General features: G+C 39.2%; 1 protein-coding gene across 1 annotated transcript; it reads right to left on the reverse strand.

Annotated features, from left to right (window-relative positions):
* Window positions 1-30,219: 30,219 nt before the first annotated feature.
* Window positions 30,220-91,432, reverse strand: IL23R (interleukin 23 receptor). Its single transcript, XM_068966136.1, has 10 exons — window positions 91,363-91,432; window positions 86,431-86,727; window positions 79,457-79,580; window positions 67,251-67,411; window positions 62,473-62,618; window positions 56,231-56,387; window positions 42,883-42,972; window positions 39,964-40,069; window positions 34,509-34,599; window positions 30,220-30,861 (listed from the first exon to the last, which is right to left on the reverse strand). Exons 1-10 carry the CDS (start codon window positions 91,430-91,432, stop codon window positions 30,220-30,222), a joined length of 1,884 nt encoding a protein of 627 aa, XP_068822237.1.
* Window positions 91,433-124,894: the final 33,462 nt, after the last annotated feature.

Raw genomic sequence — 124,894 nt, forward strand, 5'->3', positions numbered from 1 at the left:
ATTTGCTGGCATATTGAGTGCAGCACTTTCACAGCATCATCTTTCAGGATTTGAAACAGCTCAACTGGAATTCCATTGACTCCACTAGCTTTGTTTGTGAAAACTTATTTTTCCAGGGGTGATTTTTTCTTAAACCAGGCGCCACCCTCCGAAGGTGCCAGATAAAGTTGCATTCCTATAGGGTGAGGGTGTAGTGGATTATAATCAAGAAAGGAATTTACTTAGCCTAAGGTTTAACATGATTAATATCAGCGGTTAATACCTATTTCTCCTATATGCTAGTTATATTCATTTATGTGTATAAGGACAGGGAATATGGAGACTTGGCAGCAAATATTGGCCCAACAAATGAAAACCCTTCACCACTAATACTATACTAATAATTTTCTAACTTCTCTAAAGAGTCTGTATTTAGAAAGTTTAAAGCATCTCATGCCTCTCACGGTTGGGAGGCTGTGAGCAATCACATGTGGCCGGACGAACCTGTACAGTAGGCTAGAGAGCCTTCAGTGGAGTTTGTAAGTTGAAACACTTTTGTCACACCCAGGAATTTTTATTAGCTGAAGCTGTAAGTTAACTCCTTCTCCGAGAGAGGTGGTGGGGGACAGCCCCCTGTAAAGTCAGAGGTGTAGGTGAGAGCATAAAGCAGTAAAGTAGGCAGACTCTGGTTTTTGGGGGTAGATGATCCGGAACAGGGTGTCTCCTGAAGCTCGATCCCACCTTTGCATATGCCGAGCCTCCTTCCTCATGACCTTTGCCATGGGCAGAGCTTCTCACGCTGGCTCCCGGCAGTCCTCCCCTCCCAAATTCATATTGTTGAAGCCTTGATCCCCAGTGTGATGGTATTTGGAGGTAGCCTTTGGGAATAATAGTTTTGGATGAGGTCATGTGGGTAGAGTCCCTATGAGGGGATTCATGCTCTCTTATGGGGTAAAGAAACCTAAGTTCTTTCTTCACATTATAAGGAAATCAAGATGAAGGCTTTCACCAGAACCTGACCATGCTTTCACCCTGATCTAAAACTTCCAGCCTTCAGAACTATAAAAAATAACTATTATTTAAGCCACCCAGTCTCCAGAATTCTTGCTATAGCAGCCCACACTATCTAAGATGCCATCTGACCACCACCTCCTTTTAATAATTGTTAGTGTACCTATTTCTTTTCCCAGTCACTCAAATGTGGATATATTTGTCAGACTTTTTTAAACCTCCTTGGTTCTCTTCATATTCTTTTTCCACTGGTCTGTTAGTATTATACTGCTTCATCACAAATTGCCACCTAGATAACAGTTTAAAACAAGACATATTTTTATTTCAGGGTTTTTATAGGTCAGAAGTCTGGGCATGGCTCAGCTGGGTTCTCTGCTGAGGATATCACGAGGCTGCAGCCATGGTGTTGACCAGGGCTGTGACATTATCTGAAGCATGCCATCTTCTTCCAAGCTCACAGTGTTGTCAGCAGAATTCATTTCCCTGCAGTTTTAGAACTCTTGGTGGCTTATTCCTTCAAGGCCAGAAGGAGAATCTCTTTGAACTTAGGGAGAGCCTCAGTCCCTCTTTTAAATGGCTCAGCTGATTAGCTCAGGTCTACCCAAGATAATCTCTTTTTTAAGTGATTCAACATAAACTGATTTGGGGCTTCAATTACAGCTGCAACATACCTTCACCTTTGCCTTATAAGGTAGCATAATTACAAATTACAGGAGTGATATCCTATCACCACTACAATTTTCTACTGGTTAGAAACAGGTCACAGGTTCCACACTCAAGAAAAAAGGATTACACAAAGGTATGAGTACAAGAGAGGGAGAATCATGAGACTATCTTAGAAGTCTGCCTATTGCACTTAGTGATCTCACTGTTGTTTTTGTTCAGTTACTCAGTTGTGTCTGACTCTTTGTGATCTAATGGACTACAGCATGCCAGGCTTCCCTGTCATTCACCATCACCTAGAGTTTGCTCAAACTCATGTCCATTGTGTCGGTGATGCCATCCAACCATCTCATCCTCTGTCATCCCCTTTTCCTCCTCCCTTCAGTCTTTCCCAGCATCAGGGAAAGTCTGACAAATATATCCAATGGGTCAGCTCTTCACATAAGGCAGCCAAAGTATTGGAGCTTCAGCTTCACCATCAGTCCTTCCAATTAATTTTCAGAATCAATTGCTTGTAGGATTGACTGGTTTGATCTACTTGCAGTCCATGAAACTCTCAAGAGTCTTCTCCAACACCACAGTTCACAAGCATCAGTTCTTCAGCACTCAGCCTTCTTTATGGTTCAACTCTCACATCCATATGGAAAAACCATAGCTTTGACTATATGGACCTTTGTTGGCAAAGTAATGTCTCTGCTTTTTAATATGCTGTCTAGGTTTGTCATAACTTTTATTCCAAGAAGCAAACCTCTTTTAATTTCATGGCTGCAGGCACCATCTGCAGTGATTTTGGAACCTGAGAAGATAAAGGCTTTCAGTATTTCCATTGTTTCCCCATCTATTTGCCATGAAGTAATGGGACTGGATGCCATGATCTTAGTTTTCTGAATGTTGAGTTTTAAGCCAGCTTTTTAACTCTCCTCTTTCACCTTCATCAAGAGGCTGTTTAGTTCCTCTTTGATTTCTGCCATTAGGGTGGTATCATCTACATATCTAAGGTTATTGATATTTCTCCTGGCAGTCTTGATTCCAGCTTGTGCTTTATCCAGCTGGCATTTCTCATGATGTACTCTGCATATAAGTTAAATAAGCTGGGTGACAGTATACAGCCTTGATGTACTCCTTTCCCAATTTTGAACCAGTCGTTGTTCTGTGTCCAGTTCTAACTGTTGCTTCTTACCTGCATACAGGTTTCTCAGGAGGCAGGTAATGTGGTCTGGTATTCCCATCTCTTTAAGAATTTTCCACAGTTTGTATTCAAACTGTGTTGTGTCTGTGTGTATACAAACTATGGTTGTGTGTGCAAACTGTGTTGTAATCTCATATTTGAATAATGTTTGAAATTCATGCTTCAGAAGGAATAAATCTCAAGTCTTCATCTTAATTTCAGTTTCTATTTCAATAACCAGTTTAACCATCTAATGAATATTCTCTGCTTCTATGGCCCATTAGCATTTCAAGCTTGATATAGAAAACCTTGATCAATGATGTATCTACTAATTTTCTCGTAAGGAGTGATTGTCTGAGTTCATAATTAAACTTAGTCTTTGAAGTTGTGAGTCTTCTCTGCCTGTACCCATTCCACAAGCTGATCTTTTTCACTTCTTTAGGCCTAGTGCATTAAAAAGTTGAGTTTCATTTGCCAGGCACTCAGCTTGTCTAACTACTGAATCACTTACTGGTATAAAGCAGTGCCTCAAGCTTCAGCATCCTCAGAAATTGCGCATGTTGTTCTCCTCAAAGGTCTCTCTGGAGTAGTCAAAACCATGCACACTTGAAGGTGTTCTGTATTCTCAAAACCCGCCTTCCCTTCACTCCTCTAAACCAGCTATTTTTCAAGTAGGTCATAGGTTGCTTAGTGGTATCACCATCCTTCAAACCATCCCATCTCACAACTTAAAGCAGTGGTGTATGCACTAAAGTACGGATACTTATTAAGGGAAGGAATCTCCTGATTTACTATGCAAAGAAGCTTTTGTGAATGAGCTTGTGTGCTTCCCCCCCACCATGATGTCATTAGCTTTCTTTATATTTTCAAATCCATGCATAACTGAATAAAAATGATTTAGAGTTAATTTTGCTTATTCTCTCTTCTTAACTTTTGCTGGGTTGTCAATTCCTTTTATCATGGCAACCTGAATAGTCTTAGTATTTCTATCATCACTACCAGCATCCTACTTCAGGTGTTCGTTGCCTTTGTATTGTATTCCTACTCTTTTGCCAATTTAATCTTCCTAAAGCCAAGCTGGTTTTAGAAAAGGCAGAAGAACCAGAGATCAAATTGCCAACATCCACTGGATCATCAAAAAAGCAAGAGTTCCAGAAAAACATTTATTTCTGCTTTATTGACTATGCCAAAGCCTGCTGTGTGTATCACAATAAACTGTGGAAAATTCTGAAAGAGATGGGAATACCAGACCACCTGACCTGCCTCTTGAGAAACCTGTATGCAAGTCAGGAAGCAACAGTTAGAACTGGACATGGAACAATAGACTGGTTCCAAATCGGGAGAGGAGTACGTCAAGGCTGTATATTGTCACCCTGCTTATTTAACTTACATGTGGAGTACATGAGAAAGTCTGGGCTGGAAGAAGCACAAATGGGAATCAAGATTGCCGGGAGAAATATCAATAACCTCAGATATGCAGATGACACCACCCTTATGGCAGAAAATGAAGAGTAACTAAAAAGTCTCTTGATGAAAGTGAAAGAAGAGAGTGAAAAAGCTGGCTTAAAGCTCAACATTCAGAAAACGAAGATCATGGCATCTGGTCCCATTACTTCATGGGAAATAGATGGGGAAACAGTGGAAATGGTGTCAGACTTTATTTTTTTGGGCTCCAAAATCACTGTAGGTGGTGACTGCAGCCATGAAATTAAAAGATGCTTACTCCTTGGAAGAAAAGTTAGGACCAACCTAGATAGCGTCCATCTAGTCAAGGCTATGGTTTTTCCAGTGGTCATGTATGGACGTGAGAGTTGAACTGTGAAGAAAGCTGAGCGCCGAAGAATTGATGCTTTTGAACTGTGGTGTTGGAGAAGACTCTTGAGAGTCCCTTGGACTGCAAGGAGATCCAACCAGTCCATTCTGAAGATCAGTCCTGGGTGTTCTTTGGAAGGATTGATGCTAAAGCTGAAACTCCAGTACTTTGGCCAACTCATGCGAAGAGTTGACTCATTGGAAAAGACCCTGATTCTGGGAGGGATTGGGGGCAGGAGGAGAAGGGGACGACAGAGGATAAGATGACTGGATGGCATCACTTACTCGATGGATATGAGTTTGAGTGAACTGCAGAAGTTGGTGATGGACAGGGAGGCCTGGTGTGCTGCAATTCATGGGATCGCAAAGCGTCGGACACAACTGATCGATTTAACTGAACTGAAAGCCCATATCTGAACATGTATTTAGCCAGTCAACCATTTATTCAGTTTGTGGTGCCAGTTGCTAAGAATACCAAGATAGATAGACATTCCATATCTTCAATCTTTTCCCATTTTGGTGAATAAAACAGATAATAAAGTTTTGTTTCTTTGTTGTTGTTGTTGTTGTTGTTTTAAGAAACAGCATATGTGCAAGAGTAAGATTTAGAATGTATAAACTTCTATGGGGATAACCAAAAGATTATCTAACTCCTTTGTTCTGAGGGAATAAGAAACATTTACATAGGATGTGACACTTGGGTTGGCTGTGGAAGGATGAATAGGAACTTTCCAAGGGAGTGTTGAAAGATCGTCGATGGAGATGGATTGCATGGTTAGATGTAAGGAATCAAGGTGTAGGCTGAGCTTGGAAAGGTTTAAATAATATCTATGAAACATAAAGACGTGTGGGGGAAGTTCTGGGAAACACCCTGACACGTAGGGTCGGTCAGATTGTAAGATTCTCATTTGTCTTTTGTGAGGACCCGTGAAAGATTCAACTATCCATCCCATTAGTGGTAATTTGTTTAATGCCTGATATGGGTTGGACGTTATGATAGGCTCCACAGGAAAGAGATGATAAGAGAGACATGTTGAAATTTGCTAAAAGATAGAACTTAAATGTTTTCACTAGAAAAAAGGGAAATGTGTGAGTTGATTGATGTGTTAACTTGATGAAGGGGAAATCCTTTCACAAATGTATGTATCTATCAAAATCATCATGTTGTACACTTTAAATATCTTACAATTTTCTCAACCATACCTCAATAGAGCTGAGGGGGAAAATATGTAGGTAAGTAATCATAATAGAGTTTGACAAATTCTATGAATGTGGCCATCTTATGAAATGAGGAGACAGATCAGGGAAGCTTTTTGAAGAAAGATACTTGAGCCCAGGGTTTTGCACATAGAAGGCACACATTAAAGTTATTTACATGGCCGAGAGACTGGCTGGCTAATGAGACAGGAGGGATCTTCCAGGTAGAAGACTAAGGAAGAGGCGTGTTATGTTTAGGGAAAGATGATTATCCTGAAGTATACAGAGAACTACTGAAGCACTAAAAACGTTGACCTGATTCTCTTTTTAAGTCTTCAAATAGAAAGAATGACCTGGAGGAAGGAGAGAATGGGTCCTTTGTGATTGGGGCAGAGAGATGCAGAAGAGAATATGGATTAAGAGACATTTAGGAACTGATTTCAAAATAGGGCCTGACTAGGAGATTATGAAGTGTCACAGAAAGGGGGTAGTGAATTCAGCTTTGGACATGCTGAGTTTGAGGCAGTTTGGGGCTATGATGGAGGCTGCAGTAGCCAAGACATACAGCTGTTGAAGTCATCAGCATGAAGGTGGAAACTGAAAACAGGAAAGTACATGAGATCATCCAGGGAGATTTTATGAAGTCCTTGGGAACACTAGGGAACACTTAGAATCTAACATTAATCTTGAAAGAATGTGAGAAAAAAGGGGTAGAAAAAAAACAGTACGGAATTGGGGAAAAATCAGGAAGACAAAAAGGCCATAGACACTGAGGGAGGAACTCACTTAGAAAGAAACTCAAGAAACTGTCCAAAATGATAAGTTCTGCTTCAGAGGAGTATTTTTAGTTCTTAAATTCATTTGTAAAATATTTATTGGGAGCTTAGCCTGTGTTAGGTTCTAAACATTAAGAATAGGAGCAATTCTAAAGATTAAGGATAGAAATTCAGAGTTTGGTAGTTTACATTCTGGTAGAGGAATATTTATATAAGCAAATATGTACAGTGAATTATTTAAGGTGTTTGATAAAATTTTCCGTAAGTTACCCAAAGAATGCTAATGCAGGAGAGACCAGTTCTACCTGTAGAGGAAAATGAAAGGATTCATATAAAGGTGACATATGTGAAAGCATTCACTGGATTTGGCATAAGAGGAATTTTTTAGAGGTAAGGGAAAAAGTCAGATTGTAGTTGGTAAGGAATAAATGAGAAATAAGCAAGAAATGTGTTATTCTTTCAAGAAATTTGGCTCTGAAAAGAAAGATAATTACAGGTTCTGCCTCCTTCTGTCTCAACTTTATACTGCTTCTGCTTCTGGTAACTTCTGTCTGTATGTCTGTGATGATCATGTTTTTATTTATTTATATACTTATCGTTGAGGTATAGTTGATTTACAGTATTGTGTTAGTTTCAGGTATACAGCAAAGTGATTCAGATATGCCATATATTCTTTATCCATTCATTTGTTGATAGACACTTAGATTGCTTCCATATCTTGGCTATTGAAAATGGTGCAGCTGTGGACATTGGGGTGCATATATTTTCAGATTAGAGTTTTTGTTTTTTCCAGATACATGACCAGGAGTGAGATTGCTGGGTCAAATGGTGGTTGTATTTTTAGTTTTTTAAGGAAATTTCATACTGTTTTCCATAATGACCACCAATTTACGAACAGTGTAAGAGAGTTCCTTTCTTTCCACACCCTCCAGGATTTATTATTTGTAGATTTGATGATGACCATTCTGACCAGTGTGAGGAGATAACTGTTTGTAGTTGTGATTTGAATTTCTCTAACAATTAAGAGATGTTGAGCATCTTTTCATGTGCCTATTGGCTGTCTATATGTCTTCTTTGGGGAAATGTCTGTTTAGATCTTCAGCTCATTTTTTGATTGGATTGTTTTTGGTTTTTTATTTTAATGTTGAGTTGTATGAGCTATTAGTATATTTTGGAAATTAAACCCTTTTCAGTTGAATTATTTGCAAATATTTTCTCCTTGTCCATAGTTCGTCTTTCATTTTGTTTATGGTTTCCTTTGCTAGGCAAAAGCTTATAAATTTGATAATCATGTTTTTTGTTTTTGTTTTTTACTTCCTGTGTTTTATGATACTTTGACATTTTAGGGCTTGCTGACCCAAGGAGAGACTGCCCCTTCCAGGGCTAGCTAATTCCTAGGAGAGTAAGCAATTTGCCTTCAAACATTCTTTTCATATATAGACCAACTATCCTAGCTCAAGCTGCTATAACAAAATGCCATAAACTGGATGGCATAAACAACATAGAGTTCTGGAGACTGGGGAGGTCAAGATTAAGGTGCCAGCAGATTTGTTCCTGGTGAGAAGTCTCTTCCTGGCTTGCTTATGGCTGCCTTCTTGCTGTGTGCTCAGCTGGCCTTTCCTTGGCCTGTTCTCATGGAGAGAGATCTCTCCTTCTCATCCCCTTTTACAAAGACTTTAATCCCATCAGGAAGGTCCTACCCTCATGACTTAATCTAAACCTAATTATGCCCCCGAATGCTCACTTCCAAATTCCATCACATTGGATGTTGGGACTTCAGCATATGAATTTGTGGGGACATAAACATTCAGTCCATAACACTAATTTGAAGTTCATATCCCTGAATACTTCCTTTACATAATTTTCACACATCAAGTCAATATTTCTTCTTTCTCAAACCACCCCATGTCCAAGTATCAGGCAAGTAAAGACTACTCTCATAGTCCAATGTGTGTGTGCTCTGTCGCTTAGTTGTGTCTGACTCTATGTGACCCATGGACTGTAACCCGCCAGGATTTTCTGTCCATGGGATTTTCCAGCAAGAATATTGGAGTGGGTTGCCATTTCCTCCTTCAGGGGATCTTCCTGACTCAGGTCTCTTGTATCTCCCACCTGTAACCCAGAGCCCACTGGAATTATTCAAGCTATCTAGTCCTAAACCTGCTAAAACTTGCCTACTCTGCCTTGTTCATTCCTTTCCATGAAAACCCCCCAAAAGACTCTAGACCATGTTCTCCCCTCACTCTTACTGCCTGCTGACCAGTCTTGGAACTTTCCTATGTGGCCCAGCCTGGCAAGTACACCCTCTTCCCTTGGGAACTGTGAGTAATAATACTTTTTTCAATGGCATTGTCCTCTCTCTATCATCACTCAGTGACCTAAGCAACATAAATTCATTCTGTCACAGTTCTGGAGGTGAGAAGTCTGAAACCAAGGTGGACAGTGCGCCCTCTGAAGGCTTTAGGGAAGAATCCTTCTTTCCCAGCTTCTGGTGGCTCCTAGCAGTCGTTGGAATTCTGTGACTGTGACAACATCCATCTCTGTCTGTGTCTTCACATATCTTATTATGAGGACACCAGTCATTTGATTTAGGGCCCACCCTATGGGGGCTTCCCTGGTGGCTCAGACAGTAAAGAATCTGCCTGCAATGCAGAGACCCGAGTTTGATCCCTGGGTCAGGAAGATCCCCTGGAGAAGGGAATGGCAACCCACTCTAGTATTGTTGCCTAGAGAATTCCATGGACAGAGGAGCCTGATGGGCTATAGTCCTTGGGGTCAAAGAATCAGACACGACTAAGCAATTAACACTTTCACTAAGCTCATGTGACTTTATCTTAACTTAGTTAATTACATCTGCAAAGACCTTTTCCCCAAATAAGGTCCTATTTTGAGGTTCTGGGTAGACATGGATTTGGGGGACAGTGTTCAATCCAGCACGTTCTCCAAACTGTTAGGCAGAGTTCTCACATCAGGCTGCTCACACAGAGTGCTCATTCTGCTCGCTTTGCTTACATTCAACAACCCCACTTCGAGATAGATAATTTCCTATTTAATTTAAACATACACAGATTTGGAGTTGTAAAATGCCTTCAAAACACTGATTCTGTAGAGAACATATTTTAAGGGCTTGTTTGTCCACAGGTGTGCACTGCTTCCATTGGAGAAAGTTGAGATGGGTGATAGGGCTCCTTGATTAAGAGACAGTATCACTGGTTCCAAGAGACACCTGAGCACAGCTCAGCAGACCAGCCAGTGTGTCCTGACAATGGGACCCTCTGAGGAAGTCATCTGAAAAGCTGACTCTGGTCATCTCTTCCCATCCACACCTGGTTTGCAAGAGTCTGGGAAAGACAATAACAATTTGCATGACCAAGACCTGGAAATAAAAGAAAGTCAAGATGTGTGAGCTTGGCATTTAAATTTCATTTTAGAGATGCCAGATAGATGTGTGAAAAGGCAGTGGCAACCCACTCCAGTACTCTTGCCTGGAAAATCCCATGGACAGGGGAGCCTGGCAGGCTGCAGTCCATGGGGTTGCGAAGAGTCAGACACGACTGAGTGACTTCACTTTCACTTCTCACTTTCATGCATTGGAGAAGGAAATGGCAACCCACTCCAGTGTTCTTGCTTGGAGAATCCAAGGGACAGGGGAGCCTGGTAAGCTGCCATCTATGGGGTCGCACAGAATTGGACACGACTGAAGCAACTTAGCAGAAGCAGCAGCAGCAGATAGATGTGTGCTGAGAAGTTCCATGAGGAGTTCCAGAAGCTGCAGGGACAAAAAACAAAAATGGAGGAGCAAAAAGATGGAGCTCAGAAAAGGTTCCCTGGTAAATTCTCCAGGCAGGCAGTTAGGATCCTGAAAGGCTTTGTCCTGGGAGTCAATGGGAATGGGAAATAGGCTTCACAAGAACTCCTGCCTAGCTCTGCATTATTTTAACCCCAGATTGAATTAAGATGGTCTACCTCTGGCCTAAATTCTTGCCAAAAGTAAAAGTCAACCCACAGCCTCAAATTGCCTTTATATTTCTTCATGTAGAATGTCTCAAGTTCAATCAAAAAAAGAATGAAGCCTACAAAAGTGACGACTGACCTAAACCAGAAAGAAAATATGAACAGAGCCACAGGAGATACAAATGTTGGAGTTTTTAAACATGATTTTAAAATAACTTTGAGAATGTGTTTAAGAAATTAAAGAACAAAGTGGATAATTTGTCAGAGAACTGAAAACTATAAGTCTGAACCCAATGGAAGTTCTAGAACTGAAAAATGAAAGGTAAGCATTGAATGGGTTAATTTGATAAGTAGATTCAGTGCAGCTAAAGAGAAAATAAAATTGGATATAGGTCAGAATAAAATGTCCAGACTGAAGCAGAAAGAGAGAGAGAGAGACAAAGAATGTAAGAGGCATAAGGAACACAATAAAAGGTCTAACACATGTAAAGCTAGAGTCCATTGAGAGAGACGAGGGCAAAGAAGACAATATTCAGGATATATAAAGAGATTTTAGGGATTTCCCTGGTGGTCCAGTGGTTGAGACTTCTCATTCTAATGCATGGGGAGCCGGTTTGATCCCTGGTCAGGAAGCTAAGATTCAACATGCCTTGCAGCCAAAAAACTAAAACATAAGACAAGCAATATTGTAACAAATTCAGTAAAGACTTTATAGCAGATAACTCAAAGATGGGTGAGAGACTTGAAGACACTTCTACAAAAGAGGGGGTTATGAGCTGAATCATGTACCCTCCCTTCAATGCATATTCTGAAGTTCTACAGAATGTGACTGTATTTGGATATAAGGCTCTTTAAAGGAGTAATTGAGTTAAAATGAGGTTATTAGGATGGGCCCTAGTCCAATTTGACTAGTGTGCTTAGAAGAAGAGGAGATTAGGACACAGACATACATAGAAGGACAACCATGTCAAGACAAGGAGAACACAGCCACCAACAAGTCAAAGACAAAGGCCTCAGAAGAAACCAACAGTGCTCACACTTTGATCTCAAATTTCTAGCCTCCAAAATTGTGGGAAAATATATTTCTATTGTTTAAACCACCTAGACTGTAGTACTTTGTTATGGCATTCCTAGCCAGCTAATACAGATAATATTCTTATATCCAGTCAATTTTCACAAAAAGGTGTTCAACCTCATTTATCATCAGGGAAATGCAGATTGAAACCACAGTAGGATACTGCCACACCCACCAGAATTTAAATGCCTGACTAAAATTCAAGTGCCAGAAAAGTTAACTATTACTATAATTGTCGACTCAGTTAACTGCTATTTGTTAAACATTGCCCCAGGCACTGTACAGACAAAGAGTCCATTAACAAGGTAGACACTGACCCTACTCTCCTTGAATCTGTGGTCTGGGAGGGAAGTCTGTGTTAGTTGCTCAGTTTTGTCTGACTCTTTGTGACCCAATGAACTGTAGCCCATCAGGCTCCTCTGTCTATGGGATTCTCCAGGCAAGAATACAGGAGTGGATAGCCATTCCCTTCTCCAGGGAACCTGCATTGCAGGTGGATTCTTTACCATCTAAGCCACCAGGACAGACAACTAAATTAGTTAATAGAAATAATATGTGCCAAGTGCTAGGACTGTGAGAATGTGAGATGCCTTGGGATACACAGCTAGAGTATCTAGCCTAATATGGGAGCAAAATCAATGGCAATTAAGAAGGGTAAGCATTTCAGGGCTCTTCTGATGAGTCAGACAGATGTGTAGGCTCCACAAGCAGTCTAATAACTGGTGATCCTTGAAGGAGACAATTTTCAAATAAATGTTCAGCATTTGTTCAAAGATGAAGCTGAATCTCTTTGCAGGAAGAACAGAGAAGAACATCAATGTCTGACTGAGCCTTTCTCAGACTGTTCACAGCAATCTTGCTGTGGCTGCAAATTAATCAAAACAGAAACTTGCAGTGAGGGCCGGTTTCATGAATGTGGGACCCGTGAGGATGCACAGACCTCAAGCTTAAAAGTATCCTGCTCTTGGTTTAATGCTTTGCTTCACCAATTCTTGATAATTTTTGAATAAGGAGCTTCAAATCATTTTGCACTGGGCCCCTTAATTTATGTATCTGGCCTCGCCTGTAACTAACAACACTTTAGATCCTTAAACAGTAGTTTAACATATTCCTTGAGATTTTTATATGGCCAGGATTATTGTGAATGCAGACTGTCTGGGTCTATGCCAGATCTCCTGAGTCAGAATCTGCATTTTAGAAGTTCCCTGGCAATTTAATGCACTTTAAAGTGGGGGAAGTGTTCATTGAGAACACCTCATCCCCCAGGGGTGCTGAGAGTGGAACTAATTCCACCTCTAACTCCTTGTCATGTGACTTCGCCTGGCTGATGAGAACACTGTATTCTCCAGCAACAATGAGTAATTGCGTGTATGTATGCTCAGTCTCTCAGTTGTGTTTGACTCCTTGTGATCCTGTGGACTGCAAGCTATAGAATACTGGAAAAGGTTGAAACTTCCTACTCCAGGGGGTCTTCCTGACCCAGAGATTGAATTCAAGTCTCCTGCATTGGCAGGTAGATTTTTTGCCACTGCTTACCACCTGGGTAGGCCCAATGATTAATTAGCTTAGAGATAATGATGCAGGTTATTCGAAAGACCCTAAGTATTGGAATTCTTGTAGGAATTGCTCAGTTGAGACCACCCTTTTTCCCCCCAGGTATGACTAGCTGTGAGAGTGACTTGATCATGGACACAATATGAAGCTTGCAAATGAAAATAGCATTGCAGAAGAATATCAAGCCAGGAGATGAGGAAGAACTGAGTCTTGATGCCATCACCTTGGCTCCTGGGTCAAGAGATGCTGCTGTGCTGTGCTTGGTCGCTCAGTCATGTCAGACTCTTTGCAACCCCATGGACTGTAGCCCACCATGCTCTTCTGTCCATGGGGATTCTCTAGGCAAGAATACTGGAGTAGGTTGCCATGCCCATGGATATTCCCAACCACAGGATTGAACCCAGTCATCCCACATTGCAGGCAGATTCTTTACCATCTGAGCCACCAGAGTAACCCAAAAATACTGGAGTGGGTAGCCTATCCCTTCTCTAGGGGATCTTGCTGACCCAGGAATCAAATTGAGGTCTCCTGCATTGCAGGTGGATTCTTTACCAGCTGAGCTACCAGGGAAGCCCAGGTCAAGAGGTACTTGAAATTTAACCTACCCTTGTATTTTAGGTTGCCTTTTGTAATAAATTCTTATTTTCATTTAGGTTCATTTGAGTCAAGTTTTCTGCTCTTTGGTACCAAAAGAGACTTGATGTATAAACCCCTTTCTGTTCAATTTTACATAAAGTGATCCTCAGAAGTAGAGACATGTGTTTTGCTGGTATCATCTATACTCACCAATGGATACACATTTTGCTTGAATTATCAAGTTTGGTAATCAAGCTGCAGAAATTCACTAGATAATTACCAAATTTCCACTTTGTTTTACTTTAAATGATGGTATGGGGAGGGAGGTGCGAGGAGGGTTCAGGATGGGGAACATGTGTACACCCACGGTGGATTTATGTTGATGTGTAGCAAAACCAATACAATATTGTAAAGTAATTAGCCTCCAATTAAAATAAATAAATTAAAGAAAAAAAATAAATGACACCAGTTCTGAATCAAATATATTTCCCATTTGTGCTTTTCTGCTGTTTCAAAACACTATTCAATTGTAGCTCTTAATGGAGAAGCGGTCGATTCCAATGTGTAATAACTGCTGAGGTGTAACTTCCTTAGGTGGTTCACTGAGCAAACAATGCTAAGAATGAAAAGCTCCTATTTCCGCATCAGGCATCTATGGCTAAAAGCACCTCTCTAACCAAAGCCCGCCCTTAACGCCCATGTTCACTAGTTCCTCTAATTGTTGCTGAATCCAGTCTGACTTTCTTATGACCCCATGGATTGTAGTCCACCAGGCTCCTCTGTCTATGGGATTTGCCAGGCAAGAATATTGGAGCTGGTTGCCATTTCCTACTCCAGGGGATCTTCCCAACCCAGGGATTGAACCTACGACTCTTGCATCTCCTGCATTGGCAGGCAATTTTTTTTTTTTTTTTACCCCCGAGCCACCAGGGGAGCCCAATTGTAGCTTAAGTTTCATTATCTCAAAGAAATGATTAACCAAACTTTTTCTTTAATATAGCATCAAAGTATAGCAAACTGTGTTTTCTTGTGACCATCTGGTGGGTAGCTCAATGCCCTGCATAATGTATTTTCTCAGTACATGCCTGCTCAATTCTGTTAAATTAAGTCTACACACACTTACAAGACACTTTCTGTGTCTCTCTCACAGTCTCTTTCCCTCTGCTTCTCTTTCTCTCTCTCTAAGAAATACAGCATTATAGATACAGCCAAAGTACCCCCTATCCTTCCCTTCCTGCTCCCTCCTGCCTAGAGGTAAGCTCTACGGTGATGCTGGGATACATGAATCCAGTGTATGATTTTGTATTTTTATGGATAATTTTAGTGTCTGAAAATTTGTATAAATAGAATTACATTGATGTATCCTTTTACAGTGTGCTTTTTTTCCCCCACTCACTCTTATATTCTTGAATTTATTCCTGTCAATATTGAATTTATTCCTGTCAATAATATGGGACAAGCTTGCATGTGAGCACAAGGAAGCATGTATACAGCTTCTCACTGCAGCACTGTTTGTGATGGTGAAAAAGTCAAAACTATCCTGTGTAGGGGAATGGATGAGCTGAGGTTGTGCCAGCCTACAGTTGAATAACTTCTGTATTTTACATGGTCCAGAGAAGTTATGTGAAATGGCAAGTGTCACTCAGTTGAGTAATGGGAAATCTGAGCTTGAATCTAGAACCCCTATGTCTAAACCTAGTACTCTTTTAAAATTAACTTCATATTTTTAAATAATTTCAAACTTATAAAAAAATCATGAAAATAACACATGCAAAGAATTCCCATATGCCTTTACTAGATATTTTTTAACATGTCACTTTTGTTTTATTATCTCTCTCTCATTCTCTCTCTCGAGATGCAATTTTTTCACTCAACCATCTGAGTGAGGTTTCTAAAATATATAATGGCTCTTTAGCTATTAATACTTCAATGTTTTTCATATAAAGATATGCTTTTAAGTATTCATAGTACATATCAAAATCAGGAAAATTTAAAAACTATATATATATTTATTTGTCTGCATGGGGTCTTAGTTGCAGCACCAACTTGCTAGTTGGGTGCATGGGCTTAACTGCACCTAGGCATAAGGGATCTTAGTTCCCTGACTAGGGATCGTACCCACATCCCCTGAATTACAAGGCATTCTTAACCACTGGACCACCAGGGAAGTCTCAAGTGCAGGAAATTTTAACATTGATACAGCATTTTAAAAATAAACTGCAGTCCATATTAAAATTTTGTTGAATGTCCAATAATAGTTTTGTTAGCAGATTTGCCCTCAGCCTCGGATCCAGTCCAGGATCATGTGTTGGATTTGGTGGATAAGCCTAGTTTTTAAATGATTTATTATCGCTGAATATGAACATACTTCACAAGTGTGCTTTTTGTAATTGCTGTATTATTACACACACCTGCTGACTTTAATATACTCTTGGTATAGCAGCTGTATTCTTGGTTCTGTATACAGTATTACTACCAAGAAGAAAACTCTAGGTTTGCATAGCAAATGTTAAAGAAACAGTTTAAAACCACAGCTGAGAAATTCACAGTAGAACAGTGTTGAGTTATGCACATAGGTTGGGAGTGAGGTGACCTATGTTCAGCGTCTCACAAGCTTGGTGACCCTGGAACAGTGCTGCAGTTCTCTGACAGTTTTCCAGCTATAAAGTGGTTATGATAATACCTCACAAGCTATTGGGAAGTTAAACATTTGGAAAGAGCCCAGTATGTATTCATAGGACTCATTTAGAGCACCTCAAGTTTTCTTTTTAGTTTGTGCACTGAGATTTAGTTTCTGTCAAGTTTGTGTTAATGGTTATGACACCTAGTAGCCCTTAAGCCTATTCACAGCAGAAGTGGGACGTAACGCTTAAGTCATATCTTCTCCAGTTTATGACAAGGTTACTTGGTTTCTGCACAAACACAGATAAGATGCTTTCTCTTTCACACGTTATACCACATAAAACTTGGTACTGTGCAAAAGATTTTTGTTTACGTAGTCATAGAAAAGGAAATTTGCATTAGTTGGCTTGAACATTTTGGTTAGCATACTTTACTAACATTGTGAAACCCAGTCACTTATTTTAAAGGTATTTTCCACTTCTCAAATGGTGTGCAATATCTTTGTTGCTGTTGTTTTTCAGTCAGCCAGTCGTGTTCGACTCTTTGCGACTCTTTGCAATATTTTTATCCAGGCATAATTGTTTGAGATGGAAAGATGACAGTTATAAACATCTATGAAAGCAAAAACTTTAGCATTTTGTTTCTAATTTTAGTTGTGCAAACAGGAAGTACCATGAGTTGATAATACAATCCAGTGTTTTTGCACAGGCTTTTAAAATTTATAGTGTTTGTTTTTTTTCAAGCTGAATTGCATTTATGGCCAATTCTTCTGATTTTAATTGCAAATAGGTTAATCTAGGAAGAAGTTGTCAGGATGGCTTGAGGTTTAACTCTAGTTTACTAACAATTTACTGAAAACAGCCCCAAATATATGTTTATACGTTAGTCCCTGTTCAATTTCAGGTAAATTAACTTGTAAGATAAAGACTACCATTGCTAATCATTATTAAAAGAAAACCATATAGATTCTAGGAGCAAAATGCAAAGCTTGTTTCTTTTTAATTTGGGGGGGTTGTATTAGGACTCTCAATTACAAATAGCATAAATACAGCTGTAAGTAGCGGAAGCAAAGAGATTACTGTATGATGAAGGTTCCTTTTAGACTTTAGGTCATGAATGTAATTGAACCTTAATAACAGTTAAAACCAGGAACTCTGAACCTCTGAATTGGGGTTTTCATTCCATCTCTTCTCTTTGCCCTTTTCTATTCACGTGTTTATTCTTCTTGCTCTCTGTCTGCAAACAATCTAAAGCTTTGCATCTAAAATGCTATCATTGGAGAGACACTGTTTTTCCAGAATCCCTGGGGAAGGCCTTTGGTTGGTCCAGCTTAGATCAGGTGTGCACTTCTACGTCAACTGTTAATAAACAGAGTCAAGTCCTGGAAAGGCATTTGGTTGGCCTGCCTTGGGTTAGGATATAACCCACACCAATGCCTGCAGCTAATTGGCCAGGGTAACACTGAGGGAACATGCAGATAGGAGGCAAGGGGCAGTTCCCAGGAAAGGGTAACTGGGCAGAAAATAGATGACCACCAAAGGGGTGAATTCCCCTCCTTCTTAGAAAAATTAATTTCTGATTACTTACTGCATATTGTTTTTCAGTTGCTAAGTTGTGTCTGACTCTTCGTGACCCCATGGACCACAGCGCACCAGGCCTCCCTGTCCTTTACAATCTCTTGGAATTCACGCAAACTCCTGTCCATTGTGTTGACGATGCCATCCAACTATCTCATCCTCTGTCATCCCCTTCTCCTCCTGCCTTCAATGTTTCCCAGCATCAGGGTCTTTTCCAGTGAGTTGGCTCTTTGCCTCAAGTGCCCAAAGAATTGGAGTTTCAGCTTTAGCATCAGTCCTTCCAATTAGTATTCAGGATTTATTTCCTTTAGGATTGACTGATTTGATTTCCTTGCTGTCCAAGGGACTCTCAAGAATCTATTCCAGCACCACAATTCAAAAGTATTAATTCTTCAGCACTCAGCCTTCTTTATGGTCCAGCTCTCATATCCATACCTAACTACTGGAAAAACCATAGCTTTGACTATACAGACCTTTGTCACAAAGTGATCTCTCTACTTTTTAATATGCTATCTAGGTTTGCCGTAGCTTTCCTTCCAAGGAGCAAGTGTCTTTTAATTTCATGGCTGCAATCACCTTCTGCAGTGATTTTGGAGCCCAAGAAAATAAAATCTGTCACTGTTTCCACTTCCTCCCCATCTATTTGCTATGAAGTGGCAGGACTGGATGCCATGATTGTCTCTTTTTTTTTGAATGTTGAGTTTTGAGCCAGCTTTTTCTCCTCTTTCACCCTCATCAAGAAGCTTTTTCTCTAATTCCTCTTCACATTCTGCCACTAGAGTGGTGTCATTTGCGTATCTGAGGTTGTTGATATTTCTCCTAGCAATCTTGATTCCAGCTTGGGATTCATCCTGCCAGGCATTTCACATGATGTACTCTGCACCACTGACTCAATGGACATAAGTTTGAGCAACCTCTGGGAGATAATGAAGGAAAGCCTGGTGTGCTGCAGTTCATGTGGTCTCAAAGAGTTGGACACAACTTAGCAACTGAACAACAACTCTGCATGAAGTTAAATAAGTGGGATGACAATATATGACCTTGACAAACTCCTTTCTCAATTTTGAACCAGTCCATTCTTCCATGTCTGGTTCTAACTGTTGCTTCTTGACCTGCACACAGGTTTCTCAGGAGACAGGTAAAGTGGTCTGGTCTGGTATTCCCATCTCTTGAAGAATTTTCCACAGTTTATTGTGGTCCACAGTCAAAGGCTATAGCATAGTCAATGAAGCAGAAGTAGATGTTTTTCTTTGCAATTCCCTTGCTTTCTCTGTGATCCAAGGGACGTTGGCAATTTGATCTCTGGTTCCTCTGTGTTTTATAAATCCAGCTTGTACATCTGAAAGTTCTCGGTTCACATATTGCTTGAAAGATTTTGAGCATTACCTTGCTAACATGTGAAATGAGTGCAGTTGTATGGTAGTTTGAACGTTCTTTGGCATTGCCTTTCTTTGGGATTGGAATGAAAACTGACCTTTTCCAGTCCTGTGGCCACTGCTGAGTTTTCCAAATTTGCTGGTGTATTGAGTGTGGCACTTTCACAGCATCTTTTAGGATTTGAAATAGCTCAGCTGGAATTCATCACCACCACTGGCTTTGTTCATAGTAATTAATGCTTCTTAAGGCCCATTTGACTTTGCACTTGAGAATGTCTGGCTCTAGGTGAGTGACCACACCATTGTGGTTATCTGGGTCATTAAGACCCTTTTGTATAGTTCTGAGTATTCTTGCCACCTCTTCTTAATCCCTTAACCCCATGAATTTATTGCATCCATAAGGATTATTCAGATAGGAATATCAAGACTACCAATAACAGTGAGTTAAAAACGTTAGTTTGGTCTCAAAATAGAGGTAAGTGCTCCAGGGCATCTCCTCAAAGTGACCAGGGATATGGGCTCCCTCCATCTTTCTCTCCACCATTCTTACTGTGTGGCTTTAATCCTCCATGGCATCTTACGGTCCCAGATGGCTGCTGGGGCTCCAGCTATCACATCCACTTTCCACTCATCTGGAGGAAGGAGGCGGGTGGGAACAAGAGCAAGATTTCTCCATGTGTCTGTCTCTCCTATTAAAAAGACTTCCCAGAAACCCCTCTGTCGACTGCGATGCATGTCTCATTGAACAGAGCTTAGTCACATAGCCACACATAGTGGTAAGGAAACCTGGAAAGTGGCTTTTGGTGGGTGCCTTGCTGCTTCAATATTATAGGGGTTTTGATAGTAAGTAAAGAATATAAGCATGGATGCTGAAGAATCAGGTAGAAGTTTCTACTGCATTTATTATGAGCCAGACACTCGTGAATGGGAGCAAGGTAGGTATGATAATAAACAGTTAACTGTAGCCAGTCCCTAAGGAGGCACAAGATGAGGGGCGAGTCCAGTGCCAAGTGGAGAGAGTACCCTGACAGGGGAAAGCTGTACCTCTTGTGTTTTACAGGAGTAGGAGGGAGGTTGGGGATTGTTTTTTTGCAGGTGAGTCAGGACAGTGGATGTGTGCCCCAAGCTCTGCCAGGCTGCATAAATCACCAATCACCAGTTTCACTGAAAAAATTAACAGGTGAGATTGAAACAAAATAGATGGCATTTAGAAAAATAATAGGTAAGTATTGGGGGCAGGAGAAGGGGAGGACAGAGGATGAGATGGCTGGATGGCATCGCTGACTCGATGAACGTGAATCTGAGTGAACTCCGGGAGTTGGTGATGGACAGGGAGGCCTGGCGTGCTGTGCTTCATGGGGTTGCAAAGAGTCAGACATGACTGAGCGACTGAACTGACTGAAGTACATTCTATGGATTATCTCTACTTGACTATTTTAGAGAGAATTTAGTGATTTTTTTTTTACACCAAAGTTCTTATCAACAAGACTGACTTTCAGAATTCAGCTAGTGTTTTTATTTTTAATTAGTGAGCTATTTAATTAATGTCCTGTAAGGTGAGCACACCTGTTGGTTTGCTTTTTCTTTAATATACCATACAATTTTTCTGCTCCTGATTATCAGCAAGAGCTGTCTAATTAGTGTGCTGGCTAGACACATTTTCTCCTGAAGAAATGCAAAGTACTGTTTGCTCACTGAGGTGTTATTAATTCTGCCATATGAGTCTATTTGAAGTAAGGACTTCAGTCAAAAGTAAAAATGGTGGTTGAAAATAACTGTCATGTTGAAATGACCTGAGGAAACGAAACTGCAGATTTGAAAAGAAAAATGCATATTTTTACATTGTATCATTGCTTTCTCATCAGTTCTACAGTGGCAGCTTAGAAAGAAGCAACAGTGATAATGGTAAAACAGTAGACTGTAAGAAAGAGCCTCAGAAAACACATTGAGGTCTGAAATTTCTCTGATGTCTCCATGTAATATTGTTTTCTTTCTAATGGGAAACAGAATTAATAAATGAGCCATTGTCTATTATTCATTTATTATTTTAACAAATATTTATTGAGCACCTATGATGTTTCAAGCATTCTTCTAAGCATTCATGATTGATAGAGGAAAAAGCAGATAATTTCTACCCTCTTGGAAATTACACTGTAGTGGGTAACAATGAACAATGTATTAAATATGCAGTATGTTTGATTTTAGATGGTGGTGAGTACAATTAAAGAAAGAAAAGGGAAGAGAGGGGAGTAGGAAGCATGGAGGAAAAGTTTCCAATTTTAGAGAGAGTGACATGGAAGGTCCAGAGATAGTGTGCAAGTGATCCATGCAACAACCTTGGGGAAGAGCATTTCAAGAAGAGGAAATGCAAGGCAGAGGCCCTGAGGTGTCTGCTAAGAGGCCAGGGGGACAGAGAGAGGTTCGCCAGGTAGGGCTTCATAGGTCACTGGAATGTCTTGGACTGCTATTGTTTGTGGGATGGGAAGCCATTGACAGGTTTTGAAGGAGACAAGCATTGTTTTAACAGGATCGTCTAGTTAACAATATTGAAGACGGCCCCTAGGAAACTTCTACAATAACGCAGGCAAGGGATGTAGGCGGGTGGAATTAGGGTGGTGGACTTGAGGTAGTAAGAGGTGAATCAAATTCTGGATATATTTTAAAGGTAGAGTGGCTTGGTTTTCCTGATAGAGTAACATGAAGCATGAGAACAAACAAAGAAAAAAAAAAATCAAGGATGACACCAAATTTGTGAGCACTACTATTTACTGAAAAATTTCATACGACCATCTTGTATTGGGTCTTATAGGCAGTGAGGACGTGCAAATGGACATGTCAGACAGACAGCTAAATGTATGAGTCTGGAGTTCAGGGTCAATGTCAGGCTAATCCGTTTCTATGACATGTAGATAGTGTTTAAAGCCACGTGAATGTACAAGGTCACCAAAGGAGAAACCAAGACCTGAGCTATGGGACCTCTAGCATTTATGTGACAGAGAGGCTAGGAGAAACCAGAAAAGGAGGCTGAGAGCGAGTAGCCAGAGAAAGAGGTCACGGGCTGGTGCTGTCCTGGGAGGGTAGTAAAGACAGCGTTTCAGGAAGGAGAGAGAAGTCAACTCAGTCAAATCTGCTTTCACAAGGTACATCACGACCGGTATCTCTGTCCCAGAAAACAGGACAAGGAAGAGAACATGAAACTCCAGTGATTGCCCAAGGCCATACACTTGGCATGTGGTAGGTTTGAAATTCAAAACCCTCGATTGTTTGGCTTTAATCCAACCTCTTAAAGGGAAAATAAAATAAAGTGCAATCTACCTATTTGCAACATCGGTTATATTAGTAGCTCTACATGCTTTTCTGCAAATTTTTTGTTAAATGAGGATTTCCATTGCTTAGCAAAACAAAATAAATAAAATGGAAAAATAAGAGTTTTAAAAAGAGTTTTTTAAAAAAATAATCATTTCATTAAAGTTATGAGGATAGACTAAGACCATCATCTAGTGCATTTCTAAAGCATTTTGGGGTTTGTTTGTTGCATTAGAATCACTTTTCTGGGTCATGCTGGGCCTTAGCAAGCTCCCTCCCAAGCCCTCCCAAGGATCTACCTATGCTATCTCTATTCAATCAAATGGAATCTCCGAAGTAGCACACTAGGTGAAATGTGCAATGAATACTTAAAAAGGAAAAATGAACCTGCAAATACTTAGCAGCTGATAGCTTCTCAAAATCCTAATCTCCTGATTTAATGAAATACAAGTGATTTTCAATTTTGGAAACTAAGATAAAATAAATCTTCTACATCAAATACCACAGTAAAATGCATGCTGAACTTTGTTTAAATCCAAATGAGACAAGGTTTTGAATAAGTATCACATCAGTCAGTATCCAAGGAATATCAGATTTTGCATGTTTACCATGAACTCCTGGACACTGAAACAAAACAGGCACATGATGAGAGTTTCAGTTCAGTTCAGTCGCTCAGTCGTGTCCGACTCTTTGCCACCCCATGAGTCGCAGCACACCAGGCCTCCCTGTCCATCACCAACTCCTGGAGTTCACTCAGACTCACATCCATCGAGTCCGTGATACCATTCAGCCATCTCATCCTCTGTCGTCTCCTTCTCCTCCTGCCCCCAATCCCTCCCAGCATCAGAGTCTTTTCCAATGAGTCAACTCTTCGCATGAGGTGGCCAAAGTATTGGAGTTTCAACTTTAGCATCATTCCTTCCAAAGAAATCCCAGGGCTGATCTCCTTCAGAATGGACTGGTTGGATCTCCTTGCAGTCCAAGGGACTCAGCTAGGTGCTTTTTACTAGGTGGACAAGAGCAGTCTGCACTACCTAAAATGCATGCTTTCCAAATTTTCTGGTCCTGTTTCCTTCTCTTCAGTCCACAAGTCTAGTGACACTTCCTGCCTCTCCTCTCAGGTACCTTGTATTATCATTCTTGCCTCTCTGTTTAGGTATCTATCCCTCCCCACAAATTCTCATATATGTGCACAAAATATATATATATATATATATATATATATATATATATATATATATATATATATATGAGGATTTATCACAGGAATGGGTATACTTGTGAAAAATTGGAAACAATCTAAATGGCTGTTATCAGGAGAATAAGTAAAGTATATTAAAACACGTTTATTTTATGGAATGTTATGCAACTGTTTAAAGGAATAAGAAAAGGTTAAATATAATGATGTGAAGACTTCCAAGATATATTGACAGGTGAAAATAACAAGTCACAGAGAAATACCATATGTTAACATTTAGGTAGAAAACATACTGGAAAGAAAACCATTAACTTGTGTGTGTATGCCTCCTAAGTCATTTCAGTCATGTCCTACTCTTTGCGACCCCGTGGACTAGAGCCTGCCAGGCTCCTCTGTCCATGGGATTCTCCAGGAAAGAATACAGGAGTGCCATGCCCTCCTCCAGGGGATCTTCCTGACCCAGGGATTAAACCTGCGCTTCTTTAACTTGTTGAGAGTCACTGTTTTCGATGATGGGAATGCCGTATGGGAAGGAGGGATATGGAGAGAGACTGCTGCTGCTGCTGCTGCTGCTGCTAAGTCGCTTCAGTCGTGTCCGACTCTGTGCGACCCCATAGATGGCAGCCCACCAGGCTCTGCCATCCCTGGGATTATCCAGGCAAGGACACTGGAGTGGGTTGCCATTTCCTTCTCCAATGCATGAAAGTTAAAAGTGAAAGTGAAGTTGCTCAGTCGTGTCCGACTCTTAGCGATCCCATGGACTGCAGCCTACCAGGCTCCTCCATCCATGGTATTTTCCAGGCAAGAGTACTGGAGTGGGGTGCCATTGCCTTTTCCGTGGAGAGGGACAGTTACTTTCTATTCCATTTACATTGGCATAGCTTAGATTTTTAAAGTGGTTTTTCATGTATAACTTTATAGCTTATATATATATATATATATATATATATATATATATATATATATTACCATTGTACCCTTTCTTTGTCACTCACTTCTAATAAAATTCTCAGGCAGGATGTGACCAGAAAGAAAGCAGTCAGGTTTATTGACTTCCGCATCTCACACTTGGGTTCTAGTGTTTGACTGTTTATGATTTCCTTCCTGTGCTCTGACAAAGTCACTAATTTTAGGTATGCCTTTATGGTTAAAAACAGCATTTTGTTTTGCTTGAATATTTGAACCAATGATCTCAAGAACTGTTTCTGCAATACTTGCTTAGTCTATACATATATATTTCTTCTCATAAAGTGAGGTCAGAATCCTCTTCCTACTCTAAACAAAAAGGGATGATTTAAGAATACGTTCTTAATTATTTGCTAAATGTTAATTATAAGAATTAAATAATAAGCTATTTTCCTGAACATAAATATAAAGGAAATGCATATTCAGAAAATTGATGGAAATTCTGTATATAAGAGATGCAGAGTATTTATCTTAAATTAAGTTGAAAAGTGAAGTTAGCAAAATAGCTAAAATCCTAACATGAAACATTAATTGGAATGTGATGGTAGGATCTTAGCAGTGGAAAAGAGACATAATAACATTCTATCAAACCTTTCTTAAAGTTTCTTATAATATTGCCTTAACTATAGCATCCAAGAAAGTTGCACACAATCCACTCCAGGAATCAGAATCCAATTATTTTATATTGGTTTCATGCTCTTACCCAAGAGAGATCCATAAATTGTTTTCAATCACTTCTTTTATTTTAAATCAGTAGATTCTGCCAAGTGGGTAATGTTTCCCATTAAAACATCACCTCCTATAATTGGTATAATTATTTCATAGAGAGAGAAACTGCAGCACAATTCAGCAGTCTTTGGGTTTATAAAATCTAATTATATTCACAACACAATATTTTATTCTTAGTGATCACAAAGAGAACATAAACTTGAACAAAATCCAGACATTTATGATGAAATAATTGGAAAGAAACAAGTAAATTATTGCATATAGTACTGCCTCTGTTAGCAGTCTCTGAGAGGAAGTTTTTACTTAGTCATTCAGAGTGTAGGGAAGCTCCAGGAAGTTCTGGTCCCCTTTGTCTGGGTAGCAGCCTTGTGGCTGAGAGGAAGAGGTTAGTACAATCCTGAGGTACAGGCTTCTCAGGGTTGGGCTAGGACCCAGATCACCAGGTGTGGACTAGAGATTCCTCAGCCTTGGATTCTCATTGTGCATGGATGGATAGGCTTCTGCAGCGGCAGAGGAGAGGCAATGGAACAGACATGAACTTCACCCTCTGTTTCAACAGAAGATTTGCTTTCACTTGTTTTATATTTGGGGCTTCAGCAAAAGATTTCATTGGAGAAAAGGGGTCGTCAATTGCTAAAATTTACTTTTGAAAACCTCTGCCCAATGCCACAGTCACGTGCTGTCTCTATGTCAAAGGGACTGAAAATATAAGGGAAGAAAAGAAGCTAGGTTGTTCTTTGAACCCGGAGGGCCAAACAACAACCCACGTTACCCAAGCACCGTGTGCTAGAATGCCAAAGCCCTCTTACAGCATCAATATTATTTCTTTTCTTTCTCTCTCTCATTTTTAATTTATTTGGTTGTGCAGGCTCTTAGTCATGGCATGCGGGATCTAGATCCCTGACCAGGGCTCGAACCCAGGCCCCCTGCATCGAGTGCAGATCCCTAAACACTAGACCACCAGGGAAGTCTCATTGATATTATTTCTAACCCTGGTAAAAACAAATTCCTAATTTAAAAAAGGATAAAGCATACACACACACACACACACACACACACACACATCAAGAAGATACCCTCAAATTGTACTTCAGTTGTCCCTCCCCATATTGCTTCTATGTAAGAAAAGGGAGGTAGGGCCAAAGAAGATACATGACCAGAAGGAAACTGGAAATCTGTTAATCAGCTTCAGTATTGTCCAGAACCAAGGCATTCCATTTTGCTTCAGCATCCTGCATATTAGTCTATCTTTCATTCTTTATATTTCTCTCCCCCTCAGTGGTATTTCCACTCAGTGGTATCTCCAGGGACCTTTTTCTCATTCTTTCTTTCTTCCTTCTTCTCTTTAACCCACACCAATAAGTTTAACACATTCATTTAGAAAGCAGAAACTTAGCAAGACTTTGAGACTCAGAGAAAGAAAGTTAATAAGTCCAAGAGCTGGATGGAAAGATGAAAAGATACATACTTGTCCCCTAAAGCTACAGAAAATTCTGGCTGAGGAAGGGAAAGGTGGCAAAGGGCTGCAGTTAGGAGCAACTTGTCCATGAGGGAAAGAAGTAGAGACATTAACTACTGGATAATTCATCTATGAAAGGGACCTGTCAGTGGCAAGCTGATTCTCACATGCACGTTCTACCTGTGACTCTGACTGCAGTGTCAATGTTCCCTCCTAGGAGAGACCTTCCTTGACTGCCCATCACAGAGTGGCCGCTAAGTGCCTCTCTACTACATTATCCCATTTTACCTCTCTTCATGGCACTCATTATCTGGCATTTTTCTTTTATATTTTATTTCTGCCTCTCTCCGCCTCCTATCATCACCTCTTTCCCCATAAAAATATAAGCTCCCTGAAGGGCAATGATTTTCTGCTTCTTGCTACTAGAATAGAAGCCCCAAGGCTGCAGGGACTTGGCTGATTTTGTTAACATCGATATCAATTCAGGGAAGGCAGGGCTTCCCTGGTGGCTCAGATGATAAAAGAATCTGTCTGCAATACAGGGGACTGGGGTTCGATCCCTGGGTCAGGAAGGTCTTTTGGAAGAGGAAATAGCTACCACTCCAGTATTCTTGCCTGGGAAATCCGGTGACAGAATCCTGGTGGGCTATAGTGCATGGGGCCTCAAAGAGTTGGACGCAACTGAGCAACTGAGCATATTAATTCAGAACGCCTTACACAGAGTAGGGGCCTTCAATGCTTCAGTGGAAACTTGTTGAATAATTGATTCTTTGATTCTGTTGATTAAGTCTGCATGGTGATGGAGCAGTTAAGTTTTTCTCTGAGTTGGGACAATAGCAGGCACATTGCTTTGGTTGTAAGTATAGCCTCCATTTTTAGTCTGTTGGGACCAACAAGGTCAGTGGAATGGATGGAACTAGAAGCGTCTTCTCTGTGCTAAATATGATGTAGGTGTGGGAAGACACTGTACCAAGAGAAAGCAGCTCCTTCCTGCTCCAGCGGGGCAAGAAGGAGATGTCATAAAGGAGGCACCAACTGCATTGAAACAAACACAGAAGATCAAATAATGCTTCAATCCTTTAAGCTTGACAAAAGCTTTTTTGATGTGTGGCAGGTTACACTTATGCTGAAATATACTCTGAAAATATTCTTCACTTGTTAACAGATGTCTTCATCAGATTAGTAAACATCAAAGATTCATCTTGGTCTTTTGTTATCTCTATCTCAAATACTACCTGCATCTTTGCTTCATTATATTCTCCCTTTAGGTAAGAATAAAGCAAAAGCATATGATCATTTACAAGTCAAGATATTTAATATTAGCATTTTGTTAGTGATTTAAAATATACAGCTTCCTGAATGTGTAAAATATAACAAATATATACATATTTTAGGATAAATAGAATTTCACAGTAGAAGATACATTTTTTTTACACAAACAGTAATGTTCATTTTGGAGCACAATGACTTTAGTAAGTGATATAAAGTAAAATAAAGGATTGTCCAAAAAAAAAGCCAAAAAAATGAATTATGATAAATTATATGTTGGACATTAGCAGTTTTCATAAATAGAATGATGAATGACCAAATGATTTATCATCCAAAGGGATGCTTCTGAGAAGGAAAGGGCACACTGGCCACAATTAACAAAAACCAGGATAAACCAGGATATTTGGTCATCCTCCTCATGGGGACATCTAATGACAAAACTACTTTGGGTTTTGTTTTTTTCAAAAGCCAAGACAAAACACACTAGCTTGCTCAATATGCTGAACACTGGTTCTTTTTTGATTAACTGCTTTGGTACAGTAAAATTAAGGAGAAGGCAATGGCAGTCCACTCCAGTACTCTTGCCTGGAAAATCCCATAGACGGAGGAGCCTGGTAGGCAGCAGTCCATGGGGTCTCTAAGAGTCGGGCACGACTGAGCGACTTCACTTTCACTTCTCACTTTCATGCACTGGAGAAGGAAATGGCAACCCACTCCAGTGTTCTTGCCTGGAGAATCCCAAGGACGGGGGAGCCTGGTGGACTGCTGTCTATGGGGTCGCACAGGGTCAGACACAACTGAAGTGACTTAGCAGCAGCTACAGCACAGTGAAATTAAACTATTTAATCTGAATATAAATTATCATTGACAACTGTTAGAAGAGGAAGAAAAATTCAATCGGTAATCTGCTCAATTTTCAAATGGCTCTGATCATTAGAAAAAATTTCCCCTTGATGTAAAAATTAATCATAATAGAAAAGTCTGCTGGTTACCATTTCTCAGCTTAAAAATATGCATTTTGTGTTTTTAAGATTAGCCACTTCCAATGTCGACCTGGTTGGCAGAGAGCTCGCCTCCAACCCCAGCCCTTATTGGCTGTGGTCATCAGGAGTCCTGTGTTGAGAGAATTCTGAGGTCCCCTTAGGGCCAGCAGCAAGGCACGTAGTGATGTGCTAATGGTGTTTATAGGAGACATGGACTATGGGGCAGTGACAGGTGTAGCAAGTATTGCCAGCCCAGATTTGGAAACACACCTGTGTTTACAATAATTTTCTGACAGACATCCAATACAAAAGAAATAATTACACCTTGTTGATCCTGCTTCTTCTACCTCAATAAGTCTATTGCAGTGTAATTAACACATCAGCTACACAGAAGAACAACGTCATCACTCGTAACTAGAATGAAGACAACCACCTCATGATTTCCACACATCACTGTTTACAACTCTCAGTCCAAAATCAAAACAAGGAAGGTCACATTCTTAATACCTGAATAGAAAGTAATAGGAAAAAAACAACACAGTAAACATGTAATTAATTGTTCCTCTGTTTCCATCCCTTACTTGTTTTGCTGTTTATGGGCTATATTTTTATCTACTAAGTAATAAAATGAAAGTTAAACTTGTTTTTCCTCTTGTAAGCAAATAGTAATAGCTCAATTTTAAAAACTATTTTCAGCATTTATTTCATTACCATGTATTTTGCATTATTTATCCTTCATACAGAGATCTGATTAGTGCCTTGCAATGAGGAAAATTTGATATAGTTGAAACATTTTTAAAAATATAGAAGTCTTCTCTAATATTTCTGCCGCTTTTGTGGCCATGAAGTATGTTTCATCTTTGGATCTTAATTACCTAATAAAAAAAGTTGGGCAGAATTAAATTTGTGTTGAGAGAGAGAGCCCTCTTCAGATTTCAAGGCAGGTTTTGACTACACAAATCTACTTTTCTAAGAGTGAAATCGATTGAAGTGGCTTTCCAAAATATTTTGTGGAAAGTAAGAATTAATAGATGGCAACTCTTTGTTCATGCTCCCCAAACAGGAGACAAATTCATCAGGCAGCAGGGTTTGTTCTGGAATAGTTTCATTCAGTAATGCATCTTCCAGAAGCATGGCAGTTTCCCCTTCTATTGAGTTTTGCATGTCCGGAGGACTGCATTCTCCTTGATTTAAAATGAGGCTTAATTCTTCAAGAAATAGTGTGTTGCTTAGTGAATTTGTACTTGAGACAGAAAAAGCAAAATCAGGATATTTTTTAAACCTGGCATTGTTTCCCAAGTTTAAGGAATCAGCTGGTGGTTCCAGAATTGAGGAAGCTGTTTCATCATCATTCCTGAGATGGTTTCCCCCAGGGAGAAAACTTGAAATCTGGGGTTTATACCCAGTGTTGAGATCAGGAATATATACAACTGTAGTGTTGGTGAGTAGTGACTTCTCCAGGCTTTCTTTTCTCTCCAGGCATCCTGTATTGTTTTCTTTCTCATAGCCCATGGGTTTTTCTTCTGGGAGAATGATTTCTATCTCTGTAATCACCGGATCAACATATAGGACCTGTTCGCTGGAATTGTTATTCATAAATTCATTTTTTTCCTAGGAAGAAAAGACACTTTTATTTCACAAAAGACATTTAAAGTAGCAAACTGGATAAATAAGGACTAGAATTTTGCTTTCCCTCAACTTTCCTTTCCCCTTTGCTTTTCTTCATAGTGTTTCTCTTCTCATATGATTTCCTACTTTTGTTACTCTGCTCCATTCCAAAGGTTTGTTAAATTCTCCCAGGAAGGGATTGAAGGAAAGGAGTAATAAAGATAATCTATGTTGTAAGCACGTGTCTTTCTTTATGAATTTTAAAGAGAAAGAAGCCTTTTGCTTGTTAGCTTGCATATTATCTCAGTGCCTTTTAAAATTTTGGAATATTTTATAATATTATAGAGCTTTACTAGAAGAAAATACTTTGTTGCTTAAATGAAAGCCACCTGATGCGAAGAACTGACTCATTTGAAAAGACCCTGATGCTGGGAAAGATTGAAGGCAGGAGGAGAAGGGGGCAACAGAGGATGAGATGGTTGGATGGCATCATCGACTCAATGGACATGCGTTTGAGTAAACGGGAGTTGGCAATGGACAGGGAGGCCTGGCGTGCTGCAGTCCATGGGGTCGCAAAGTTTTGGACATGACTGAGCGACTGAACTGAACTGAAAAGGGTACAGAAAATCCTGTTTTGCTTCCATTTGAGAATAAAGCTGTGGTAAATGCTTTGACAATTCAGACATGTCTGTGGTGATCAGTCAGGAGGGTGGGTGAAGATAATTTTTATTTGTATAAAAGCCTGATGACTTTTCTGGTAAGAGAAGGGCTCATGGCCTTCCACCTGATGGCTGGCTTCCTGGGGCAAGTAACTCCCACCCAACACAGTTATAAAATTATAGCTGCCCACTATGGTGGAATGTTTGAGTCCCTCCAAAATTCATATGTTGATGCCCTGGGATGATATTAGGAGGTGGGACCTTTGGGAGGTAATTAGGTCATGAGAGTGGAGCCCTCATAAATAGGATTATTATTCTCATAAGAAGAGACACGAGAAAGCTGATGTCTTAGTTTGCCATCTGAGGCTATAGCAAGAAGACAGCTGTCTGTAAGAGAACTCTCACTGGAACCACATCTGCTTGTGTCTTGATCTTGGACTTCCCACTTAAGCTCCCCAGTGTGGTATTCTATTGAGTGTCCTGAACTGACTAGACTACCACTTCTTAGTCTTTTGGCAGAAAGCAAAACCTCATCTGAAGGAAATCTTAAGGTTCTTTTCTAATTCCAAGAGCTCAGGATGGGAGGGAAGCTTGGCAAAATGAAGACCTTGAATAAAGCAGAGTGAAATATCATTAAAATTTTTTCAACTCAGCCTCCCCAGGGCCTTTGCTAGGTTTGTGTTGGGAAGGGCAGACATAGAGTCATGGATCAGATGTAATCAAAGGAAGTAGATTTGCTATAGTAAACCAAGAGGAAGGAGGTTTTTTCCCCTCTTCAGGTTGGCAGCTGAATGGAGAAGTACATAGGGGTCAGACCACAATGAAGGACACAAAGCAAGGACTATTCCAGAGTGAGGACACTAAAGGAAGAGAAGAATCTGATCACAGTGAGGTCAGGGACAATTGTCTGAGCCACAGAATGGTCCCAGTTCCCCAGGATAACTAGTGGGGGAACAAGACAGAATGACTAAGTGGAATGAATATCAAGACCACAGGATTTAGCAGCTGTAGTTTACTGACTGTGTACTTGACCTTCAGCCAGTTGTTAACTATTTACTTTATTCTATGTATGGGTTCAGTTATTCCAGACCACCCCTCCATTATGTACAACATTACCTCCTTTAGAGTCAACCATGTCCACACTCTTTCCTTTAAGTATCCAGTGATAAGGATCCCTCCTCCTGCTCATGGTAGGCCTTTCCTCCTCAACCCTTCATAGTCTTGCTTGATCCCACCTCTGCCACCCCATACTAGTCTTCTCAAGCCCACCCAATTTAGTACAAATACAATTCTGAGTCCATACTGCTCTGAAGCTATTGTTATACATAGGTTGCATCAGTACCATCAGTACTGAGAGCATTTGACCATGTGTCAGCATAGCCCCTTTCTTACTTCTCTTCCAGTCTACACTCATCAAAAGATGTCTCCACATCCATCCCCATTTCTTTATCTTCTATTCACTTCTAACTGAACCCCTGGATGGACCACCAGTGACTCGCTTCTTGTCATTTTCCATAGGCACATTACACTCCTTATAAGCCCTCTACAAAGTCAGCACTGAGGACTTCTTGCTTCTTGACACTTTGCCCACCCCTCACAATGCTAATTTCTCACAGTAGTTTTCAAACCTTTAACAGTGTTTTCAACACTGGCTGTATAGTGGATTCACATGGGAAACTTCGAAGATGCTGACACCTGGCTCTCCCCACATCAGCCCTCCACCCAAAGATCCTGGCCTCCCCCCAAAGATTGTGGCCTGGGAATCAGGATTCTAAAGTGCAATCAAGGCTGAGAACTATTGCCTTAAGAACTCATCTGGGGCTCTGAAAGGAGTTGATTAGTGGGCTCACTAGATCTCCAGATAGAGCCACTTTTACTTGTTTTACAATACTTGTCTACTTCAACATCAGTTGAGCAGAGGGTCCCTAGGCTAAAAATAAATTTAAGCTTGAAAACTGTTGGCTGGCAGAATGAAGTCTGAGTTCCATGACAAGGCCTCCTGTGCCCTGATCCCACTCTGCGAGCAGTGCTTAGTCACTTCAGTCATGTCTGACGCTGTGTAACCACTCTGCATTCCCCCATTATTCCAGCCGCTCCTCACATCAAATGTTTCCACAAAGCCACACCCAGCAGGCTCTTCTCACCTCTGTACCTTTGCTCATGTAGCCTCCCTATTTTGAATGTTCTCTGTCTCTCCTGAGCAACTCCTTCCCATCTCTTAATATAGTTCCTCTACATTCTCATCAGGTTTTGCCTCATTTCTTTCACTATACTACATTGCTGCATTTCAGTGCTTAGATGATGTGTCTGTCCAATTAACTGAGTTTTGAGCCCCTTGACAGCCAGGCCAGAGAGCCAAAAAGTATAAGAGCACACATAGCAGATTCTTTCCTCTCCTTCATAACCAGCAGCTGCTCCTTCAAAACCTGCAAGATCCCCTCTTGCCTCAGGATCTTCCTAGGACAACCTTCTATTCTTTCCTGAACTGGAGACCTGGTCTACCCCTGGTGACACCATCTGCCACAGTCTCCTCACATCCATCTTCTTGAAGTCCACTGGGTCTTAGGAGCAAAGTAGTGTCTTCTTTGGGCTCCACCTGCTTCTCCAACTCATGTAAAACAGAAGCCCCTTTGTGTCTCTGAGGCTCCTTCTATTGAGATTTTATTCCCTGTCCCTTTGATCTCTGGAGACACCTACCAATTGTTTGGCCACCAAGTAGCTCTGGCACCTGGCTTACAATCTTCTTCTTCACTTTTCTCTTTTGAATAGGATTGCTTCTCTCTTCCATCTCTCTTTCCTTCCCCTAACCCATTCTCTCATCTCTCTTAAGTATTATCTGAAATATGTACAGTTTTATTTCTGCATATGTTTATACAGTTGTGCAAATATGCACACACATTTATTTATTTGAATGGAAATTCTACTTTAACTATTGGACTGTGCTCTTGGTCTCCGCTGCCATTTAGTTTGTACTTAATGGTGTTTGGTTACCTGAAGTATTTTCACAACTTTACTGTTTTCCAATTTAGGAATATCTTCATAGAGCCATTTTGGTATTAGCAATAAGATTCTTCTTTTAATTCTAAAAAACAAAAAATGACAGAATAAGTATCTTACTGGAGGACTGGTGCAGGCAATCATCTTGGAGATTAGGAAATAAACTAGAATAGAATGCATAATAAAAATTAAAATTTCCAATGCAGGAACTAAGATTTCCATCTCTTTAAAACTTATATGGGAAGTTGATTCAGTATCTTTTCAGATTTTCCTCTTCTCCATATTTTCCTCTACTCCAAGGAGTCGGAACATTCCAAAGCACTCACGCTAGATTCAAGATAAGCGGGAGAACCACCCAGGAAGTGAAACTATACACGCGTTAAATATGGCAAAGCATTATAAGTGGAGATGTTCGTGTGGAAAAGTTTGTAAAACTTAAGGGATAAATGTAAAACTTTCCAAGGGGAGCATAACCATAAAGAAATATTAAAGAAGAGAATGTCATATAAGAAAACTATAATATTTGAGCTCCTCTAATTGTAATGATTCTAAATAAAGTTGACAGAGAGTGGTAGCCACAAACTTTCCTTATGTGGTCAGAGTAGGAGCATTGTATGGCACGGAGAAAATACCAGTTTTTACTTCACTTGTGTACTTATTAAGTATCTCTGGGGTTGTGTGACAGAAGGAAGAGGGAGAAGCCATAAACACTCCACTTTTCCTCCAAAGCTACCCCTTGGCACTGCCACTGTAGTGAAAGCACTTTCTACATTTATGTAAACGTTGCTTTGAGCAAAGAGGTTGTTTTGGGAGTTTAGCTTGGGCTTAGAAGAGACTACAGTGAGCTCTGGCACATGTTAACAATGCACCACACAAATCAGGCTTGCTTATCTGCTTATGCAGCTTCTGTAAGAACTTCAACTAATTAACAATCAAAATGGCTGCACAGACTCTGCTAGCTCAACTTGACCTTGAACTGTAGCATAAAGTAGTTTCTTTACATATATTTATACGTTTTATGGTTCAGTTTCCTTTACTGTTTCATATTCCTTTAGCATACCTAAAATTAGAACAAATTGGTAAGTTCATGATACTGTAGAAAAGTTTTTATACAGCATGCTGATACAGTGAGAAAAAAAATTCATTCAATATCACGGTAATCCAAGTCCATGCCCCAACGAGTAATGCTGCAGAAGCTGAAGTTGAATAGTTCTATGAAGACCTACAAGACCTTTTAGAACTAACACCCCTAAAAGATATCCTTTTCATTATAGGGGACTGGAATGCAAAAGTAAGAAGCCAAGAAACACCTGGAGTAACAGGCAAATTTGGCCTTGCAGTACAGAATGAAGCAGGGAAAAGACTAATAGCATTCTGCCAAGAGAATGCACTGGTCAGAGCAAACACCCTTTTCCAACAACACAAGAGAAGACTCTACACATGGACATCACCAGATGGTCAACACCAAAATCAGATTGATTATATTCTTTGCAGCCAATGATGGAGAAGCTCTATACAGTCAGCAAAAACAAGACCAGGAGCAGACTGTGGCTCAGATCATGAACTCCTTATTGCCAAATTCAGACTGAAATTGAAGAAAGTGGGGAAAACCATTAGACCGTTCAGGTATGACCTAAATCAAATCCATTATGACTATACAGTAGAAGTGAGAAATAGATTTAAGGGACTAGATCTGTTAGATAGAGTGCCTGATGAACTATGGATGGAGGTTCAAGACATTGTACAGGAGACAGGAATCAAGACCATCCCCAAGAAAAAGAAATGCAAAAAAGTAAAATGGATGTCTGAGGAGGCTTTACAAATAGCTATGAAAAGAAGAGAAGTGAAAAGCAAAGGAGAAATGGAAAGATATTCCCATTTGAATGCACAGTTCCAAAGAATAGCAAGGAGAGATTTAAAAAAAAGCCTTCCTCAGCGACCATTGCAAAGAAATAGAGGAAAACAATAGAATGGGAAAGACTAGAGATCTCTTCAAGAAAATTAGAGATGCCAAGGGAACATTTCATGCAAAGATGGGCACAATAAAGGACAGAAATGGTAGGGACCTAAGAAAAGCAGAAGATATTAAAAAGAGGTGGCACAAATACAAAGAAGAACTGTACAAAAAAGACCTTCACGACCCAGATAATCATGATGGCATGATCACTCACACTCACCTAGAGCCAGACATCCTGGAATGTGAAGTCAAGTGGGCCTTAGGAAGCATCACTATGAAGAAAGCCAGTGGAGGTGATGGAATTTCAGTTGAGCTATTTCAAATCCTAAAAGATGATACTGTGAAAGTGCTGCACTCAATATGTAAGCAATATTGGGAAACTCAGCAGTGGCCACAGGACTGGAAAAGGTCAGTTTTCATTCCAATCCCAAAGAAAGGCAATGCCAAAGAATGCTCAAATTACCACACAATTGCACTCATCTCACACGCTAGTAAAGTAATGCTCAAAATTCACCAAGCCAGGGTTCAGTGATACACGAACCGTGAAATTCCAGATGTTTAAACAGGATCTAGAAAAGGCAGAGGAACCAGAGATCAAATTGCCAACATCTGCTGGATCATCGAAAAAGCAAGAGAGTTCCAGAAAAACATCTATTTCTGCTTTATTGACTATGCGAAAGCCGTTGACTGTGTGGATCACAATAAACTGTGGAAAATTCTGAAAGAGATGGGAATACCAGACTACCTTACCTGCCTCTTGAAAAAAGCTGTATGCAGGTCAGGAAGCAACAGTTAGAACTGGACATGGAACAACAGACTGGTTCCAAATAGGAAAAGGAGTATATCAAGGCTAAATATTGTCACCCTGCTTATTTAACTTATATGCAGAGTACATCATGAGAAATGCTGGGCTGGAGGAAGCACAAGCTGGAATCAAGATTGCCAGGAGAAATATCAAAAACCCCAGATATGAGATGGCTGGATGGCATCACCAGCTAGATGGATATGAGTTTGAGTGAACTCCGGGAGTTGGTGATGGACAGGGAGGCCTGGCGTGCTGCAATTCTTGTGGTCACAAAGAGTCAGACACAACTGAGTGACTGAACTGATGCAGATGACACCACTCTTATGGCAGAAAGTAAAGAGGAACTAAAGAGCCTCTTGATGAAAGTGAAAGAGGAGAGTGAAAAAGTTGGCTTAAAGCTCAACATTCAGAAAACTAAGATCATGGCATCCGGTCCCATCACTTCATGGCAAATAGATGGGGAAACAGTGGAAACAGTGGCTGACTTTATTTTGAGGGGCTTCAAAATCACTGCAGATGGTGATTGCAGCCATGAAATTAAAAGACACTTACTCCTTGGAAGAAAAGTTATGACCAACCTAGACAGCATATTAAAAAGCAGAGACATTACTTTGTCCACAAAGTCCATCTAGTCAAGGCTATGGTTTTTCCGTTAGTCATGTATGGATGTGAGAGTTGGACTGTGAAGAAAGCTGAGCGCCAAAGAACTGATGTTTTTGAACTGTGATGTTGGAGAAGACTCTTGAGAGTCCCTTGGACTGCAAGGAGATCCAACGAGTCCATCCTAAAGGAAATCAGTCCTGGGTGTTCATTGGAAGGACTGATGTTAAAGCTGAAACTCCAATACTTTGGCCACCTGATGCGAAGAGCTGACTCATTTGAAAAGACCTTGATGCTGGGAAAGATTGAAGGCAGGAGGAGAAGGGGATGACAGAGGATGAGATGGTTGGATGGCGTCACTGACTCAATGGACATGAGTTTGATAAACTCCGGAAGTTGGTGATGGACAGGAAGGCCTGGCATCTGCAGTCCATGGGGTTGCAAAGAGTTGGACACGACTAAGTGACTGAACTGAACTGAAATGAACTGAAGGAAAATGGGCAATGGGGCTGCTAAAACACTAACACAATTGGTTCAAAGTGATGAATTCAGACACTGCCACACTTCTCTTCAGACTGATTCAGGGGATTTATTTGGGTAGAACCTGAAGCACCTCAGATATGCAGATGACACCACCCTTGAGGCAGAAAGTGAAGAGGAACTACAAAGCCTTTTGATGAAAGTGAAAGAGGAGAGTGAAAAAATTGGCTTAAAGCTCAACATTCAGAAAACGAAGATCATGGCATCTGGTCCCATCACTTCATGGGAAATACATGGGGAAACAGTGGAAACAGTGTCAGACTTTGTTTTTTTGGGGCTCCAAAATCACTGTAGGTGGTGACTGCAGCCATGAAATTAAAAGATGCTTACTCCTTGGAAGAAAAGTTATGACCAACCTAGATAGCATATTCAAAAGCAGAAACATTACTTTGCCACAAAGGTTCATCTAGTCTAGGCTATGGTTTTTCCAGTGGTCATGTATGGATGTGAGAGTTAGACTGTGATAAAAGCTGAGCGCTGAAGAATTGATGCTTTTGAACTGTGGTGTTGCAGAAGACTCTTGAGAGTCCCTTGGACTGCAAGGAGATTCAACCAGTACATTCTGAAGGAGATCAGCTCTGGGATTTCTTTGGAAGGAATGATGCTAAAGCTGAAACTCCAGTACTTTGGCCACCTCATGCAAAGAGTTGACTCACTGGAAAAGACTCTGATGCTGGGAGGGATTGGGGGTAGGAGGAGAAGTGGACGACAGAGGATGAGATGGCTGGATGGCATCACTGACTCAATGGACGTGAGTTTGAGTGAACTCCAGGAGTTGGTGATGGACAGGGAGGCCTGGTGTGCTGCAATTCATGGGGTCACAAGGAATCGGACATGACTGTGGCACAGCAGACAGACTTGAGGCACATTGAGAAGACTGCATAGGGAGAGAAAGAACATGGGCTTAGATATCAGCTGCCTCTGGACTCCTGGCTTAGTGTTTGGTGACCTTGGTTTGAGCACTTAACCTCTCTACACCTCATCTAAATCATCTGTAAAATAGGTCACTCAGCTTTTCTGGCAGTATCGTTGCAAGGATTAAATGAATGACATTTGTAAAGAGTTTGGTATGGATAGATTCCCTGATGCTCAGTTGGTAAAGAATCCACCTGCAATGCAGGGGGCCCCAGTCTGATTCCTGGGTGCCAAAGATCCCCTGTAGAAGGGATAGGCTACCCACTCCAGTATTCTCGGTTTTCTTTTGTGGCTCAGCTGGTAAAGAACCTGCCTGCAATGCAGAAGACCTGTGTTTGATCCGTGGGTTGGGAAGATCCCCTGAAGAAGGGAAAGGCTACCCACTCCAATATTCTGGCCTGGAGAATTTCATGGACTGTATAGTCCTTGGGGTCCCAAAGTGTTGGACACAACTGAGCGACTTTCACTTTCACTTTTTGGCATGGATGCATACTCATTAAATACTGTTCCTTTTATTTTGCCTTTTTCTCAAAAAGTGTTGATGAATTTTTAAAATAAATCACATAGTTGACTCTATTTTGATGGTACAAATATATGGTCTAAATGAGAAAACAAATTCAACAAAAACCTACCCAGTTCGAAGCGATCTGTTAAATATCCCAAACAAAGATAGAACTGACAGCATAACAGCAAAGAAGACCATTCCCAATAAAAGTCCAATGTCTTGTTTCCCGTTGTCTGAAAGGAAAGAAAAATAATTTTAGCTATAATTTCCATCTTGGCTACCTGATGTGAAGAACTGACTTATTGGAAAAGACCCTGATGTTGGGAAAGATTGAAGGCAGGCGGAGAAGTGTGTGACAGAGGATAAGATGGTTGGATGGCATCATTGACTCAATAGACATGATTTTGAGCAGACTTCTGGAGATGGTGAGGGACAAGGAGGCCTGGAATGCTGCAGTCCACGGGGTTACAAAGAATCGGACATGACTGAACAACAACATGTGATACCAGAATCACTGTTCTCTCTTTCTGTACCAAGTGAAGGTCATTAATCTCAACGGAAACAGGAAGAAGAAATAAAATTAACCTTCACCTTGGGCTGTAAAGTGACTGCCATTCCAAACTGCACAACAATATCTTTTGTTTGAGAAGATTGGGTTCCATGGATCTGAGGTGAGTGGGTTTCTGAGGTCAGTGAGTCTCTGGCAAATGTGGTCAGTGTTAGACATTTTGTAATGAGCTTGTGCTTGCATATTTTATATGTAAAAAAGTGTAGTGATGAACCTCATTTGGTTTGCCTGACACAAGTGAGAATTCCCAATTGCTTGTGACAGAGGCTAAAGCTGGCCACAATCACAACTGAGGGGTTTTTTTGGTTTGTTTAACCTTTTGTACAAGACCGAAGTTATGTACAGTTTGTCACCATTCTTCAAAATTTATTGTGCATGAATTTCTTCCTGCTGAAAAAGGGGACTCTACTTAGAGCAATATATAAGAGAGAAATTCAAATTGTCTTATATTTTGCACTGATATTTTATTTTAGAAACAATGCTTCTTTTGAACTTTGAAGTAGGATTAATCACCTGAAATATTTAAATAAATAATATATTCAACATGTATTACCTGCCAGGCCCATCACATTTTCTCCCTGCTGCTGCTGCTGCTAAGTGACTTCAGTCATGTCCAACCCTATGTGACCCCATAGCCAGCAATCCACCAGGCTCCCCCATCCCTGGGATTCTTCAGGCAAGAACACTGGAGTGGGTTGCCATTTCCCTCTCCAATGCACGAAAGTGAAAAAAGGTGAAAGTGAAGTCGCTCAGTCACGTCCGACTTTTAGCGACTGCATGGACTGCAGCCTACCAGGCTCCTCTGTCCATGGGATTTTCCAGACAAGAGTGCTGGAGTGGGTTGCCATTGCCTTCTCTGCATTTTCCCCCTAGTACATGAAAAACCCTATTTTCTGTTTTCAAATGTAGACTGTAATTGAGACATGATTTGTCATATGGGAGTTGTATCTAAGCCATGCTGTGTATTGTCTCCTTCCATCCTCCTTCTTCCTTTTGACAAATGTTTATCAGATACTTACTACATGACAGGCACTGAATTGGCCCTACTCTAGTTATTTCCCAGCTGCACCTAACATACACTTGGGGGTCTCCAGGCTGTCCAGCCCCTCTCTTAAAGCCATCTGGTAGGCTGGGGTCAATGTGGCTTAGTTCACTCCTAGTCTCTGTGGGGTATGGAGTTAGTGTTTTCCTAGGACTAAAATACTGCTGCTGAGAATTTCAAGCCACTAATGGGAGGACTGACTGCCAGACATTAGAGCCTAGAAGATGATGGAGAATCCCTAAGTTAACATGGGATCAGGTAAAGGAGTGTGAGGAGTAGAGCAGAGTGACCAAAAGTACAAGCCGAGATACCCGGGTTCCAATTAGATACTGCCATTTATCAGCTCTGTAACCTCAGAGCATAAATAATGAACTTGCCAAAGCTCAAGTTTCCTCTTCTGTGAAATGATGTCTACCTAATAGAGCATCCATGAGTTCCTAGCCTCCACAGTTCCCACAGCAATACCAAGGTGCTGGTCTGTGTAGGCATCTGTAATTAGGGATCTTTTCTGAACCTAAGCACTTGGCTCATAATTGATTCACACAATACAAAATTTAGAGTACCCTTACATTGCTTCATTTTCATAACGCTTACTGCCACCTTACTTTGCTTGTTTTGTTTGTTGTCTACCTCCTCCCAACACACATTCATCTATCTAGAAAAGAAACTTCATGAAGACGGGCTTTGTTCATTTTTTTCACTGCCGATTCCCCAATACTCAAAATAGTGACTGGCACATAGAATATGTGCCTGGCAACACAGAATATTTTTTTAATAAATAAATAAAAGTCCAAAGAACATCAATATCACCTGCAAAAGTTTTTATACTGTTCCTGCCATATTTCTGTGCAAGGAAATAAATGCTCCACAACCTGATCTCATATCTTTTTATGCCTAAAACATTTTGGTGTGCTCATCAATGGAAAATACCTAGTCATACTAACAAATAAAGTGGGAGCTGGTTTGTGTAAGAGAAGGAGCACAATAGACGTTAGGATTTGGAAAATCGGATTTGAATTTCAGTCCAAACAAGTTCCTCAATGTCTCTGAGTTCCAGTTTTCCCATCTGTAAAATAGACTCATAACACTTACCTCAAGAAGTTATTTTGAAGATTGAAAAAGATGAAGTACATGAAACTTTTAGCACAAGGTAAACACTTAAATAATGATATTTTTAGGAAGAATTTTTGAGGTCTTGAGCCCCAGTACCAATTGAAATGAACATGTTTCTAACCCAGAGCAAAAGCCGGCAGAATCTACTTAAAACACACCTTAAAATCAATTTTAAGCAGATTTTTGTTGGTTATTTTCCTATGTAAATCATGTGGCATATCTTACTCTCAAGAACTTATGTTTAACATGTGATTTTTCAATATGGAGCATTCAAATGAATGATTGCTAAGACTACTCAACAAACCTAAGCAGGATTTTCTTACCAGAAGTAAGGTGTTTTTTAAAGATGGAAGCAATTAGAAGTCCAGAATTCTGAGTATCATGTTGGAATGATTTCATTGTGACCTGAGGAACTTAAACAAAAAAAAAATAGTGTAAGCTTTTCATTCTTTGCACTCAGGTTACCCAGTTTCCTAAGAGAGTTTCTTTACTTGTTTGGAGATGAATAAAGTAAACCACTAACTTTAATAGACTGGAAAGATGGAGTAAAAGCCTTCTAGTATGTGTATCTTTTCTTCTTTTCATTAAATTGGATAAATCCCAAAGGAGGAAACATTCAAAGGACGATAAAAACTACCTGGAGTTTGTAAGACTTCAAGATGTGTCCACTAATTTTATGAGACTTCTAGGCAACAAATACCAAGGAGCTTTATTTCATTCACTGACCCAGAAGAAAATGCCCAACCGGTCTCTACTTGATTCCTTCCAATAGGTGATGCAATAAGGTTCAGGTTTCCTTAAGCGCCTCCAAGATGTGACACTTTTGCCTTTGCATAATCTTCAAGATGCTGTTGGCAAACAACATCTTGGCTCCATATAAGAAACCCAGTTTTGATTAGCAGACACTTTGAAGTTATAACATAAGGGTGGAATGCCATTAATGACTTCCCTCTGCTCCTTCCCCGCTGCCAAGGATCCTGGCCAGCCCTGTCTACTCATAAAGGCTCTCAGAACATTGCTAATGAAAGCTTCTGACCAGGGTGGGGTCATCTAGCTTCCTTGACAGCTAACTCATTTTCAGTCTGAACTCAAGAGTCCTGGAGCTTCCTCATCCACCTCCTCCCTCCTGATAATTAAAAGCTTCCAGAGGTGATTTCAAGGACACGATTCTCCCAGTTGATGGAAGATGTTCCTGAAAGTGGTTCTAAGCTCTGGATCCCCAAGAGGGCCTCAAATCCTGTGTATTCAGTCATTCTGATTTTAGTGTTCAAATTCTTCTTTCAAAAGAATTACAGTGGGGGTCAGGGAGAGATCACAACTTGAGATGTCCTTAACTGCTACAGGGATACCACAGGCTTTTATAACAAGCTATGTGGCTGGGGCAACTCTTTTTGACAAAAATATCACAGAGTTCCAATAAAAAGGTCCCTATGGGTCTTTGGAAATGATTATAAAAGGCTGATCTGGTTGTAAACACAGGCTCAACTGAAGAGGAGTTTTCTAAGACCCATGGGTAGGGAATTTTAGGAGATGAAAACATCAGAAAAGCCAAAAGTTCTTTCTTGTGTTTTTATCTCGCTTCTCCCCAGCAAGAGGGAAATGTTTCACTCTGAACTGTGCATGCTGCATGCTCAGTCGCTTCCGTCGTGTCTGACTCTGTGCGACCCTATGGACTGTAGTCCGCCAGGCTCCTCTGTCCATGGGATTCTCCAGGCAAGAATACTGGAGTGGATTGATGTGTCCTCCTCCAGGTGATCTTCCCAACCCAGGGATCGAACTATCGTCTTTTTATGTCTCCTGCATCGGCAGGTGGGTTCTTTACCACTAGTGCCTCTTGGGAAGCCCTACTCTGAATTGTGACAAATCAGAAACTCTTTTTGGCTCCTCAGTGCTTCTGTAAATCTCTTTTTTTCCCCTGAGTGTGTGGTTCCATCACCAATGGCCAACAGCCAATATTATTCATCTAGTTAAAAAAAAAAATTACATTAAAATGTAATACAACTTTTAGTTTGGCAGAATCATAGGTTTATAGCATATGTTGCTGGATTATTTTCATTTTTATTATTTTTGAATTAGCATTTTATTTAAAAATAATATATAATGTTGCTAGCTTTTAAACACAGGTTAATATAATTCTGTTGCATAAACTACAGGTGGTTATTTGGCAATGAAACATAAGTTATTAATTTGAATCACCTAAAAATAATTTTTATATCTTACTAGGGCTTTATTAGCCCTAATAGAGAAGAAACATAATCTTCCTTTAGAGTCTTTTGTTATCATAATTTCGAACTGACCAGGTTAGAGTAATGAAGCCATTTAAAAACTGTGCTTAATTGTGAGAAGGTAATTTCATAAAGAATCATGTATCTGAAGTAAAACAATTATAAGCAAAATTGTCAGAGAAGTAATCAAGTCAATGATAAAATTTTTAAGCATGGGACTAAAATGAAGTCATATAGACTATATATTCTTCACAGCATACTGCCACCAAGTGGCTAGGTCATTTCTTTTAAAATCACACTTAATATTTTTCATTATAAAAGCAATAACTGTAAAAAGAGAAAATAATTTTAAAAGAAAAATAAAAGAGAAGGGGGAAAAAAAAGCCCTAACCCTTAATCCAGCTTCCATGACTAAAAACATTGTTTATATCAACTCTGATGATCAGTGTATTGCCTAAAACGCTGGAAAAAAATCTCACGGTATTTTTGTTATTTGTTTAATGTCTGTGGTATTGTCTGTAAAGAGACAATTCTGTCTCTGCAGCAGAACATTAAATTATGGTTATTACTCTCACAGCACATATTTGAGTATACTCAGAAACCCCAAATCATTTCTAATTTGGTAAAAATTTTTATATAATTTATACACACTGACATTGGACACTAGAGCTAGTCTTAACAGAAGGGAACGTGTTTATAGGGAGTTGAGAATTTTTTTTTTTAAGATGTAGTTTCTTATTCTTGGACAAAACTAGAAGCATAACTGCATTCTTTGGCCCACTGAAAGAATGGGCCAAAGTTAATTTAATTTAATCAGATCTACTCAAAAGGAATTAACTTTTGCAATAATGTATTCCATCTGTGCCTTACGGATAATGTCAAACCAGTCTCCTCAGCCTTTTCCTCCACGTCTACCATGGGGCAAAATGTGTTTTGTTATTCTTTTAAAGTGATGATTTATTGAGTACTAATTACATTCCAGATAATGCACTAGACTTTACATGCTTTCTCTCATTTAATCCTTACAACAACCCAATCAGGTAGATAATACTATTGTTCTCATTTAAAGACGAGGCAACAAAGGCATAATAAGGATAAATGACATGTCCAAAGTCACCTAGACAGAGATCCAAGAGTAAAAATTCCTACCTGGTTCTGGCATGTGATTTATGCTGGTCGCTGGCCCCATTAATTAACAATCTCACTTTCTATCAGGATGGCTGCAGGTGGGGCAGCTCAGCCAGCCCAGCAAGCAGAGTTCCCCTGCTGAGACTTAGCCATTGTCCCTAGGGGCTGACCAGTGTGTTAGAGCTGCCTGGCCTTGTAGGGCTCAGGACCCACCTGAAAGGCCTATGGTTGGACTAACCCACTGAGCGCTGATTCTTAGACTCTTCCAGCCTAGAGTTATTTTCTTCTGAACACCAACTATTTTATTCAAGCTACGGTGGCTCAGAAAGTAAAGAATCTGCCTGCAATGCAGGAGACCCAGGTTTAATTCTTGAGTCAGGAAGATCCCCTGGAGAAGGGAATGGCCTCCAGTATTCTTGCCTAGAGAATTCCATGGACTGGGGAGCCTGGAGGCCTACAGTCCACGTGGTTGCAAAGAGTCAGACACGACTGAACAAGTAACAAACACACATGGTAACTACAGGATGCTTGAAAAACATAGGAGAGTATGAAAAAGAAAATACAATTTTGTATTTGTTCAAAAACTAGAAATAATCATTTTTTAAATATATTTGTTAACAGTCTTCGGTGTATATCTATGCCCTAGTGGAGATTATGCTCTTTACTAAATGTTGTATCTGGGTTTTTTTATTCAATAATACACCATGAACATTGAAAAGTTTTATTAAAACTTGTTCACAATCATCATACTACTGGCAATTAAATATTTCATCATGTTTATACTGTGTTTATTCTATCACTCTCCCATTGAGAAACTGTGTATCTTGGTGATTTCAAATAACAGCTTTGGATTTAGATGAAACTTCAAATCCTGGCTCCATCACCTGGAGTTGCATGGCCCTGGGCAAATTTCTTAACTGCTTTGTGACTCAGTTTCTTCATTTGTCAAGTTGGATAGTAATAATAATGCTTCATTGTGAGGTTTGATGAGATAGTTCATGCAAAGTGCTTAGTACCATGGCTTATACAAATTAAAGCTTAGTAAGCATTAGCTATTGCTATTATTGGACTTATAGATTGTTTCCAAATTCTTATTTTATAATTAGCTTTTAAATAAATTTTGTGCATCAGACTTCTTTTCATGTCTCTACTTATTTCCTAAGGCTAGATTTCTATAACTGGAATTGTTAGGCCAAAGGGCGTAGATATTTTTAAGGCACCTTTATTTTTGTCCTTGCCAGTTTTGGTGTTAGAGCCACACTAACCAAGACCTGCATCTTAGAGCTTTGACCAGAGCTGACACAGGGCCCTTTCTATACCTTTCCTTCCGAAGTTTCTAGGTATTTTAGAAAGAGAAGTCATACTAAAGGTGTGTTTTTCAAGTTAGTGAAGGTTTTTTTCCTGTCTTGTTTGTCTTAAACATGAGCATCTCCTTGTGATTTCTTTATTTTTATTCTCCTTATTCTAATAATCTCAACTGTTTCACAGCATTTACCTGCTATCGTCCTAGGCCAGATTAGTTTTATGGTTGGAATTCAACATTATTTGGGCCAAGGGTGAAGATTTTACTATAGTCCATGTCAGATGGCAAAGCAAAAGACAGTAGGCAGAACTATCAAATAGTCACCAGAAGCCCTGGGCAGAGAAAAGGATACGTCAGAATAAACTCTACCACGCCTTGAAAAACAAGTCGAACAATGAATCATTTCATGAGTTACCATGTTATCCTCGTATATTAAGGATAGGAGGTCTTGCCTAGACATATTCAAGGGATTATTGTCATGCTTATATTCCTTACAGTTGAGGGAGAAAAAGGTAAGAAATCTGGGTATGGCGGTCATATCATTAAAGAGAAAGAATAAGAGAAGGAAAAGTTAAAAAAATGGCAGCCACCTAGACATTTTCTTGAGTGACATGGATCTCACAGAGGTGAGGATCTGATATCAAAGTGTAGCAAACTCTATGCACAAGCATGGGCAGCTTCCAATTTTACCTAGTGGTTCAGGATTCTTCAAAGGTGCAACCTGGCTATCAAGCCCAGCATGTACCTGTTCCTTAGTCTGAACAGTCTAGTGGACATTTGCCATTTTTCAGTTGCCCAGCTGCAGGACCCACTTCTTTGTGGGCATCCTAGAGGAGGTAGGAGGCAGGTAGGGTTTCCCACTGTGGTAGCCTCAGTGGAACAGAGAAACCCTCTCCCTACCCCATCCCACCCCCTCCCCAGCCAGCAAGTAGCTGCAAGCAGATGACCTAAGCCTCACTCATCAGCCCCACTCACACATGGCTCCAGAAAATTACTTAGAATCCAATGTAGATGCAATAGCTATATCCAGAGTCTGGTAACAGCAGCACCAGTGGAGTATCTGGGGCACAGGGAAGCAGTGGCAGAGAGCACAGTGCCAGGCGCAGAGTCCTCACAAGATCTTCCCTGGCTAAGATTTTGGCTGTGCTTCTGGCTGCCCCCATCCCTTGGATCCTATCTGTGACCATTTTACCAGCCTTTCTACTATTTTCCAGCTGTTGTTCCAATAATTAATTCCTTTTCTGCTTCAGAAAACCAGATTTTATTTCTTTTGCTTACACCCAATCACCATGAAAAATTCTGTAGTGGGTAAACATTGCAATTTTTGGTAGTGGGTGGTTAGGTGAGGAGACATGGTAGGACAAATATTGACCATGCAAAGATGTCCATGCTCTAATCCCTGGAATTTGTGGATAGATTACCTTATATGGCAAAAGGGATTTGAGATGGGGAGATTATCCTATATTCAGGAGTGAAATTTCAAGGGTCTTTATAAGGAGACAGGAGGATCAGAGTCTGAGAAAGAGATTGGCAGATGCTATGCTTCTGATTTTGAAGATGAAAAATGGGGCTGCAAGCCAAGAAATGCAGACAGCCTCTAGAATCTGGAAAATGCATGAAACTGACTCTGAGAACCTTCAGAAGGAGCATAGTCCTGCCAATACCTTGGTTTTGGTGCAGTGATGCTTATTTTGGATTGCTCACCTCCAAAACTGCTAGAAAACACATTTGTATTGTTTTAAGTTACTGAATTTATTCTAACTTCTAATAGAAGTGATAGGAAACTATCACAGGAGATTACGACTTCCTCATGGAAAAGCATAATCTTTATTCTCTATTATTTGATTGCAGACCTCAGAGAGATTGTGAAACTCTTATGAATTGTTCTTTATTCTACAAAACCCTGGTGGTTTACTAAGGACAGGACCCAAAGAAGATTAAATAAATCCAGATGAAGTATTTCAAAATCATAAGTATTTCAAAGAACATTGTGTATATACGTTTAACCCAGCTTAGTAACCACAAACCTACAAATTTATAATCCATCTTAATATGAATGAATCAGAAATCTCTTAATTACAAATAACAAAATTTTTGCAAAGTACACTCTGTGTGCCACTTCTAATTTGCATTATATTTATTATCACCTATATTTGGTTCCATTGATATAACATTTGTTTTTTTCTTTTTGAGCCACTAAAATCCTGAAAAATTAATGAGAATCTTTGAGTCACTGGTAATACAACCATGGTATTTTGTGAGAACAAAGAACAATGTGGTTTAATATCTTGCTTATACTTGCCTTCCTCTGGAGAACCTCCAGGAAAAAAAAAAAAAAAGACTATGATTTCTCTGGGAAACTTTTCTACTGCAAGTTGTAATTCAACCAAGTTAATTAGTCATTGTGAAATGTAACTGCCCTTCCCTCAGGCCTCTAACTTGTCATTAAAGGGGTTAGAAGGCCTGTAACTTTTCCTCATGACAAAAGGACCTGTATTACAACAGAACTGAAAAACATTCCTGCCTAGAAGTCCTCTTCTCACAGTTTTTCACATCAGTAGGAGTGAAATTAGGAAATTCATGTTCATATTTTCAGTGTAAGTTTTCTGTGACAACAATCTTTTCCCTTTTGGTGCTATTTCTGCACTGCTTAATGACTCCAAGAATTGTTGCAGTGAATATCCAGGTTGGTGGTCTAGAAGCTCCAATTTTAGCAGCCCCTGGAAATTTTCAGTGCCTCTGCTGAAACCTCATATCCAGAGGCAGAGAGGGTCTAGGCTGAGGGGACAATTTGGAACGTGATGGTTCACTGGAGCCATGGGCCCTTCATCCTATACTTCTTGAGATCCTGGGGTGCTCAGGGACTGAGGAAGTGGTGGGCAGGAGGAAAAGGAGGCAGAGGTGGAACCAGATAATACTAGAGAGAATGGCCTGAGATTCTCATGTACCCACCCTTTTTTGCCCCCCAAAACCATGTTACTAAGGCAATGGCTTAGGCAATCAGTTCTGACCCTCTTTGACCACACACTTCTCCCTCTAAAAGGGTGTGTCCAACCTCCAGAACACACTGCAGAAATACCACTTGATAGATGCTGCAGAAATACCACTTGATAGATGCTGAGGAATTGTATTTTTAACTGGTACCCAAGCATTTCTAATGCAGATGGTCCTCTGCGAAGCACTGCTTCCAAGACATTTTACTGAACCAAGTTCCAGCTGGAAAAACACACTGTGAATTTCCCTGTGGTGTCTTGTCTTGGGCAAGGTCACCTTTTCCACCTGTATTTTGTCCTTGTCTCTGACTGCCCTATCCCATCCCAAGGTTCCTATGGATTCATTCTCATCACTTTAACACAAACCTGCTTCCACATCTGGTATTCATGCCAAAGTGGAAACAGTTGATAGCATCTTATGGTTCCCTCTTCTCTCATGTGTTTGCATTTCATAACAAACATTAAAAGAAGCTCCGTTGGCATATTAGCTAATGTGTAGAGGAGGATTTCGTTAGGTGATCCAGAGGAGGCTAACAAGGGACCCTCTGAGGTCTTTTAGGAAGGAGACCAGCAGAACTACAGGGTAAGTGCTGGAATCCTGCAGCCTGATTCATGCCCAGGTCTACCATTCACCAGCTTTATAATGTTCAGCAAACTTCTTAACCTCCTTGAGCCTCATCCTCCTCTGTACAATTGGAATAACAGTTTTATAGGGCTGCAGTGATGAGTAAAATTCTTATCACAGTGCCCAACACATAATAAGCATCCAATAAATGTTAGCTGTATTATTTATTATCCTGAAGTCACCTGGATTCAGCCACTGAATTAGCCTCTTGTTATTATACCAGGATAGAAACATAGTAGTCTCTAATACAGGGAAATTTGTCCCATAAAGTCTGAAAGTATATTCTGAGGTTGATTTATTTTTTCTTTTTTAGTCCCCTCTTATCATTATCCATGGTTTTGCTTTCCTCAGTCTGTTACCCTGGTCAGCTGGATCCAAAACTATTAAAAGGAAAATTCCAGAAATAAAGAATTTCTAAATTTTAAACTGTGCACCATTCTGAGTAGCATGATGAAATCTTGCATTGTCCAGCTCCACCCTACCCTGGATATGAATGATCCACGAATTGGGCCTGTCAGTCACTTAGTAGCCATCGTGGTTATCAAAACAACTTTTCTGCATTATGGTGCTTATCTTCAGGTGACTCTTATCTTACATAATAAGGGCCCAAAGAACAAGCATAGTGATGCTGGAAATTTGGATATGCTGAAGAGAAGCTGTAAAGTGCTTCCTTTAAGTGAAAAGATGAAAACTCTCAATAAGGAAAGAAAAATAGTTCTACGCCAAGCTGTATGGTAAGAATAAATCTTCTGTCCTTTAAATTATGAAGAAGTAAAAAGAAATTTATGCTAGTTTTGCTATCATACCTCAAACTGCAAAAGTTACAGCCAGAGTGTGTGCTGAGTGCTTAGTTAAGATGCAAAAGGCATTGAATTTGCACAATAAGTATTTTGAAATCGAGAAAGAAACTACATTCACACAATGTATATTATGTGTATATTGCTATAGTTCTATTTTATTGCTAGTTATTGTTGTTAATCTCTTGCTGTGCCTAATTTAGAAATTAAACTTTATGTTTTATTTACAGGAGAAAAACATAGTATATATAAGGTTCAGCACTATCCGTGGATTCAGGCCTCCATTGGGGGTCTTGGAATATATTCCCCACCCATATGGTTGGGGGGGCTACTGTGTAAGGCTTTGTTTTCCATTGAAGTCTAAATACTCTAAGGATGAAAAAGCGAGTATGTCATTTAACCCTTATTATAATTTGGTTATACTATAAAATGATTTAAGTTGGTTTCTTTTGGAGACCAGGTTTTTAGAAGCCAAGGAAAGGCACTATCCAAGGGAAAGTGATACAGAAGAATACTAGGGTCTGCAGGAAAGCCATACCTACGTCACGATTTGTCCTGCGGTGCCATCTGCGCAAAATTTTGAAAACGCATTGTTACAAGGATGAATCTATTTAGTGGTACACAAATAAGAATTTTAGAGCACCAAAACAGGAAATTCTTCCATGAAGGGAGGATTACTGCCTGGACTGTGTTTCTTCATACTTGATCTTAGCCAAAAGGCCAAAAAGTGATGTTTCTTCATAAATAAATAAATTACCAGGAAAGTTTGGCCCCAAACCCCACTACTAAGCGAGTTAATTAAAGTATTACAGAAACTATCTTTTTATTTTTCCCATTATGAAGCAATTCAGACTTTGGTGGTGAGGCTTAATTCTTACTGCTTTGATTTATTGTTTGTTTATAATGCTGTGTGCTTTTGGTTAGACTTTTGCTTTGTCTGTCTTCTTTAGGATTAAGGGATCTTTGTCTCCTTCACTGACTGAAGTTATGCAAGTACCTAGCAAGTGCCTGATGTGCAGTATAGGACAAATGAACATTTCATGAACAGCTTAAATGAATGACTGTTTTCATGGATACCTTTTTTAAAAAGCAATTGATATTAAAGATTTACTAAAAAGCAATTTGGCAACTTGCATTAAGCATCTTAAAATATGCTCAACTCTTGATCCAATAAGACCTAAAGGCAGAAGGAGAATTTATATGCAAAGCTATTCAAAGAAGTTTATTGATAAAGGAAAAATGCAATAACCTAGATATTGTTTAACTAGAGAAATGATTGAATTATATTACATCCATAAACTGAAGTGCACCCATTAAATAGGTTTTTTAAACTCAACAAGGTAGATTAAATAAGAAAATCAGGATATAAAACAGGACTTATACCACAGCACCAACCATTTAAAAAATATGTGTATGGGAAAAAACTAGTATTAAATCCATTAAAATGTAAACAATACTTATTTCTAGGTTGCATATTATAATAGATTTGCATTGCTTCTACAAATAGAAAAAAAGAGATAATTTTTCAAAATGATTTTATGCTAGCACTTTCCCTAACACATTTTTCCTGTATCTTGTTTAATGTGTCTTAGAAAGGAATTTGTACCAAGAGAATAGTTTACAGTTCCTCTTAGCTAACATGTTAGTCCTGGACAGATGCAAGTTTTCAGAGATATTTAATTTCAGCTGGCATTTTTGCCTCTTGAGTGATTATTTTTCCTTTAGGAAATAAAGACTTTAAATTTAGAATTGTAGGGTAGCTGTGACGTCCCCATTCTTTCTGTGTGTAGCTTACAACCTTTACTTTTAAAGGAGAACATCTGTGGTTTGTGGTCCTATACAGTTGACCATCGGTATCCGTGGAGGATTAGTTCCAGGACCCTCTTTGGATACCAAACTCAGGGAAAGCTTGAGTCCATTAACTAAAATGGAGTTTGTATTTGCCCTTAACCCATGCACATCCTTCCATATACTTTAAATCATCTCTAGAATACTTAAAATACCCAATACAATAAAATGCTATGTAAATAGTTGTAAATACAATGTAAATGCTATGGAAGTAGTTGCTGCTGTTGTTATCAGTTTCTCAGTCGTTGGGACCCCATGGACTGCAGCATGCCAGGCTTCCCTGTCCTTCACCATCTCCCGCAGTTTACTCAAACTCATGTCCATTGAGTCAGTGATGCCATCCAACCATCTCATCCTGTGTCTTCCCCTTCTCCTCCTGCCTTCAATCTTTCCCAGCATCAGAGTCTTTTTTAAGGAGTCAGCATCAGATGGTCAAAATATTGGCGCTTCAGCATCAGTCCTTCCAATGAACATTTAGGATTGATTGCCTTTAGGATATCAATGACTGTTTTGATCTCCTTGCAGTCCAAGGGACTCTCAAGAGTCTTCTCCAACACCACAGTTCAAAAGCATCAGTTCTTCAGCATTCATTCTTCTTCATGGCCCAAGTCTCAAGTCCATATGTGACTGCTGGAAAAACCATAGCTTTGACTATACGGACCTTTGTTGGCAACGTAAAGTCTCTACTTTTTAATATGCTGTCTAGGTTTTTCATTCCTTTCTTCCAAGGAAGTAGTTGCTGGTGTGAGGCAAATTGGTTTTGTTTTTCAAATTTTCTGGAATTTTTTTTCCAAATATTTTCTGCCCTTCGTTGGTTAAATCCATGAAGGTGGAACCCATGCATGTGAAGAGCTGACTGTACTTGGAGGATATTTCTGTAAGTTGTTCCACTTCGAGGTACAATTGACCCCTAACACAAGGGTTGGGGTGCTGACCCTCCACATAGCCAGAACTCCTCATATAATTTATAGTTCACCCTCTTTATTTTTGGTTCCACTGTATCCTGTTCTGCACTGTGAGTTCAATCCACCACAGATTGTGTAGTGCTCTATTATTTATTGAAAAATATCTATGTATAAGTGAATCCACCCAGTTCAAACCCATGTTGTTAAAGAGTCAACTGTAATTAGTTAAAGAAAGAAATCAATGAGATTGCTAAGGGCTGGTGGTAAGAAAACTTGTATTCTGCTTTAACTGCTCTTTACTCACTAGCAAGGAAACAAATCATGCTTCAGTTTCCTCGTTTGTAAAATGATGCCAATTTCACTATTAAATTTGTCTGATGTAAAGGTCAAACACACTTATGTATACTATAATAAACGGTAAGAAAATGTTAATTATCAATTTGAATAATCTTGCTAAGCAATTCTAGATTTCATTAAAATAACTGGATTATCTACTAAATTCTGACATTCTAAAATGGTACCAAAAGTCCTAGGAATTTTAACAATATCAATTTAAGTTGGAATACCTTAAATTAAAAACTTACTTAAAAAAAAGAGAGAGAACTGATAACCCATATTGCAAATGATTCCCTTAATAATGTGTACATAGAGGGCACCAAAAGAACTTTTTAACCTTATCTTTGGCTCTATGGCTCCCTCTACTTACTTGGTAGTCATTAATATTTACAATGTATGTCAAAGTGCTTTGAAAACATAAAATAATTCCAAGATGTTATATTATGTAAGAATGACATTAACAATGCTGTGATTACAAATAAATCCTTCAGTTCTGAAAAGAACATTTTAAATCTAGTGTGTAAGCTACCGACAGTACAGAAACATCTTCCAGATAAAGACTGGGACCAGCATGGAGTATGTTGACAATTATAATAGGTTCATTTTATTATTTACTTACAATTAAAAATAAAATCTTAGCCAAATAGACTTTATTTCTTAATTTTTTTTGGAGGATTGTGCTTGCAACTTGTGGGATCTTAGTTCCCCAACCAGATGAATTTATGCCCTTGGCAATGAAAGAGCAGAGTCCTAGCCACCGGACCAACCGGGAATTCCCTGGCTAAGCTTTTACAGAATAATGTTTAAGTGACTAGAAAATAAACAGAATAATATTAAGAGCAGAAAAATATCTAAAAATAAACAATAGCTCAGCTAGGTTATACTGAGAAGAGAATTAAAAAATCTCATGTTGAAGTGTTTTAATTTTTTGTGTTTACTTTGCATATAGTAAGTAATCAATCTTTATTGAATAATTTTGTTTCTCCTAAGGAGAATATATTTTATCAGAATGGCCTAAATAGTGTACTGTAACTCTTACTAAACTCTTTTTTAAAACAAGGGTTAGGGGGATTACATGCCTGACAGTTACCCAGGATATTTGACAGCCCCCATCCCCTCTACCTCAGATCATGGACTCAGACACTCTGGGAGCAGCCACAGTGAACATGCATACTAAACAAGCACCCCCAGCTGGTTGTTACATCTTGAAATATTTGAGAACCATTACATAAATTGTAGTCAGCCTTAACAAAATCAAAGCAAAATAACAATTTAAATGTTATCACCTGCCCTAGTCAGTTTTGGTGATGGATAGGGAAGCCTGGCGTGCTGCAGTCCATGGGGGTTGCAAAGAGTTGGACACGACTGAGCAACTGAACTTAACTGACCTGCCCTAGAATAGTTCTGTCAATTTAGATAGAAATCAGGGAGGAAAAAAAAAAAAGATAAACTTGGAAGAGAGACAAAAGTCAAAAGAAAAGCCGAAGAGATAAATATAGAAATACACTCACCTATTTCAGGAGTTTTATGAAAAAAGGGTGAACTCCAGGGCTGCCAGTACCTTTTACCTGTTTCTTGACATCTCACTTGAAATACATACGTAGCATTTGGCTGCAAGTAGAATTCTGACTGTTGCTTATATGTAAAATTGGTATCAAATTCTTTAACCTAAAATAGATCAATAACCATAGTGAAGTACCATAAAGAAATGATGCAGTAGGCTTTTAAAACAAACAATTATTAGTAGAAACATATGGGGACATATTATGTTCCAGACCCTTCTCAACCCTGGGGAAACAGAAATAGAATACTTTGTATAAAAGATAGTCATAAATAATCAAATACATGTTATTTAACCTTAAAAGTCAAATACACATTGCTTAGTGTTTGACAACTCTCTCAAGCTTTTAAATCTCAAGAAATTCCAGCATGTAATATACTCTTAATTTTGACCCAGCTGATTTTAATAGGATAGGAGGAGGGGAGACCTGATAGCTACTGTTTGAATTCAGTCCTTCTTCCCTTCCCCATCTGTCTGTCTGTTCCTGTCTCTTTGCAGTTGGGTATTTAGATCAATAATTCTTTCTGAATGATGAAATAATTTCACTTGCTAATGATGACTTTTAGAAAAAATTGCCTACAAACTAAGCTGTTCAATTGGTGCTTATTGCAGATCTATGCATTCTATAAGGATATGTATGAAAACAAAACATTTAAGATCGTTGAACTGTGAAAATCCAATGGAAGATAAGCAAAAAAAAAAAAATAGCTGAGGGATTAATTTAAAAGTCATGTTTCTGGGGTGCTACAACCTGCCATAAAATATAATGAAAAAGGATCCCCAGACAAGCTGGTTCAGAAGGGAGAGAGAAACCAAGGTACTCACACAGCACATTAGTGTGTTGTAATAAGTGGATCTACTGGAAAACAGTGAGGCACAATTGAAAGGTAAGCATGAAAAAAGTCTAGAAAAGCATTTATTTATTAACAGCAACTGGAAGAAAGCAGTGACCATGAAAGAGAAAGTTAAAACTATCACGATTAAAACACACAAACATGTACACACACACAAAACAGGGTATTCACATCATTTAAAGATTCTCCTGTTAAAACCCACTCTTAATATGTCTTAAAACTTGTAATACATTTAAATTGTAAAAATTATATAAAGGTCTGTTTTGGGACATCATGTTCCCTGAAAGATATCATTCCGAGTTTCCATAAGCCACATTTTTACCCATGGCTCCTGAAATTTTCTGCTCTTTTAAATTTGAGTAGAGGCCCCTGGGCTCTCCTGAGATACAGGATAGATTTGACTAGTGCCAAAAGTTTAGCTCCCATATGCACTATTCTCCCGTATGTCTCTTGCCATTATATTTGTAGACAAGTCCTCTAAGAAGAGAAATACCCTAAAGTTACAGCCAGAATTCTAAAATAGAAAAAATTTTATGGAACTGTTAAAAGTTGTTTCTGCTAAGAAACAAACCAGGTGACTCTTTAGGGCCTTGCAAGCTCAAGATGGTACTTCAAAATAATACTTTCAGAGGCTAAAATAGGCGTTGAGAGAGAGTTGGGCTTAACTGTGTTCCTATGCAGAGGGTATGATCTCAAGTGCCAGAAATATAACTTCATTTTTATAGCAGCTAATTTCTTTTTAAAGCCTCAGTTCTCAAGGTGGGAGGCCTGGGAACTTAATCATTTTGAGGTACTGCTTTTCTTAGGGTTACACCTAAGTTTCTGGGAGCATCCTTGGGTGAAGGGAAGACTCTCACCCTATTCAGCGTTCTATAAACTAACTGCCTCTGACCCCCCAGCCTGGAGCATGGCACAGGCTGAGGGTTCCTGCTCATTAAACATCTGAGTCTAAACGTTTTTTGTTCTTCCCCTGTACCAACCCATTTCCTCCTCTCTCAGCTCAGAAGCCTCTTTTTTTCCCATATTTATTTATTTTCGGTTGTGCTGGGCCTTCGTTCCTGGATGGGCTTTTCTGTCGCTGGGGTGCGCGGGTGCTACTGTCTAGCTGCCGTGTGCAGGTTTCTCGCTGCAGCAGCTTCTCTTGTTGCAAAGCATGGGCTCCAGCACATGTGGGCTTCAGTAGTTGTGGCGTGTGGACTCAGTAGTTGCAGTTCCTGGGCTTTAGACACAAGATCAGTAGTTGTGGCACACGGGCTTAGTTGCTCTGAGGCATGTGGGATCCTCTTGAACCAGGGGTCGAACCCAAGCCTCCTGCATTGGCAGGTGGATTCTTTACCACTGAGCCCCCAGGGAAGCCCTTGGAGCCTTTAGCTAGTGTTTGGTATGAGAGGGAAGGGGGTTGGGGATTGGGAAATCTAGTTGTGACTAATCATATGTTCTTTTTTGTTTTGGTTTTTTGAACTTTTTATTTTGTGTTGGGGTATAACTGATTAACAGTAGTTGTGATAGTCTCAGGTGAGCAGCGAAGGGACTCAGGCATACATATACATGTATCCATTCTCCCCCAAACTCTCCTCCCATACAGGCTTCCACGTAACATTGAGCAGGGTTCCATGTGCTATACAATAGGTACTGGTTGGTGGCAAATCACATGTTCTTACAAGTTTTCTGTCCTATACAAGCACTTACACTTTTGAAATGTGAAGGCCAAGGATTTGACCCTTTGCTATCTGCCCATTGTTCTATTAGCTATTCCAAGAAAACAGTGGATGCCTGGTTTTGGGCAGCCTAGGACTAAGAAGGGTTTTTACATTTTTTTAATGGTTGAAAGAAAGTCCAAAGAAGACTATTTTGATGATGCATGGAAATGTGTGCATAAGTAAATTTTACTGGTGTGCAACAATGTCCATTTATTTACATATTTTCTACGGCTGCTTTCATGCTATAAATACAGAGTTGAATAGCTGAGAAAGAGATCTTATGGCCTGAAAAGCCTAAATTGTTTACTATTTGGCCCTTGAATAAAAAGTTTGCCAATACCCTGATCTAGCTTCATCAGAGACTTGAGTCACAATTAATTCACTTACTTGAACTTATAGTCAAGATTTCCCTACTTTACTGTCACTGCTCTTGGCACCATTAAAGGCAGATAATCATACTAATAGTTGATGTGTCCAAATATTATCTGTGTGAAGTAGACATTATAAATATCAATGCAAATACAAAAATGATTATGGAACAGCCCTGTCTTCCAGGGGCTCACAGTTAAAAGATGAGGAAATACACATGTAAACTGAGCAAATACTCCTGAGATATGGGTGCATAGGAGTGTGCAAAGATTGCCATTGAGAATTGTGAGCTCAAATTTTTATGCAAGTTTAAGGTGTCAGGAAGACAGCTGATGAAGGTAACCAAAGCAGATATTCTCCCCATGGCATCAGCCTTGCAGGTTCACCTGAAGGACTGGCTAATACCTTATAATATGTATGCAGCTTAGCTAAAAACAGGTGAAAATATCCTCAATGCACTGATTCTGATTTTCAGGTGGGCATCTTTGGCTCAGCCACACCTGCTGTGTGGCTCTCCTGGAGGTTAAGATGAAGAGTGGCAGTAACAAACAGCATTTACTGAACATTAACTATATTCCAGGTTGTGGGCTAGCTTCTCTCGTCATTTAATCATCCCCACAACCATATGAAGAAAGGCATGGCAATCCACTCCAGTATTCTTTCAGGAGAATCCCGTGGACAAAGGAGACTGGTGGGCTTCAGTCCATAGGGTTGCAAAGAGCTGGGCATGACTAAAGTGACTCAGCATGCATGCTCACATAGCATGCACAACCATATGAGGTGGGTGTTTACCTTAGTCTTCTTTTAAGTGTGGCAGTAATGAGACTCAGAGAAGCTAAGGAACTTGCCCAAGGTTGTATCTAGAAAGTGTCATAGCCCGCTTTGAACTCTAGACCCTGTGCACTTAGCCACAAGGCTTTCTGTGTAACTGCCCACCACTTTGAAGTAAAGAACTTCCTTCCAGCAATTATCTGATGGAGGCAGAGCTGAGGTGGAAGGGCAAATCCGTAGTCCTTTGTATCTGCCTATTCTTCATGACTCTCATTTCCCGTCTCCTTACAAGGAGGTAACGGTAACATTTTATGCATGATCCAGATGAAATTGATGGGTAACACATGTGGAAAACAAAGCTTCATTCTGGCTGTTACCAACTGGACTTGGGTCATCTCTGTGAATGGTTACATTTGGAGAAATTATGGTAAAAAGGATAGGATACAGATTTTGGATTGAAACCGGTTCCTTCATTTTCCAAAAGTTTTTTGTGCCCAAAGTAATGTAGCATCTGTAAGAGGTACTTAGTTACCGTACTAATACTGTAAGCTTGGAGAACCTGGCTTAAGCTCTTTCAAGCCCTATGTCTTCATTTCTGTGATGGAGCTGAGACTACCTATCACTAAAGATTGTGATAGAGATTAAATGAGGTAACAAATATTCTTTCAGCTCCTTCATTTGCCTGCTTCTGATAAAGAGAATATTTTGAGGAGTTCAAATTTACCTCTAAGTTACCAAGTTTCACAGTGGCACATGAAGCACCACCAGGGGGAGCAGAGAACAAAAGTTTCAACCAAAAAACGGTTTCTGAAAATCTATTACAAGATACTGATACTATAGCACCTTTCTATTTCCTAGGCATTCTTATAGCTTATTACTTCCTCCTACTTGTGCCAAATAAGGGAATTTCATATTCTTATATCATCCTATGACCATGACGCTACCCATGTGTGTGTTCACAGTCACTTCAGTCATGTCCTACTCTCTGCGACCCTATGGACTGGACTGTAGCCCACCAGGCTCCTCTGTCCATGGGGATTCTCAGGCAAGAATACTGAAGTGGGTTGCCATGCCCTCCTCCAGGGGATCTTCCCAACCCAGGGATCGAACCCAGGTGTCTTATTAGAGTAAAGCCTCACTCACTCAAAGTCTAAGATGAGAATTTCATTTGGGTTGTTTTCTAATTTACCTAAATTCCACATATGCAAAAGATTGGCTGTGAATTTTTTTTTATTTTGCTCATGCCAGGCTTTATGCTTGGAGTTGCTGTGAACACAAATGCCATAATTATGTAGTTAAGGAATCCAGCAGGATCTTTATTTGGGTATTTACCAAGTGATGCAGAACATGGACTTGCATCAAAGTGTAATCTAAACAACTAAAATGTCACATTTCTCATTTAAATGAACAAGGGTAAATAAGCAAGTTGGCATTGGGGATTTAGAGTAGTTGTTAGAGTATGTGGTAAAGTTAGTATAGTTTTACCCTCATTTTTTTGACACTACCTAAACATACTGCTTTCTAAAGCAAAGCAAAAGTTCATTCATGTTCATAATGATGAAGGCTTTGGAGTCATGCTAATCATCAGAGAATAAATGTGTATCATTTCACTTAACTCCCTGAAAACTGACAAATTAATATGTGATACATAACTCATAATTAAGCAAATCCATAAACTCCATTCCCTAATTATTTTGACTAAACTAGCAGCTACAGTCAATGGGGTTGCAAAGAGTCTGACATGACAGCATGTGCACGTGCGCGTGTGTGCACACACACACACACACACACACACAAATGGCAGTTTATTGTACCTGAAAGTAATAAAATGGCATTTCTTTTCAAATACACCAAAATTGGTACTTTTTCCTCAGATTATTGTTCCCCTATAATTCAAAATAGTGAGCTTTTATTATAGTGGTCACAGGTGCTGCCATGTGATACGATTTTTATTAATGAAACTTGCACCTGTGCCTCTCCTAAGACACTAACTTGCTAACTTACTGCTGGTGTTTAAGGATGATTGATTTGCCTAGACATTCACTTTTTTTTACCTTATGCTCATTTAAAACTAATATAGTAATAAATCTTACATTTTGAATTGTGCATTTTTTCATTTAAAAAGAGATACCCATAAATCTGAAGCTCTTTTTGAACAAATTGTATTTTCCTGAATGCCTGGTAAATTTCAGCATAGAATACTTACATTTATATTCATAATCACTGATATAAATTTCACCCTGAGACACTGAATTATAAGTAGCTAAATAGATGAATCCCTCCTAGTTGGACATTTGTCTATTTACTGGTTTACAAAAGGCAAGGGACCTTTTCAGAAAACTCACCTCTTTATTTGGAAGCATCATTATTAAAACTAGAGTAGTTTGAATATCACACAAACAGTCAGATAAAAACATGTAAAATAGATCATTGGTCATTGATTTGGCTGGCTTTTCTTTTACTCACTTACATGTAAAAGGAAAGTAAATTTAGCTTACATTCCAAGTTTGGTTTGTTGTAGCTTTGTATCTCATTTCACAGGAAACTTTTTCAATTGATGTTTGACTATTCCAGTGGATTACAGTCTTGGACACTGTAGTATTTATATCCTCAGCCCTGGAAATAATGGATGCAGAAGGTATCACTAGAAAAAAACATAAACAGAAATCCAGTAACTTAAAACTGCTTAGGAAGAAATTGGTATTTTTTTCATCAATATATAGACATGTTAAAACTCAAAGAGCTAAACAAAAAAACTCATGATCTAATTAATAATTAATGAAATTGTTCTTTTCTAATTTATTATGTAGGAGAAAACTGCTGTTATTAATTAAAATTCCATTCCACCCATTCTCCATTTCTTTTAAATGGAACTTTAACAGTCTTGTCTTTTCCCACCTCATGCTGCCTTATATTCCTAACTCATGAAATCTGAAGCCTGGCCTATTAACAAAAGAGTATAAAAAAGAGGTAAAGAAGATATCTCTTCTTTCTTGTGTATGTTTAGGGAGAAATTATGATTTGCATCCAAAATTTAGCTCAGAGAATAAGATTTGGCAAAATGTTGAGTTGAGATCTTTCACAATTGTATTGTTATTCTCCTGTGTCATAGGGAAACTTGTACAAATATTTGCTCACTTGTTTTGTTAGCTATTAAAGTAAATCTATACTTATAACTTGAACAAAGTGTCTCATAAGACTCTAAGATTTTATAAATTATTGCTGTGTTGTGTGATTATGATTTTCAAAGAAAAAGAAAGTGAAGTTGCTCAGTCATGTCCAACTCTTTGAGACCCATAGACTGCAGCCTGCCAGACTCCTCTGTCCATGGGTTTTCCAGGCGAGAATACTGGAGTGGGTTGCCATTTCCTTCTCCAGAGGATCTTCCTGACCCAGGGATCAAACCCATGTCTCCTGCATTGCAGGCAGACTCTTTACCGTCTGAGCCACCAGGGAAGATCAAAAGGAAACTAAAATTTTCCATTGATTTTCAAAAGGAAACCGAAATTCTAATGGTTAATCTTACTATTTTTCATACTAGGAGTCATGGTGTACCTGGAATCTCTATATTTCCAATCTGCAAATTATTGTAAATTTGTTCGGTCTGAATAGAATACAATCATTGGCATTTCCCATTTCTCCTATATGCATAATAGAACAATGAAAACCTATGACTTTGTTAGATGTATTTATTTTGGGATTGGCTAAAAAGTTCATTCAGGGTTTTCTGTACAATGGTACAAACTCTTGGGCCAATCCAATACTGATTTAACAAATCAGTGTGCTTTTAGGGGCCATTATTACAACTTAATATTCTCTATGAATAACTTTCCTTTTATTCTAAGTTATAAAGTATTCTTTGGGAAAAATTATTGTTTTATTTTCAATGAATAATAAAGTTATGTGCACAGATACATTATTTATAGAAAAACAGAAAAATTAAAGATTTGCTTTCTAGTAACACTGACCTAAAATAAAATCCTTGGGTTTAACCTAGCATGGTGATTTAGTTGCTCAGTCGTGTGTGACTCTTTGTGACCCCATGGACTGTAGCCCACCAGGCTTCTCTATCCATGGAATTCTCCAGGCAAGAACACTGGAGTTGGTTGCCATTTCCTTCTCCATAACCTAGCATAGAATATAAGTAATAGTAGTAGAATTAATCTAATTAAAGAACTTACAGTACTAAACTTTTACCATCTGAATTCCATAGTTGATTTCCTTTTTCTATTTTAAGCTCCTTGTAATAAGAATCAGAATTCAGAGATTTCTAGAGTCAGGGAAGTGGATCTCTAGGGCTCTGAAACCATTTGCGAATACTTAAGCCCCCCTCAAGGCTATAAATTACGCCCCATCTCTGAGTATAGCCTGCTACAAATATAACAACACAAGAATTGTGAGATCTTTTTCCAGAAAGAAATATTCTGGGGAGGAAGAAAAACTTTTCTTAGTCCTATCAGAAATGCAGATAGAACGGTAAGTGTGGTTAAGGTAGAGGCTTAGCACAGAGCAAATCAATACAAGAGAGATCTAAGGCTTCAGGTTTGCATGAGCTTATATTTGTCAAGTAATTATAAAATATATACTTGACCATTAGTTTGTTATACAAGACTCAAAATGTTGAATTTTTTCTATCATTGCTTACATTTCAAACATTTCCATCTGATCTTACTTGGTGTTTTTTTTTTTTTTTAATGTCAGTTCCATCATAAATGCTGTATCTTTCGTTTCCACTTAAATTGAAATAAAGAACCATATTATAGTTGTCTGGTATCTTTCTAACAATATGTATTTACTTATAATTATTCACTGGTGAGAACTATTGTTCAAAATGGCAGCCAGAAGGCATTGCATTTTCTTTATTGAAACTCATTTCTCTATAAGAGAAGTTTAAGCATTTCTTTCACATGTCATTTTGGCAGTGTTTCTACACTGTTAACTCAGTCCTGCCTTTCAGCATACCTCCCTAATTTAATTAAAGCCCAATCCCATAGCTGTTGTGTGGAAATTACTCCCAGGAGAGTCCTCTGCTTCAGTTTCATAGAACAGTTAATTTATCTAATTTGCAGTGTCTCATTCTTAAAGTGCCATAAATCAACATAGCACATCCAGTAAGAATCTAGGGGCTCTGTTGGGAGGGGCCTCCTACATTGTCAACCTGTGTTTTTCAATCTGAGTTTCTTAGAATCCATTTTGAGAGACTGAGAAAGGAGGAGGAGGGGGTGGATGTGCAGAAACTCCAAACAAGAGGCTCCCTGGTTTAGTGTGAAAAGATTTGAAGGTGACAGTCAGAGGAGAGTTTGGAAGGCGGGGGTGATGGTTAACTACAGCAAGTGAGCAAGTCTGAGATGAAATCTGGCTCTCCTTCTTACTAGCTATGTGGTTTGAGGAAATTATTTTATCTCTTTCTTTGTCTAAAAAATGGGCATAATGGTATCATATATGATTATTTCCAGAATTAAGTGTAATGTGCACGTTAATTGCCTGGAACACTATAGGTGTTTAGCAAATAGATACACTAAGATTGTAATAACAATGATAATAATAGCAGTAATACTACTAATGTTAATCTATTTCCTAATATTGAATACTGCCAAAATGATACTGAACGTGATAGCTTTTAACCATTATTAAGCCATTGAGGAGAACCTGTTTTTAGGGCTTCCCAGGTAGCTCAGCAGGTAAAGAATCTGCTTGCAATGCAGGAGATGCAAGAGAGACGGGTTTGATTCCTGGGATGCAGATACCCTGGAGGAGGGCATGACACTCCAGTATTCTAGCCTGGAGAATCCCATGGATGGAGGAGCCTGGCAGGCTACGGTCCATAGGGTCACAAAGAGTCGGACACAACTGAAGCAACTGAGCACGCACATACTATGACTGTATACTACCTCAAAATGTAAACTTACAAAAACATGTAGATCATGGTCCAAAGAACTATAACTCCAAGAATATACAATGCAGTGGAGTTACTATTCATCTCCATAGTTAGCAGTGTTTGTTTTCAAAGCCAATATTCATAGCCTAAGGATAGATTTTTAGACCAATCCTGTTATCATAGTTGAGACATCGAGATATTAGTTCCAACAGAAGACCCCAGTAGTCCCCAAAGGATACTCATGCTGTATCCTGAGGGGCGCCACATCCCCTAAATCGTTAATCAGCAGGAAAGTTGTCACACACATTGCAATGTGCTTTTAAACAAAGACAGGTTAGGAGTTGAGGATCCTGGAACTAGAAGCTTCCTAGCTCTGCAGCCTCAACTTGCCTCATGCTTGGTTTCCTCATGTATAAATTACATTATCTTCTACAAAATAGGTTTGTCATAAGGATTAAACAAGATAATGTATGTAAAAGCAGTTAGTGCTGAAGAAGTGTGCCATAAGTGTTTGCTACTGAAATTATCTTTAATAATAAAAAACAGGGCTAACTGGCACTAGAATCTGCAACGAGAAGGGGATTCACACTTGGTGCTCTTTGGCTGAACTCTGGCTTTAGGATTAGAATGTAGATGTAAAAGGCTCAAGGGCAATTACTTTTTGGAATTTATCTTAAGGAGAAAAACAACTACTATGTAAAAATTCAGCCTAAAAGTTGTCCATAGCAGTATAATTTATGATGGTGAAAAACTGAGAACAGTAATAAGGGATAATTAAAGATTTTAATTAAAAATAAGCTTGTAGATTAAATTAATAGAAATATTTATTCTATATTGTAATTTTTTTAAAAGGCAAGTTCTAAAATACCTGATTCAAAAAATATTAACATTTTAATCTGGCTAGTATACACAAAGATGTCTATATAATTCTCCACAATTTTCTATGTTTTTTGTAGAACTTTTCAAACAAAAACGTAACTTTAAAAATAGCGTAATATAGCAGTATACTGTAATTCTCACAACATAAAACTCATCAGACTTTATTATAATCCTTATTCATTTCCATCATCCCCAGTAGATTGCAAGCAAGTACCTTCGTCTGTCTTATTTTCCCTAGCCCTGAGAACTATGCTTGAACATAAGAAATTCTCAATAAATATTGTGAAAAGACACAATTCTATTGTGTAGAAATAAGACTGAAAGGATATATAAAACAAAGGCAGCCTCACTTATCTTTGACTTGTCTCAGACAGCGGGTTATGGGTAATGCTTATTTTCTTTATCATGATTTTTTGGGACCTTTAGGGGAACTCCTTTCAGATCTTGACTTCATTTGATTAGGTCAGTGCAAATTAGTTGTTTATTTGTAAAGACATTACAGAATTTTTTATTCTTTACCTATATCGTCCAGATGAATTTGTAGTTGTTTTGACTTTTCCGTGCCCAGTACATTTGAAGCTTGGACCCAAACCAAATACTTCTTTCCCTTTTGCAATGAATCAGTGGAGATGTTAATGTAACTTGAAGTGAGATATTCTTGCTCTTCTTCTGTCTCTAAACTTAACAAAAAGAGAAAGATTATGATCACCAGTTATGTTGAAGAAATTATTCCTCAATTTTTTGATGCTGTCTTTTTAGCTTGCTTACAGAATGCACTTTCACTTTAAAATGAATCAAAATTTGTTTCAGTTTTGAAAACATAATCAAGACCATCCAGGGTCATGGTGTGACTTTCATGGGCCCTAAGCACCTTTACCTTCATAAACCCCTTTTGCAAGTAAGATTAAAAAGTTTGTATATGTGTAGGTATGTTTTTCATATATATATAATGTTTATATTTATATATATATTGTGTATATATATATATAATGTTTATATTTATATATATATTGTGTATATATATATATAATGTTTATATTTATATATATATTGTGTATATATATATATGCAAGCTCCAGCCCATGGGGTCACAAAAAGTCATGAATGAGCAACTGAGCATGCATGAGCACTTATATGTATATATATATATATAAATTATGTTTTACAACTGTTGATACAAAAGTAAATATATTAATGTCACATGTTAAAACACTTTCTTTGGCCTAATGGTTCATTTTTTTCTTGTGATTTCAAGTGAAATTAAACATTTTCATAGACTTCTGAAGGTATGGCAGGCCCTGGGTGTGCCTATTGTGCCTCTTTGGGGAAGTCAGCACTGGACATGGTTTGAACTAAGTGAGCTCCCTCTGGGGAGGGGCATTGCATAGGAGTTCCATGCAAAGGCTTTGTAATAAGGAATGCTAACTTTTGTGTTAAATAAGTATTCAAATGTGAAAATAAGATAATGGCAACTGTGTAAGTAGTAAGTAGGGCATCTTTGAATATTTTTCAGTTAGAGAAAACCACATACATGTTCTTAATTGGTTTGTGGCTAATTCTTTCATCACACATATTGAGACCACAAGTCAAAATGGAAATGTATTCTCAGACCGACATTAACTATAGCTACTAGGTAATTTAATTCTTCTTTTAAAGTCTACCCTCATATTAGCACCTAGACCACAAAGCACTATTTTAGATGAAAAATCCAATCAAAATGACTGACTAAACTTTAGGACAGTTTTTGCATACAACTGTATAGTACAAAGTTTCAAAACGTCTTCTGTGTTTTTCCTGTGCTAATTAATATATATAGCAGATTATTTGTTGAAGGGGAATTAGTATGATTTATATTTTTCTGAAGTTTCCATTGCACCTAGTCGTCGCTGCAGTTAATAGATTTTCTGTAAACACTGCTGATTTATGGTGATAATGATAAATAGTATCTTTTAATCATTCATTCAAAAGTTATTTAACATTTAACACCCACTATATTCTAAGCACTACTTTAGACACTGGAGCTACCATAATGAACAGAAAAGGTAAAGTCTCAACCTTTGTAGAGCACACAAATACATATATAATATGTCTTGTGTTGATAAACATTCAGAGGGAAAAAGGAAGGGGGTTAGGAAATGCTAGGATTAAGGGTGAGGGGGGATCTTTTTAGGGAGGAAGATAAGGGAAGACATGTCTGAGAATCTGAGAAGGTAGTACTGGAGCAGAACAGAATCAAGAATTATGCCTTTCCGGTGGAAGCACATTGTAGGTGATGTGCAAAGGTCCTGAGGCACGTCCTTGTCTGTCCTGTTCAAGAACAGTAAGGAGGTCATTAAGGTTTGATAGACTGAAGGAGATGGGAAGGGATGAGATCAGAGAGTCCTAGATGAGAGGAGATTTATAAGGCACTGTAACGTCACTAGAGCCGTGGAAGGATCTCTGAGCGAAACGGGAGACTGAACAGAGGAGTGACATCTGAGATGTGTGTGTGAAAAGGATTACTCTGACTATTTGAGAATAATAGACTGTAGCAGGGCAAAGGCGGAGGCTAGAGCACCCGTTTACTAACCCAGGTGAGAGATGACGTGGCTTGGACGAGACATTGAAAAGTTAGTTTTTTAAAGATAGGTGCAATAAGTTTTTCTGTCAGTTGAATGGGGGCATAGTAGAAAGAAATCCAGGAGGACTCCAGTGATTTTAATTTGAATATTGCAAAGGATGGAGTTGTTATTTACTGAGATAGGGAACGTGAGTCTGAGGAGAGGGAACTTAGTATTTGGTTTTAAAAATATTAGCTTTTGGACATTAAGAGGAAACACTGAGTATGAAGTTAGGTAAAATTTGGCTGCAATTCAAGAGAGATATGGAAATATGGACTGGAGATACAGATTAGGGCGTTTTATACCATAAATTTTGTTGAGATCTTTTAGATAATGAATGTAGATAAATATAGTAAGACGTCCTAGGACAGAGCTCTGGATCACTATTCAGTTTAGTTCAGTCACTCAGTCGTGTCTGACTATTTGCGACCCCATGAACCACAGCACGCCAGACTTCCCTGTCCACCACCAACTCCTGGAGTCCACCCAAACCCATGTCTGTTGAGTTGATGATGCCATCCAACCATCTCATCCTCTGTCATCCCCTTCTCCTCCTGCCCTCAATCTTTCCCAGCATCAGGGTCTTTGCAAATGAGTCAGCTCTTCTCATCAAGTGGCCAAAGTATTGGAGTTTCAGCTTCAACATCAGTCCTTCCAATGAACAGCCAGGACTGATCTCCTTTAGGATGGACCGGTTGGATCTCCTTGCAGTCCAAGGGACTCTCAAGAGTATTCTCCAATACCACAGTTCAAAAGCATCAATTCTTTGGCATTCAGCTTTCTTTATAGTCCAACTCTCACATCCATACATGACTATTGGAAAAACCATAGCCTTGACTAAACGGACCTTTGTTGACAAAGTAATGTTTCTGCTTTTTAATATGCTGTCTAGATTGGTCGTAACTTTCCTTCCAAGGAGTAAGTGTCTTTTAATTTCATGGCTGCAATCACCATCTGCAGTGATTTTGGAGCCACCAAAAAAATAAAGTCAGCCACTGTTTCCCCATCTATTTGCCATGAAGTGATGGGACCGGATGCCATGATCTTCGTTTTCTGAATGTTGAGCTTTAAGCCAACTTTTTCACTCTCCTCTTACACTTTCATTAAGAGGCTCTTTAGTTCCTCTTTACTTTCTGCAAGAAGGGTGGTGTGATCTGCCTATCTGAGGGTATTGATATTACTTTACTAGCATAAAGGAGAATTGGCAAAAGAAACTGAGAAAAAGCATCCAGGAAGAACCAAAAGGGAGTGCTGTCCTGGAAGATCAAAGAAGTAAGTAAAAAGTTAAGTTAAATGTTCTTGATAGTAAATCTGCTGCTGCTGCTGCTGCTGTGTCACTTCAGTCGTGTCCGACTCTGTGCAACCCCATAGACGGCAGCCCACCAGGCTCCCCCGTCTCTGGGATTCTCCAGGCAAGAACACTGGAGTGGGTTGTCATTGTCTTCTCCAATGCATGAAAGTGAAAAGTGAAAGTGAAGTCGCTCAGTCGTGTCTGACTCTTAGCGACCCCATGGACTGCAGCCTGCCAGGCTCCTCCGTCCATGGGATTTTCCAGGCAAGAGTACTGGAATGGGGTGCCATTGCCTTCTCTGGATAGTAAATCTACCCTTCCTCAAAAGGAAGGTCGGAATTGAGGATAAACTGCTACATCTGGCAATGGGGACGTCATTAGCAACACTGATCAGACCTGGAAGTGGAGGGCAAAAGCTTGGCAAGATTAAAGCGAGGATGGAAAGAGAGGAAGTAGAGGTGGAAAGGAGAAGGCACTGGCACCCACTCCAGTGCTCTTGCCTGGAAAATCCCAGGGACGGAGGAGCCTGCTGGGCTGCCGTCCATGGGGCTGCAGAGAGTCAGACACGACTGAAGCGACTTAGCAGCAGCAGCAGAAGTGGAAAGTATGAACAGCTCTTTTTGAAGAGTTTACCATATGAAGGAGCAGAAAAATAAATTAGTGGAAGGGGGTGCCTAGGGAAGGCAGACGCTACAGCATTTTGAAAGCTGATGAGGAGATCCAGTAAAGATAGAAAAGGTGATGATACAGAAGAAAGGAAGGAATATTGTTGGAGCTTTGTCCTCTAGCAGGCAGACAGAGAAAGATCTAGTCTATAGGTGAGAGCTGGCCTCAGGGCAGTGGTCGCTCATCCACAGTAATAGAAGGGAAGACCAAGTGTGGGGTACAGATGCCAGTGTATCAGCAGGTGAGGGAGGTCGTGGTATTTCTCATTACGCTTATTTTCTCAATGAAATAGGAAGTTAGTCATCAACAGAGAGGAAGAAGGGGGAGAAGATGTTGGAAACCAGAGATGAAACAGTAACAAAATAATTGCCTGGTTAGTGGGGGAATGACTTGACCAGTGAAGTGCCACAGGACTACTGGGTAGCTATCTGGGCTCAGCTGAAGTGAGCGATCCTGAATATAAAGTAATATCAGTCAGTAAATTTGTATTTGTCCCCAGCCACAATTAGCTCTCCAAGCACTGATGTAGAACCAGTGAGCAGATGGATTTTAATATATGAACTGATTTTTAAGTCCCAAAAGAACTCAGTAGAAATATAACATCACAGCCTTAAATATATTTGGAATTATATCTACGAACTCTGTCTGGCTATTATGAATATGAATATGGAGAGAAACATGTGGCAAAAGCAAGCAGGTCTTATGAAGTAGAAGAGTAGCAATTGATTTTAGGGGTCTTATTAAAACTAAAAGACCCTATTGGTCTTGCGTGGTACCTGAAAATATACTATTGGTGTTTTTCTAAATAGTTTATAAACTTGTCATGCACAGAGATGTTGTCTATTTTTTAAAAGTTTTCTAGCATTTAACATAGTTCCAAGAAGGCATGAAATTCTAAATAAGTATTTGTTAAATTGACTTGAATAAAATAGAATGAAGGGCCATCACGCACTCATTTTCATTCAACAAGTATTTACTGAGTACCATGACAGATATTGCAAGAGCTTCCATGATAAAGAAAGAACGTATTTACATGAAGCTGTTGAGGGTAACAGGACAACAGTAAGCAGGGAAGGAGGAAACAGACAGAGCTGGACTCCATCTTAGGCCAGGCTGTGAACATCAGGCTACACGGATGGTCACCCTCCCAAAGGACTCTGAACTTTGTGCCTGGCGTCTATAGAAATGGCATACCAATGGAAAATCAGACCCCCGGATAAAAGAGCCTCAGGACTTGTACTTGGACTCCCCGTTGCCTAAAAGAATATGCTAATTATCTCTGTAACAGAACAAAGTCGTAAATTGCATTATGTTTATCAGGATATGACCACAATCCTATTGATAAATGTCCAATGTTTATCTAGTCTTGTGACACATGAACCATGGGCTAACTTTGATCGTATCTCTCTTTTACCTTGTCCAGACTAGTTTCTAGGAATTTGGAGAGGTGGGTTTGAGCAAGTACACTTAGGGTATATAAGGTTTTCACAAAAAATGGTCGGGGTCCTTGGCTAAGAGGAGACTCTGCCTTGGGCCTGCCGGTGTAATAAACTGCACTCCGCTATCTGCACTGTCCTTCTGAGTGAGTTTGTTTCCCTGAACGGGTGGCTACAACAGTAGATGCTTAATAGCAGAGGGTTTTTTGTTTGTTTGTTTGATTTTTTTTTTTTCCTGTCACCACCCATTGGTGCAATACTTAGCAAAATACAAAGGGGTTGAGAAGGGTATGTGAAAGGTCATGTTTGTGGGGTCACCACAGAAGTCCTGTGCAGAAAGAAGATTCTTGAAACAACATAGACACAATTCCTCTGCTTTACAACTTCAACCCCACACCATCTGGGGGCCCTGATGGCCCCAGTGCTCCCATGGAGCGAATGCCATCTTTCTGCCACTGTGGAAACAAGTAGGTGGGCTGAGGTGAAATGCCTCTCTCTGTACATGATTTTACTGGAAAATAGAACCACAGGAGTTGGAAGTGAAACTTTGCAAGTGCTGATATCTATGCAACTGCCAAAGTAGAAAATACCCTGAGAACTCAGGGTTCTGAGTTCTCAGGGTATTAAAAAGAAGAACCTTTTTAAATCTGATACTACCTCAACCAGAAAATTCATTATAAGTCATCTTTTTCCTAGGGGGGAAAGGTCTTAATCATTAGTTAGAAATGGATTTCTGTAATTTTTTTCAGTTCATGGATGTGTTTTTAATTAATTGTAAGATGAACAGATGTCTGTTTTCTTTTCCAACTTGTATGTGGTTACAGGAGCTCATTCTTTGAATTTGCTAGAGGAATATAATGGCAACCCACTCTAATACTCTTGCCTGGAAAATTCCATGGATGGAGGAGCCTGGTAGGCTGCAGTCCATGGGGTCGCTAGGAGTCGGACACGACTGAGCAACTTCACTTTCACTTTTCACTTTCATGCATTGGAGAAGAAAATGGCAACCCGCTCCAGTGTTCTTGCCTGGAGAATCCCAGGGATGGGGGAGCCTGGTGAGCTGTCGTCTATGGGGTCACACAGAGACGGGCACGACTGAAGCGACTTAGCAGCAGCAGTAGCAGCATATTCATTTTTATGCTATCACTTCACATCCTTTATGTCCTTTTTAAGATACAATAAAACTCCACTGATCGGGGCTCAATTTATTTAGAATTTGGGTTAGATTTGCCTAAGCTTGGCTATAATTTACTCTCCGTTTCAGAACAGACAGTGAAAAAAATATCTTTTTCATATATAGGACCTTGTGTTATTATTATTCAACTTGATTGCGAAGGGAGGATACAGGAAATGTCCACTTCTAGTTATGAGAATGATCACTTGACACATGTTTATTGAGCATTTTCTAGATGCCAGGCCTCATCCCAGGCTAAAGAAATATAGCAGCAAACAAAGCAAGCAAAAATTCTTGCCCACATTGAGTTTATGTTTCTAGTTTGAATGACTTTAAAATGAGTGACTTTACTATTGATGTATGTACACCAGCTTGAAAATTAGTCTTACTTATTAGACCACATTTGACATTCCTTCTAGATAGTCATCTGTCTAAAGTTATTGTTACTTGAAAAGAAAGTAAATAAAGTTATTGCTTACGATAGCCTGTAAATGATCATTTTTATGGCTTTACATTCATCTTCTCTCCCAAATCAGTCAGGTTTTGATTTTAGAATGAATCAAAAAAGTCTAGAGAGTCAGTCTTGAGTTTCACTGTAATGTTCTAACACTCTAACATCATCTTTTTGTCAATTTCTAAGTATTTCCTATTTGTGAGCCTTTTCTTATAATTTTCTTTCTTACAAGTTTTATAATACTTAGTTTTGTATTACCTATACTCATTTCTCAGGAGGCTAGGGTTTAGCAAAGCTAAACAAATTTTCCAAGGTCACTCAGCTAGCAACTGTGGCAGAGACTGTTAGATTACTGAACAGCATCCACCGTACTCCTCTCCTGGGTTCCCATCCAGATAGAGCAGATGTGTAATTCAATTCTGGCCGATGAGATGCAAGTAGAAGTCAGTGGGAGAATTTCCTTTTCCCTTCACTACTTTCCTGCCTGAAACTTGGATGAGAAGCCTAGATGTGCAGCATCCAAGGACTAGGGTCAATGCTCTAAAGACTGCAAAGAAGAAAGATAGAAAGAGCCTGGGTCCTTGGAGTACAATTGAATTAACACACTAGCTCTGCACTGCCTACCACCAATGACTTGATATAAATAAAGCCTTGTCTGTTTGGGTCATTGCACTTGGGTTTTCAGATATTTGTACCATTAAAGTCTTCTAACTGATAAGTCTGCGAACTGGAAATCAAACATTGAAGTCTAAAGCTTCTGCTCTTTCCAATGGATATTTCTGACATTTTACTCTTTAATAAACCTAGTCTTTAGACCTTCAAAGTGACTTCTTGAGTACCGAGAACAATTTCAGTCCTCATAACTACTGTAAGTAAACCCTCACTTGATAAAGTAGACATGTCCCTCAAAAACCACCATGTATAAATAATTTAGACATATATAATTGGCAATGCATTAATGGCTTTTAAAGAGATATATAATAGTCTTATAAAATTGTGAGAACATTTTAATGATACTATATAGGAAATTATGGGTGGTTGACAAGTGTTTTTTAAGAAACACATTTTTTCAAATTGTGTTATGTCTATTTCAAGTTTACCACACAGTCTCATTGCTAGGAATCTGAGAAGGCATATTAGCAAGATTTGAGAGAAGTAACTATACTCACTATGGTGACAATAATCAACAAGATAATAGCAAATATTGACAAGAATGTGGGGAGGTTGGAATCCTAGATGGGAATGTAACGGTGTGGCTTCTTTTTTAAAATAATTTTTTTAATTAACTAATTTATTTTAATTGGAGTATAATTACTTTCCAATGTTGTAGGGGTTTTTGCTATACGTCTACATGAATGAGCCATGGGTGCACATATGTCCCCCATCCTGAACTCCCCTGATGTGACTTCTTTAGAAAACTGTATGGCAGTATAAAAATGGGCAGAAGACCTGAATAGACATTTTTCCAGAGAAGATATACAAGTAATCAACAGGCACATGAGTAAATGCTCAACATTGCTAGTCATTGTGTGCATGCTCAGTCGCTAAGTCGTGTCTGACTCTGCGATCTCATGAACTGTAGCCCACCAGGCTCTTCTGTCCAGTGGATTTCCCAGGCAAGAATACCAGAGTGGGTTGCCATTTCCTTCAAGGGGTCTTCCTAACCCAGGGATCGAGATTGCATCTCCTGCATTGGCAGGCAGATTCTTTACCACGGAGCCACCTGGGAAGCCCAATGCTAATAATTAGAGAAATGCAATTCAAAACAATAATGACAGGGAATGCCCTGTGGTGATTCCTTGGTTAGGAATCCACAGTCTCTGCTAAGGGCCTGGGTTCGATCCCAGCACAGAGAACTAAAACCCCAAAAGCTACATGGCAAGATCAAAAAAGCCCAACAGCTCTCCCTTCCACCAAATACCAATGATATATCACACCTGTCAGAATGGTTATTACCAAAAACTCTACAAGTAACAAATGTTGGCAAGGATATGAGTAAAAGGAAACCTTAGTATACTGTTGGTGGGATTGAAAATTGGTGTAGCCATTATAGAAAACAGTATGGAGTTTCCTCAAAACACTAAAACTAACATCATTCAGGAATTCCACTGCTGAATATATATTGAAAGAAAATGAAAACACTCATTCAAAAAGAGACATGCATCCTGATGTCCATATATATACAATGGAATATTATTCAGACATAAAAAAGAATGAAATTATGCTATTTGTAACAGTGTGGTTGGACCTAGAGAGTATTATGCTCAGTGAAATAAGTCAGACAAAGAGAAATCTCTATTTTCATTTATATGCAGAATCTAAAACAAATGTATATGACAAAAAAAGAGATAGACTCACAGATATAGAAATCAAACTAGTGGTTACCAGTGGGGAGAGGAGAGAGGGAAGGGGCAAGATAGGGGTATGAGATTAAGATACAAACTATTATCTATAACATAAATAGACATCAAAATATGTTGTATAGCATAGGGAAATATAGTGATTATTTTGTAATGACTTTAAATGGAGTATGACCTATAAAAATATTGAATCATTATGTGGTACACCTGAAACTAACAAAATATTATAAATAAGCTATACTTCAATTAAAAAAAACAGTGTGGCAGTTCCTCAAAAGTTTAAACTGACTTAGCATATGACCTCACCTTCATGGATCACAGCCTTGTTGTGGCAAAGGGGCTTGCGTAACTCATTGAAGCAATGAGCCATGCAACGGAGGGCCATGTAAGACAGACAGGTCATAGTGAAGAGTTCTGACAAAACCTGGCCCACTGGAGTAGGGAATAGCAAACCACTCCAGTGTTCTTGCCTTGAGAACATATGAACAGTACGATAAAGCAAAAAGGTATGGTATAGGAAGATGAGCCTGCCAGGTCAGTAGGTGCCCAATATGCTACTGAGGAAGGGCAGAAAAGTAGCTCCAGAAAGAATGAAGAGATTGGACCAAAGCGGAAACCATGCTCAGTTGTGCACGTGTCTGGTGGTGAAAGTGAAATCCGATGCTGTAAAAAACGATATTGCATAAGAGTTGAAATTTTAGATCCATGAATCAAGGTAAATTGGACATGGTCAAGCAGGAGATGACAAGAGTGAACACCGACATTTTAGGAATCAGTGAACTAAAATCAACAGGAATGGCAAATTTAATTCAGATGACAATTATTTCTACTACTGTGAGCAAGAACACCTTAGGAGAAATGGAGTAGCCCTCATAGTCAACAAAAGAGTTCAAAATGCAGTATTTGGATGCAGTCTCAAAAACAACAGAATGATCTCAGTTCATTTGCAAGGCAAACCATTCAACATCACAGTAATCCAAGTCTATGCCCCAAGCACTAATACCAAAGAAGCTGAAGTTGAATGGTTATATGAAGGCCTACAAGACCTTCTGGAACTAACACCAAAAAGAGATGTCCTTTTCATCATAGGGGCCTGTAATGCAAAAGTAACAAGTCAAAAGATACCTGAAGTAATAGGCAAGTTTGGCCTTGGAGTACAAAATGAAGCAGGGCAAAGGCTAGCAGAGTTTTGCCAAGAGAACACACTGGTCATAGCAAACACCCTCTTCCAACAACACAAGAGATAACTCTACACATGGACATCACCTAACGGTCAATACTGGAATCAGACTAATTATATTATTTATAGCTGAAGATGGAGAAACTCTATACAGTCTGTAAAAACAAGACCAGGAGCTGACTGTCATATCATCAGGCTCATATCATCAGTTCCTTATGGCAAAATTCAGGCTTAAATTGAAGAAAGTAGGGAAAATCCCTAGACCATTTAAATATGACCTAAATCAAATCCCTTATGGTTATACAGTAGAGGTGATAAATAGAGTCGAGGGATTAGATATGGTAGACAGAGTGCCTGAAGAACTATGGATAGAGGTTCGTGACATTGTACACAAGTTCAGTTCAGTCACTCAGTCGTGTCCGACTCTTTGTGACCTCATGAATCACAGCACGCCAGGCCTCCCTGTCCATCACCACTTCCCAGAGTTTATTACTTTCATTCAATTATTGATTTCAGTTTTAAAGCTGAAAGTCCTGTGTCCTGATAGCTCCCAAGCCAGGGAAGATGGTTGGTATATATAGACACCAAATTTAAGATTTGGGATTCATTATTAATGCTATCTTCCATGAATTTAGTGCTAACTCTGGATCTGGTATTACTTTGCTGACAAAGTCAAAGGTACGGTTTTTCCATATGTGGAATATGGATGTGAGAGTTGGACTATAAAGAAAGCTGAATGCCAGAGAATTGATGCTTTTGAACTGTGGTGTTGGAGAAGACTCTCGAGAGTCTCTTTCACTGCAAGGAGATCCAACCAGTCCATCCTAAAGGAAATCAGTCTTGAATACTCATTGGAAGGACTGATGCTGAAGCAGAAACTCAAATACTTTGGCAACCTGATGCAAAGAACTGACTCATTGCAAAAGACCCTGATGCTGGGAAAGATTGAAGGCAGGAGGAGAAGGGGAAGACAGAGGATGAGATGGTTGGATGGCATCACCAACTCAATAGACATGAGTTTGAGCAAGTTCTGGCAGTTGGTGATGGACAGGGAAGCCTGGCATGCTGCAGTACATGGGGTCGCAGAGTCAGACACGACTGAGCGACTGAACTGTACTGATGGACCTGGCATGGTGATTCACACTTTAAAAGTCAAATTCCACTTAAACAGAATTAACCTATCCATTAGGTTCTATTTTCAAGCCTATTTTAAAGATAAAGAAATGACAATTTGGAGAGTTTAAGTGCCTAAAGCCTAGAAGGAGAAGAGAGCTGAGATTCAAGCAAAGATCCTTTTAAAACTGTGCTGTATCAGATTAGGTCCTTGCCCAGTCACCTCCAATGAGTAAAAACAGCATAAAGATTATGGAACATATTACCTCACAGGGTGAAAATATCAATGGCCTGAAAAGTGTTTTGGTGGATTCCTGGATCAACATTAGGGAGTTGGGGATAGTAAAGATGCATTTAACATTTGAGGCAGATTTCTTGGATCCCTGCTGGAGGCACAGCACTGGCTGAACTGGAGTGGAATTGCTCAGGACAGACTGAGGAGGGAACCTACCTCTTCACGTACACCACATACTTTGTGTCCATGTAGGTGGGCCTCCCAGCGTTCCAGGTACAAGTCATGTTGCCTGAATATTCATAAATGACACAGGTTACTTTGTCAGGTACATCTGGTGGATCTGCAACAAAATATATCACTTAGGAGCCACCACAGAAACATCAAGGTTTTTTATAGTTAGCTGATAATCATTCCATTTTATTTGGAAAACCAGGTCAATCGGCACTTGCCCCATTCCACCCCTTCCAGCTCACATTTCAGCCCATTTTGCCCTGAAACGTTGCTGCTTTCCTTCACATACTTTGCTATATTCCCTCTTTGGGGATACTAAGGTGATCAAGTTCCTCCCATCCAAAAGAATTCCGCCCCGAATTCTCTTCCCTCAGCTGTCAGTATATCTTTCTCCTTTTCACAATAGCTTTTTTCTTTTTTAAAGTCCATTCTGAGCGACTGAATAGAACTGAACTGAACTGATACTGGTCTTTTTCCTCAGTTCCCATATACTTTTGAACCCCAAACAATCAAGATTCAGACCCACAATTCCACCAAAAAACCACTGTTGTTAAGGTCATCAATGACTTTCTAATCCACAAATCCCATGATTTCTTTATGGTCATCATTGAGCTTGAATCTGCAGAATTTGCTATTTTGGTCTTTCCCACCTTGAAATCCAACCAGTCCATTCTAAAGGAGATCAGTCATGGGTGTTCATTGGAAGGACTGATGCTAAAGCTGAAACTCCAATACTTTGGCCACCTCATGTGAAGAGTTGACTCATTGGAAAAGACTCTGATGCTGGGAGGGATTGGGGGCAGGAGGAGAAGGGGACAGCAGAGCATGAGATGGCTGGATGGCATCACCGACTCGATGGATATGAGTTTGAGTGAACTCCAGGATTTGGTGATGGACAGGGAGGCCTGACATGCTGCGATTCATGGGGTTGCAAAGAGTCGGACACGACTGAGCGACTGAACTGAATTGAACTGAACCTTGAAATCTCTCCGCCTTTTGGCTGTTGTGAAAGTGCTCTCCATGTTTACCCTCTACTCTAGCATTCCAATGTAAGGGGAGCAGGTTTGATCCTGGGTCAGGGAACTAAGATCCCACATGCCTCAGGGTGAGGCCAGAAAGAAAAAAAAGTTTGATAGTCATACATACATACTCAACCTTTAAAAGAAAGGAAATTCTGACCCTTGCTACAACATAGATGAACCTCGAAGACATTATGCTAAATAAAATAAGCCAGCCACAAAAGGATAAACACTATATGACTCTATTTATAGGAGATGTCTAGAACAGTTGAACTCACAGAGACTGAAAGTAGAATGGTGGTGGCCAAGGGTTGAGGAGTTGGGAGAAATGAAGGGTTGTTGTATTGGGTACAGAGTTTCGGTTTTGCAAGATGAAAAAAGTACTGGAAATGGATGGGGGTGATGGTTGCACAATGAGGTCAATGTGTATATACATCACTGGCATTCACAGAACTGTACACTTAAGAATCTTTTAAAAAGTACATTTCACTACAGTAAAGAAAGATTAAAATTTTTTAGGCATTCACAGAATTCTATTTCTAGTTTCTTTTTCTCTCTTCTCCCATGCCTTCAACTCTTTCTCTGAATGGCCAAATTTTGATGAATATTATTAATTTTTGACTGCCACCATCCTTCCTTTTAAGTACTGACATCTTCCTCATTCCTAACCTCATCCCCACTCCAACCCTGTGCCAAGGGGTGTGCCTTGACACACAGAACTGTGCCCTTGACCTAGTCTGCCTGATCGAGTATTTCCATTGGGAATGAACCCGTGACCCAAGACGAACCAATCAGAATTATCCAAGGAACTTTTTCTGAGGCTACTGTAGAAGATGTGCTTTCTCCCTGCCTTAATTTACTGTCTCTGAGTGTCATGTAAGCTATGGGCTGTTGATGGCCATCTTGCTGTCATAGTGAAACAGTCTATTTAACAATGAAGCCAGCACAGGGGAAAACAAAACCCAAGAGATGAGAAAAGATGAGAGAGTTCTGTTGGAGCCCTTGGAGCCTCTAAAGCCTATGAAACCCCAACAAGTATAGAACAGCATCTGGAATTTTCAGATACATCATCCAGTAATAAATTACCAAGAATCAAGATCAAAAAAGAAGTATGGAAATACTAAGCATTTACCATATGCTCACTTTTTAGGGGTGGCTCTCTCAGCTTGTGCCTACTTGTGCAATACTGCCTGGGAAACTGATTACTCAAAAAATGATATGAAAAATGAAAGGATGAAACTAATACAACATTGTTAATCAGCTATAAAATAAAAATTAAACAAACCAAAAAATAAACCAATAATTCTTTCCTGTTAAGGAAAGAAGAAAAATGAAAGTATGGGGCCTCAGAACAAATAAAAATACAGACATTTATGCACCTGAAATTATACCCAAAGATTTAGCTTAAACATAGATATATTCCTGTACTTCATCTATAAATCATCTACCAAGAATAATACTTATAAAATAAGAAATACATATATGGAAAAAATTTATCTTCATTACAAACTGAACCAATAATAGATGTCATTGAAAACTATCAAATTGGCAAGGTTTTTGAAAAATGGTCATCCATAGTGTTGAAATGGACTCAAGGAAATCCTCTAACACACTGCTGGTGGAAATGCAAATTGGAACAACCTTTATCATAATCTGTAAAGCAGGAGTAATATCTTGCAACCGAGCAATTTTACATCTAGGAAAATTTTAGCATCCTTACTAAAATGTTCATAGATACACAAAAATATTTGGCTAAATTTTAGCATCCTTACTAAAATGTTCATAGATACACAAAAATATTTGGCTAAAAGGGTTTGCCTCTTAAAGTGTTGTTCATAATAATGGAAGAATTGGAAACCAGCTTAATTTCCCAAAATACATTCTTGAAATACAACCAAAAACAAAGTTATTGAAGACAATATAAGTATCTGGCCTTGGAAGCAACTCAAAATATGTTTAATTAAATAAGTAAGAGCCATATGATAAAATGAAAAAATAAGTTACAAAATAGTATAGTATAGTGGTTTCATTTGAGAGACAGAGAGATAAAGGGGTAGCAAGAGAGAGAGAGAGACAGAGAAACAGAGAAAAGAGGCAGAGACACACACACAGAGAAAGAGACTGAAACGAGAAAGACATATTCCAAATTATTAAAGATGGAGTCTGCTAGTACTAAGATTATAAGATTACAGAAATGATGGGTATTTCTTTTTTGTTGGTCCAAAATGTTAAATAAAAACATTCTACATGAATGCAATTTGATTTAATGATTTAAAAACGTATTTTCAGACAGTAAGAACATACTAAAGTGCTTTAAAACATTTTGATGAGTTGTATCATCAAACTGCAGTGGGGGAGAAATTGGACTCCAAGTAAGATAAAATAAATCTTTAAGTTTTACTTGAGCCTTAAAGGAGGTAGGTGTAGAAACATAAATTTAAATCATTTTGGATACTGACTGACTTGGGGTCCTTCAGTGATTTGTGCTAAAGTTATTTTTTCCCTCTACTTTCAGAGTATCTTTGATTTGGCCATCATAAAAGACAACTGTCAGTCTTTTGGGCTATGTTATTCCACAGCATTTTCTTTGAAGTGAATACTCAGGGTTATTTCTGGTAGCTAATTAACTTTGTAAAAGAGCAAATAGATTAAACACTTATGTGCAAATAAACATGCTATTTGTTAATATGAAGCTATGTAAAGATGGGAATGTGAATATAGATATAAAATAAGACCAAATTGTTTTTAGATTCCATTGTGTGTGCTTAGTCGCTTAGTCATGTTGGACCCTTTGCAACCCGATTGGACTGTAGCCCTCCAGGTTCCTCTGTCTGTGGGATTCCTGGGCAAGAATACTGGAATAGGCTGTCATTTCCTTCTCCAGGTATCTTCCCAATCCAGGGATTGAACCCTCATCTCCTGTATCTCTTGCATTGCAAGCAGATTCTTTACCTGCTGGGTTATTAAATGTCCATGGGTAAAAACCTGCTGTACAGCCAGATACAAGAGAATACGCTGCTCTCTCCTGCCCATCACATATCTCCCCTCCTACTGGGTCCCTTACTATTCACAAGCCATGTTTCTTATTAATTCAAAGTTTAGCCAAGGATCGTTTTCAACTGAGGGCTTCTTGACAGCAGAGTCTGTGATCCCCTCTTCTCTGAATTGCTATCGTTTAACACATTTTTGGTGCATACTAACCACTAAGTAAAGTGTATTTCATGGCTTGATTGGTTTGATTAATAAAATGATAATGAGGAGAATTTAAAATGAAAAGAAAGACAATACTTCTGGCAAAGATCTCTTCACAATTCCTTACCCAAAGAGTGCACAGACCGGCCTATTGTGTCACTAATAAGACTGAGTAGCAATGTTAAAGACAACTTTTCAGGGCCTTTTATTGAATAATAAGTCTACTTTCATCAGATGATAAGTAGAGATCAAAGATGATTAAAATTCAAGTTCGATATATTTAAACTTTTTAATGATTCAGTGAAAATATGACTGTTTCATGAATAGTTTAATTTGGTATTTTTCAAGGAATAGAGAAATCTTAAAGTGTTTTATTCCAGGACTGGTGTGACTCTGATAGAATACTTTTCATGATGTGTGTACACTTACAGATAGCAATCTAAGAAGTCTAAGATTATGGCTAAAAATGAAACTGTGATAATAGTTTGTATTTCACAAATTACACATCAAAGTATGGAACTTTTAATGTTTGGATATCTTTTTAGGAAAAGCAACGACTCCTTTATCTTCTCTTTCTTTTGTATGATTTGTCTCCAGTCTAAAAAAATGCACATAATCGTTTTGTTCAGAACAGTGATGATAAGTTGACATGGTAAAGCTCACAGGAAGAGTATCCTGTAATCAAAGTGATCCAGTGAAAGCAGTGTGATTTCTAGAATACCACAAAAACCCTCAAAAACCTCTACTTGACCTACTTCAATAGGAAGTTTTGTTTACTAAGAATGTAGAGCCCAAGAACACGGGGGTTCTTGAACCCAGGGCTTTGAGTAAATTCTTACATGGCAGTTACACTTTCACACTCATAACCAGAGATCTATGTAAAAAGTTCCCAAATCACAGAGTAAACAAGTGGAAAGGGTAATGTTCTTTCTAAGCAGCTGTCAGCAGAAAATGTAAGTGCTTCTAATGTGTTGTCCTAGAAGGGAGGAAAAGGCCATTCCCTGGCCCTGAAAGAGCCTGGTGGTTGTGTTTGGGGGCAGAAGGCCTCAGCCAACCCTGGAGAGTGGTTGGGCATCACTGGTCACTCAAACTGCAACACAGGGAAGGAGGCCACACTTCCGCCTCCTTTCTTACTCTGACTTAAAATTAAAACTAACCTTTCCCCACAACCATGACAGTTGCTCATTTGTTCTCCAGTGAAATATTCTCTCAACAACCCACCCCCCAACCATCAAGGATAAGTAGGAATGTAACTAAGCAAGAGGGTTACTCTTGTTTCCTGAGGATGCGGACAAGCTAAGAAGTCCTCAGACATCAGATAAGATGTCTACTTGTGGTTTCAGTTTCCACAATTTAGGGCAAGTTTAGCATCTTATTATTATTTTAAGGCCTAAATTTTTTCTTTAACTCCAAAACCTATTAATTTCCTTCCTCAGTTCACCTCTGCTACTTCCTACAGCTCTTCTTTGTTGAAGCAAGGAGGTCAAGTGCCCAGCAGGACAATGGCCTTACTTTAAAGAAAAAAGCCTCCTTCTCAGACACTCCCTTTAGGGACAGGTAGAGGTGGCCAGGTGGACTTGGTCTGTCTAGGTGAGGACTGGAGATGAGGAAGAACTCAGATTGGATTCTCGAAAGTATGGAGAAAGGGAATGTAGCAAAGATCCAAAGCCCTCTATCTTTCACTAAAAATGGGCCCAGATGCTGTAGGGAATGAAACTCTAGATTAAACCAGTACTGAAGTTACTGATTTTTCTTTTGTAATAGTAGAACCAAGAATTAAGTGTATAATTATACAGGCCAGCCCATATTACTATAATAACTTAAACACTTTCAGGATACTATGAACACACACTGAAGTTAGCAAATGTTTTTAAAATTAACAATTCATTTTTTTCTTAATAATTATAGCAACAAACACAATGATTCACAATTGGGGCAGTGACATTAGGAGCAGGGAATTGTATCAAAATCACCCCATGTTTTATCAAAAGGTTCCATTTAAAAGGGCTCAGGCACATTAATATTATAGTTGAAAGTATATAATACACTTTTAAATAAGTTATTGAAATTTGACGTTTACCATGGCCAATATGATTAGCCTCATTTTACAGACATGGAATTGAGGCACAGACTGGTTAAGCAACTTTCCTGAAGTCACACAGCTGGTAAGAAATATAGCAGAGATACAAAGCTAGTATTGCAACTGTTTTTTCCTTCCGAAATCTTAGCCTCAAAATTTCTCAATGGACTCTCCTCCAAGGTTGATATTAGTTTGGAAAACAGTGTGAAGTGAAAAATAGTTAAACATAAAAACACTGAAAATCTGAGGGTGCTGACTTTCACATACCTAAAAACCTGTGTTTGGCCAGGCTAGTGTTAAAAAATTGTATTTTGAATATGTTGGCAACATTGAAAAGTTTGTAAAGTTCACATTGAAAATTTACACTTCTATCTTCTTTGGAAGAACCAAAAGATCTAAGAATACTGAATCCTCAGAGATGCTGAAGCTGGACACTGTGCTCAGTAAACTATCTATGTGTTTTCCTCTCTGCACAGATCCCACCAGCTTCTTAATGCAACATTTCACCAACCTGGCCCCTGGAGACATTCAAATTTGCAATACCTACATTAAACTAACAGAAGAAGTGAAGTATATTAATTTGCCTCCGTTTTTAGACAGTATTGGTAGTTACCAGTTAATTGTTAGGCTAACTTTCACTTGGCTTTTGAATGTACCCCAACACTTACATCCAGAAGAAATGTCTTTTCCACATATCAGTGTCTCTGGAAAATATCTGGAACATTCAGCAGTACAGTACACAAAGGCTTGTGGCTCCACAAAGTTGTTATACCAAAGGCGAGCTGTTGTTTTATTGATTCTTGTGATATGAAATCTTTCTTTGATGCCATTTTTATAAAAATAAAGTTTCCTTGGTTGGCAGTTCTTAATTGCTGCTTGGCAATATATAGAGATATTCATACCCATCTTAAAAATTGTGGCAGGTTCTACCCAGATGTGTCCAGAGCAGTTTATATTTGTAATCCCTGGAGAACAAATAGATAAAATAATTAATTCCATGTGAAACATTAAAACCAGTTACTCAGAAGAATATGCTTTGCATTTAAAATTGTTTTTGACTAATGGAAGAGTTAGACTGTGAAGAAGGCTGAGCGCCGAAGAATTGATGCTTTTGAGCTGTGGTGTTGGAGAAGACTCTTGAGAGTCCCTTGGACTGCAAGGAGATCCAACCAGTCCATTCTGAAGGAGATCAACCCTGGGATTTCTTTAGAAGGAATAATGCTAAAGCTGAAACTCCAGTACTTTGGCCACCTCATGCGAAGAGTTGACTCATTGGAAAAGACTTTGATGCTGGGAGGGATTGGGGGCAGGAGAAGAAGGGGATGACAGAGGACGAGATGGCTGGATGACATCACTGACTCGATGGACACGAGTCTGAGTGAACTCCGGGAGTTGGTGATGGACAGGGAGGCCTGGCGTGCTGCGATTCATGGGGTCGCAAAGAGTCAGATATGACTGAGCGACTAAACTAAACTGAACTGAATGGATTAATTAGTCAAATAGTCCATTCAAAATAATCCAGTCAAAATAATTAGATTGCAGCCATGAAATTAAAGATGCTTACTCCTTGGAAGAAAAGTTATGACCAACCTAGACAGCATATTAAAAAGCAGAGACATTACTTTGCCAATAAAGGTCCATCTAGTCAAGGCTATGGTTTTTCCAGTGGTCATGTATGGATGTGAGAGTTGGACTATAAAGAAAGCTGAGTGCTGAAGAATTGATGCTTTTGAACTATGGTGCTGGAGAAGACTCTTGAGAGTCCCTTGGACTGCAAGGAGATCCAAACAGTCCATTCTAAAGGAGATCAGTCCTGGGTGCTCACTGGAAGGACTAATGTTGAAGCTGAAACTCCAATACTTTGGCCAACTGATGCAAAGTGCTGACTCATTTGCAAAGACCCTGATGCTGGGAAAGATTGAGGGCCGGAGGGGAAGGGGATGACAGAGGATGAGATGGTTGGATGGCATCACCGACTTGATGGACATGGGTTTGGGTGGACCCCGGGAGTTGGTGATGGATGAGGAGGTTTGGCGTGCTGCAGTTCATGGGGTTGCAAAGAGTTGGACACGACTGAGCGACTAAACTGAACTGAATGGAATAATTTCCACTGGAAAAGAGTTTTAGGACTCAGTGTATCCTTTAATTGCTTAGCTTATCAGTGTATTTTTTACCATTAGGACTCAGTGTATCATTTAGTTGCTTAGCTAATCAGTGGGTTTTTACCATGTTCTGTTGATGTTCGACAGCATTACACAAGCCTAGAGTTAGCTTTCAGCTTTTCAGCTTCTCTAGCAGTCTAAAGTGCAAATATAATTAGCTCTTCTATTTTAAAGGTGAGGAATGAGGCATTTTGAGGCTACCTTATGTTTCAAAGGTAACATTAGAAATAACAATTGGTAGTGGTATCATTTAGTTGCTTAGCTAATCAGTGGGTTTTTACCATGTTCTGTTGATGTTCGACAGCATTACACAAGCCTAGAGTTAGCTTTCAGCTTTTCAGCTTCTCTAGCAGTCTAAAGTGCAAATATAATTAGCTCTTCTATTTTAAAGGTGAGGAATGAGGCATTTTGAGGCTACCTTATGTTTCAAAGGTAACATTAGAAATAACAATTGGTAGTGAAGAATCTAAACCCCATTCTTCAGCTACTGTCTTTCCTTCTTTTATAGATAAGGGCTACTTTTATTAGAAAATTATGAGCTTAATGAGTGAAATCATACTCATACTAGTTGCAAAAATTTATTGTTTGACCATCACTTAAAATTCATCATTAATTTAAAAATATGAGGAAATGTTCAGAATATATTTTTAAGTTGAAAAGCAAGTTGCAAAATAAAATATTTAATATATGCTCGATGTTAAGAATAAATAGATAAATGAATTAAACATACACTAAGATATTATCAATGATAATCTCTGTGTGTTTTTATTTTTAATTGAATATTTCTGTATTTTAAAAATTATATAATAATGTATTATTTTTATAGCCAAAAGACAATAAAGGCATTTTCATAAACTCAAATGACAATGTAATGCAATATCAGTTAAGTTAAATTCACATCAAGGAAAATTCATTGTAGGGTTTTTCTAAATATTCTAAATTCTAAGCATTAGAATATCTTAAAACCTTATCAAAGTGATAATTAAAGGCCAGTATTTAATTGTAAAAGTCCTTATCTTTAGAATTCAAAGCTTAAAAATTAACTTTTATATTATAAATATAATTGAATATGTCCATTTATGTAGCATTCACATATAAATTATAAATATTCAAATGTTGAAGTAGTGATAAAAATAATTCCATCATTACCAATAGGAATTTGAAGCCAAAGACATGAAAAGAAGTTTTGAGAAAGGATCTGACTGCTTTGCCATGCTGAGTCACTGTCCAACTCTTTGTGACCCCATGGACTGTAGCCTGCCAGGCTCCTCTGTCCATAGATATCTCCAGGCAAGAATACTGGAGTAGTTTGCCTTGCCCTCCTCTGGGTGATCTTCCCAACCCAGGGATCAAACCCACATCTCTTATGTATCCTGCATTGGCAGGCGTTCTTTACCACTAGCGCCACCTGGGAAGCCCCTACTCTTTTAAAGAAGTTCAACAATTCAGGTTCAGAGAAACTGTTTCTTCAGCACCTTAAAAAATATGTGAATACTATCATGAAACATGACTAGTGTTTAAGAATACACAGAAAATATTAAAAGTGTCAGAAGACTTCAAATTTGGATAAATGTTGTTTTGGTTTTAAAAAATAGAATAAAAAAGAACCCCAGAAACACCGGACTGCTAAGCTTCACAACATTTGGGAATGAATTAGTAAGTCAATGATTTTTCAGTACCTAGAAAAAGAAATCAGTAATCGGCAGGCGTCAACTTGGATTATGTAAGAATAAGTCATACAAAAATATGTTAATTTCTCTTTTTAATATGTTAAAATAAGTCATACAAAATATGTTAATTTGGAGGGTATTGGTCAGAAAAATGCTAAACATAGTGTATATTTTTTTTAATTTCAGCAAAGCTATTTAAAAGGGGGTAAAATATCATTCTAGTAGAAAATTTGGAAAAGATAGTAAAAATATTACAGCAGATTGAATAATTTCTTTTTTATTTACTTATTTATTTTTAAAATTTTAAAATCTTTAATTCTTACATGTGTTCCCAAACATGAACCCCCTCCCACCTCCCTCCCCATAACATCTCAGTGGGTCATCCCCATGCACCAACCCCAAGCATGCTGTATCCTGCAGATTGAATAATTTCTAATGAACATCTGGAAAGTCTCTAGTGCCATGTCATATGGACTTGTCTTATTTCTCTATACTTCATATTAATCACTCAGATGTATAAATGGGCTTCCCTGGTGGCTCAGATGGTAAAGAATCTGCCTGCAATGCAGGAGACCTGAGTTTGAACCCTGGATTGGGAAGATCCCCTTGAGAAGGGAATGACTACTCACTCTAGTATTCTTGCCTGGAGAATTCCATGTATAAACAGAAGTCTGACTTATCATTTGCATATTTCCAGAAGCTGGAAAAAGTAAATGATAAATGATGTCTTATTTCTACAAAACCTTCTTGGATACTGTTGGTCTGACTCTGGAAGTGTCTGATATCTGCTGGAGGGATTCTAGTTCTCATGGTGGGACTACTATATGTCTAATATAAGTTTGTCCCAACCTGCAGAAGATAGTTTTGCTTTTGTCACTATTCTGAGTAAGTTGCATGATTTGCAAAGCTTTCTTCAAGATCTAAAACCCTGCCTTGATGTTGCTTGTGTGTGCGTGCATGCTTAGTCACTCAGTCGTGTACAACTCTTTGCAACCCTATGGACTGTAGCCTGCCTGGTTGTCATGGCCTCCTCCAGGGAATCTTCCCTACCCAGGGATTGAACCAGCATCTCCTGCATCTCCTGCACTGACAGGTGAATTCTTTCACCACTGAGCCACATGGGAAGCCCGTGGTGTTGCTTATCTCTTAGTAAATGAGTCCCTCTTGCCTGTCCAGAATGCTATGCCCCCAATAGAAACTCTCAAGAGCCAATGGCTGCCTGCCTGTATTTCTGATGATCTCCCACCTCCCACTCTTAAAAGCTGTGTATGCCTTTGTCATAATGCCAGCTGCTTGTGTGAATTACAAAATAAGAATAATAATAGCACATAATACTACTGCACAAAGTTGTTGTGAGGAAGACAAGGCTTAGCACAGCACCTAATACAGAGTAATCATCAATAAGTTGTTTGTGGAATTGAATAAAATTCAAATGTTTGATGAGTTATATAAGTTAAAAATGTTCAAAGACAGATTATGCCAAACCAAAATAATAGACTCCTTGTGGAAATGTTGATATTAGAATTAGACCACTTCATGGAAATTTTGATGTAAGAATTAGACCTCTGTCAAGATGCTTGATAAACGAATCCTGCATTAGGAGGGAGGTTGGACTCACATTTCATTCCACATAATTTTATGTGCATATAATTTTTCCCAATATAATAATTTTTATCCTTCAGATATTCAAGCATAATGTCATGAACCTAATAAACACTCAGTGTTTTATTTGAATAAAAAATAACAATAGGTACTCAAAATACTATACCTCCATGACACCAATTGAAGCATATGTAGAGAGCTATTACCACATCCCAATGAATTGTGACCTGGTTCATGCCTGAAAGCAGAAAAAAATCTTTGTCGCTCTCTAGAAAAACATGAAAAATGTTTAAACTGTAATATTTTAATAAAATACTAAAAGGCATAACATTTTTTCTAGCAGTTGTTTTTCATGAGAAACTTTAATTAGGAAGAAAGGAATGAAGGAAGAAAGGATGGGAAGGGAGAAGGAAACAGGGCAAAGAAGAGTCACTGGGGTGTGAGGAGGTATAATAAGGTGGAGGAGTAAAGCAAAAGAATGGAATCTTATACTCTTCAAAAATCAGTGTGAATTACCTTCATAGTACATTTTGACCCTTGATGAAATATAATGCCTCCTGATCTTGTCTCTCTCATCAGAAATCTCTTTCTGCTCTAACTCATGATCCTCAAGCCTTCTCCTGACCAGGTTCACATCTCTATCAAGCTCCAGAAATATTAGTTTTTCAGGAAAACCCAAAAAGGTCAGAACTTCCAGAAAAGAAAAGCATTCAAAATGAAGAAAGAGGAAGTGAGACAAAACCTTATATGTTATCACCAGGTAGATTTATAGAAATCCCCTTTATCTGCAGAAAGTTCAAAAGAAGCACATTATAGAAATTCCAAACAATATTGCCATTAGTTTACATCTGGAGTAACATTATTCAGTTAAACAGTTACATGCATTATTAAATAATTAAGTTATTCAATATCAGCATTATTCAGTTATTTTTATCTGTTCAATTAAACCTGAGCCTTTCATATAAAACAACAAAAACTCATAACTCATCAAATGGCACGCAATATTTCATTTTTAAAAACTGAGGTCCCCAATGACTTATGAATATAAAGATCCCTTTCATGATTTCTTAACAATAGTAGATCTTCTCTTTGTAAACAATAGGCAAAAGAAATCCTGAAATATTCCTAGTTAGGAGTTAACTACTCACCTAATAGAATATACACAATAATATCATTTGAAGTGATATGATGTTAGATAATATTACAGATTCAGCTTCTATCATAACTCTGTATGAAATATCATACAAACTCATAAGAGAAGATAACTTGGCCCATGGATTTCCAAAAGGAAATATAGCTGTTTTTGAGTATTCAGAGATCATTATCTCTTTACCTTACGACCTGTTTGAAGCACATAATTCCCCCTCAGAGCCAGGCTGCTGCCCTCGTGTCGGCGTCACGTCTTCTTTCCTCACTGCTGCCTGTCAATGATCACTTCAGGTTTTCAGTGGTGAGGCAAATGGAAATATCGACAAAGCTCCGACCTACATTTCAGATTCTTGAAGAGGAACTCAAAACTGTCCAACTCAAAATGACTGGTTCTTATGTCATTAATTGGGAAAACCCAGATTACTGAAAGTGAACTGCTTTGTCAGTACTTTTTTTTTTCCTCACCTTAATGTGAAATAATCTCATCCAAGAAATAGAACACATATTTATGTTTAATCTATCAAAATCTTTGACACCAAAGATACAACGCTTAGTTTTAATTTGCCACCAACATTGATATCCATTATAAATCCATTACTGAAGAAGAGAAAGTTTAAAAGCTACTATTGACCATTCATTTATTTAACAAGCATTTTTGAGCATCTCATATGTGCCAGGTATTGTTTGGGGCATTAAAGATATAAAGGTGATTAACTACAGAACAGCTGCTTTATATATTGCATTGTTTATAATGATAAAATTATAGATCAGTGGCTTTAAACTATTCATGGTTTAACAGGATCCTAAAGTGAAAGTCCTTCAGTCATGTCCGACTGTTTGCAACCTCATGGACTATACAGTCCGTGGAATTCTCCAGGCCAGAATACTGGAGTGGGTAGTCTTTCCCTTCTCCAGGAGATCTTCCCAACCTGGGGATCGAACCCAGGTCTCCCACGCTGCAGGCAGATTCTATACCAGCTGAGCCACTAGGAAAGCCCTAACAGGATCCTAAGACCAAATTTTAAAAAAAGTATCAATTATGTGGTTGGTTTCTAGGAAGCATCACCAGGAGACCTTGCGGCACACCTTTTCTTCTCACCTCCTTATTTGTTCTACATGAGTATCTTTTCACTCTTCGTTCAGCTTTCTATTATAAATGACAGTTAATTTACTCATTTCCTCCACGTGAATTTCTTGAAGTCAGAAACTCCATATTGTCTTTTTAGTTTTTGTATCTTTAGTCCGTAGCACATTTAATATTCTGGGGGAATATTTAAACATTCCTATGCTCAAAATTATTGTACCCAATGAAATCAGAATTTCTGTAAGCGGAAGCTGAGCATCAATATTTTTTAAAAGCCTCTCCTGGTGATTATAATGAGCAGTCAGAGCTGGGGACCACCAGAATACACGAATAAGAGTGTCTTTGACTGTCAACTGGGTTTTAATGACTAGTAACAATTGTCTAAACTATGAAGAAGGGTATGGGAAAACATTTCACATACCAAGAACAGTGGTTTGGGACTGGCAAGTTGTTTCTGTAGGCTGAAGGATTTGAGCTGGAAAAATTAGATCAGTGGCAGAATATAATGGGCTTTGTATTCCTGTCCGTCCTCCACGCACTCAGGTGCACATCACCACCTGACTGTTGCTGGTCAGGCTGTTGTTCAGTTGGTCGGTTGTGTCCAAATCTTTGCGACCTCATGGACTGCAGCATGCCAGGCCTTCCTGTCCTTCACTATCTCCAGGAGTTTTGCTCAAACTTATGTCCATTGAATTGATGATGCCATCCAACCACTTCATCCTCTGTCACCCCTTTCTCCTCCTGCCCTCAATCTTTCCCAGCATCAGGGTCTTTTTCAATGAGTTGACTGTTTGCATCAGGTGGCCAAAATATTGGAGCTTCAACTTCAACGTCAGTCCTTCCAATGAACATTCAGTGTTGATTTCCTTTAGGGTTGACTAGTTTGATCTCCTTGCCCTCCAGGGGATGCTCAAGAATCTTCTCCAGCACCACAGTTTGAAAGCATCCATTCTTCAATGCTCAGCCTTCTTTATGATCCAACTCTCACATCCATACTTGACTGCTGGAAAAAACATAGCTTTGACTCTATGGACCTTTGTCGGCAAAGTAATGTCTCTGCTTTTTAATATGCTGTCTAGGTTTGTCATAGCTTTCTTCCAAGAAGCAAGCATCTTTTAATTTCATGGCTGCAGTCACTGTCCACAGTGATTTTGGAGCCCAAGAAAATAAAGTCTGACACTGTTTCCATTATTGTCCCATCTATTTGTCATGCTCGTCAGGCTACACAGCTGAAAGAAACCAAACAACAACAACAACAACAAAACCCCAACTTCCTTTATCTGAAAGTGTCAGAGATAACAAAGGTTGTTAGGCAGAGAAATTAATCAAGTTGGATCTTAGAAAGATATTTCTAATTACTGCATGGAGAAATGGATGAGGATAAAGAATCCAGTTAGGAGGCTATGGAAGAGCAGAGGCTGATGAAGACCTAAGGCAAAGCAAAGGCAGTGAGAACTGAGAGGAGGAAACACACATGAGAGCTCTGGGGAGTCCCACTCAACAGGAGTTGTGCAATGAACAACTTGTGTGTGGGGCTAAGAATTCAGGAGCACAGGGCTTGATTCTGGTGGCCATTTTGCTGACTCAGTAAATAACAGTATTAACTGAGCACACAAAAGTGAGGGTGGGGAAGTAATGAATTTGGTTCTGATCATGCTGAGTTGAAGGGGCCTCCAGCATGTTCAGAGAAGACTGTCTAGTAGGCTGTTGGAGACACTGGTAAACTTGAGAGAGAGGTTTGAGCTGGAGATCTAAATTTAGAAGATTTCAGCATGTCAGTAGTATTAAAGGTAAAATTAGAAAAAGAGAATTCAGAGAGAACATCCAGAGAGATAAGGGAAAGGAGCAGGAGGCCAGAACCAGAAAATCCTGACCAAAGGACAGAAGAGATACAGGAAGAAGTGCATGACGAGTATCAAATGGTCGGAGATTAAATATGACAGGAACTAAAAGGCAGCGTTGAATTTGACAACAGTCAGTACCCCCTGAGAGTAGTTTCAGAAAAGAAATTAAGGTAGAAAGAAGATTGAACTGAGTTAGAATAGAAAATAAAGAAGAGGACATCATCTAGCATTTCAGGAATCTGGACAGTGGAGATGAGATTGATGGATGCTCACTGCAAATCAGTATCCACTTATTTATTGTAATGGGGGCTGGTGGTGGTTCTCAACCCACTTTTCAGATATTTTCCATGCATATCTTTGGTGAACAATCCATTCAAATCTCTCCTGTTTTTGTTGTTTAGTCACTAAGTTGTGTCTGACCTTTTGTGACTCCATAGACTGTAGCCTGCCAGGCTCCTCTGACCATGGGATTTCCCCAGGCAAGAATTATTGGAGTGTGTTGCCATTTCCTACCCCAGGTTCAAATCTTTAGTCCATTTATATTGGTTTATTGTTTTTCTTATTATTGAGCTCTGAGAATTCTTTACGTGGTTTGAAAACTAGCCCTTTATTGGACATGTGTTTTGGCCTAGTCTATGGCCAATTTTTTTCATTTTCTTACTAATATCTTTTGAAAGAAGTTTTTGATTTTAGTGAAATCCAATTCATTAATTGCTTTAATAATTTTTTCTTTTTTTGTCTTGTTAGCCTCTGCTTATATTTTCATCAGTGGATCAGTATATAGTCTTGACTTATGTGTGTTTCTGTTTAAAGACAATCTATATTGTTGACTAGCTAACATCAAACTCAGGGTCAGCAGCCGTATAACTCAAACCTGAACAAAGCTTACCTAACACAGATGTTCTTTATAATGTACATTGCAAACTTCTTGCACTTCAGAGCACTAGACAATACTTTAGGACTGTATTTGGGGGCCATGTTAAATAGTGAAATCATCAAAAAAGAAAATCACAAAATGTGAAAAATGTAGTACTGAATAGACTTGGGGCTTCCCAGGTGGCTCAGTGGTAAAGAATCCACCTGCAAATGCAGGAGATGCCAGTATGATCCCTGGGCCAGGAAGATCCCCTGGAGAAGGAAGGGCAAACCCACTCCAGTATTCTTGCCTGGAAAATTCCATGGACAGAGGAGCCTGGTGGGCTAACATCTATGGGTTTCAAAGAATCAGACACAACTGAACATACACACCAACACACATAGATAATTATACACAATATTTTATTTTCAAAAGTTTTCTATTTTGGAAGGTGTCTTTTAACTGTCTCATAAGCCCACAAGTAATAAATCTGGTTTATTTCCTAAAAATCACACCATTTCAGGTTTTTCTCTAGCATTGGTAAAAGTTTGGAATGGTTGTTGGATAAGGGAATGAAAAGGATGATTGAGTGTCAAATGCATGATCTTGAAAACCGCATATTAAATTAGTAAGTATATTTTGAGTTACATCACAGGGTAAATACATTATACAACATTTAGATTTTTTTCAACTTAAAAAAGTATTCTTTAGGGAATTTCAAAATGGAAGGAAACAACGTAGTCCTTATGCATTTGTGCTTTTCTATAAATTTACCTGCCTATTGTGGATTGAAAATATCCCCAGTTTCTGTGTGCACTGGCAACAAACATTGTCATAAACTAACTGACCACTATTAATAGAAGGAACTCCTTGAAGTGGATTGGTTAGGATCTTCCAGTTTAAGAAGTACATCTGGACCAAGACCTGAAATGTTAAGCTGTTGCCTAGCAACACTGACCCAGTAAGGAAGAGGCCTAGAGGAATCTATCTTGCCTCAGAACTCAGATGCCATATATGGGGGAATGAGAAGAACAAGGAATGGACTATTGATCCTTGAAATGGGAACTTAATGACTCTCTAACTCTGATTAGAGGTGGAAAACCTACCACCTCTGTATAGGGAAGTGATATGGCAGTCCCAGCATTTTTCAATGGGCCTGGCTTAGAGCAGATAATCTCATTAGAGAGGAAGACTAGGGAACTCTTGAATTTGTGCTTGCATAGCAGGTGCACTATTTCTACTTTGATTATTACATTTCTTTGAAGTGGCTTTAGTAGGGGAGAACCTCTGAATATTATCATGTGTAAAGCTCCTAAGCCATCCCTTTGAATGTACCACTAAATATGCAAATCTCATTAGGCAGACCTGATTTCAGTTCAGTTCAGTTGCTCAGTCATGTCTGACTCTTTGCGACCCCATGAACTGCAGCACGCCAAGCCTCCCTGTCCATCACCAACTCTCGGAGTCCACCCAAACCCATGTCCATTGAGTCGGTGATGCCATCCAACTGTCTCACCCTCTGTCGTCCCCTTTTCCTCCTGCCCTCAATCTTTCCCAGCATCAGGGTCTTTTCAAATGAGTCAGCTCTTCACATCAGGTGGCCTAAGTACTGGAGTTTCAGCTTCAACATCAGTCCTTCCAGTGAGCACCCAGGACTGATCTCCTTTAAGATGGACTGGTTGGGATCTCCTTGCAGTCCAAGGGACTCTCAAGAGTCTTCTCCAACACCACAGTTCAAAAGAATCAATTCTTTGGCACTCAGCTTTCTTCACAGTCCAACTCTCACATCCATACATGACCCATGGAAAAACCATAGCCTTGACTAGACGGACTTTTGTTGGAAAAGTAATGTCTCTGCTTTTTAATATACTGTCTAGGCTTTGGCATAGTCAATAAAACATAACTTTTCTTCCAAGGAGTAAGCATATTTTAATTTCATGGCTGAAATCACCATCTGCAGTGATTTTGGAGCCCAGGAAAATAAAGTCAGCCACTGTTTCCTCATCTATTTGCCATGAAGTGATGGGACTGGATGCCATGATCTTGAGTTTTAATCCAACTTTTTCACTCTCCACTTTCACTTTCATCAAGAAGCTCTTTGGTTCTTCTTCACTTTCTGCCATAAGGGTGGTGTCATCTGCATATCTGAGGTTATTGATATTTCTCCCAGCAATCTTGATTCCCACTTGTGCTTCCTCCAGCCCAGCATTTCTCATGATGTACTCTGCATATAAGTTAAATAAGCAGGGTGACAATATACAGCCTTGACGTACTCCTTTTCCTATTTGGAACCAGTCTGTTGTTCCATGTCCAGTTCTAACTGTTGCTTCCTGACCTGCATACAGATTTATCAAGAGGCAGGTCAGGTGGTCTGGTATTCCCATCTCTTTCAGAATTTTCCACAGTTGATTGTGATCCACACAGTCAAAGGCTTTGGCATAGTCAATAAAGCAGAAATAGATGTTTTTCTGGAACTTTCTTGCTTTGGGAGGCTTAAAATTTGTGCCATAATAATCTAGCAGTTCTGTATGGAATAAGGAAATCAATATCATGAAAGGATAGGGAGACTGATGGTTGGTGGGATGAACTGATTTTGAAGGAGAGAAGATGACAACAGCTACCCGCTCTTCAGAGAAAGTCCCCTAATTCATGGATATGCTCAGGGCAGATATTTGTACATATCTGCACAATTGTTGGTAGCTAGGATACAGTGGTATAGCCCAGTCTTTCTCTACACCTGGGTGGAAAACAGGTATCCCCACTTGAGAGGGCTTATCTTACTACAGTGACTAAAGTGTGACTGGATCCCTCCTCACTGTCTGCCTGGGGCAAGACACATATCCACCCTCCTCCTTGGGCAGTCACCAGTAAATCCAAGATGACAGAAGAGGGCCTGTAGAAACCTCAATACAAATATAAGATAAAACAGGAGGGCTTCTTTTTCCTCAAGCAAATAACAAGGGTTATGCTTAGAAACAGGCTTCCCCAGTGGCTCAGACAATAATGAATCTGCCTGCAATGCAGGAGACCTGGGTTCAATCTCTGGGTCAGGAAGATCCCTTGAAGAATGGAACGGCAACCCACTTCAGTATTCTTGCCTGGAGAATCCCATGGACAGATGAGCCTGGCAGGCTACAGTCCATAGGGTCGCAAAGAGTTGGACACGACCAAAGGACTAACACTTATTTATTACTTACTCTTTGAAACAATTTATCAATTCATGGTAGAATGAAAGTCTAATTGTTTAATAGATGTTTGGTTAGGTATGTGACTTCCTTCTCTCAACTCCTTCTCTAGACCACCAAAAAGGAGGCCACTGCATGGATTGACCCCCTGAAATTAAGAGTGAGACAAGAAAAACCCATTGGGACTATGGACAAAGCTGTTCAGTAAGCCAATCCTCAGGCCTCTTTAAGGTTGTTTCTGTATATACTGCATTAAGGGGCTTGAAGTTTGGGTAAAGAACCCTTTTGTGTTCACCAGTGTACTGATATTTGTATGTGTAATTGAAGTGAAAAACTTATTTGGATACCTGACAGTGTTACCCTGCCCTTCTGTTGTCACAGGCCTAATAAAGGGGCTACATGTTCCTTAAGTGCTTGTATGTGACATCATAGGCTGGCTAGGGGTTGTGACTACAGAAGAGGATATTAATGGCTTTCAAGGACCCTGAAGTAGGAAAGAAGATTGTGTTAAAAGTCACCATAGAAAAGGATAAAATGGTAATAGAAAGATATAAAAGCAGGGGAGCAGAGAGGAAAATACAGGAGCCTCAGGTTCACACTTCTGCAAGCTTCTACCCTGAATGCCAACTCTTATAGGGCAAAGTTTACCTCATCTGGGTCAATGACTCAGGCCCAGGTTCTCACCTGTTCCCTCCAGTTCGATCTTACACTTGTGACTCTCAACTAGATTTTATGGTACCAAATAACTCTGATTTCCCTGCAGATCATTAAATCTTTTGCCTTTTCATGGCACCAGCATCCCTCTTTCAACTGCCCCTACTGCTACCCCATCACTGTGCAGTGGGTTTGGACCATACCATATCACTTTGCTCCACCAGCAGTGCCCAGCTCATCTCTGGGTGTGCTCTACTTTTTAGCACTCACAACTGAGTAATTACAAAAAGTACAATTTCAGGTCCACAGTTTTAATTTAAGAAGGTAACAGAAAATATTATTCATTTCAGAAAACTTTTTATCAAAACTGTTGAACTTGTTTTTCTAACTTCACGGTCTTGAGATTATGTTTTAATTATCTTGACAATACTTTTACCTGGAAAAACTCATTCTTCAAATATGCCAGAGAAAGGAGGTGTTATCACTTTATTAATTTTCTCAACTACTGAATTAATAGTGCCATTATTCATAAAGAGTTATATAGATTCTTTGAAAAGAAATAAATACCATAAATCTTTTGACTCATCCAAAGGACAGTGCCTACATGCAACTGCTCGACATTTCTCAGTATCAAACACCTTATGGTTCATTCAGCTCTGTCAGAGGAATGGGTGCTACTGGCTGAATCATCACCATTTCCTGTGAGGTGTGCATTAAATGTCAACTCGACCTTATTTCCTATAAACTTTTTAGAGACTTAAGAATGCTCAGAAATGGAGGTGAACTCAAAACCTTCAAAGTACACACTGCTATATTCAAAATGGATAACCAACAAGGACCTACTGTATCACACATGGAACTCTACTCAATGTTTTATGCCAGCCTGGATGGGGTGGGGGTGGAATTTGGGGCAGAATGGATACAAATATATGTATGGCTGAGCCCCTTTGCTGTTCACCTGAAACTGTCACAACACTGTTAATCGGCTATACCCCAATACAAAATAAGAAGTTTAAAATTGAAGGGGAAATCCCACCTTCAATGTACAACTGTAGCTCTTGGAGACTTCACGCATACTTTTAAGATCAGTTTCAAGATTTTTAACTTCCTAATGTGCCTTTTCCTAAATCTGATTTCTCTGAGAATGAGCTGGATTCATAATAGTCACTCTTTCACTTCATAGAATGGTAGCGCTCCAGCCCAAATCTCGGCATTGTGCATGACCCTGGGTATAATTAATGCTAGGGTATCAAACAAACAGAGAAATGGGAGTACTGGTTTCAGGGAGAACTCTTTGAATAACTAATCAAGGCACTTTAAGCTCATAAGGTTTCTGATCTTTTCCTGCATTGCATACATATTTTAGAAAAGTGAAGCTTATTAAAATACCAGTATTTCAGCCCATGTTGACTTACTCTGAATTTTAGCCAATTTGGGATATTTGGGCCCATTTTGGAATAGCCTGAATGCTGAACACCACGAGCAATATGGGAAACATGATTATCCTCTTAAATGTAAATGAGATGCTTGATGGACTATGATTTTTTTTCTAGATACATTGGATAAAATTCATGTGTAAAATTTTACTTGATTTATTTCAGTACTTTATTGAATAAGGAAAAGAAGACTGATCACCAAAGAATTGATGCTTTCAAATTGGGTGCTGGAGAAGACTCCTGAGAGTCCCTTGGACTGCAAGGATATCAAACCAGGCAATCCTAAAGGAACTCAACCCTGAATATTCAGTGGAAGGACTAATGCTGAAGGTGAAGCTCCAATACTTTGGCCACTTGATGAGAAGAGCCAACTCATTGGAAGAGGGCTTGACACTGGGAAAGATTGAAGGCAAAAGGAGAAGAGGGCAGCAGAGGATTAGATGGTTAGATAGCATGACCAACTCAATGGACATGAGTTTGAGCAAACTCCTGGAGACAGTGAAGGAGAGGGAAGCCTGGTGCACTGCAGTCCTTGGAGTCTCAAAGGATCGGATATGACTTAGCAACTGAACAAGAACAACAATTGAATAAGGTAGCTAAAGGTCGTGTTATCAAACTATATCATGGCATATTTGTTCCTACTCAGGCTTATCTTGCTTATTTCATCTTATAAAATGTTCAATAATTTCTATTGTCTATTTAAAAGGAAGTAAACTCTTTTCGACTTGTGTTTAATATTTCAGAGGTTCATTTAAAAATATGCAAAAGGGTACATAATTTTTAAAGTTTATTTTAAGGGTATTTAAGGAAAACATTTGTAAGACTACTATACTAGTGTTCACCTGTCCTCAGTTCAGTTCAGTTCACTCGCTCAGTCATGTGTGACTCTTTGCGACCCCATGGACTGCAGCATGCCAGGTTTCCCTGTCCATCACATCTCCCAGAGCTTGCTCAAACTCATGTCCATTGAGTCAGTGATGCCATCCAACCATCTCATCCTCTATTGTCCCCTTCTCCTCCTATCTTCAATTTTTCCCAGCATCAGAGTCTTTTCCAAGGAGTCAGTTCTTCATATAGGTTACCAAAGTATTGGAGTTTCAGCTTCAGCATCAATTCTTCCAATGAATATTCAGGACTGATTTCCTTTATGATTGACTTGTTTGATCTCCTTGCTGTCCACGGGACTCTCAAGAGTCTTCTGCAACAGTACCATTCAAAATCATCAATTCTTGAGTGCTCAGCTTTCTTTATAGTCCAACTCTCACATCCATACATGACTACTGGAAAAACTATTGCTTTAACTAGACAGACCTTTGTTGGCAAAGTAATGTCTCTGCTTTTTAATATGCTGTCTAGGTTGGTCATAGCTTTTCTTCCAAGGAGCAATCATCTTTTAATTTCATGGCTGCAGTCACCATCTGCAGTGATTTTGGAGCCCCCCAAAATAAAGTCTCTCACTGTTTCCATTGTTTTCCCCTCTATTTGCCATACACTGATACTATACTAGCCAAACAAAATCCATATGTGGAAAAATACACTGAAAAGTGGTTTCTTTGGATTATGAAATTATGGATACTTTTTCTTGCTTCTGCTTTTCTATAACTTCCTATTGTTTAGGATGTGCATATTATATATGATCATTTTTAAACATTAAAAAATACTAACCACATTAAGAACTAGGAAGTCTTTAAAGGGAAAGATATAAAAAGGAGACACTTTCCTAGTCACTTCTTAAAATATGAGGTAACTGGAGGGAATTATATGCCTACTGATAGGTAGATTTTATTATGGGAATACCAGACCACCTAACCTGCCTCTTGAGAAATCCGTATGCAGGTCAGGAAGCAACAGTTAGAACTGGACATGGGAAAACAGACTGGTTCCAAATAGGAAAAAGAGTGCATCAAGGCTGTATATTCTCACCCTGCTTATTTAACTTCTCTGCAGAGCACATCATGAGAAACGCTGGACTGGAAGAAACACAAGCTGGAATCAAGATTGCTGGGAGAAATATCAATCACCTCAGATATGCAGATGACACCACCCTTATGGCAGAAAGTGAAGAGGAACTAAAAAGCCTCTTGATGAAAGTGAAAGAGGAGAGTGAAAAAGTTGGCCTAAAGCTCAACATTCAGAAAACAAAGATCATGGCATCCAGTCCCATCACTTCATGGGAAATAGATGGGGAAACAGTGGAAACAGTATCAGACTTTATTTTTCTCAGCTCCAAAATCACTGCAGATGGTGATTTCAGCCATGAAATTAAAAGATGCTTACTCCTTGGAAGGAAAGTTATGACCAACCTAGATAGCATATTCAAAAGCAGAGACATTACTTTGCCGACTAAAGTCCATCTAGTCAAGGCTATGGTTTTTCCTGTGGTCATGTATGGATGTGAGAGTTGGACTGTGAAGAAGGCTGAGCGCTGAAGAATTGATGCTTTTGAACTGTGGTGTTGGAGAAGACTCTTGAGAGTCCCTTGGACTGCAAGGAGATCCAACCAGTCCATTCTGAAGGAGATCAGCCCTGGGATTTCTTTGGAGGGAATGATGCTAAAGCTGAAGCTCCAGTACTTTAGCCACCTCATGTGAAGAGTTGACTCATTGGAAAAGACTCTGATGCTGGGAGGGATTGGGGGTAGGAGGAGAAGGGGATGACAGAGGATGAGATGGCTGGATGGTATCACTGACTCGATGGACGTGAGTATGAGTGAACTCTGGGAGTTGGTGATGGACAGGGAGGCCTGGCGTGCTGCGATTCATGGGGTCACGAAGAGTTGGACACGACTGAGCGACTGAACTGAACTGAAAGTGGAGGGGGAAGAGTTTTTATCCCATTAAATTCTCCTTCATTTTTCTATCATCTTCTTTAACAGACATCTTGAGACTTTAGTGACTCAAAGAAAAGAAGGCTGTACCAGAAATGCAATAACAGTAAATATTTTCAAAATTGAGGTATAATTGACAAAATTGCATATAAAGTGTACAATGTGATGATTTAGTATATGTATACATATGTTAAATGATCATCATAATTAAGCTAATCAGCACATTCATCACCTCATATATTCTTTTATCCTTCTTCTTTGTGTGTGTGTGTGTGTATGTGAGTGTACGCGAGAACACTTCAGATCTAGTCTCTTAGCAAGTATGCAATATGGTATTATAAATATATTCACCATGCTGTACGTTAGATCCTCAGAAATTCTTCATCTTATAAATAAATGTTTGCATCCTTGGATCAATATCTCCCCATTTCCTCCACCCCACAGCCCCTGGGGGGCTTCCCTGCTAGCTCAGTTGGTAAAGAATCTGCCTGCAATGCAGGAGACCCCAGTTCAATTCCTGGGCTGGTAAGATCTGCTGGAGAAAGTATAGGCTACCCACTCCAGTATTCTTGGGCTTCCCTTGTAGCTCAGCTGGTAAAGAATCTGCTTACAATGCTGGAGACCTGGGTTCCATCCCTGGATTGAGAAGATCCCCTGGAGTAGAGAAAGGCTACCCACTCCAGTATTCTGGCCTGGAGAATTCCATGGACTGTATAGTCCATGAGGCTGCAAAGAGTTGGACATGACTGAGCAACTTTCACTGTCACTTCACTTTCATAGCCCCTGGGAACTACCATTCTACTCTCTGTTTTATGAGTTTCATTGTGTGTGTGTGTGTGTGTGTGTGTGTGTGTGTGTGTGTGTGTTTTGATTCCTCATATAAGAGATACCCAACAGTATTTGTCTTCCTTTGTCTGGTTTATTTCATTTTGCATAATGTCCTCCACATTCATCCATGTTGTTGCAAATGGCAGGATTCTGTTCTTTCTCATGGCTGAATAATGTTCCATTGTATATACACATCACATCTTTTTTATCCATTCATCTTGTCAGACACATAGGTTGTTTTTGTATCTTGGTTATTGTATACATTGTGTATAAAGGCAATGAACATGGAGGTACAGTTATTTCAAGATACTGATTTCAGTTTCTTCAGACATATACCCAGGAATGCAATAGCTGGATCATATGGTAGTTCAATTTTTAATTTCTTAAGGAACCTCTATACTGTCTTCCCATTGTGCATTCCATCATCAGCAAGATGATCATTAACAATGAGCTGATGGCCTCCCTGGACCAGCCGATGCAGACAGCGGTGATGCGCCACATTGAGCCCACCACTCAGCAGAACCTGGCCCTGCAGCTGGCTGAGAAGCTGGTCAGCCTGGTGGAAAACGATGAGTGGTATTTGACCACAAGCGTGGTGGGTACTTGTGGTCACTACTTCTGAGACCAGAAAGACGGCTACTGCAAAAACGAGGGCTATACGCACCAGGATGGCTACGGCCAGCAGCAATCTCTGACAGCCTACTGATGGCTTAACTTCTGTCTACAATGCCCTAGATCATTCAATCTTTAAGTCCAGCTGCACCCAGCCATTAAAGGTCTATTTAGAGTTGCTACAGTTCCTGCTTGGCTGCATATCACCAGAGATGATTAGTTTATTTACTAATCATATTCTTAATTTTCTACCATGTGACAGTCACAAGGCTCACGATACAGGGATGGCTTGAACATATCCCTGACTTCAAAGAGCTTTCTGTTCTTTGACATTTGACAAAAAATTGTAATAACATGTGATAAGTTATAACAGTGTTGTTTTAAGGTAGTAGACATATTGAATAGGACTTCCCTGGTGGCTTAGCCTGTAATCCAGGAGACCCAGGTTCAATCCCTGGAAATCCCCTGGGGGAAAGGAATGGCAACTCACTCCAGTATTCTTGCCTGGAGAATTCCATGGACAGAGGAGCCTGACAGACTACAGTTCATGGGATCACAAAGAGTTGGACACAACTCACACACACACACACACACACACACACACACACACACACACACACACACACACTCTTCCATAAAGGCTGTACTATTTTACATTACTACCAGCAGTATTTAAGGCTTCCTTTTTCTTCACATCCTCCCTAATATTTGTTATTGTTTGTTTTTTTGATAAAAGTCATTCAGCAAGTATAAGGTAATATTTCACTGTGGTTTTGATATACATTTCTCTCATGATTAGTGATGTTGAGTGCCTTCTCATTTACCAGTTGGCCATTTGTGTATATTTTTTTGGAAATATGTCTATTCAATTTCTCTGCCCATTTTTAAATCAGATTGTTTTTCTGCTATTGAGTTCTATGAGTTCTTTATACATTTTAGATATTAGCCCCTTATCAGATATATAGTTTGCAATTATTTTCTCTCATTCCACATTTCTGCCTTTCCTTTGTGTTGATCATTTTCTTTGCTGTGCATAAGCTTTTCAGTTTAATGTAGTCCCACTTGATTATTTTTGATTTTGTTGTCTGTGCTTATGGTGTCATATCCAAAAAATCATTACCAAGACCAATGTCAAGGAGATTTTTCCCTATGTTTTCTTCCAGGAATGTTATGGTTTCATGTCCTATATTTAAGTCCTTAAGTAATTTCCATTAATTTTTTGAATGATGTAAGATAGAGGTCTAATGTCATTATTTTCCATGTGGATATCCAGATTTCTCAGCACCATTTATTGAAGAGACTTTACTTTCCCTATTGTGTATTTTTTGTCAAAGACTACTTGATCACATATGCATGAGTTTATTTCTGGGATATTTCTTCTATTCCACTGGTCTGTCTGTTTTTATGCCAGTGGCCCCATATTGTTCTTTTTTAATATTTAGTTATTTTTAATTTAAAAGGCATCATTTAGATACTCCTTTTCAATTTTTATGTTTATGTGCTCAGGGGGGATTTGCTGGTACATCCAAACAATGACTGTTGTTGTTCAATCACCAAGTCATGTTCTACTAACTTACACTTTTAGGACAACCATTGTAATACTCCAGTACTCAACATCCATCAGCTTCTCAAAGTGACATTTCAACTTAGTGCTGGAAAGAATGCAGGAATGGACTTGAAAATTCAGTGTATAAGAAAACATACTATGTTCTATTGTCTAGTCTTCATGAAGCTTATATTCTAGCATGGGGAGACAGTAAGTAAAATCAATAAGTGAATTATAGTTTTAGATGGTGTTACCATTTGGAGAGAAATAAAGTAGGAAATGCAGACAGAGTTCAATGTGTTCAGAGAAGCTCTTGCTGGACTGGGATGTTTGAGCGAAGATCTGGTGGGCTTGAGTGAAGGACTGTGGGTTTAATTGAAGAAGTGTGCTTCAGACAGGAAGAATAGTGGAGGGGACAGATAGGGTAAGAAAAGAAGCTCTGGGCTGCTTTTGAGTACAGGTAAGGAAGCCAGTATAGGAGGAGCTTAGTAAACAAGGGGAGATGAAAGTGGGAGATAAAATCAGAAGGAAATGAGGATAGAGAAGAAACTGTCATGAAGGGGGTTGGTGGGTGATAGTGTCAGGCTGCGTGGGCTTTCAGCTCTTCTGTCAGTTGAGATGAGAAGCTATTAGAGTGTTTTAAAGAGAAGAATGACCATGATTTGACTTCAACGATTCTGGCCTAAGCAACTAGAAAAGCTGGGTGAAATGGCCATTAGTTGAGATGGGATAAAATATCTTCTTCAAGAGGAAGATATTTTGCAGAGGAATGGGATAGGGAATGTGGAATTTATTCTAGGACATGGTAGCTTTAGAATGTCTATTAAGCATCCAGACAGGGATGTTGAATAGCCAGTTGGTCATATCAGTCTAAAATTCAGAGGAGGGATACAGAGGAGATACAAACATTTTAGTGTCTTCTGCACATACAGAGAATTTAAAGCCACAGGCATGAGTGAGATTACCAAGAAAGTATATGTAAACTAGGGATAGAAAAGGGAAGAAGTTCCTAGGGCTGAGCCCAGAACATTCCTATGTAAAGATACAAGGAAAAATAAACCAAGGCAGATTTTCTATCTTTAAGAAAGTTACCTAAAAAGTCATTTACTTATGATTGGAAAAAAAGAATTAACTGTATATATCACAAAGCTAAAGAATCTTAAAGCTAAAATAAATCTTAATTCAAAGGATGATCAAATTCAACCTGTTGGCCTTTTGGCAACAAATATTTTGACCTTTAAAAAACTAGCTGACTCATTTGCTCAATTTAATTTAGGAGTTTAATTTCAGTCAAATGATGGAAAATGATTGAACTATCAACCTCCAGCATAAAGTAGGTGGATTAGAGTAAATATGGGCTAATTTGGATGAGAGAGGGGATCTAGTTTTAACTCAGGGGTTTGGGTGACGTACCTCTTAATTCCACACATATTTACTGAGTGCCAATTATGTGTAATACTTGTGAGAGAATTATCGGGGAAATACAAATTTGATTAAAAGACTGTCTTTGGGGACTTCTCTGGTGTTGCAGTAGATAAGAATCTGTCTACCAATGCAGGGGACATGGGTTCGATCCCCGGTCTGAGAAGACTCCACATTCCTTGGAACAACTGAGCCCATGGGCCTTAACTGCTGAGCCCAAGCTCTAGGCCTGAGAGCTGCAACTACTGGAGCCTGTACACCTAGAGCCGTGCCCCGCAGCAAGAGAAGCTGCCGCAGTAAGACGCCCGCAGCCCAGAGCAGCCCCCACTCGCCACAACTAGAGGAAGTCCGTGTGCAGCAGTGAAGACCCAGTGCAGCCAAAAAGAAACAAATAAGCACAAATTTTAAAAGGAGAGAGACTGTCTTTTTCTTCAGAAAGATTACAACATAAAAGTGGAGAGTGAAGCAACTACAATAAGAGGCACAGAGAGGCAGAAATACTTTACGGAGGTTCAACTTAAAGAAAGTGATTCTCCATTAGGCTCCAGAGAGGACATGACATTTCAGATAGCCCCTGAATTATGGGAAGGATGAGATTTGACAGAAGATATAAAATAGGCAAGGACCTGGGGGTGGGAAAGTTCAGGAGTATGCTTCACTGGTGGGTATTTATGTCCTCAAACCGTTGTTATTCCATCCATATTTCCTTCATTTTTTTTTTCTTCCAAATGGAGAAGCAGAGATTACACATGTAAGTATGTTTGATTGCATTAAGAAAATCTGTGTATATTTCCACATCTATCTTCATGGCAGTATTATTCACAATAACCACGAGGTGGAAGCCCTCTAAATGTCCATCAGTGGAAGAATGGATAAAGAAAATGTGGTAAATATATATAATGGAATATTATGCAGCCCTAAAAGAAGGAAATTCTCTCATATATTCCAAGGTGGGTTAACTTTGAGGACATAATGCTGTGTAAAATAAGCTTGCCACAAAAAGACAATAATTCATAATTCCACGTTTGTTGTTCAGTCACTAAGTTGTGCCCCCACTCTTTGCCACCCCATAGACTGCAGCATGCCAGGCTTCCCTGTCCTTCACTATCTCCAGGAGTTTGCTCAAACTCATGTCCATTGCGTTGGTCATGCTATCTAACCATCACATCCTCTGCTGCCCTCTTCTCCTTTTGCTTCAACCTTCCCCAGCATCAGGGTCTTTTCCAATGAGTTAGTTCTACACATTAGGTAGCCAAAATATTGGAGTTTCAGCTTCAGCATCAGTCCTTCCAGTGAATATTCAGGGTTGATTTCCTTTAGGATTGACTGGTTGGATCTCCTTGCTGTCCAAGGGACTCTCAAGAGTCTTCTCCAGCACCGCAATTCAAAAGCAACAGTTCTTTGGTACTCAGTCTTCTTTATGCTCCAGCTCCCACATCCCTACATGACTACTGGAAAAACCATAGCTTTGACTATACAGATCTTTGTCGGCAAAGTGGTTTCTGCCTTATAATACACTATTTAGGTTTGTCATAGCTTTTCTTCCAAGGAGTTAGCATTTTTTAATTTTGTGTCTGCAGTCACCATTTGCAGTAATTTTGAAGCCCAAGAAAATAAATCAGTAACTCTTTCCACTTTTTTCCCTTCTAGTTGCCATGAAGTAATGGGACTGGATACCATGATTTTCCCTTTTTGAATGTTGAGTTTTAAGCCAGTTTACCATTCTCCTTTTTCACCTTCATCAGGAGGCTCTTTAGTTCCTGTTCACTTTCTGCCATTGTTGTGCTGTTGTTCAGTCACTCATTCATGTCTGACTCTTTGCAACCCAATGGACTACAACATGCCAGGCTTCCCTGTCCTTTACCATCTCCAAGAGCTTGCTCACACTCATGTCTATTGAGCTGGTGATGCTATCCAACCATCTCATCCTCCGTCATCCCCTTCTCTTCCTGCCTTCAATCTTTCCCAGCATCAGGGTCTTCTCTAAAGAGTCAGCTCTTCACATCAGGTGGCCAAAGTATTGGAGCTTCAGCTTCAGCATCAGTCCTTCCAATGAGTAGTCAAGGTTGATTTCTTTTAGGACTGGGTTGATCTCCATGCAGTCCAACGGATTCTCAAGACTCTTCTCCAATACCACAGTCAAAAGCATCAATTCTTCACTGCTCAACCTTCTTTATAGTACATTTCTCACATCCATACATGACTACTGGAAAAACCATAGCTTTGATTCTACGGACTTTTGCTGGCAAAGTAACGTCTCTGCTTTCTAATACACTGTCTAGGTTTGTCATAGCTTTTCTTCAAGGAACAAGCATCTTTTAAATTTCATGCCTGCAGTCATCATCTGCAGTGATTTTGAAGCCCAAGAAAATAAAGGCTGTCACTGTTTCCATTGTTTCTCCATCTATTTGTCGTGAAGTGATGGGACCAGACACCATGAGCTTCATTTTTTGAATGTTGAGTTTTAAGCCAGTTTTTTCACTCTCCTCTTTCACTTTCATCAAGAGGCTCTTTAGTTCTTCTTCACTTTCTGTCATAAGGGTGGTGTCATCTGCACATCTGAGGTTACTTATATTTCTCCCGGCAATCTTGATTCCAGCTTGTGCTTCATTCATCCTGGCATTTCGCATGATGTAATCTGCGTATAAGTTAAATAAGCAGGGTAACAATATACAGCCTTGATGTACTCCTTTCCCAATTTGGAACCAGTCCTTTGTTACATGTCCAGAACTGTTGCTTCTTGACCTGCATACAGGTTTCTCTGGAGGCATGTCAGGTGGTCTGGTATTCCCATCTCTTTTAGAATTTTCCACACAGTTTGTTGTGATCTACACAATCTAAGGCTTTAGCATAATCAATGATGCAGAAGTAGATGTTTTTCTGGAACTCTCTTGCTTTTTCTGTGATCCAATGGATGTTTTCAATTTTATCTCTGGTTCCTTTGCCTTTTCTAAATCCAGCTTGAACATCTCAAAGTTCTCAGTTCATGTATTGTTGAAGCCTGACTTGAAGAATTTTGAGCATTACCTTGCTAGCATGTGAAATGAATGCAATTGTGTGGTAGTTTGAGAATTCTTTGGCATTGCCTTTCTTTGAGATTGGATTGAAAACTGACTTTTCCATTCCTGTGGCCACTGCTCAGTTTTCCAAATTTGCCAGCATATTGAGTGCAGCATTTTAACAGCATCATCTTTTAGGATTTTTAAATAGCTCAGCTGGAATTCCATCACCTCCACTAGCTTTATTCTTAGTGATGCTTCCTAAGGCCCACTTAACTTTGCGCTCCAAGATGTCTGGTTCTAGGTGAGTGATCACACCATTGTGGTTATCTGGGTCATGAAGATCTTTTTTGTATAGTTCTGTGTATTCTTGCTACCTCTTCTTAATATCTTCTGCTTCTGTAGGTCCATACCATTTCTGTCCTTGATTGTATCCATCTTTGCACAAAATGTTCCCTTGGTATCTCTAATTTTCTTGAAGACATCTTTAATCTCTCCCATTCTATCATTTTCCTCTATTTCTTTGCATTGATCACTTAGGAAGGCTTTGTTACCTCTCTTTGCTATTCTTTGGAACTCTGCATTCAGATGGGTATATCTTTCCTTTTCTCCTTTGCCTTTCACTTCTCTTCTTTTCTCAGCTATTTATAAGCCCTCCTCAGACAACCATTTTGCCTTTTTGCATTTCCTTTTCTTTGGAATGGTCTTGATCACTGCCTCCTGTACAGTGCCACGAACCTCCATCCATAGTTCTTCAGGCACTCTGTCAGATCTAATCCCTTGAATCTATTTGTCACCTCTACTCTATAATCATAAGGGATTTGATTTAGGTCATACCTGAGTGACTGAGTGATTTTCCCTACTTTCTTAAATATAAGTCTGAATTTTTCATTAAGGAGTTTATGATATGAGCCACAGTCAGCTACCAGTCTTGTTTTTTGCTGACTGTATAGAGCTTCTCCATCTTTGGCTGCAAAGAATACAATCAATCTGATCAGTATTGATCATCTGGTGATGTCAATGTGTAGAGTCATCTCTTGTGTTGTTGGAAGAGGGTGTTTTCTATGACCAGGGATTCTCTTTGCCAAATTCTGTTAACCTTTGCTCTTCTTCATTTTGTACTCCAACGCCAAACTTGCCTGTTACTTCAAATGTCTTTAACTTCCTACTTTGGCATTTGTTCCCTATGATGACATCTTTTTTTGGGTGTTAGTTCTGGAAGGTGGTGTAGGTCTTCAGAGAACCATTCAGCTTCTTCAGAATTAGTGGCTGGGCATAGACTTGGATTACTGTGGTAATTAGATACATTAGAGAGTATCATCTGAATATCTGAGGTTGTTGATATTTCTTCCAGCAATCAGGATTCCAGTTTGTGAGTCTTCCAGTCCAGCATTTTGTGTGCCATACTCTGCATATAATTTAAATAAGCAGGGTGACAGTATACAGCCTTGATGTACTCCTTTCCCAGTTTTGAACCAGTCTGTTTTTCTGTGTACAGTTCTAAGTGTTCTTTCTTGACCTGCATACTAATTAAACTCAAAGAAACAGAAAGTGGAATAGTGGTTGTCAGAGAAAGAGGCAGTTGAAAAAGAATTGTTGGTCAGTGGATATAGAGTTTCAGTCTCAAAAGACTGAAAAGTTCTAGAGATCTGTTGCACAACAGTATGCAAATAGTTAACACTACTGTACTGGGTGAGCTTCCCTAGTGGCTCAGTGGTAAAGAACCCCCTGCAATGCAGGAGATGCAGGTTCAATCCCTGGGTTGGGAAGATCCCCTGGAGAAGGAAATGGCAACCCACTCCAGTACTCTTGCCTGAAAAATTCCATGGACAGAGGAGCCTTGTAAGCTACAGTCCATGGGGTCACAAAGAGTCAGGCATGACTGAGCGACTTCACTTCACTTCACTTCCTGGAGAAGGAAATGGCAACCCACTCTAGTATTCTTGTCTGAAGATTCCTCATGGACAGAGGAGCCTGGAGAGTTACAGTCCATGGGGTTGCAAAGAGTCAGACATGACTGAGTGACTAAGCATGCGCGCATTGTACCGCATACTTAAAAATGGTTAAGATGATAACTTTTACAAAATATGATTTTTCACCACAATTTTTTTTAAAAAGGAAAAGAAAATATGTGTATGGCCAATACTCATTCAATTGCAAGCCACTAAACTCCGCCAAAACAGCTTAGTTGAACAAAGGAGAATTACCAGTTCAGAGAGCCAAAGAATGTAGCAAGGCCTTAAAAACTGCAACCAGAAATTCTAAAGAGCCCCTAGGTGTCACTCTTCACCTCCTGACTCATCTTTCTCACTGCAAACCTTCTTTCTCTACAGGGTGGCCAACATAGCTAATTCCTAGGTTTTACACCTTGGACTTTCTGCCAGGGTGCAAACACACCCGCCCTCCCCCGCCCTCCCTGCCACTGAATGTTCTCTTCCACGTTCAAAACACTGAGAAGAGCTGTAAGTAGCCCATTTGGCCTCTGGACCAACTAGTGACAGGATCTTGTATGAAGATATTACAAGGGGTCAGATCTTATAAGAAGAACCTGGTAAGTTCTGTGGGAACAGTGTGCTTGGGAGTGGGAGGTAATTTGTTAGCCATTACTTAATGCTGTATACAAAGCACTGAAACAACCATCATTTATTTCCTCAGCTCTGCAAGTTAGTTGAGAAAGCTCTACTTCAGGTAGTGGTGACTAGGATGGCTACACTTTGGTCATCTACTTCCTGGGACAAGTAAGGGAGCCGGAGCACATGGGAGGTCTCTGAAGTTTAGTCTCTGAACCATCCTAACCCTGCCACTCCCGCTCACATGCCACTGATCAGTGCCAGCCGCATGGTTAAACACTAAGGCAAGCACAGAGAAAAACTTTCTGCCCAAGTGAAGCTACAGTCAGAGTTTGATGCAGAGAAGGGGAAAGGATGGGACTAAATCATTTAATCTGTCACAAGGAGTGAATGTGAAAAACAGTTTCCAGAGGAAGATTGGGTGATGGGCAAACAAGACAACAGGAGTCCTGTATAGTGTTATTGTTGTTGTTTTTGTTATTTAGTTGCCAAGTTGTGTCCCACTCTTTTGCAACCTCATGGACTGTAGTCCATCAGTCTCTTCGATCCATGGGATTCTCCAGGCAAGAATACTAGAGCAGATTACCATTTCCTTCTCCAGGGAATCTTTCCAACTCAGGGATTGAACCCAGGTCTCCTGCACTGCAGGCAGATTCTTTACCATCTGGGCAATCAGGGAAGCCTAGCAAATAAAGTAATATTAAATAGTAGATTTTATCAACCCCAAAATGCTAAAATAGAAAGCATGGGAAGATAACTAATTAGCCCTGACAATGTAACAAGGACTATACTAAGAATTTTATAGATATCATCTAAAAGGAAAAGGAATACAAAATGTTATTAACCTGAAACAATGTCATTTTGACCATAAACTCTGCTGCTGCTAAGTCACTTCAGTCGTGTTCAACTCTATGCGACCCCATGGATGGCAGCCCACCAGGCTCTCCCGTCCCTGGGATTCTCCAGGCAAGAACATTGGAGTGGGTTGTCATTTCCTTCTCTAATGCATGAAAGTGAAAAGTGAAAGTGAAGTCGCTCAGTTTTGTCTGACTCTTAGCGACCCCATAGACTGTGGCCCACCAGGCTCCTCCGTCCATGGGATTTTCCAGGCAAGAGTGCTGGAGTGGGGTGCCATTGCCTTCTCCGATAAACTCTCCTAGGTTGCAAAGAAAGTGTCCTTGAGAATTCCAGGTTAATAACCACTTTTCCAGTTGGTGCTTCTTTAAGAGTAGGTCACACCTTATTAAATTTTCTATGAAGGCACCAGGATGGATGGATGGAAAAGAGAAATATTCTGGAGCCAGAGAAATCTAAGTTTAAATTCAAGTTTGGCCACTCATTAGTTGAATCACCTTAGACAAGTCACAAGACCATTTTCTGTTAGTTTTTTTCACTGTAAAATGTGGGTAATAATATATACCATATAGGATTTGGAGGAGAATTGAGTAAGATTGCATCTATAAATGTATATCACAGTGTCTGGCACATAATTATCTGATCAATATTGGTTTCTTGGTTATGGTGATAACAAGTAGAATAAGGCAAGATTTCTGTCTTGAGTTCAATGCTGTGAGCCTTTCCACACTAAAATCAAATCAGATAGAATGGGAAAAGTCTCAAATAAAATGGAGCACGAGTTTACATAAGGAAAAACAAATTAAACATTGAGGTCATTAGTGCTATACTTGAAACCAGAATTCAATTAAAAAAAAGCAGTTTGTTTTGTTAACTATTTTTGCCAGGAGAATCTTCTGGCAATCTAATGGTGAGAGTTTCATATCTCAGTCAGTAATGGGGCACATATAGCATATTGTTTGTTTTTTTAGCCATGAGACATGTGGGATCTTTTTTCCCTGACCAGGGATCAAACCCACAACCCATACATTGGAATCCCGTAGTCCTAACCACTGGACCACCAGGAAAGTCATTATTGTTAAATTGCTAGAGTACAGTGGCTTAAACACTGAAGAGTTTAACACATCTTTCAACCAATCACAAGTTACAGGTGTGATTCAATTTTTTTTTAACTTAGGGAGAAATATTAACTTTGTCTTCAGTAGCTAACCGACTTTCTCTTTTAGGATATTTCTTCCTTGTGCTTCTTTTCTTTACAGTATTAGGAAATCAAAGTGTTCATACTGGTAAATACATTGTGAAAAGACAATTCATAGTATAAATTAGGTTGTCAATTTTCTACTTTCCTGTTTGATAGAGTATATCTTGGATGGTTAATTTAATTAGCTTGTCTTCTTTAGATAACTTTATATTTCCAGTTGCTGCAGCTTTGTTTACATGAACCTTTATATTTTGCTGAGATTTCCTTCTTAGGTTAATACTAATCAGTTGTTAAATAAAAGTATGATTTAATATGTTAGCATTAAACATTTGTGCATGTTTCATACTAGAAACCAGTAGAAAACTTCATTAATCCAGAGCACAGCATTACTCAATAGAAAAGAATTCTCAGAAAATTATAGAGATATTCTTTAAAAAAAAATTTCAAATTGGAGTTGCAAGAAAAAAAATGACAAAACAGAGTAACTTTTAAAATGGTCATTTTACTCCAAGGAAGCATTTGTTTTCCATGATTTTTTCCCATTACAAAAAACTCTGCAAGTCTAATTTTCATTTCTTGAACAATTTGTTAACCTCATTAGATCAGATTGTAGCAACCACAAATTATATACTATAGCACATTATTTTCTTATTAGATAACTATTTTAAAATGCTGCAACTTCAGCTCTTTTTACTCTAAGTCATTTTCCCATTGTGAATATAAGGCAGATAAAAACAAGAAAAATATTTTGTATCATTTTGGTTTGCTTGTATTTGCAATAGTCAGAATTTTTTTTTTTAACTGTAACTGCTAGGAATCCAATTCAAACTATTTAAAATAAAAGTGGGAATTAGTGGGAAAAAGAATATAGCCCACTTGTGGAGCTGATGGAATTTCTGTGAGGAGCAGTTAATTTCAGGTATCTCAAGGAGAGAAACTTCCAACTTAACACAACCAGGACTTTCTCTCATTCACGCCATTCGTCTCTCATCTGCTTAATTCTTCTAGGCTTTATTTTCTCAAAATATTTTCCACATAAAATCCCCAGACTACAACTTTCTTATTCTGTACCTCAAGAAAGGAGTCTTTTCTTGAAGAAAATCTCTGAGAGGAACTCTGTCTGCCCTATCTTGGAGCCTATACTTAATCCTTTAGAACAGTCTCTTGTCCTAGAGAAAGGAGGTACTGTGATTGACCAGAACAAGATCCCATTCTCATCCCTCTAGGCTAGAGTGGAATGATGTGCTACAATTGACAATCCAATCACAACTCACTGGAAGGGGGTCAGGGCAGTTTCCCCAAGGAAAATGGCAGCTGTTAGCAAATGGAAGTGGGAGGAGATGAGTATTCTACACTTAAATAAATATATGAGTGAATAGCTTTAGTCTTAAGTCCATTAGGATCTGGGCGTGTCGAACCTCTTTGATTTCAGCCTTCTCTGGTCACATCTGCAGGTCTGGTGGGATTTGCATTTTAGGCCCTGTGTACATCAAGCATCCTAATGTCTCTTCAGAGAAATTTTAATCCAAGGGAAGGGAATGTCATGGCACAAAAGTATGACTTAAGGACAGTGGACCAAGGATAAAGGAGGAGAAATGAATATGAATTTAGCACTATTTCTATCTATCACTCAGATTATTTAGTGGCCCAGCCCCAACAGATGTTTGGGGTGATCACTGTTTGACAGTGATCTTTGTGGGATGATGAAGTGCAGGAGATCAGCAGCATTCATGACAACTTCTACAGGGACCTGAGACTGCACGCCAGTGTAGACATCTGCGCTCTCAACATCTAGTAGCAGCAACATTAGCAGAGGGGTCGGCAGGCACTGGTAACTGTGGCAAAGGTGTGGAAGGCAGCAGATTATCACTTTGCCATTGCACGCATAGGAGGCATGATCACATGAAGCTATAATAGCAGAGAAGGCGATGACTGAGCTAAGCTGAAATGTTCTTCAGTCTGACATGATGATGACTGGGGCCACAGGTATCTGTGGTTCAGCTGATCTGGAACATCCAAGATGGTTCATTCATGTAGGTGGCTGGCAGCTCATGCTGAATGGCACCTGGGAAATCGTCTCGGAGTATCACAGCCAGAGAATGCAATTTTGTAAATATTTCAATGATCTTGCATTCCCAGCAGGCTATCTAGGAATATCATTCACACATTCATGAACATATTAATTCATTCAGAAAATATTTTATTATCCAGTATGTGCCAGACACTGTGCATGCATGGTAGGGATGATACTAACATGAATATGACAGTTAGTAAAATAAGCACAGATAGAGGGAAAAAAGAGCTACCGTCCAATGGCCTAAAGGCTAGAAAAGAGGGAGGCCACGGGAGCCCAAGATAGAGGTGATGGAATAAAGTGTCAGGCAAGATTTCTTCCTGAAAGGCAACAACTAAGTTGAATTTCACAAGCTACATGGGAGACGCACTCCCTGAAGGATTACCATATTCAGTTCAGTTCAGTTCAGTCGCTCAGTCGTGTCCGACTCTTTGCAACCCCATGAATCGCAGCACACCAGGCCTCCCTGTCCATCACCATCTCCCGGAGTTCACTCAGACTCGCATCCATCGAGTCAGTGATGCCATCCAGCCATCTCATCCTCGGTGGTCCCCTTTTCCTCCTGCCCCCAATCCCTCCCAACATCAAAGTCTTTTCTAGTGAGTCAACTCTTCACATGAGGTGGCCAAAGTACTGGAGTTTCAGCTTCAGCATCATTCCTTCCAAAGAAATCCCAGGGCTGATCTCCTTCAGAATGGACTGGTTGGATCTCCTTGCAGTCCAAGGGACTCTCAAGAGTCTTCTCCAACACCACAGTTCAAAAGCATCAATTCTTCACAGTCCAACTCTCACATCCATACATGACCACAGGAAAAACCATAGCCTTGACTAGACGGACCTTAGTCGGCAAAGTAATGTCTCTGCTTCTGAATATACTATCTAGGTTGGTCATAACTTTTCTTCCAAGGAGTAAGCATCTTTTAATTTCATGGCTGCAATCACCATCTACAGTGATTTTGGAGCCCAAAAAATAAAGTCTGACACTGTTTCCACTGTTTCCCCACCTATTTGCCATGGAGTGATAGGACCGGATGCCATGATCTTCATTTTCTGAATGTTGAGCTTTAAGCCAACTTTTTCACTCTCCTCTTTCACTTTCATCAAGAGGCTTTTGAGTTCCTCTTCACTTTCTGCCATAAGGGTGGTGTCATCTGCATATCTGAGGTGATTGATATTTCTCCTGGCAATCTTGATTCCAGCTTGTGTTTCTTCCAGTCCAGCATTTCTCATGATGTACTCTGCATAGAAGTTAAATAAGCAGGGTGAGAATATACAGCCTTGACGTACTCCTTTTCCTATTTGGAACCAGTCTGTTGTTCCATGTCCAGTTCTAACTATTGCTTCCTGACTTGCATACAGATTTCTCAAGAGGCAGGTTAGGTGGTCTGGTATTCCCATCTCTTGAAGAATTTTCCACAGTTTATTGTGATCCACATAGTCAAAGGCATTGACATAGGCAATTAGGCAGAAATAGATGTTTTTCTGGAACTCTCTTGCTTTTTCCATGATCCAGCAGATGGTGGCAATTTGATCTCTGGTTCCTCTGCCTTTTCTAAAATCAGCTTGAACAACTGGAAGTTCACGGTTCACGTATTGCTGAAGCCTGGCTTGGAGAATTTTGAGCATTACTTTACTAGTGTGTGAGATGAGTGCAATTGTGCGGTTGTTTGAGCATTCTTTGGCATTGCCTTTCTTTGGGATGGGAATGAAAACTGACCTTTTCCAGTCCTGTGGCCACTTGCTGAGTTTTCCAAATTTGCTGGCATATTGAGTGCAGCACTTTCACAGCATCATCTTTCAGGATTTGAAACAGCTCAACTGGAATTCTATCACCTCCACTAGCTTTGTTCGTAGTGATGATTTCTAAGGCCCACTTGACTTCACATTCCAGGATGTCTGGTTCTAGATGAGTGATCACACCATCGTGATTATCCGGGTCGTGAAGATCCTTTTTGTACAGTTCTTCTGTGTATTCTAGCCATCTCTTCTTAATATCTTCTGCTTCTGTTAGGTGCCTACCATTTCTGTCCTTTATCAAGCCCGTTAGAAAGCAGAATAAAGGGCATCTGGGGACCTGGATGAATTGAATATACGGTTGAAGGAGTGGCCAGTGAGATGTTATTGAGCTTATCAAGGATTTTGTAGCCCATGCTGAGAAGACTGGCTGTTATCTCTTGGGGAATGGGAAGCCACTTAAAAATGTTAAGAAATAACAGAGTATTAATACATTATTTTAAAAGGGTCAACCCAGCTGCACAGTAGAGTGTGGATTGAAGGTGGTTGAAGATGGAGGCAAGAAGATGAGTTATTTAGAAAGCTATAGGAGCTGTCCCAATTAAAGAAACAATGAGAGTTTAGCCTAAGGCGCTATGGAAAGAACTGAGAGGAAGAAGAATTAAGGAGGAATGAAACAATTTGGTAATTGATCCGTCAGATGTGAACAGTGAAGGAGAATAGAGGCATTTATTGGCATATGGCTTGTATCATTCAGGATAGGCTAGGATCCACAGTGGTAACAGCAAACTCTGAAATCTCTGGAACTTACCACATTTTCCCTTAATGATATGGATTATGTAGCTGTGCCATCTGGAATTCATGGCCACAACTGAGGGGAAATAAAAGACTGAGAACACAATTTCTTTAAGTGCCTTATCTTGGAAGAGACATACATAATTTTCATTCCCATTTCATTGTCCAGAGCTGGACAGATGATCCCAACCTAGTTGCAAGGGAAGTAAGAACATGTTTAGAAACATGTATACTTGGTACTGCTCCTGTTAAGTGTGAGTTAGTCGTATGGACTCTGAAAACACACTGCCTAGGTTTACGTCTCAGTTCTACTTACTAGCTACGTAGCTATAGGAAAGTCTGTTTCCTCACTTGTAAAATGGTTTCGTGATAGTACTTACCTCATAGGCTTGTTTTGAATATTAAATAAGGTTGATGCATATAAATGGGCTTCCCAGGTGGCACTAGTGGTTAAGTGTCACCTGCCCGTGCATGAGACATAAGAGACATGGGTTCAGGCCCTGGGTTGGGAAGATTCCCTGGAAGAGAGCATGGCAACCCACTCCAGTATTCTTGTCTGGAGAATCCCATGGACAGAGGAGCCTGGAGGGCTACATATAGTCCATGGGGTTGCAAAGAGTTGGACATGGCTGAAGTGACTTAGCATACATGCATGCATATAAAAGACTCAGAACTTAATTAATGATTTTAATTATTATTATTATTCATATTAAAATTACTTCAATATTTCATTTTCACTGACCAAGTGCAAGGGCAGAGGGTGTGAGACAGAACAAATTTAGGAAGGGACATAATTAATGAGTAGACATGTTGAATTTGCAGTGTTTGTGGGGCCTCCAGTGGAAATGTTTAATAGGCCATCACAAAATGAATGGAGTTTCAGAAGAGATGGGGCTGGGGAGATAAACCTAGGAATCATCGGTAAATAAGAGATGACTTAAACTTTGGATATGGACGAGATGCTTAGGGGAAGTGACTAGGGTAAGAGAAAAGAGCAGTATGAAGACAGAACCCTGGATAACACTAACATTTAAGAAGTGAGAGGGAAAAGAAGAGCCTGGACAGGAATGATCAAATCAGCAGGAGGAAGCCAAAAGGAAGTAGAAGGGAGTTTGAGAGAGCGTTAGTCCTTTTAGAATTATAACAATTTGTCAATGTTTAACTTAACATTTAGTTCAAAGAATAAAATGGTATTTGATATAAACTATTAAATTTAATTATTAGAGTTGTAAGTAAATCATTATAAGTAGCTTAAGAAGAAATGTAAGTATAACACAAGAAGTAAATATATAAGAATTTTCATAATTATCAACTTTTATAATGATTTTTTGTCAGCATTTTGATTAGAAAGACAACTCTTAATAAAAGGAAGATCTTCCTGTTTCAATAAGGAATGCCAATGTAAGGAGACAAATCAGACCTCAGTGGCAGCAAAAAGTAAAGAGAAAGTGGTTGAAACATTAATTCAATAGTTTCACTGCATTATAATCGTAATTTCTTTACTCTATAGTAGGTATAAAAATGGGCAGGGGCTGAAGGAGAAGGGACACATTGCAGAAAGAATCTTTCTCAAAAACCTACAGTGTAGTCACAGTAGCTTAATCTCCAACTGGAAAACAGCACATTTTGGGGAAATTGTTTTGCAGCCCTTATCATGAGATATTTCGTGTCATTTCAAGTCATTATAACTGTTGTTTTTTTTTTTTTTAAAGAAAACTTTGGTATACTGCCATCAAGTGGTAAAAGGGTATGTGAAGTAAGGGAATATCATTTTTCTCTTCATTTTATTCTTTTGAATCGATGGCTCAACAGGTAAAGAATCCTCCTGCAATGCAAGAGACACAGGAGATGCAGGTTTGATTCCTGGGTCGGGAAGATCCCTTGGAGGAGGACATGAAAACCCACTCCAGTATTCTTGCCTGGGAAATCCCATGGAGAGAGGGGCCTGGTGGGCTACAGTCCACAGGGTCTCAAAGAGTTGGACACGACTGAGCTCATGGCCAGGAACCTACTTTATTATTTACTGGTCCCTGCGGCTGACTCTGGTGATGCATGCATGCTAAGTCATTTCAGTTGTGTCCAACTCTTTGCAACCTCATGGACCATAGCCCGCCAGGCTCCCCTGTCCATGGAATTCTCCAGGCAAGAATTCTAGAGTGGGTTGCCATGCCCTCCTCCAGGGGATCTTTCTGACCCAGGGATCAAACCCAAGTCTCTTATGTCTCCTACAATGGCAAGCGGGTTCTTTACCCCTTGTGCCACCTGGATGCTATTATCCTATTTTGAATTTTTCACACCATTATAAAGAATGTTATACCAATAACATTGTTCCTAAATTTTTGTGCATTTCTATGATTAATTTCTAAATATAAATTCTTACAAATGAAATTGCTGAATCAAAGTTTATATATATTTTGAAAAATGTCCTACAAATTGTAAATCAACATTCTAACAAATCATACTTCCACTGGTAGAGCATAGGTGTGCATGTTTCTCTTTCTTTCCCCAAATTGCCAATATGATAAGGGGAAAGTTATATTTTGTAGGCTTAATGAATGTGGCTCTGAAAATTTTGTTGATAATTAAAAATATAATTAATAGTTATTTGTAGGTGTTTTGCAAATGAACTGTTTAAAATCAATGCATTTTCTTTTCCATTATTGTGTTTGTCCTGTTCTTAATGATGCTTAAGATTTTTGAGATACCTTTTGTTTATACATGTTGGGTAATTTTCCAAGTTTAAAATGTTTTGATGGTTTTGGACATGCAGAAATTTTAAATATTTATAAAGTCAGATTTTACAATCTTTTACTTTAAATACTGTGTTTTTACCTGTAAATCAAGCAAAACATTTTAAGATATTATACAAAAGAATATGTTTAAAGTTGTGTTCGATTATACAGAGTGAAGTAAGCCAGAAAGAAAAACACCAATACAGCATACTAACACATATATATATGGAATTTAGAAAGATGGTAATGATAACCCTGTATGTGAGATAGCAAAAGAGACACAGATGTAAAGAACAGTCTTTTGGACTCTGAAAAAAAAGATAAAGTTGTGTTCTTTAATAGGAAGAAAAGATTTATAGGGAAAAATAATTTAAATATTTGAGAATATGTGCTTTCTTAGTACTATAAAATCAAGTTCAGGTAGCAATTTTTAATTGTGTTGTATGGACTTTGTGGGGATAGGGAGAGGGCTAGGGGGGAAGAAACATAATGAAAGTGTTGAATATCTGTTTTTGCTTGGCATCGGGCCTGGTGCTTCAGATGGGTAAATGATTTAATTCTCAGACCAGCCCTATGAGATCATTCATCTACCTATTTTACAGTTTCCATTCACTTGACAAATATTTGTAGAGCTCAGTATCAATTTTTAGATATCCTTTTATAGGAAGTGAAAAAAATAAGTCCAAACTTCTCTGTGCACAAAGAGGATTTATTTTATTATGAAAAAGTCTGACAGTAGTTGTAACTTCCATGGTAGCTTAACTGGGGTCCCTAACTGGTCTCTCATGAGTCATGTGCGTCTCCCTAAACCAATCACTGTGGTCAGGGGGTTGTGGTCAGTAGTCTCATTGGCATAGCATAAACAACATGTTTCCCCTTTGGAAACTTGGAGTTGAGTGAGTTCTTAACAAGTGCTGAGGGAGCAGTATGAACCCCAAGGCACAAAGATATGAAAACCTGAAACATCTGAAAAATTTACATGAACTGATAAGGTTGTCATTTTGTGTGCCAGGGGTTGGCCCAAATTTTAAAAAAATCAGAACTCTATTCAGCATAAATGACTCAGATGGTAGATATTTCCATATCCATATTCTACACTGTGTAATTTGGGCTGTGTTCTGAGGGCAATATCAAGGCCAGGAAGGGAACTGAAACTGCACAGATGAGACACTGACCCAGCGAAAACTCAGAATGGGACTTGCACCCACAAGTTGGGACTCGAACCTACTGTCTTTTGATTGAGATTGCACACTAGGTTCCAGGACTTAATGAAGCTCTGGTTCTTTATGTCAGTG

This window comes from Capricornis sumatraensis, chromosome 2 (genome assembly GCF_032405125.1).
Source record: "Capricornis sumatraensis isolate serow.1 chromosome 2, serow.2, whole genome shotgun sequence".
Classification (NCBI taxonomy): domain Eukaryota; kingdom Metazoa; phylum Chordata; class Mammalia; order Artiodactyla; family Bovidae; genus Capricornis; species Capricornis sumatraensis.

Coding starts and splice junctions, on each gene's coding strand:
- IL23R (XM_068966136.1), bottom strand. CDS start 91,432: ATGAACCAGGTCACAATTCATTGGGATGTGGTAATAGCTCTCTACATA. Junction 79,581..86,430: donor AAAAGACATTTCTTCTGGAT/GTAAGTGTTGGG, acceptor ATTTTGTTGCAG/ATCCACCAGATGTACCTGAC. Junction 34,600..39,963: donor AACAGATCGCTTCGAACTGG/GTAGGTTTTTGT, acceptor TTTGTTTTTTAG/AATTAAAAGAAGAATCTTAT.